Source organism: Mustelus asterias, unplaced genomic scaffold (genome assembly GCF_964213995.1).
Source record: "Mustelus asterias unplaced genomic scaffold, sMusAst1.hap1.1 HAP1_SCAFFOLD_261, whole genome shotgun sequence".
Taxonomy (NCBI): domain Eukaryota; kingdom Metazoa; phylum Chordata; class Chondrichthyes; order Carcharhiniformes; family Triakidae; genus Mustelus; species Mustelus asterias.
Genome location: NW_027590227.1, coordinates 285,626 through 429,804, shown reverse-complemented (window position 1 = coordinate 429,804; position 144,179 = coordinate 285,626). Strand labels below are relative to the sequence as shown.

The window sequence follows — 144,179 nt, the reverse complement described above, 5'->3', positions numbered from 1 at the left end:
GCATGTGGCAGTCTTTTAAGGAGCAGTTGATCGGAGTGCAGGACAGGCAAGTGCCTATGAAAAGGAAGGACAGAAAAGGCAGGATTCGGGAACCGTGGATGATCAGGGAAATTGTGAGTCTGGTCAAAAAGTAAAAGGATGCAGACATGAGGTTGAGGCAACTAAAAACAGATGAAGCATTCGAATACAGGGACAGTAGAAAAGAACTCAAACAGGGAGTTAGGAGGGCAAAAAGGGGTCACGAAATGTCCTTGGCAGACAGGATTAAGGAGAATCCCAAGGCATTTTATACAGATATTAGGAACAAGAGGGTAGCTAGAGAAAGAGTTGGTCCACTTAAGGACAAAGAAGGGAAATTATGCGTCGAACCAAAGGAAGTGGGTGAGATCCTTAATGAGTACTTTGCATCGGTATTCACAAAGGAGAGGGACACGTTGACGGATGGTGTCTTGGAGGGGTCTGTAAACCCTTTAGAACAAGTCATCATTCCGAGGGAGGAAGTGTTAGGTATATTAAAAAGCATTCAGGTAGACAAATCTCCAGGGCCAGATGGCATCTATCCCAGATTACTGAGGGAGACAATTGCTGGACCTCCAGCAGAAATCTTTGTTTCCTCGTTGGCTACTGCTGAGGTCCCAGAGGCTTGGAGGATTGCCAATGTTGTCCTGTTATTCAAGGAGGGAAGCAAGGATAAGCTGGGTAACTATAGGTCAGTGAGCTTGACGTCAGTGACAGCAAAATAGTTGGTGAAGATCCTTGGGGATAGGATCTATACACATTTGGAATGGAATGATCTTATTAGTAACAGACAGCATGGTTTTGTATGAGGGAGATCATTCTCACTATTTTGCGTTTTTTGTGGAAGTGACAAAAATGATTGATGAAGGGCTGTGGATGTTGTCTACATGGACTTTAGTAAAGCATTCAACAAGGTACTTCATGGCAAGCTGGTGCAAAAGGTTAAATCACATGGGATCAAAGGTGAACTAGCTAGATGGATTCAGAACTGGCTTGGCCAAAGAAGACAGAGGGTAGCGGTGAAAGGGTGTTTTTTTGAATGGAGGTCTGTAACTAGTGGTGTTCCACAGGGATCAGTGCTGGGACCTCTGCTGTTTGTAATCTATATAAATGACTTGGAAGAAAACGTTGCTGGTTTGATTAGCAACTTTGTAGATGATACTAAGATTGCTGGAGTTGTGGATAGTGATGAAGATTGTTTTTTTTTATTCATTAGTGGGACATGGGGGTCACTGGCTGGCCAGCATTTATTGCCCATCCCTAGTTGTCCTTGAGAAGGTGGTGGTGAGCTGCCTTCTTGAATCGCTGCAGCCCATGTTCTGTGGGTTGACCCACAATGCCGTTAGGGAGGGAATTCCAGGATTTTGACCCAGCGACTGCGAAGGAACGGCGATATATTTCCAAGTCGGGATGGTGAGTGGCTTGGAGGGGAACTTGCAGGTGGTGGTGTTCCCATGTATCTCCTGCCCTTGTCCTTCTAGATGGAAGTGGTCATGGGTTTGGAAGGTGCTGTCTAAGGATCGTTGGTGAATTGCTGCAGTGCATCTTGTGGATAGTACACACTGCTGCTACTGAGCGTCGGTGGTGGAGGGAGTGGATGTTTCTAGATGTGGTGCCAATCAAGCGGGGGCTGCTTTGTCCTGGATGGTGTTGAGCTTCCTGAGTGTTGTTGGGAGCCGCACCCATCCAGGCAAGTGGGGAGTATCCCATCACACTCCTGACTTGTGTCCTTGTAGATGGTGGACAGGCTTTGGGGAGTCAGGGGGTGAGTTACTCGCCGCAGTTTTCCTAGCCTCTGACCTGCTCTTGTAGCCACTGTGTTTATGTGGTGAGCCCGGTTGAGTTTCTGGTCAATGGGAACCCCCAGCATGTTGACAGTGGGGGATTCAGTGATGGTTACACCATTGAATGTCAAGGGGCAGTGGTTAGAGTGTCTCTTATTGGTGATGGTCACTGCTTGGCATTTGTGTGGCACGAATGTTATTTGCCACTTGTCAGCCCGAGCCTGGATACTGTCCAGGTCTTGCTGCATTTGAACCGAGGAGTCGCGAATGGTGAACATTGTGCAGTCATCGGCGAACATCCCCACTTCTGACCTTATGATGGAGGGAAGGTCATTGATGAAGCAGCTGAAGATTGTTGGGCCGAGGACACTAACCCTGAGGGACTCCTGCAGAGAAGTCCTGGAGCTGAGATGACTGACCCTCCACAACCATAACCATCTTCCTATGTGCCAGGTATGACTCCAACCAGTGGAGAGTTTGCTCCCTGATATCCATTGATTCCAGTTTTGCTCCTTGATGCCACACTCGGTCGAATGCCGCCTTGATGTCAAGGGCTGTCACTCCCACCTCACCTTTGGAATTCAGCTCTTCTGTCCATGTTTGAACCAAGGTTGTAATGAGGTCAGGAGCTGAGTGACCCTGGCAGAACCCAAACTGGGCGTCACTGAGCAGGTTATTGCTGAGCAGGTGCTGCTTGATAGCGCTGTCGATGACCCCTTCCATCACTTTACTGATGACAGAGAGTAGACTGATTGGGCGGTAATTGGCCGGGTTGTATTCGTCCTGCTTGTGTACAGGACATACTTGGGCAATTTTCCACATTGTTGGGTTGATGCCAGTGTTGTAACTGTACTGGAAGAGGTTGCCTAGGGGAGTGGCAAGTTCTGGAGCACAAGTCTTCAGTACTATTGCCGGAATGTTATCAGGGCCCATTGCCTTTGCAGGATCCAGTGCCTCCGACCGTTTCTTGATATCACGTGGACTGAATCGAATTGGCTGGAGACTGGCATCTGAGAGGAATCCATGAGCAACTCAAGACTGGGCATCCATGAGGTGCTGTGGGCCATCAACAGCAGCGGAATTGTACTCCAGCACAATCTGCAACCCCATGGCCCGGCATATCCCCCACTCAACCATTACCATCAAACCAGTGGATCAACCCTGGTTCAATGGAGAGTGCAGGAGGGCATGCCAGGAGCAGCACCAGGCATACCTAAAAATGAGGTGTCAACCTGGTGAAGCTACCAAACAGGACTAATTGCATGCCAAATAGCAAAAACAGCAAGTGATAGACAGAGTAAAGCGATCCCACAACCAACGGATCAGATCTAAGCTCTGCAGTCCTTCCACATCCAGTTGAGAACGGACAATTAAACAACTCACTGAAGGAGGCGGCTCCACAAATATCCCCATCCTCAATGATGGAGGAGCCCAGCACATCAGTGCAAAAGATAAGGCTGAAGTATTCGCAGCAACCTTCAGCCAGAAGTGCCGAGTGGATGATCCATCTCGGCCTCCTCCAGTGGTCCCCCGCATGCTTTCTTCACCACCTTTTCCACCTGTGCTGCCACTTTGAAGGATCTGTGGGCCTGTACTCCCAGATCTCTCTGTGTGTCCACTCTCCTGATGGTTCTGCCATTTATTTTATAGCTCCCACCTGAATCGGATCTACCTTGCATTTGTCCAGATAAATTTCACCTCCCATTTTCCACCCAATTTTCCAGCCTATCGATATCTTGTATTCTCTGACAATAGGGAGGTGATGGCCTCGTGGTATTATTGCTCGACTATTAATCCAGAAACTCAGCTAATGGTCTGGGAACACGGGTTCAAATCCCGCCAGGGCAGCTGGTGGAATTTGAATTCAATAAAAAAAATCTGGAAGTCTACTGATGACTATGAACCCATTATCGATTGTCAGAAAACCCATCTGGGTCACGAATGTCCTTTACGGAAGGAAATCTGCCTTCCCTACATGTGATTCCAGAACCACAGCAATGTGGCTGATTCTCAACTGCCCTCTGAAATGGCCAAGCGAGACACTCAGTTGTAACAATCACTACAAAGTCTCAACAAAGAAATGAAACCGGACGGACCACCTGGCATCGACCTGGGCACCGGAAAAGACAACGGCAAAACAAACAGCCCTGTCGACCCTGCAAAGTCCTCCTTACTAACATCTGGGGGCTAGTGCTAAGATTGGGAGAGCTGTCTCACAGACTGGTCAAGCAACAGCCTGACAGTCATTCTCATGGAATCATACTTTACAGATAACACCACCATTACAATCCTGGATATGTCCTGTCCCACCGGTAGGACAGACCCAGCAGAGGTGGCGGCACAGTGGTATACAGTCAGGAGGGAGTTGCCCTGGGAGTCCTCAACATAGACTCCATAGCCCATGAAGTCCCGTGTCTTCAGGTGAAACATTGGCAAGGAAACCTCTTACTGGTTACCACGTACTGTCCTCCGTTGGCTGGTGAATCAGTATCCCTCCATGTTGAACAACATTTGGAGGAAGCACTGAGGGTGACAAGGGTGCAAAATGTACTCTGGATTGGGGGATTTCAATGTCCATCACCAAGAGTGGCTCAGTAGCTGCACTACTAATCAAGCTGGTCGGGTCCTAAAGGATATAACTGCTAGACTGGGTCTGCAGCAGGTGGTGAAGGAACCAACAAGAGGAAATAACATACTTGACGTCATCCTTACCAATCTGCCGGCTGCAGATGCATCTGTCCATGACAGTATCGGTAAGAGTGACCATCGCGCAACCCTTGTGGAGACGAAGTCCCGTCTTCACATTGAGAATAACCTCCATTGTGTTGTGTGGCACTATCACCGTGCTAAATGGAACAGACATTGAACCGAGATAGCAACTCAAGGAGCTATAAAATAAATGGCAGAACCATCAGGAGCGCAGTCACACAGAGAGATCTGGGAGCGCAGGTCCACAGATCCTTCAAAGTGGTAGCACAGGTGGACAAGGTGGTGAAGGAAGCATACGGCATGTTTGTCTTCATCGGCTGGGGCATCGAGTAGAAAAGTTGGCAAATTATGTTACAGTTATATAAAACGTTGGTTCGGCCACATTTGGAATACTGTGTCCAATTCTGGTCATCACACTACCAGAAGGATGTGGAGGCTTTGGAGAGAGAGCAGAAAAGGTTTACCAGGATGCCTGGTATGGAGGGTACAGAACACAGAACAGAGAAAAACTACAGCACAAACAGGCCCTTCGGCCCACAAGTGTTGTGCCGAACACATCCCTACCTTCTCGACCTACCTATAACCCTCCAATCTATTAAGCTCCATGTACTCATCCAGGAGTCTCTTAAAAGACCCTATTCAGTTCGCCTCACCACCCCTGACGGCAGCCGATTCCACTCGCCCACCACCCTCTGTGTGAAAAACTTACCCCTAACATCTCCCCTGTACCTACACCCTAGCACCTTAAACCTGTGTCCTCTCGTAGCAGACATTTCCACCCTGGGAAAAAGCCTCTGAGAGTCCACTCGATCTATGCCTCTCAACATCTTATACACCTCTATTAGGTCTCCTCTCATCCTTCATCTCTCCAAGGAGAAAAGACAGAGCTCCCTCAGCCTATCCTCATAAGGCATGCCACTCAATCCAGGCAACATCCTTGTAAATCTCCTCTGCACCCTTTCAATCTTTTCCACATCCTTCCTATAGTGAGGCGACCAGAACTTGAGCACAGTACTCCAAGTGGGGTCTGACGAGGGTCTTATATAGCTGCATCATTATTCCCAGACTCCTAAACTCAATCCCTCGATTGATAAAGGCCAACACACCATACGCCTTCTTAACCACCTCCTCCACCTGCGGGGCCGATTTCAGATTCCTATGGACCCGGACCCCAAGGTCCTTCTGATCCTCTACCGTATTAAGAGTCTTCCCCTTCATATTGTACTCCTTCATCCAATTTGACCTACCAAAATGGACCACAACGCATTTATCTGGGTTGAAGTCCATCTGTCACTTCTCCGCCCAGTCTTGCATCCTATCTATGTCCCTCGTAAGGCACGATCTGCCCTTGACAAAGTCATGCTGAGTATTCTTGAGCATACTAAACCTCTCTAAATGCTCATATATCCTGTCCCTCAGGATCTTCTCCATCAGCTTACCAACCACTGAGGTTAGACTCACCGGTCGGTAATTACCTGGGCTATCCCTATTCCCCTTCTTGAAAATAGGAACCACATCCGCAATCCTCCAATCCTCCGGCACCTCTCCCATCTCCATCGACGACGCAAAGATCATCACCAGAGGCTCTGCAATCTCCTCCCTCGCCTCCCACAGTAACCTGGGGTACATCCCATCCGGACCCGGCGACTTATCTATCTTGATGCCATTTAAAGATTCCAGCACAACCTCTTTCTTAAAGTCCACATACTCAATCCTATCAGTCCACCGCACGCCCGCAGTACATCCACCCAGGTCCTTCTAGAACCATAGAACCATAGAAAATTACAGCTCAGAAACAGGCCTTTTGGCCCTTCTTGTCTGTGCTGAACCATTTTTTGCCTAGTCCCACTGACCTGCACTTGGACTATATCCCTCCACACCCCTCTCATCCATGAACCCGTCCAAGTTTTTCTTAAATGTTAAAAGTGACCCCGCATTTACCACTTTATCCGGCAGCTCATTCCACACTCCCACCACTCTCTGCGTGAAGAAGCCCCCCCTAATATTCCCTTTAAACTTTTCTCCTTTCACCCTTAACCCATGCCCTCTGGTTTTTTTCTCCCCTAGCCTCAGCGGAAAAAGCCTGCTTGCATTCACTCTATCTATACCCATCAAAATCTTATACACCTCTATCAAATCTCCCCTCAATCTTCTACGCTCCAGGGAATAAAGTCCCAACCTATTCAATCTCTCTCTGTAACTCAGCTTCTCAAGTCCCGGCAACATCCTTGTGAACCTTCTCTGCACTCTTTCAATCTTATTTACATCCTTCCTGTAACTAGGTGACCAAAACTGTACACAATACTCCAAATTCGGCCTCACCAATGCCTTATATAACCTTACCATAACACTCCAACTTTTATACTCGATACTCCGATTTATAAAGGCCAATGTACCAAAGGCACTCTTTACGACTCTGTCCACCTGTGATGTCACTTTTAGGGAATTCTGTACCTGTATTCCCAGATCCCTCTGTTCAACTGCACTCTTCAGAGTCCTACCATTTACCCTGTACGTTCTACTTTGGTTTGTCCTTCCAAAGTGCAATATCTCACACTTGTCTGCATTAAATTCCATTTGCCATTTTTCAGCCCATTTTTCGAGTTGGTCCAAATCCCTCTGCAAGCTTTGAAAACCTTCCTCACTGTCCACTACACCTCCAATCTTTGTATCATCAGCAAACTTGCTGATCCAATTGACCACATTATCATCCAGATCATTGATATAGATGATAAACAACAATGGACCCAACACCGATCCCTGCGGCACACCACTAGTCACAGGCCTCCACTCAGAGAAGCAATCCTCCACAACCACTCTCTGGCTTCTTTCATTGATGTGGAGATGCCGGCGTTGGACTGGGGTAAGCACAGTAAGAAGTCTCACAACACCAGGTTAAAGTCCAACAGGTTTATTTGGTAGCAAATACCATAAGCTTTCGGAGCAGAGTTCCTTCGTCAGATGGAGTGATTATATCCAAGTATACCCATCTGACGAAGGAGCTCTGCTCCGAAAGCTTATGGTATTTGCTACCAAATAAACCTGTTGGACTTTAACCTGGTGTTGTGAGACTTCTTACTGTTCTTCCATTGAGCCAGTGTCTAATCCAATTTACTACCTTCCCATGTATACCTAGCGACTGAACTTTCCTAACTAACCTCCCATGAGGGACCTTGTCAAAGGCCTTGCTGAAATCCAGGTAGACAACATCCACCGCCTTCCCTTCATCCACTTTCCTGGTAACCTCCTCGAAAAACTCTAATAGATTGGTCAAACATGACCTACCACGCACAAAGCCATGTTGACTCTCCCTAATAAGTCCCTGTCTATCCAAATATTTGTAGATCCTATCCCTTATCACACCTTCCAATAACTTGCCCACCACCGACGTCAAACTTACTGGCCTATAATTTCCCGGATTTCTTTTGGAACCTTTTTTAAACAGCGGAACAACATGAGCCACCCTCCAATCGTCCGGCACCTCCCCCATGAATACTGACATTTTAAATATGTCTGCCAGGGCCCCTGCAAGTTCAACACTAGCTTCCCTCAAGGTTCGTGGGAATACCCTGTCCAGTCCTGGGGATTTATCCACTCTGATTTGCCTCAAGACAGCGAGCACCTCCTCCCCTTTAATCTGTAAAGTTTCCATGACCTCCCTACCTGTTTGCCCTATTTCCGTAGACTCCATGCCCGTTTCCTCAGTAAATACGGATGCAAAAAAACCATTTAGTATCTCCCCCATCTCTTTTGGTTCCATACACAGTCTACCACTCTGGTCTTCAAGAGGGCCAATTTTATCCCTCACTATCCTTTTGCTCCTAACATACCTATAGAAGCTCTTTGGATTTTCCTTCACTCTGTCTGCCAAAGCAACCTCATGTCATAGTCAGCATGGTTTTGTGAGAAGGAGGTCATGCCTCACTAACCTGGTGGTGGTTTTTGAAGAAGTGACCAAAATGGTTGACGAAGGAAGGGCCGTGGATGTTGTCTATATGGACTTTAGTAAAGCGTTTGACAAAGTCCCTCATGGTAGGCTAGTGAAAAAGGTTGGATCCCTTGGGATAAAGGGGGAGGTGGCTAGATGGGTGGAGAACTGGCTTGGTCATAGAAGACAGAGGGTGGTAGTGGAAGGGTCTTTTTCCGGCTGGAGGCCTGTGACTAGTGGTGTTCCGCAGGGCTCTGTATTGGGACCTCTGCTGTTTGTGATTTATATAAATGATCTGGAAGAAGGAGTAACTGGGGTGATCAGTAAGTTTGCGGACGACACAAAACTGGCAGGACTTGCAGATAGTGAGGAACATTGTCAGAGGCTACAGAAGGATATAGATAGGCTGGTAATTTGGGCAAGGAAATGGCAGATGGAGTTCAATCCTGATAAATGCGAAGTGATGCATTTTGGTGGGAATAATGTAGGGAGGAGCTACACGATAAATGGAAGAACCATAAAGGGTGTAGAGACGCAGAGGGACCTGGGTGTGCAAGTCCACAGATCTTTGAAGGTGACGTCACAGGTGGAGAAGGTGGTGAATAAGGCATATGGCATGCTTGCCTTTATAGGACGGGGCATAGAGTATAAGAGTTGGGGTCTGATGTTGCAGATGTATAGAACGTTGGTTCGGCCGCATTTGGAATACTGCGTCCAGTTCTGGTCGCCACACTACCAGAAGGACGTGGAGGCTTTGGAGAGAGTACAGAGGAGGTTTACCAGGATGTTGCCTGGTATGGAGGGGCTTGGTTATGAGGAGAGATTGGGGAAACTGGGGTTGTTCTCCTTGGAAAGACGGAGGATGAGGGGAGACTTAATAGAGGTGTATAAAATTATGAAAGGCATAGGTAGGGTGAACGGTGGGAAGCTTTTCCCCGGGTCGGTGGTGACGTTCACGAGGGGTCATAGGTTCAAGGTGAAGGGGGGGAGGTTTAACACAGATATCAGAAGGACATATTTTACACAGAGGGTCGTGGGGGCCTGGAATGTGTTGCCGGGCAAGGTGGTGGAGGCGGACACACTGGGAACGTTTAAGACTTATCTAGACAGCTATATGAACGGAGTGGGAATGGAGGGATACAAAAGAGTGGTCTAGGGAGCGGCGCGGGCTAATTGTTCCTTGTTTCTCGTTTCAAGGCTTCATTCTATGATCATCTTGCTGGTGCCAGTACAGAGCGAGACTGCGGATAGTTGGGAACCTGTCTCGGGGGCAGGGAATTCATATGGTGTTCGTGGAAGTGGAAATGACTAGGGTTGGGAAGCATTTTCCGATCAGGGCCAGTGTGATCTCCTGGACTCGTTTCGATCGCCTCAGGGGGTCGGAGAGGAATTTCCCAGATTTTTTTTTCCCCATATTGGCCCTGGGGTTTTCACTCTGGGTTTTCGCCTCTCCCTGGAGATCACATGGTCTGGAATGGGGGGGTGGGGGTGAGTTAATAGGTTGTGATGAACAAAGCATCGTAGCTGTGAGGGACAGCTCGGTGGATAGGATATTGGTATGTAGATAGGCTGGAAAATTGGGCGGGGATCCTGGATTCAGGATTCAATCCTGGACTGGGGAGCGGCGCGGGCTTGGAGGGCCGAAGGGCCTGTTCCTGTGCTGTATTGTTCTTTGTTCTTTGTTGTCTTCTTTTAGCCCTCCTGATTTCCCTCTTAAGTAACTTCTTGCACTTTTTATACTCCTCGAGCATCTGATCTGTTCCTTGCTGCCTGTACATTTCATACAACTCTCTCTTCCTCTTAATCAGTGTTACAATCTCCCTCGAGAACCAAGGTTCCTTATTCCTAGTTACTTTGCCTTTAATCCTGACAGGAACATACAAACTCTGCACTCTCAAAATTTCTCCTTTGAAGGCCTCCCACTTTCCATTTACATCCTTACCAGAGAACAGCCTGTGCCAATCCACACTTCCCAGATCCCTTCTCATTTCATCAAATTTGGCCTTTTTCCAGTTCAGAACTTCAACCCGAGGACCAGATCTATCCTTATCCACGATCAGGTTGAAACTAATGGCATTATGATCACTGGATCAAAGTGTTCCCTCACACTCACATCCATCACCTGCCCTAACTCATTTCCCAACAGGAGATCCAATATCGCATCCTCTCTAGTTGGCACCTCTATATACTGATGTAGAAAATTCTCCTGAACACATTTTACAAACTCTACCCCATCTAAACCTTTAACAGTATGTGAGTCCCAATCTATATGTGGAAAATTAAAATCCCCTACTATCACAACTTTGTGTTTCTTGCAGTTGTCAGCTATCTCTCTGCTGATTTGCTCCTCCAATTCTCGCTGACTATTGGGTGGTCTATAATACAACCCCATTAATGTGGTCATACCTTTCTTGTTTCTCAGCTCCACCCATAGGGCCTCTGTAGACAAGCTCCCTAATCTATCCTGCCTGAGTACCGCTGTAACATTTTCCCTGACCAACAATGCCACCCCCTCCCACCTTTTATCCCTCTGCCTCTATCCCGCCTGAAACATTGGAACCCTGGAACATTGAGCTGCCAGTCCTGCCCCTCCTGTAGCCAAGTTTCACTAATGGCTATAATGTCATATTTCCATGTGTCTATCCATGCCTTCAGCTCATCTGCCTTCCCCACAATACTCCTGGCATTGAAATAGACACACCTCAAAAGATTATTTCCACCACACTCTACCCTTCCATTTGTGATTTTGCTTGAACTAACCTGTCTTTTTACCCCTGCTCCACTATCTGCTCTGGCACTCTGGTTCCCACCCCCCTGCAAATCTAGTTTAAACGCTCCCCAATAACACTAGCAAATCTCCCTGCAAGTATATTGGTCCCCTTGTAGTTTAGGTGTAACCCGTCTCTCTTGTACAGGTCCCACCTGCCCCAGAAGAGGCCCCATTGATCCAAGAATTGGAAACCCTGCCCCCTGAACCAGTTCCTCAGCCAAGTGTTTATCCGCCCAAGCATCCTACTCCTGCCCTCACTGGCATGTGGCTCAGGTAGCAATCCTGAGATTACTACCCTCGGGGTCCTGCTTTTTAACTTCCTTCCAAGCTCTTTGTACCCACTCTTTAGGACCTCCTCACTCTTCCTTCCCACGTCATTGGTACCGACGTGTACCACGACACCTGGCTGATCACCTTCCCACTTTAGAACGCTGTGCACGCGATCAGAGACATCGCTGACCTTGGCACCCGGGAGGCAACAAACCATGCGGGAGTCTCTGTCCCGACCACAGAACCTCCGGTCTGTACCTCTGACCATTGAGTCCCCGATCACTACTGCTCTCCTCTTCTTCATCCCTCCCTTTTGCGCTGTAGAACCAGACTCAGTATCAGAGTTACGGCTGTCGCAGCTTGTCCCAGGTAAAGTATCTCCCACAACAGTATCCAATTCAGTATACCTGTTGTGGAGGGGTATGGCCACAGGGGAACCCTGCTCTGCCTGTCCTTTCACACTGCCATTTCCTCTCCTTACAGTAACCCAATTTCCTGTGCTCTGCTGCTTAGGTGTAACTATCTCCCTAAAGCTACTGTCTATAAACTTCTCATTCTCCCGAATTAGATGGAGGTCATCAAGCTCCTTCTCCAGTTCCCTAACACGCTTTGCTAGCAGCTGCAGCTGAATGCATCTTTTGCAGGTGTTGTCGTCAGGGATACCGGAGGTCTCCCTGATCTCCCACATCCTGCAAGAGGAACATTCCAACATCTTGCCTGGCATTTTTTTTTACTCTGGGGAAAAACAAAAATAAACTTCCTGGGAAAGAAAAAGCCTACTCTCGCCTCTGCCTGTTCTTGCCGAAGCCCGTTTTGAGCCAAAGCCCTTCAGCTCTCACTCTGCCCCCTGCTCACTCCACTGCCCGTTCATGATGCTGCCCGCTCAAAAGTGCTGCCTGCTTTTAAACCCTCCAAAACCTTCCCAGGCTTCTGCTGGGCCTACTTCCTGTTTTGAAAAAAAACCTCCGATTTTTTTCACTAATTTAACTGAAAAATAAATAAATAAAATGCATAAACAAACTCCCTTACCCTCAGACTGCTCCTGTGGAACAATTCTCCTCTGTGAAAACCGAGGCAAAATACTCATTAAGCACCTCTGCCATTTCTACTGGTTCCGTACAGACTTTCCCGCCTTCACCTTTTATCGGCCCTATTCCGTCACGTCTCATCCTTTTACTCTTCACATATTTATAGAACGCCTTAGGGTTCTCCTTAATCCTACCTGCCAGGGCCTTCTCGTGACCCCTTCTGGCTCTCCTAATTTCCTTCTTTAATCCCTTCCTACGAGCCACTGTGTGGAGTTTGCACATTCTCCTCGTGTCTGCGTGGGTTTCCTCCGGGTGCTCCGGTTTCCTCCCACAGTCCAAAGATGTGCGGGTTAGGTTGATTGGCCAGGTTAAAAATTGCCCCTTAGAGTCCTGAGATGCGTGGATGAGTGGGTAAATATGTGGGGGTAGGGCCTGGGTGGGATTGTGGTCGGTGCAGACTCGATGGGCCGAATGGCCTCCTTCTGCACTGTAGGGTTTCTATGATTTCTATGAAGCCGTATACTCTTCTAAATCCCTATCTTAGCTCTGAAGAGAGATTGAATAAACTGGGATTGTTCTCCCTGGAAAGACGGAGGCTGAGGGGCGACTTGATAGAAGTTTATAAAATTATGAGGGGCATGGATAAGGTGAACAGTTGGAAGCTTTATCCCAGGGGCAGAAATGATAATTACAAGGGGCACAAGTTCAAGATAAGGGGGGAAAGGTTCAGTGGAGGTGTGCGGGGGAGGTTTTTTTACACAGAGGGTGGTGGGGGCCTGGAATGTGCTGCCAAGTGAAGTGGTTGAGGCAGATATGTTCGTGACATTTAAGACTTATCTGGATAGACACAGGAACAGGTGGGGGATAGAGGGGTACAGGTGGTTGGTCTAGATAGGACAACGGGATCGGCGCAAGCTTGGTGGGCCGGAGGGCTTGTTCCTGTGCTATATTATACTTTGTTCTTTGTATAGAAAGTGCAGACTGGAACTTAGAGTGCAATTAGGAATGCAAAGATGTGATATGAGAAAGTCCTGGCTGGTAAAAGTAGGGAAAATCCCAAGATATTCTGTAGGTATATCAATGGGAAGAGGATAACCAGGGAAAGAGTAGGGCCCATTAGGGACCAAGGGGGCAATCTGTGAGTGTGGCCAGAGGACATTGGTAGAGTGTTGAATGAATACTTCACATCCATCTTCACCCAAGAGAATAAGGATAAAGGTATGGAATTCAGGCAGAGAGACTGTGGGGTGATTGAACAAATTGACATAGGGAAGGACAAGGTATTGAAGATGTTGGCAGCCGTAAAAGTGGACAAAGCTCCGGGTCCGGAAGAATTGTGTCTTAGGCTATTGTGAGAGGCAAGGGAGGAGATTGCAGAAGCTCTGACCCAAATTTTCAATTCCTCTCTGGCCATGGGGGAGGAAATTTAACAACACCAGGTTAAAGACCAACAGGTTTATGTGGTAGCAAAAGCCACACAAGCTTTCGGAGCCTTAAGCCCCTTCTTCAGGTGAGTGGGAGTTCTGTTCACAAACAGGGCATATAAAGACACAGACTCAATTTACAGAATAATGGTTGGAATGTGAATACTTACAGCTAATCAAGTCTTAAAGGTACAGACAATGTGAGTGGAGAGAGCATTAAGACAGGTTAAAGAGATGTGTATTGTCTCCAGACAGGACAGCCAATGAGACTCTGCAGGTCCAGGCAAGCTGTGGGAGTTACAGATAGTGTGACATGAACCCAATATCCCGGTTGAGGCCATCCTCATGTGTGCGGAACTTGGCTATCAGTCTCTGCTCAGCGACTCTGCGCCGTCGTGTGTCGTGAAGGCCGCCTTGGAGAACGCTTACCCGAATAGACGAATAAACGTGTTCTCCAAGGCGGCCTTCACGACAAGTCCACAAATCCTTGAAGGTGGCAACACAGGTGGAGAAAGTGGTGAAGAAGGCATATGGTATGCTTGCCTTTATAGGACGGGGTATAGAGTATAAAAGCTGGAGTCTGATGATGCAGCTGTATGGAACGCTGGTTAGGCCACATTTGGAGTACTGCGTCCAGTTCTGGTCGCCGCACTACCAGAAGGACGTGGAGGCGTTAGAGAGAGTGCAGAGAAGGTTTACCAGGATGTTGCCTGGTATGGAGGGTCTTAGCTATGAGGAGAGATTGTGTGAACTGGGGTTGTTCTCCCTGGAAAGACGGAGAATGAGGGGAGATCTAATAGAGGTGTACAAGATTATGAAGGGGATAGATAGGGTGAACGGTGGGAAGTTTTTTCCCAGATCAGAAGTGACGTTCACGAAGGGTCACGGGCTCAAGGTGAGAGGGGCGAAGTATAACTCAGATATTAGAGGGATGTTTTTTACACAGAGGATGGTGGGGGCCTGGAATGCGCTGCCAAGTAAGGTGGTGGAGGCAGGCACGCTGACATCGTTTAAGACTTACCTGGATAGTCACATGAGCAGCCTGGGAATGGAGGGATACAAACGATTGGTCTAGTTGGACCAAGGAGCGGCACAGGCTTGGAGGGCCGAAGGGCCTGTTTCCTGTGCTGTACTGTTCTTTGTTCTTTGTTCTACAAGATTATGAGGGGCATGGACAGAGTGGATAGTCAGAAGCTTTTTTCCAGGGTGGAAGAGTCAATTACTAGGGGGCACAGGTTTAAGGTGCGAGGGGCAAGGTTTAAAGGAGATGTACGAGGCAGATTTTTTACACAGAGGGTGGTGGGTGCCTGGAACTCGTTGCCGGGGGAGATAGTGGAAGCGGATACGGTAGTGACTTTTAAGCGGCGTCTTGACAAGTACATGAATAGGATGGGAACAGAGGGATCTGGTCCCCGGAAGGGTAGGGGGTTTTAGTTCAGTCGGGCAGCATGGTCGGTGCAGGCTTGGGGGGCCGAAGGGCCTGTTCCTGTGCTGTAATTTTCTTTGTTCTTTGTTCTTTATTCGCATTCCAACCATTATTCTGTAAATTGACTGTGTCTTTATATGCCCTGTTTGTGAACAGAATTCCCACTCACCTGAAGAAGGGGCTTAAGGCTCTGAAAGCTTGTGTGGCTTTTGCTACCAAATAAACCTGTTGGACTTTAACCTGGTGTTGTTAAACTTCTTACTGTGTTTACCCCAGTCCAGCGCTGGTATCTCCACATCATGGGGGAGGTGCCAGACGGCTGGAGAACAGCTATTGTGGTCCCGCTGTTTAAGAAGGGTCATAGAGATAAGCCAGGGAACTACAGTCCAGTGAGTCTCATATCAGTGGGAGGGAAACTATTGGAGAAACTTCTGAAGGAGAGCATCTATCTCCACTTGGAGAGGCAAGTGTAGGGAAGCTGGTAAAAGAGGTGGAGGAGTAGCAGCATTGTTAATCAAGGATAGTTTAACGGCTGCGGAAAGGCACTTCGAGGGGGATCTGCACACTGAGGTAATATGGGCTGAGGTTAGAAATAGGAAAGGAGCGGTCACGTTGTTAGGAGTTTACTATAGGCCCCCAAATAGTAATAGAGATGTGGAGGAAGAAATTGCTAAGCAGATTATGGATATGTGTGGGGGTCACAGGGTGTTGTCATGGGGGACTTTAACTTTCCAAATATTGATTGGAACCTTTGTAGGTCAAATAGTTCGGATGGGGCAGTTTTTGTGCAGTGTGTGCAGGAGGGTTTCCTGACACAATATGTGGATAGGCCGACAAGAGGTGAGGCCACATTGGATTTGGTACTGGGAAATGAACCGGGCCAAGTGTTAGATTTGGTTGTGGGAGAGCACTTTGGAGATAGTGACCACAATTCGGTGTCTTTTGTTATTGCAACGGCGAGGGATAGGGCCGTACGGCAGGGCAAGGTTTACAATTGGGGGAGAGGTAATTATGATGCGATTAGGCAAGAATTAGGGAGCATAAGTTGGGAACAGAAACTGTCAGGGAAAGGCACTAATGAAAAGTGGAACTTTTTCAAGGAACAAATACTGGGTGTCCTTGATAGGTATGTCCCTGTCAGGCAGGGAGGAAATGGCCGAGTGAGGGAACCATGGTTCACGAAAGAGGTGGAATGTCTTGTGAAAAGGAAGAGGGAAGCTTATGTAGGGATGAGGAAACAAGGTTCAGATGGCTTGATTGAGGGTTACAAGTTAGCAAGGAACGAGCTGAAAAAGGGGCTTAGGAGAGCTAGGAGGGGACATGAGAAGTCCTTGGCGGGTCGGATCAAGGAAAACCCCAAGGCTTTTTACTCTTATGTGAGGAATAAAAGAATGACCAGGGTGAGGTTAGGGCCGGTCAAGGACAGTAGTGGGAACTTGTGTATGGAGTCAGTAGAGATAGGCGAGGTGATGAATGAATACTTTTCTTCAGTGTTCACCAAGGAGAGGGGCCATGTTTTTGAGGAAGAGAAGGTGTTACAGGCTAATAGGCTGGAGGAAATAGATGTTCGGAGGGAGGATGTCCTGGCAGTTTTGAATAAACTGAAGGTGGATAAGTCCCCTGGGCCTGATGAAATATATCCTAGGATTCTTTGGGAGGCAAGGGATGAGATTGCAGAGCCTTTGGCTTTGATCTTTGGGTCCTCACTGTCCACGGGGATGGTGCCAGAGGACTGGAGAATGGCGAATGTTGTTCCTCTGTTTAAGAAAGGGAATAGAAATGACCCTGGTAATTATAGACCGGTTAGTCTTACTTCGGTGGTTGGTAAATTGATGGAAAAGGTCCTTAGGGATGGGATTTACGACCATTTAGAAAGATGCGGATTAATCCAGGATAGTCAGCACGGATTCGTGAAGGGCAAGTCGTGCCTCACAAATTTGATAGAATTTTTTGAGGAGGTAACTAAGTGTGTTGATGAAGGTAGGGCAGTTGATGTCATATACATGGATTTTAGTAAGGCGTTTGATAAGGTCCCCCATGGTCGGCTTATGATGAAAGTGAGGAGGTCTGGGATAGAGGGAAAGTTGGCCGATTGGATAGGTAACTGGCTATCTGATCGAAGACAGAGGGTGGTGGTGGATGGAAAATTTTCGGATTGGAGGCAGGTTGCTAGCTGCTTGGTCCTCTGCTCTTTGTGATTTTTATGAATGACTTAGAGGAGGGGGCTGAAGGGTGGATCAGTAAATTTGCTGATGACACCAAGATTGGTGGAGTAGTGGATGAGGTGGAGGGCTGTTGTAGGCTGCAAAGAGACATAGATAGGATGCAAAGCTGGGCTGAAAAATGGCAAATGGAGTTTAACCCTGATAAATATGAGGTGATTCATTTTGGTAGGACTAATTTAAATGTGGATTACAGGGTCAAAGGTAGGGTTCTGAAGACTGTGGAGGAACAGAGAGATCTTGGGGTCCATATCCACAGATCTCTAAAGGTTGCCACTCAAGTGGATAGAGCTGTGAAGAAGGCCTATAGTGTGTTAGCTTTTATTAACAGGGGGTTGGAGTTTAAGAGCCGTGGGGTTATGCTGCAACTGTACAGGACCTTGGTGAGACCACATTTGGAATATTGTGTGCAGTTCTGGTCACCTCACTATAAGAAGGATGTGGAAGTGCTGGAAAGAGTGCAGAGGAGATTTACCAGGATGCTGCCTGGTTTGGAGGGTAGGTCTTATGAGGAAAGGTTGAGGGCGCTCGGGCTGTTCTCTCTGGAGCGGAGGAGGCTGAGGGGAGACTTAATAGAGGTTTATAAAATGTTGAAGGGGATAGATAGAGTGAACGTTCAAAGACTATTTCCTCGGGTGGATGGAGCTATTACAAGGGGGCATAACTATAGGGTTCGTGGTGGGAGATATAGGAAGGATATCAGAGGTAGGTTCTTTACGCAGAGAGTGGTTGGGGTGTGGAATGGACTGCCTGCAGTGATAGTGGAGTCAGACACTTTAGGAACATTTAAGCGGTTATTGGATAGGCACCTGGAGCACACCAGGATGATAGGGAGTGGGATAGCTTGATCTTGGTTTCAGATAAAGCTCGGCACAACATCGTGGGCCGAAGGGCCTGTTCTGTGCTGTACTGTTCTATGTTGTATGTTCAAAGCTTGATCAGGGATAGTCAGCATGGCTTCGTCAGAGGGAGGTCATGCCTTACAAATTTGATTGAAGTTTTTGAGGAGGTGACCAGGTGTGTGGATGAGGGTAGTGCAGTCGATGTAGTTTATATGGATTTCAGCAAAGCCTTTGACAAAGTCCCACATGGGAGAGTTGTAAAGAAGGTAAATTCACATGGGATACAGGGTAATTTGATAAAGTGGATTCAGAATTGGCTCAGTCGGAGGAGACAGAGGGTGATGACGGAAGGCTGCTTTAGTGACTGGAAGCCAGTGTGTAGTGGGGTACCACAAGGATCCCCTATTGGGTCCCTTATTATTCAGCTTTTATATAAATGACATTGATGACAATGTGGGGGGTGGGATTAGTAAGTTTGTGGATGACACAAAGATTGGCCAGATGGTTAACAGACAGGCGGAGTGTCTTGGGCTACAAGAAGATATAGATGGAATGGTCAAATGGGCAGGTAAATGGGAGATGGAATTTAACCCTGAAAAGTATGAGGTGATACACTTTGGAAGGATTAATTTGACAAGGAAGTACTCAGTGAGTGGTCGGACACTAGAAAGTTCTGTGGAACAAAGGAACCTTGGCGTGTTTGACCACAGATCTCTGAAGACAGAAGGGCATGTTAGTAGGGTGGTGGAAAATGCATATGGGATACCTGCCTCTATCAATTGAGGCATAGATTACCAAAGCAGGGAAGTCATGTTGAAGTTGTATAGATCTAGTTGTGCAGATTAGGTCTGTCACTGTATAACACTGGGCACAGTACTGGTGGGAACGGATCTGTCACTGTACAACAGTGTTAGAAAACCCAGGCAGTGTGACTTAATAACTATCATCAGGTGGCTCTGACATCCACCATTATGAAGTGCTTCGAAAGGTTAGTCATGGCACGAATCAATTTCAGCCTCCCAGACTGCCAGGATCCACTCGTTTGCCTATCACCGCAACAAGTCCACAGCAGACACCATCTCCCTGGCCCTGCACTCAACCCTGGAACATCTGGATAGCAAAGACACCTGTGTCAGACTCCTATTTATTGAGTACAGCTCAGCCTTAACACTATTATTCCCACAAAATTCATCTCCAAACTCCGTGGCCTGGAGTTCGGCTCCTCCCTCTGCAACTGGATCTTAAACTTCCTAACCCACAGACCACAATAAGTAAGGATAGAACAAAGAACAACAAAGAACAATACAGCACAGGAACAGGCCCTTCGGCCCTCCAAGCCCGCGCCGCTCCCTGGTCCAACTAGACCATTCTTTTGTATCCCTCCATTCCCACTCCGTTCATATGGCTGTCTAGATAAGTCTTAAACGTTCCCAGTGTGTCCGCCTCCACCACCTTGCCTGGCAGCGCATTCCAGGCCCCCACCACCCTCTGTGTAAAATATGTCCTTCTGATATCCGTGTTAAACCTCCCCCCCCTCACCTTGAACCTATGACCCCTCGTGAACATCACCACCGACCTGGGGAAAGGCTTCCCACCGTTCACCCTATCTATGCCTTTCATAGTTTTATACACAATGATACACAATAAGAAGGATGTGGAAGCGCTGGAAAGAGTGCAGAGGAGATTTACCAGGATGCTGCCTGGTTTGGAGTGTCGGTCTTATGAGGAAAGGTTGAGGGAGCTGGAGCTGTTCTCTCTGGAGCGGAGGAGATTGAGGGGAGACTTAATAGAGGTTTATAAAATGATGAAGGGGATAGATCGAGTGAACGTTCAAAGACTATTTCCTCGGGTGGATGGAGCTATTACAAGGGGGCATAACTATAGGGTTCATGGTGGGAGATATAGGAAGGATATCAGAGGTAGGTTCTTCACGCAGAGAGTGGTTGGGGTGTGGAATGGACTGCCTGCAGTGATAGTGGAGTCAGACACTTTAGGAACATTTAAGCGGTTATTGGATAGGCACATGGAGCACACCAGGATGGTAGGGAGTGGGATAGCTTGATCTTGGTTTCAGATGAAGGTCGGCACAACATTGTGGGCCGAAGGGCCTGTTATGTGCTGTACTGTTCTATGTTCTATGTTCTAATATACAATGATAGGTGAGAGATCCTATGTATGCTTAGCCCTGTTTGCTGCAGTCGATGCAAATACTTCATCTATGCAAAGAGTTCATTTTAAGATATTTCCAATTAAATGCGAGACTGCAGGGGTTAACTAACACTGCTAACTTGACTACATTTTAAAAGTCAGAAGGCATGCTGGGTTAGCTAAAAATTGTCTGCATTCCGAAAGGATACACAGCAGGCAAAACAAGTCCTGCAGTTGCAAGACTTGTTTTTGAGACAGAGACAGCATGTGAAAGACACTTACAATAAGGAGATAAGGGTTGAGATATAGTTTGGATTTTAGTGTGTGTTTGTGCAGTTTGATTTCAAGATCCTGTTCAAGCTCAGTTCAGTGTGCCCAGTGCAGGGATTGGCTTATTTAGAAGCCAGTCTCTCCAAGTTCGCTTTGCTTTTACTTTTCACTTCGGCAATGATTTAATTTTCTTTAAGTTCTGTTCAATAAAAGAAATTCATTTCAAAATTCGTACCAAGTGCTGTCCCCTTATCTATTCAAACGACTGAATGGCCCAAACAGAGACTGCTGAAGGCATATTGGACTGAATCCAGGACAGCGAACCTACATGGCGGCCCCCGGAGGAAAGGATTCCTCGATGAAAAGTCCTCAGTCGATTGTCTTAGTCTCGTCCTTCCTTTTAGCTGATTAACAAACCAGCACATTGGTAATAAGGCTCGAGGCCCCAGAGGTATCTCATTTTGGTGGTATCGAATAGCCGACGGCTCGAGACCCATTAACCCCTTAACGACCATCACCATAACAAAAGCAAAAGGTCAGACGCAAACTCTTCCACAGAATCAGTTCCCGACCACAGTGAAAGGAGGACAGGCGCCACCTAGTGTGTCGTAGGGTGAAATTCTGCAGCAACTGAGAGAGTACGGAGACCAGCGATTTAACTTGCCCAGAACCTGAACTGAGATTGAACAGAAGTACAGCACCTACAAATACAGTTATCCTTGGATGAGATTGAGGGGGTCTGGGGAAAAATGACCGGGATGAAGAATGCTTAAGATGTGGCACTCCCTCAGCACTGACCCTCTGACAGTGCGGCACTCCCTCAGTACTGACCCTCTGACAGTGCGGCACTCCCTCAGTACTGACCCTCTGACAGTGCGGCACTCCCTCAGCACTGACCCTCTGACAGTGCGGCACTCCCTCAGTACTGACACTCTGACAGTGCAGCACTCCCTCAGTACTGACCCTCTGACAGTGCGGCACTCCCTCAGTACTGACCCTCTGACAGTGCGGCACTCACTCAGCACTGACCCTCTGACAGTGCGGCACTCCCTCAGCACTGACCCTCTGACAGTGCGGCACTCCCTCAGTACTGACCCTCTGACAGTGCGGCACTCCCTCAGCACTGACCCTCTGACAGTGCGGCACTCCCTCAGTACTGACCCTGTGACAGTGCGGCACTCCCTCAGTACTGACCCTCTGACAGTGCGACACTCCCTCAGTACTGACCCTCTGACAGTGCGGCACTCCCTCAGCACTGACCCTCTGACAGTGCGGCACTCCCTCAGTACTGACCCTCTGACAGTGCGGCACTCCCTCAGTACTGACCCTCTGACAGTGCGGCACTCCCTCAGTACTGACCCTCTGACAGTGCGGCACTCCCTCAGTACTGACCCTCTGACAGTGCGGCACTCCCTCAGTACTGACCCTGTGACAGTGCGGCACTCCCTCAGTACTGACCCTCTGACAGTGCGGCACTCCCTCAGTACTGACCCTCTGACAGTGCGGCACTCCCTCAGCACTGACCCTCTGACAGTGCGACACTCCCTCAGTACTGACCCTCTGACAGTGCGGCACTCCCTCAGCACTGACCCTCTGACAGTGCGGCACTCCCTCAGTACTGACCCTCTGACAGTGCGGCACTCCCTCAGTACTGACCCTCTGACAGTGCGGCACTCCCTCAGTACTGACCCTCTGACAGTGCGGCACTCCCTCAGTACTGACCCTCTGACAGTGCGGCACTCCCTCAGTACTGACCCTCTGACAGTGCGGCACTCCCTCAGTACTGACCCTGTGACAGTGCGGCACTCCCTCAGCACTGACCCTCTGACAGTGCGGCACTCCCTCAGTACTGACCCTCTGACAGTGCAGCACTCCCTCAGTACTGACCCTCTGACAGTGCGGCACTCCCTCAGTACTGACCCTCTGACAGTGCAGCACTCCCTCAGCACTGACCCTCTGACAGTGCGGCACTCTCTCAGTACTGACCCTCTGACAGTGCGGCACTCTCTCAGTACTGACCCTCTGACAGTGCGGCACTCCCTCAGTACTGACCCTCTGACAGTGCGGCACTCCCTCAGTACTGACCCCCTGACAGTGCGGCACTCCCTCAGTACTGACCCTGTGACAGTGCGGCACTCCCTCAGTACTGACCCTGTGACAGTGCGGCACTCCCTCAGTACTGACCCTCTGACAGTGCGGCACTCCCTCAGCACTGACCCTCTGACAGTGCGGCACTCCCTCAGTACTGACCCTCTGACAGTGCGACACTCCCTCAGTACTGACCCTCTGACAGTGCGGCACTCCCTCAGTACTGACCCTCTGACAGTGCGGCACTCCCTGAGTACTGACCCTCTGACAGTGCGGGACTCCCTCAGCACTGACCCTCTGACAGTGCGGCACTCCCTGAGTACTGACCCTCTGACAGTGCGGGACTCCCTCAGCACTGACCCTCTGACAGTGCGGCACTCCCTGAGTACTGACCCTCTGACAGTGTGACACTCCCTCAGCACTGACCCTCTGACAGTGCGGCACTCCCTGAGTACTGACCCTCTGACAGTGCGGCACTCCCTCAGCACTGACCCTCTGACAGTGCGGGACTCCCTCAGCACTGATAGTACCATAGAACCATAGAACCATAGAAAATTACAGCTCAGAAACAGGCCTTTTGGCCCTTCTTGTCTGTGCCGAACCATTTTATGCCTAGTCCCACTGACCTGCACTTGGACTATATCCCTCCACACCCCTCTCATCCATGAACCCGTCCAAGTTTTTCTTAAATGTTAAAAGTGACCCCGCATTTACCACTTTATCTGGAAGCTCATTCCACACTCCCACCACTCTCTGCGTGAAGAAGCCCCCCCTAATATTCCCTTTAAACTTTTCTCCTTTCACCCTGAACCCATGCCCTCTGGGTTTTTTTCTCCCCTAGCCTCAGCGGAAAAAGCCTGCTCGCATTCACTCTATCTATACCCATCAAAATCTTATACACCTCTATCAAATCTCCCCTCAATCTTCTACGCTCCGGGGAATAAAGTCCCAACCTATTTAATCTCTCTCTGTAACTCAGCTTCTCAAGTCCCGGCAACACCTTGTGAACCTTCTCTGCACTCTTTCAATCTTATTTACATCCTTCCTGTAACTAGGTGACCAAAACTGTACACAATACTCCAAATTCGGCCTCACCAATGCCTTATATAACCTTACCATAACACTCCAACTTTTATACTCGATACTCCGATTTATAAAGGCCAATGTACCAAAGGCACTCTTTACGACCCTATCCACCTGTGACGTCACTTTTAGGGAATTCTGTACCTGTATTCCCAGATCCCTCTGTTCAACTGCACTCTTCAGAGTCCTACCATTTACCCTGTACGTTCTAGAACATAGAACATAGAACATAGAACATAGAAAGCCACAGCACAAACAGGCCCTTCGGCCCACAAGTTGCGCCGATCACATCCCCACCTCTAGGCCTATCTATAGCCCTCAATCCCATTAAATCCCATGTACTCATCCAGAAGTCTCTTAAAAGACCCCAACGAGTTTGCCTCCACCACCACCGACGTCAGCCGATTCCACTCACCCACCACCCTCTGAGTGAAAAACTTACCCCTGACATCCCCCCTGTACCTACCCCCCAGCACCTTAAACCTGTGTCCTCTCGTAGCAACCATTTCAGCCCTTGGAAATAGCCTCTGAGAGTCCACCCTATCCAGACCCCTCAACATCTTGTAAACCTCTATCAGGTCACCTCTCATCCTTCGTCTCTCCAGGGAGAAGAGACCAAGCTCCCTCAACCTATCCTCATAAGGCATGCCCCCCAATCCAGGCAACATCCTTGTAAATCTCCTCTGCACCCTTTCAATGGCTTCAACATCTTTCCTGTAATGAGGTGACCAGAACTGCGCGCAGTACTCCAAGTGGGGTCTAACCAGGGTCCTATAAAGCTGCAGCATTATCTCCCGACTCCTAAACTCAATCCCTCGATTAATGAAGGCCAGTACGCCATACGCCTTCTTGACCGCATCCTCCACCTGCGAGGCCGATTTAAGAGTCCTATGGACCCGGACCCCAAGGTCCCTCTGATCCTCTACACTGCTAAGAATGGTACCCTTCATTTTATACTGCTGCTCCATCCCATTGGATCTGCCAAAATGGATCACCACACACTTATCCGGGTTGAAGTCCATCTGCCACTTCTCCGCCCAGTCCTGCATTCTATCTATGTCTCGCTGCAACTTCTGACATCCCTCCAAACTATCCACAACACCACCTACCTTGGTGTCGTCAGCAAACTTACCAACCCATCCCTCCACTTCCTCATCCAGGTCATTTATGAAAATGACAAACAGCAAGGGTCCCAGAACAGATCCCTGGGGCACTCCACTGGTCACTGACCTCCATGCAGAGAAAGACCCCTCCACAGCCACTCTCTGCCTTCTGCAGGCAAGCCAGTTCTGGATCCACAAGGCAACAGCCCCTTGGATCCCATGCCCTCTCACTTTCTCAAGAAGTCTTGCATGGGGGACCTTATCGAACGCTTTGCTGAAGTCCATATAGACCACATCCACCGCTCTTCCTTCGTCAATGTGCTTGGTCACATTTTCAAAGAACTCAACCAGGCTCGTAAGGCACGACCTGCCCCTGACAAAGCCGTGCTGACTACTTTTGATCATACTAAACTTCTCTAGATGATCATAAATCCTGTCTCTCAGGATCCTCTCCATCAACTTACCAACCACTGAGGTTAGACTCACCGGTCGGTAATTTCCCGGGCTGTCCCTGTTCCCTTTCTTGAATATAGGGACCACATCCGCAATCCTCCAATCCTCCGGAACCTCTCCCGTCTCCATCGACGATGCAAAGATCATCGCCAAAGGCTCCGCAATCTCCTCCCTCGCCTCCCACAGTAACCTGGGGTACATCCCATCCGGTCCCGGCGACTTACCAACCTTGATGCCATTCAATAGTTCCAACACATCCTCTTTCTTTCTGTCCACATGCTCGATCCTTTCTGTCCTCCGCAATCCAGCAGTACAACCACCCAGATCCCTTTCCACCGTGAATACCGAGGTAAAGTATTCATTAAGCACCTCCGCCATTTCTAACGGTTCCGCACAAACTTTTCCCCCTTCACCTTTTAAGGGTCCTATGCCTTCACATCTCATCCTTTTACTCTTGACATATTTGTAGAAAGCCTTGGGATTCTCCTTAATCTTACCCGCCAAGGTCTTCTCATGACCCCTTCTCGCTCTCCTAATTTCCTTCTTAAGCTCCTTCCTACATCGCGTATACTCCTCTAAATCCTTAACACCTCCTAGCTCTCTGAACCTTCTGTACGCCTCTCTTTTCTTATTTACCAGGTTCATCACAACCTTCGTGCACCACGGTTCCCGTACCCTACCAACACCCCCCTGTCTCATCGGAACGTTGTCATGCAGAGCTCCAGACAAACATTCCTTGAAAATCCTCCACTTTCCTTCGGCACTTTTCCCCAAGAATGCCTCCTTCCAATTTACCCGTCTAATTTCCTCCCTGATGACACTGTATTTCCCTTTACTCCAGAGAAACACTTTCCTAGCCTGCCTGACCCTATCTCTTTCCAATGCTATCGTGAAGGAGATAGAATTATGATCGCTATCCCCAAGATGCTCACCCACCGAGAGATCCTCCACCTGTCCAGGTTCATTAGCCAGCACCAGATCAAGAACAGCCTCTCCTCTAGTAGGCTTATCCACATACTGTGTCAGGAAACTCTCCTGGACACACCTAACAAACTCCTCTCCATCCAAACCCCTAGCCCTAGGGATATTCCAATCTATGTTTGGGAAATTAAAATCTCCCATCACGACAACTCTGTTATTCCTACATCTCTCCAGGATCTGTTTCCCCATCTGCTCCTCAACATCTCTGTTACTATTGGGCGGCCTATAGAAAACACCCAGCAAAGTTACCGACCCCTTCCTGTTCCTAACCTCCACCCACAGAGATTCCGTAGTCAGTCCCTCCACGGCGTCCACCTTCTCTACAGCCGTGACACTATCCCTGATCAACAGGGATAGTGTCACGGCTGTAGAGAATCTACTTTGATTTGTCCTTCCAAAGTGCAATATCTCACACTTGTCTGCGTTAAATTCCATTTGCCATTTTTCAGCCCATTTTTCTAGTTGGTCCAAATCCCTCTGCAAGCTTTGAAAACCTTCCTCACTGTCCACTCCACCTCCAATCTTTGTATCATCAGCAAACTTGCTGATCCAATTGACCACATTATCATCCAGATAATTGATATAGATGATAAACAACAATGGACCCAACACCGATCCCTGCGGCACACCACTAGCGGCACGGTAGCACAGTGGTTAGCACTGCTGCTTCACAGCTCCAGGGTCCCGAGTTCGATTCCCGGCTTGGGTCACTGTCTGTGTGGAGTTTGCACATTCTCCTCGTGTTTGCGTGGGTTTCCTCCGGGTGCTCCGGTTTCTTCCCACAGTCCAAAGATGTGCGGGTTAGGTTGATTGGCCAGGTTAAAATTGCCCCTGAGATGCGTAGGTTAGAGGGATTAGCGGGTAAATATGTGGGGGTAGGGCCTGGGTGGGATTGCGGTCGGTGCAGACTTGATGGGCCGAATGGCCTCCTTCTGCACTGTAGGGTTTCTATATTTCTATAGTCACAGGCCTCCACTCAGAGAAGCAATCCTCCACAACCACTCTCTGGCTTCTTCCATTGAGCCAGTGTCTTATCCAATTTACTACCTCCCCATGTACATGATCTTCTAACAGTGCGGCACTCCCTCAGCACTGACCTCTGACAGTGCGGCACTCCCTCAGCACTGACCCTCTGACAGTGCAGCACTCCCTCAGTACTGACCCTCTGACAGTGCGGCACTCCCTCAGCACTGACCTCTGACAGTGCGGCACTCCCTCAGCACTGACCCTCTGACAGTGCAGCACTCCCTCAGCACTGACCCTCTGACAGTGCGGCACTCCCTCAGCACTGACACTCTGACAGTGCAGCACTCCCTCAGCACTGACCCTCTGTCAGTGCGGCACTCCCTCAGCACTGACCCTCTGTCAGTGCGGCACTCCCTCAGTACTGACCCTCTGACAGTGCGGCACTCCCTCAGCACTGACCCTCTGACAGTGCGGCACTCCCTCAGTACTGACCCTCTGACAGTGCGGCACTCCCTCAATACTGACCCTCTGACAGTGCGGCACTCCCTCAATACTGACCCTCTGACAGTGCGGCACTCCCTCAGTACTGACTGATGCGCGATTAATTCACTCGGGAGGCTGGATCGTACCCGGGAAATAAAGGCTTTTATTAGCAACAAGAATGGAGCATACTGCTTAACAATACAATCCCAGACTAAAGGGTCATTAGGAAGTGCAGTGACCTTTATACTCCTATAGGAAGGCGGAGCCAACCGGAGTGTACCACAGAACAATACCAACAGGTGGAACACCCCAACCCTAACCCCAACAGTAACAAGAGTGACGTATGTACAAGTACCCATAGTGATAACCATCTATGGTTCACCACATTCACCCCTCCTTTAAAAACAAAGGCCAGTGGGGCAAAAAAAACAGGACGAACTGTCCATATATTCACAAGTTCAGTCGTATCGGAGGTCCGCACCATCTCTGCGACCTCCGCAGCACTGGCGGTCGTGCCGGTTCTGGTGACCGTGGTGACCCTCTCTCCAAGGTGGTGTCCAGTGACTCCTCCAGTTCCTCACGGACAGGTGGACCTCGAGGTGGCGACAATCTCCTGGACTCAGGCAAGCCTCGAGGTGGCGACAATCTCCTGGACTCAGGCAAGCTGTACACGGGAGTAAGAGGATTAAGTGGAGGTCCCGATACTGCCCGCGCCGTGTCAGGAGGGGAGAGAATGGGCAAAGGAACCCTAACCAGGGGTTTCCAGGTCCCCTGCAGGCGCCAGATCTCGGATAGAGACCGTGTCCTCTCGCCCGTCAGGATATGCTACATAGGCATATTGAGGGTTGGCGTGGAGGAGATGGACCTGTTCAACCTAAGGGTCGGACTTGCGGGTCCTAACATGCCGCCGCAGGAGGACAGGTCCTGAGTACGTCAACCAAGACGGCAGTGAGGTCCCAGAGGAAGACTTCCTAGGGAAGGTAAACATCCGCTCATGTGGGGTAGCGTTGGTTGCCGTACACAGGAGGGACCGGATTGAATGGAGCGCATCAGAAAGTACCTCTTGCCAACGGGAGACTGGAAGACCCCTAGACCTCAACGCCAGTAAGACAGCCTTCCAGACTGTAGCGTTTTCTCTTTCGACCTGCCCGTTACCCCTGGGGTTGTAACTCGTAGTTCTACTTGAGGCAATTCCTTTAGAGAGCAGGTATTGCCTCAAGTCGTCGCTCATAAACGACGAACCCCTATCACTGTGGATATAACTGGGGTAGCCGAACATAGAACATAGAAAGCCACAGCACAAACAGGCCCTTCGGCCCACAAGTTGCGCCGATCACATCCCCACCTCTAGGCCTATCTATAGCCCTCAATCCCATTAAATCCCATGTACTCATCCAGAAGTCTCTTAAAAGACCCCAACGAGTTTGCCTCCACCACCACCGACGTCAGCCGATTCCACTCACCCACCACCCTCTGAGTGAAAAACTTACCCCTGACATCTCCTCTGTACCTACCCCCCAGCACCTTAAACCTGTGTCCTCTCGTAGCAACCATTTCAGCCCTTGGAAATAGCCTCTGAGAGTCTACCCTATCCAGACCTCTCAACATCTTGTAAACCTCTATCAGGTCACCTCTCATCCTTCGTCTCTCCAGGGAGAAGAGACCAAGCTCCCTCAACCTATCCTCATAAGGCATGCCCCCCAATCCAGGCAACATCCTTGTAAATCTCCTCTGCACCCTTTCAATGGCTTCAACATCTTTCCTGTAATGAGGTGACCAGAACTGCGCGCAGTACTCCAAGTGGGGTCTAACCAGGGTCCTATAAAGCTGCAGCATTATCTCCCGACTCCTAAACTCAATCCCTCGATTAATGAAGGCCAGTACGCCGTCCGCCTTCTTGACCGCATCCTCCACCTGCGAGGCCGATTTAAGAGTCCTATGGACCCGGACCCCAAGGTCCTTCTGATCCTCTACACTGCTAAGAATGGTACCCTTCATATTATACTGCTGCTTCATCCCATTGGATCTGCCAAAATGGATCACCACACACTTATCCGGGTTGAAGTCCATCTGCCACTTCTCCGCCCAGTCTTGCATTCTATCTATGTCTCGCTGCAACTTCTGACATCCCTCCAAACTATCCACAACACCACCTACCTTGGCGTCGTCAGCAAACTTACCAACCCATCCCTCCACTTCCTCATCCAGGTCATTTATGAAAATGACAAACAGCAAGGGTCCCAGAACAGATCCCTGGGGCACTCCACTGGTCACTGACCTCCATGCAGAGAAAGACCCCTCCACAGCCACTCTCTGCCTTCTGCAGGCAAGCCAGTTCTGGATCCACAAGGCAACAGCCCCTTGGATCCCATGCCCTCTCACTTTCTCAAGAAGTCTTGCATGGGGGACCTTATCGAACGCCTTGCTGAAGTCCATATAGACCACATCCACCGCTCTTCCTTCGTCAATGTGTTTGGTCACATTTTCAAAGAACTCAACCAGGCTCGTAAGGCACGACCTGCCCTTGAACAGGGTAAAAAGACCCCGCAGGGCTTTGATGACCGTTGCAGCGAACATATCTGAACAGGGAATGGCAAAAGGGAATCGTGAGTACTCGTCAACCACGTTGAGAAAGTACACATTCCGATCTGTCGAAGGAAGGGGGCCCTTGAAATCAACACTCAGTCGTTCAAAAGGGCGAGTGGCCTTAATGAGGTGTGCCCTGTCAGGTCGGTAGAAGTGCGGCTTGCATTCAGCACATACCTGGCAGCTTCGAGTTATCGACCTGACATCCTCTACGGAGTAGGGCAGATTCCGGGCCTTTACAAAATGGAAGAGCCGAGTGATCCCCGGATGGCAGAGATCATTGTGGAGGGCCTGTAGCCGGTCCTCCTGCACACTGGCACATGTTCCACGCGACAGGGCATCTGAGGGCTCATTGAGCTTCCCCGGACGGTACATGATATCATAGTTGTAGGTGGAGAGTTCGATTCTCCACCTCAAGATTTTATCATTCTTAATTTTTCCCCTTAACGTGTTGTTGAACATGAACGCCACGGACCGCTGGTCCGTGAGCAGGGTAAATCGTTTTCCAGCCAAGCAATGGCGCCAATGCCGGACGGCCTCCACAATGGCCTGGGCCTCTTTTTCCACCGCGGAATGCCGAATTTCAGGGCCTTGGAGGGTGCGAGAGAAAAAGGCGATGGGCCTGCCCGCCTGGTTAAGTGTGGCGGCCAGGACGAAATCAGATGCATCACTCTCCACCTGGAAGGGGATGGACTCATCGACAGCGTGCATCGTGGCTTTCGCGATGTCAGCTTTTATCCCTTCAAAGGCTAAGCGAGCCTCTGCTGTCAGGGGAAAAGAGGTAGATTTTATGAGCGGACGGGCTTTGTCCGCATAATTGGGAACCCACTGTGCGTAATACGAGAAGAAGCCTAAGCACCTTCTCAGTGCTTTGATGCTAGTGGGTAGGGGAAGTTCAAGGAGGGGACGCATACGGTCTGGATCGGGGCCGATGACCCCGTTTTCCACCACGTATCCGAGGATTGCTAGGCGGTGCTTGCTGAATACACACTTCTCCCTGTTATAGGTCAGATTCAGGCGAGACGCAGTGCGTAAAAACTTCAGGAGGTTGGCGTCGTGGTCCTGCTGGTCATGGCTGCAGATGGCGACGTTGTCCAGGTACGGGAAGGTAGCCCGTAGCCCGTTTTGGTCCACCATTCGGTCCATTTCACGCTGGAAGACCGAGACCCCATTAGTGACGCCAAAAGGGACCCTTAAGAAGTGGTAGAGACGGCCATCCGCCTCAAAGGCCGTGTATTTTCGGTCCTCTGGGCGAATGGGGAGCTGGTGGTAGGCTGACTTCAAGTCGATGGTGGAGAACACCCGGTACTGCGCAATCTGGTTGACCATGTCAGATATGCGCGGGAGAGGGTACGCGTCCAGCTGCGTGTACCTATTAATGGTCTGACTATAGTCTATGACCATCCGGGGCTTGTCTCCAGTCTTAACCACCACGACTTGCGCTCTCCATGGGCTAGTGCTAGGTTGAATGATCCCTTCCCTGAGGAGCCGCTGAACCTCAGATCGAATAAAGATCCGATCCTCAGCGCTGTAACGCCTGCTCTTAGTTGCGATGGGCTTGCAGCCTGGCACGAGATTTTCAAATAAAGAAGGCGGGGTGATTTTGAGTGTCGAGAGACTGCACGTGGAACGCGCTGGGCAATTTGGAGGCTGCTGTTCTCCCACTGAAAGTGGAGGGAGTGGCCCATCGTATTGCAGGGTCACACTCCTCAGGTGGACTATAAAGTCTAGTCCCAGGAGTACCGGAGCGCAAAGGTGCGGTAACACGAGGAGCCTGAAGTTCTCATAAATTGTGCCCCGCACCGTTAGAGTTACCACGCAGCTCCCAAGAACGGTAACAGATCGGGACCTCAACGCCATAGAGATTATCTGCCTGACAGTTTGTACTTGGAGAGCGCACTGTTTCACGGTCTCCGGATGAATGAAACTCTCCGTGCTCCCGCTGTCAAACAGACAATGTATCAGGTGTCCGTTTACCTCTATGTCCATCATGGACTTGTCGAGTCTGTGAGGCTTGGCCTGGTCCACGATGATTGACGCCACTGTTGGATCCCGAGTGCAACTGCAGGCAGCTGAGATGATCGATGATGAGGACCCCTGCTGGTCGTCTGCGGCCGGTGTCGACCAAAATGGCTGCGTCCATGGATCGCACGTGGTCGATGGCGTTGAAAGTGGCGGCACTCGCAGGTCGCAGGTGTCTTGCGTCGTCGTCCTCAGGAATGGCGGTGCCCGTGAATCACACGTGGTTGAAGACATCGATGAAGCTGGAGACGAGGAGACGGATCCTGGGGAGTCGCACGCAGCACTGCTTGGCTTCGAAGGGGGCTTTGCTCGGCACACTTTAGCATAGTGCCCTTTCTTCCCACAAGCGGAGCAAAATACCGTCCTGGCCGGACATCTCTGGCGAGGGTGCTTCGCCAATCCACAGAAACAGCACCGTGGGCCACTTGGAGCTGCCACAGCGGTCAGGTCTGAGGTTGAAAGCACGATCGCGCAGTTCCTAGGAGCCGCTGGGCAGAGTTGAGTCGGTGGCTGTACTTGCCACGATGTTCCCACGTGGTCGGTGGGGTAAGTTTCAAGACTTCTGGAGTCCGTTTCCATCGCATCAGCCAATTCCACCGTCTTAGCTAGGTCTATGTTACCTTGCTCTAGCAGCCGCAGGTGAATATAGGATGAGCCGATTCCCGCCACGAACGCATCTCGGATCAGATCGTTAGTGTATTGAGTAGCCGACACAGGCTTGCAATTGCAGGCTCTGGCTAGCTGCTGAAGTTCACGCAGGTACTGTCCCGTCGTTTCGCCGGGCTGCCGCCGTCGAGTGGCTAGTAGGTGCCGAGCATGAATCTCGTTTGGCGGTTTATGTAACAGCTTCTTGAGTAATTCGATGGCCTCTTTGTAATCTTGTGAATCGCGGATTGTTGCATACATAGTGTCGCTTACCCTTGCGTGGAGGACCCGCAATCTGTTGGCGTCGCTTTGGACTGCTGTTGAGGCATCGATATAATCCTGGAAACATTTCAACCAATGGTCGAAAGTGTTCGACGCTCCAGCGGCACGCGGATCTAAGGTTAGCCGATCGGGTTTTAACATTTGCTCCATGTTTTTTTTTTCAAAACAAAAATTGTTGCTAATAAAATTGATGCGCGATTAATTCACTCGGGAGGCTGGATCGTACCAGGGAAATAAAGGCTTTTATTATCAACAAGAATGGAGCATACTGCTCAACAATACAATCCCAGACTAAAGGGTCACTAGGAAGTGCAGTGACCTTTATACTCCTATAGGAAGGCGGAGCCAACCGGAGTGTACCACAGAACAATACCAACAGGTGGAACACCCCAACCCTAACCCCAACAGTAACAAGAGTAACATATGTACAAGTACCCATAGTGGTAACCATCTATGGTTCACCACACTGACCCTCTAACAGTGCGGCACTCCCTCAGTACTGATCCTCTGACAGTGCGCACTCCCTCAGCACTGACCCTCTGACAGTGCGGCACTCCCTCAGTACTGACCCTCTGACAGTGCGGCACTCCCTCAGTACTGACCCTCTGACAGTGCGGCACTCCCTCAGCACTGACCCTCTGACAGTGCGGCACTCCCTCAGTACTGACCCTCTGGCAGTGCGGCACTCCCTCAGCACTGACCCTCTGACAGTGCGGCACTCCCTCAGCACTGACCCTCTGACAGTGCGGCACTCCCTCAGTACTGACCCTCTGACAGTGCGGCACTCCCTCAGTACTGACCCTCTGACAGTGCGGCACTCCCTCAGTACTGAACCTCTGACAGTGCGGCACTCTCTCAATACTGATCCTCTGACAGTGCGGCACTCCCTCAGTACTGACCCTCTGACAGTGCGGCACTCCCTCAGTACTGACCCTCTGACAGTGCGGCACTCCCTCAGTACTGACCCTCTGACAGTGCGGCACTCCCTCAGTACTGACCCTCTGACAGTGTGGCACTCCCTCAGTACTGACCCTCTGACAGTGCCGCACTCCCTCAGTACTGATCCTCTGACAGTGCGGCACTCCCTCAGTACTGACCCTCTGACAGTGCGGCACTCCCTCAGTACTGACCCTCTGACAGTGCCGCACTCCCTCAGTACTGACCCTCTGACAGTGCGGCACTCCCTCAGTACTGACCCTCTGACAGTGCGGCACTCCCTCAGTACTGACCCTCTGACAGTGCGGCACTCCCTCAGTACTGACCCTCTGACAGTGCAGCACTCCCTCAGTACTGACCCTCTGACAGTGCGGCACTCCCTCAGTACTGACCCTCTGACAGTGCGGCACTCTCTCAATACTGACCCTCTCACAGGGCAGCACTCCCTCAGTACTGATCCTCTGACAGTGCGGCACTCCCTCAGTGGTGACTCTCTGGCAGGGCGGCACTCCCTCAATACTGACCCTCTCACAGGGCAGCACCTACTCTGTAATTATCTTCAAAGCAAAAGAGGATGTTTTTTATCTGGAGGTCCAGAAGGCACTCAACAAGGTTCCACATGAAAGGCTGCATCAGAAATGAGAAAGCATAGAATCCCTTAAGTGCAGAAGGAGGGTGCGAACAGGACTCCAGGATGGTAGTCTGCCTACCTGGTGCTGGGGTACTGGATGTCTCCGAGTGGATAGGAGGCATATTAAAAGGGGAGGATAAAGAAACGGATGTCATTGCACACATTGGTGCAAATGACGTAGATAGGAAGAGCAGGGGGATCCTACGAGAGCAATTCAGGGAGTTGGGAAATAGGCTAAAAAGTAGGGCCTCCAGGGTGGCCATCTCTGGGCTGCTCCCAATGCCTGGTGCCAGTGAGACTAAGAATAGGGAGTTAGTACAATTGAACTCTTGGCTAAAGGACTGGTCCAGGAGGGAGGGCTTCATATTCCTGGATCACTGGGAAGTTTTCAAGAGAGGAGGGCACCTGTACAAGAAGGACGGGTCACAACTAAATTGGAAGGGCATGAATATCCTGGCTGGGAGTTTTGCTAGTGCAGTTCGGGTCGGTTTAAACTAATATCGCAGGGGGGTGGGGATCAAAAAATTAGGTCGACAAGTGTAGAGGCTGGGGACGAGCTTGGGACTGGGACAAGGCTGGCAAAGCAAAAGTTGGAGTGTATAAAAGTTGGAGTGTTATGGTAAGGTTATATAAGGCATTGGTGAGGCCGAATTTGGAGTATTGTGTACAGTTTTGGTCACCTAGTTACAGGAAGGATGTAAATAAGATTGAAAGAGTGCAGAGAAGGTTCACAAGGATGTTGCCGGGACTTGAGAAGCTGAGTTACAGAGAGAGATTGAATAGGTTGGGACTTTATTCCCTGGAGCGTAGAAGATTGAGGGGAGATTTGATAGAGGTGTATAAGATTTTGATGGGTATAGATAGAGTGAATGCAAGCAGGCTTTTTCCGCTGAGGCTAGGGGAGAAAAAAACCAGAGGGCATGGGTTAAGGGTGAAAGGAGAAAAGTTTAAAGGGAATATTAGGGGGGGCTTCTTCACGCAGAGAGTGGTGGGAGTGTGGAATGAGCTGCCGGATAAAGTGGTAAATGCGGGGTCACTTTTAACATTTAGGAAAAACTTGGACGGGTTCATGGATGAGAGGGGTGTGGAGGGATATGGTCCAAGTGCAGGTCAGTGGGACTAGGCATAAAATGGTTCGGCACAGACAAGAAGGGCCAAGAGGCCTGTTTCTGAGCTGTAATTTTCTATGGTTCTAAAGAAGAAGAGCACTCTGGGGGAGGATGACCTCACTGGGCCTGGTGGTCTTGGGTGCATCTACTTCAATGCAAGGAGCATAGCAGGTAAGACAGACGAACTTAGGGCCTTAATGCTTACGAGGAATTTGGATGTGGTTGCGGTGACAGAGACTTGGTTGAAAGAGGGACAGGACTGGCAGCTGAATATTCCGGGGTACAAGTGTTTTAGGCGAGACAGAGGAGGGGCCAAAAGAGGGCTAGCAGTATTAGTTGGAGAGCATATTACAGCGGTGCAGAGGGAGGACAATTCAGAGGGGTTGTGTAACGAGTCACTGCGGGTGGAGCTCAGAAACAGGAAGGGCGCAGTCACTATGTTGTGGGTATACTACAGGCCCCCCAACAGCCCAAGGGAAGTGGAAGAACAGATATGTCAGGAGATAATGGATAGATGCAGGAAAAATAGGGTTGTTGTAGTGGGAGACTTCAATTTCCCTGGTATAGACTGGAAATCGCGTAGGGCTGGGAGTCTGAATGGGGAGGCATTTGTAAAATGCGTACAGGAGGGTTCTTTGGAACAAGAGGTAGATAGCCTGACTAGAGAGGGGGCTATACTGGACCTAGTACTGGGGAATGAGCCCGGTCAGGTCTTCAAAGTTTCGGTAGGGGAACATGTGGCAAATAGTGACCACAATTCTGTTAGCTTTAGGATAGTGATGGAAAAGGATGAGTGGTGTCCCAAGGGTAAGGTGTTGGATTGGGGGAAGGCTAACTTTAATGGGATTAGGCAGAAATTGGCAGCTGTTGATTGGGAGAGGCTGTTTGAGGGTAAATCCACATCTGGCATGTGGGAGTCTTTTAAGGAACAGTTTTTAGGGCTGCAGGATAGGCATGTGCCTGTAAAAAAGGATAGGAAGGGTAGGATTCGAGAACCGTGGATAACCAGGGAAATTGAGGGATTGGTCAAAAAGAAAAGAGAGGCGTACGTTAGGTCCAGGCAGCTAAAAACGGAGGCAGCTCTGGAGGAGTACAAAGAAAGTAGGAAAGAACTCAAACGAGGAATTAGAAGGGCAAAAAGGGGTCACGAAATGTCCTTGGCAGACAGGATTAAGGAGAATCCCAAGGCATTTTATTCATACGTTAGGAACAAAAGGGTTGTCAGGGAAAGAATTGGACCTCTCAGGGACAAAAGTGGGGAATTATGCTTAGAGTCCAAAGAAGTAGGGGAGATCCTAAATGAATACTTTGCGTCGGTATTCACAAAGGAGAGGGATATGTTGACTGGGAGTGTCTCGGAGGGGAGTGTTGACCCGTTGGAGAAAATCTCCATTACAAAGGAGGAAGTGTTAGGTTTGTTAGAGAATATAAAGACTGACAAATCCCCAGGGCCTGATGGAATCTATCCCAGACTGCTCAGGGAGACGAGAGATGAAATCGTTGGGCCTCTGACACAAATCTTTGTCTCGTCACTGGACACAGGTGAGGTCCCAGAGGATTGGAGGATAGCTAATGTGGTCCCGTTATTTAAGAAGGATAGGAAGGATAACCCGGGTAATTATAGGCCGGTGAGCTTGACGTCCGTGGTGGGGAAGTTGTTGGAGAAGATTCTTAGAGATAGGATGTATGCGCATTTAGAAAGGAATAAACTCATTAACGATAGTCAGCATGGTTTTGTGAGAGGGAGGTCATGCCTCACTAACCTGGTGGAGTTTTTTGAAGAAGTGACCAAAATGGTTGACGAGGGAAGGGCCGTGGATGTCGTCTATATGGACTTTAGTAAAGCGTTTGACAAACACCCACAGTGCTGTTAGGGAGGGAGTTCCAGGATTATTATTGGACATCAGTCAGTCCCGTGTGGTATAGGTACACCCACAGTGCTGTTAGGGAGGGAGCTCCAGGATTGTTATTGGACATCAGTCAGTCCCGTGTGGTGTAGGTACACCCACAGTGCTGTTAGGGAGTTCCAGGATTGTTATTGGACATCAGTCAGTCCGTGTGGTGTAGGTACACCCACAGTGCTGTTAGGGAGGGAGTTCCAGGATTGTTATTGGACATCAGTCAGTCCCGTGTGGTGTAGGTACACCCACAGTGCTGTTAGGGAGGGAGTTCCAGGATTGTTATTGGACATCAGTCAGTCCCGTGTGGTGTAGGTACACCCACAGTGCTGTTAGGGAGTTCCAGGATTGTTATTGGACATCAGTCAGTCCGTGTGGTGTAGGTACACCCACAGTGCTGTTAGGGAGGGTGTTCCAGGATTGTTATTGGACATCAGTCAGTCCCGTGTGGTGTAGGTACACCCACAGTGCTGTTAGGGAGGGTGTTCCAGGATTGTTATTGGACATCAGTCAGTCCCGTGTGGTGTAGGTACACCCACAGTGCTGTTAGGGAGGGAGTTCCAGGATTGTTATTGGACATCAGTCAGTCCCGTGTGGTGTAGGTACACCCACAGTGCTGTTAGGGAGGGAGTTCCAGGATTCTGATCCAGTGACAGTGAAGGAACAGCCGATATATTTCCAAGTCAGGATGGTGTGTGTGGGGCTCGGAGGGGGAGCTTGCAGGTGGGGGTGTTCCCCATGTGTCTGCTGCCCTTGTCCTTCTAGGTGGTAGAGGTGGTGGGTTTGGAAGGTGCTGTTGAAGGAGCCTTGGTGAGTCGCTGCAGTGCATCTTGTAGATGGTACACACGGCTGCCTCTGTGCGTCGGTGGTGGAGGGAGTGAGTGTTGAAGGTGGGGGTTAGCGTGTCGATCGAGCGGGGGCTGCTTTGTCCTGGATGGTGTCGAGCTTCTCGAGTGTTGTTGGGAGCCGCACTGATCCAGGCAAGTGGAGAGTGTTCCATCACACTCCTGACTTGTGATCTTTTGTTCTAACTGTTTCAATCACAGAAAATGGTTCATCTGCAAGGCCGAAGAACATTCCGGAAGAATGTGTCTTTAACATACACTGTCCCTGAAACAGTCAATGCCAGTACCCTGATTACTACTCTTCCTGGAATAGACAATATTTCTCAGGGAGGTTTTCAAAAGCTGGGATCATTTTAACTCTGGTGGGCTGTCTGCAAGAAAGGGCGAGTTCTGACTTTGGGAATTCATATCCACCCCAGAAAAACTGTTTTCAAAGCAGCTTTTGGTTTAGCTTTGAGTGCGAATGTAAAGAAGAGGCCAGCTCTTTGTAATTCAGATCCAGCCCAAGGCTGAGAGCAGAAGCTTCTCCTGGTCTTGTTCTTCTATCTGCAATTGAATGTCTACACGTTTTCCCGAGCCTTTCGAAAATGATTGTTGTTTCAGAGAACAGTGCTATGAAACCACGTACAAAGCCCAGATACCATTTCATGGATTCCAGCATCTATTCTGCTCCCTTGAGCCACTGACTTTTAACTTCTTGTCAGCATTCCTCTACTATATTTTATTATTTATGTGTGTGTGAGAGCACGAGAGACAGTGCGCGTGAGAAGAGAGAAGGGAAAGAGTGAGTGAGTGAGGGTGAGAGAGAGAGAGAGAGAGAGAGAGAGAGTGAGAGTGAGAGCGAGAGTGAGAGTGAGAGAGAGTGAGAGAGAGTGAAAGAGAGTGAGAGAGAGTGAGAGAGAGTGAAAGAGAGTGAAAGAGAGTGAGAGAGAGTGAGAGAGAGTGAGAGAGAGTGAGAGAGAGTGAGAGAGAGTGAGAGAGAGTGAGAGAGAGTGAGAGAGAGTGAGAGAGAGTGAGAGAGAGAGAGAGAGTGAGAGTGAGAGTGAGAGAGAGTGAGAGTGAGAGAGAGTGAGAGTGAGAGTGAGAGAGAGAGTGAGAGAGAGAGAGTGAAAGAGAGTGAGAGAGAGTGAGAGAGAGTGAGAGAGAGTGAGAGCGAGTGAGAGCGAGTGAGAGCGAGTGAGAGCGAGTGCGAGTGCAAGAGCGAGTGCGAGTGACTGAGTGCAAGAGCGAGTGCGAGTGATTGAGTGCGAGAGCGAGTGAGAGCAAGTGCGAGTGCGAGTGAGAATGAGAGAGAGAGTGAGCGAGGGCGAGTGCGAGTGAGAGAGTGCGAGTGAGAGAGTGCGAGTGAGAGAGTGCGAGTGAGAGAGTGCGAGTGAGAGAGTGCGAGTGAGAGAGTGCGAGTGAGAGAGTGCGAGTGAGAGAGTGCGAGTGAGAGAGTGCGAGTGAGAGAGTGCGAGTGAGAGAGTGCGAGTGAGAGAGTGCGAGTGAGAGAGTGCGAGTGAGAGAGTGCGAGTGAGAGAGTGCGAGTGAGAGAGTGCGAGTGAGAGAGTGCGAGTGAGAGAGTGCGAGTGAGAGAGTGCGAGTGAGAGAGTGCGAGTGAGAGAGTGCGAGTGAGAGAGTGCGAGTGAGAGAGTGCGAGTGAGAGAGTGCGAGTGAGAGAGTGCGAGTGAGAGAGTGCGAGTGAGAGAGTGCGAGTGAGAGAGTGCGAGTGAGAGAGTGCGAGTGAGAGAGTGCGAGTGAGAGAGTGCGAGTGAGAGAGTGCGAGTGAGAGAGTGCGAGTGAGAGAGTGCGAGTGAGAGAGTGCGAGTGAGAGAGTGCGAGTGAGAGAGTGCGAGTGAGAGAGTGCGAGTGAGAGAGTGCGAGTGAGAGAGTGCGAGTGAGAGAGTGCGAGTGAGAGAGTGCGAGTGAGAGAGTGCGAGTGAGAGAGTGCGAGTGAGAGAGTGCGAGTGAGAGAGTGCGAGTGAGAGAGTGCGAGTGAGAGAGTGCGAGTGAGAGAGTGCGAGTGAGAGAGTGCGAGTGAGAGAGTGCGAGTGAGAGAGTGCGAGTGAGAGAGTGCGAGTGAGAGAGTGCGAGTGAGAGAGTGCGAGTGAGAGAGTGCGAGTGAGAGAGTGCGAGTGAGAGAGTGCGAGTGAGAGAGTGCGAGTGAGAGAGTGCGAGTGAGAGAGTGCGAGTGAGAGAGTGCGAGTGAGAGAGTGCGAGTGAGAGAGTGCGAGTGCGAGTGAGAGAGTGCGAGTGCGAGAGTGCGAGTGCGAGTGAGAGAGTGCGAGTGCGAGAGTGCGAGTGAGAGAGTGCGAGTGCGAGAGTGCGAGTGCGAGTGCGAGAGTGCGAGTGCGAGAGTGCGAGTGAGAGAGTGCGAGTGAGAGAGTGCGAGTGAGAGAGTGCGAGTGCGAGTGAGAGAGTGCGAGTGAGAGAGTGCGAGTGAGAGAGTGCGAGTGAGAGAGTGCGAGTGAGAGAGGGCGAGTGAGAGAGGGCGAGTGAGAGAGGGCGAGTGAGAGAGGGCGAGTGAGAGAGGGCGAGTGAGAGAGGGCGAGTGAGAGAGGGCGAGTGAGAGAGGGCGAGTGAGAAAGGGCGAGTGAGAAAGGGCGAGTGAGAAAGGGCGAGTGAGACAGGGCGAGTGAGACAGGGCGAGTGAGACAGGGCGAGTGAGAGAGTGCGAGTGAGAGAGTGCGAGTGAGAGAGTGCGAGTGAGAGAGTGCGAGTGAGAGAGTGCGAGTGAGAGAGTGCGAGTGAGAGAGTGCGAGTGAGAGAGTGCGAGTGAGAGAGTGCGAGTGAGAGAGTGCGAGTGAGAGAGTGCGAGTGAGAGAGTGCGAGTGAGAGAGTGCGAGTGAGAGAGTGCGAGTGAGAGAGTGCGAGTGAGAGAGTGCGAGTGAGAGAGTGCGAGTGAGAGAGTGCGAGTGAGAGAGTGCGAGTGAGAGAGTGCGAGTGAGAGAGTGCGAGTGAGAGAGTGCGAGTGAGAGAGTGCGAGTGAGAGAGTGCGAGTGAGAGAGTGCGAGTGAGAGAGTGCGAGTGAGAGAGTGCGAGTGAGAGAGTGCGAGTGAGAGAGTGCGAGTGAGAGAGTGCGAGTGAGAGAGTGCGAGTGAGAGAGTGCGAGTGAGAGAGTGCGAGTGAGAGAGTGCGAGTGAGAGAGTGCGAGTGAGAGAGTGCGAGTGAGAGAGTGCGAGTGAGAGAGTGCGAGTGAGAGAGTGCGAGTGAGAGAGTGCGAGTGCGAGTGAGAGAGTGCGAGTGCGAGAGTGCGAGTGCGAGTGAGAGAGTGCGAGTGCGAGAGTGCGAGTGAGAGAGTGCGAGTGCGAGAGTGCGAGTGCGAGTGCGAGAGTGCGAGTGCGAGAGTGCGAGTGAGAGAGTGCGAGTGAGAGAGTGCGAGTGCGAGTGAGAGAGTGCGAGTGAGAGAGTGCGAGTGAGAGAGTGCGAGTGAGAGAGTGCGAGTGAGAGAGTGCGAGTGAGAGAGTGCGAGTGAGAGAGTGCGAGTGAGAGAGTGCGAGTGAGAGAGTGCGAGTGAGAGAGTGCGAGTGAGAGAGTGCGAGTGAGAGAGTGCGAGTGAGAGAGTGCGAGTGAGAGAGTGCGAGTGAGAGAGTGCGAGTGAGAGAGTGCGAGTGAGAGAGTGCGAGTGAGAGAGTGCGAGTGAGAGAGTGCGAGTGAGAGAGTGCGAGTGAGAGAGTGCGAGTGAGAGAGTGCGAGTGAGAGAGTGCGAGTGCGAGTGAGAGAGTGCGAGTGCGAGAGTGCGAGTGCGAGTGAGAGAGTGCGAGTGCGAGTGCGAGAGTGCGAGTGAGAGAGTGCGAGTGCGAGAGTGCGAGTGCGAGTGCGAGAGTGCGAGTGCGAGAGTGCGAGTGAGAGAGTGCGAGTGAGAGAGTGCGAGTGCGAGTGAGAGAGTGCGAGTGAGAGAGTGCGAGTGAGAGAGTGCGAGTGAGAGAGGGCGAGTGAGAGAGGGCGAGTGAGAGAGGGCGAGTGAGAGAGGGCGAGTGAGAGAGGGCGAGTGAGAGAGGGCGAGTGAGAGAGGGCGAGTGAGAAAGGGCGAGTGAGAAAGGGCGAGTGAGAAAGGGCGAGTGAGACAGGGCGAGTGAGACAGGGCGAGTGAGAGAGTGCGAGTGAGAGAGTGCGAGTGAGAGAGTGCGAGTGAGAGAGTGCGAGTGAGAGAGTGCGAGTGAGAGAGTGCGAGTGAGAGAGTGCGAGTGAGAGAGTGCGAGTGAGAGAGTGCGAGTGAGAGAGTGCGAGTGAGAGAGTGCGAGTGAGAGAGTGCGAGTGAGAGAGTGCGAGTGAGAGAGTGCGAGTGAGAGAGTGCGAGTGAGAGAGTGCGAGTGAGAGAGTGCGAGTGAGAGAGTGCGAGTGAGAGAGTGCGAGTGAGAGAGTGCGAGTGAGAGAGTGCGAGTGAGAGAGTGCGAGTGAGAGAGTGCGAGTGAGAGAGTGCGAGTGAGAGAGTGCGAGTGAGAGAGTGCGAGTGAGAGAGTGCGAGTGAGAGAGTGCGAGTGAGAGAGTGCGAGTGAGAGAGTGCGAGTGAGAGAGTGCGAGTGAGAGAGTGCGAGTGAGAGAGTGCGAGTGAGAGAGTGCGAGTGAGAGAGTGCGAGTGAGAGAGTGCGAGTGAGAGAGTGGGAGTGAGAGAGTGGGAGTGAGAGAGGGCGAGTGAGAGAGGGCGAGTGAGAGAGGGCGAGTGAGAGAGGGCGAGTGAGAGAGGGCGAGTGAGAGAGGGCGAGTGAGAAAGGGCGAGTGAGAAAGGGCGAGTGAGACAGGGCGAGTGAGACAGGGCGAGTGAGAGAGGGCGAGTGAGAGAGGGCGAGTGAGAGAGGGCGAGTGAGAGAGGGCGAGTGAGAGAGGGCGAGTGAGAGAGGGCGAGTGAGAGAGGGCGAGTGAGAGAGGGCGAGTGAGAGAGGGCGAGTGAGAGAGGGCGAGTGAGAGAGGGCGAGTGAGAGAGGGCGAGTGAGAGAGGGCGAGTGAGAGAGGGCGAGTGAGAGAGGGCGAGTGAGAGAGGGCGAGTGAGAGAGGGCGAGTGAGAGAGGGCGAGTGAGAGAGGGCGAGTGAGAGAGGGCGAGTGAGAGAGGGCGAGTGAGAGAGGGCGAGTGAGAGAGGGCGAGTGAGAGAGGGCGAGTGAGAGAGGGCGAGTGAGAGAGGGCGAGTGAGAGAGGGCGAGTGAGAGAGGGCGAGTGAGAGAGGGCGAGTGAGAGAGGGCGAGTGAGAGAGGGCGAGTGAGAGAGGGCGAGTGAGAGAGGGCGAGTGAGAGAGGGCGAGTGAGAGAGGGCGAGTGAGAGAGGGCGAGTGAGAGAGGGCGAGTGAGAGAGGGCGAGTGAGAGAGGGCGAGTGAGAGAGGGCGAGTGAGAGAGGGCGAGTGAGAGAGGGCGAGTGAGAGAGGGCGAGTGAGAGAGGGCGAGTGAGAGAGGGCGAGTGAGAGAGGGCGAGTGAGAGAGGGCGAGTGAGAGAGGGCGAGTGAGAGAGGGCGAGTGAGAGAGGGCGGGTGAGAGAGGGCGGGTGAGAGAGGGCGGGTGAGAGAGGGCGGGTGAGAGAGGGCGAGTGAGAAAGGGCGAGTGAGAAAGGGCGCGAGTGAGAGTGCGAGTGCAAGTGAGAGTGAGTGGGCGAGTGCGAGTGAGAGTGAGAGTGCGAGTGCGAGTGCGAGTGAGAGTGAGAGTGCGAGTGCGAGTGAGAGTGCGAGTGAGAGTGCGAGTGCGAGTGCGAGTGAGAGTGCGATTGAGAGTGCGAGTGAGAGTGCGAGTGAGAGTGCGAGTGAGAGTGCGAGTGAGAGTGCGAGTGCGAGTGTGAGTGCGATTGAGAGTGCGAGTGAGAGGGCGAGTTCGAGCGAGAGTGCGAGCGAGAGTGCGAGCGAGAGCGCGAGCGCGAGTGAGAGTGCGAGTGCGAGTGCGAGTGAGAGTGAGAGTGCGAGTGCGAGTGAGAGTGCGAGTGAGAGTGCGAGTGCGAGTGCGAGTGAGAGTGCGAGTGAGAGTGCGAGTGAGAGTGCGAGTGAGAGTGCGAGTGCGATTGAGAGTGCGAGTGAGAGGGCGAGTTCGAGCGAGAGTGCGAGCGAGAGTGCGAGCGAGAGCGCGAGCGCGAGTGCGATTGCGAGTGAGAGTGAGAGTGCGAGTGCGAGTGCGAGTGAGAGTGCAAGTGAGAGTGAGAGTGAGTGAGAGTGCGAGTGCGAGTGCGAGTGCGAGTGAGAGCGCGAGTGCGAGTGCGAGTGAGAGTGAGAGTGAGAGTGCGAGTGAGAGTGCGAGTGAGAGTGGGCGAGGGTGAGAGTGAGAGTGGGGGAGGGCGAGAGTGAGGGCGACTGCGAGTGCGAGTGCGAGTGAGAGTGAGAGTGAGAGTGGGCGAGTGCGAGTGCGAGTGCGAGTGCGAGTGCGAGTGAGAGTGAGAGTGAGAGTGAGAGTGAGAGTGCGAGTGAGAGTGAGAGTGAGAGTGAGAGTGAGAGAGGGCGAGGGCGAGTGAGAGAGGGCGAGGGCAAGTGCGAGTGAGTGTATGTGAGAGTGTGTGAGTGAGTGAGTGAATGAGTGAGTGAGAGTGTGTGCGTAAGAGTGTGTGAGTGTGTGTATGAGTATTATATTCACTGGAGTTTAGAAGAGTGTGAGGGGATCTCAGAGAAACTTATAAAATTCTAACAGGGTTAGACAGGATAGATTCAGAAAGAATGTTCCCGATGGTGGGGGGAGTCCAGAACTAGGGGTCAGAGTTTGAGGATAAGGGGGAAACCTTTTAGAACTGAGGTGAGGAGAAATTTCTTCACCCAGAGGGTGGTGAATGTGTGGAATTCACTCCCACAGGAAGTAGTTGAGGCCAAAACGTTGTGAGATTTCAGGAAGAAATTAGATTTCGCTCTTGGGGCGAAAGGGATCGAGGGATACGGGGGGGGAAGGGGGAATCAGGATATTGAATTTGATGATCAGCCATGGTCAGAATGAATGGGGGAACAGGCTGGAAGGGCCGAATGGCCTCCTCCTGCTTGTAGTTTCTGTGTTTCTATTTCTGGGTGGAGGGAGGGTTTATCCAATGGTTCAGATTTCAGTTTTGAATTGAAAAACAGTCTCCAATCCCTGCTCTCCAGTGGTTTCCATGGTTTTCTGGCTGAGTTTCTGATCCTCATTTCCCCGCTGTTACTTCTGTTTGATGTGAAACCAGTTCTTACTGGGTCAGAGGGTCAGAGTGGGCTTGCTGCAGTGTACAGCAGAATGTACAAATGGAGGGTGATTCATTTAGATTTCTCATCGTCTAGACACAATACAGACACAGACAGAGCAGACCAGGGACAAGCAACATTCCCAGGAACTGAACTGGGAAACAGAAGAGAAAATGCTGGAAAATCTCAGCGGGTCTGGCAGCATCTGTGAGGGGAGAAATGAGCTGACGTTTCGAGTCCAGTGTGTGGTACACTCCAGTTGGCTCCGCCTACCTGGGGAAGTATAAAGGTCACTGCACTGCCTGGTGACCCTTTAGTCTGGGATTGTATTGTACATAGTGGCTCCATTCTTGTTAGTAATAAAAGCCTTTATTTCCCGGGTACGATCCAGCCTCCCGAGTGATTTAATCGCGCATCAGCCCCCAGTAATTGACTCTTCCACCCTGGGAAAAAGCTTCTGACTATCCACTCTGTCCATGCCCCTCAATCTTGTAGTCTTCCATCAGGTCGCCCCTCAACCTCCGTCGTTCCAGTGAGAACAAACCAAGTTTCTCCAACCTCTCCTCATAGCTAATGCCCTCCATACCAGGCAACATCCTGGTAAATCTTTTCTGTACCCTCTCCAAAGCCTCCACATCCTTCTGGTAGTGTGGAGACCAGAATTGAACACTATATTCCAAGTGCAGCCTAACTAAGGTTCTGTAAAGCTGCAACATGACTTGCCAATTTTTAAACTCAATACCCCGGCAGATAAATGCGTCGTGGTCCATTTTGGCAGGTCAAATGGGATGAAGGAGTACAATATAAAGGGAAAGACTCTTAGTACTGTAGAGGATCAGAAGGAACTTGGGGTCCGGGTCCATAGGACTCTAAAATCGGCCCCGCAGGTGGAAGAGGTGGTTAAGAAGGCATATGGTGTGCTGGCCTTTATCAATCGAGGGATTGAGTTTAGGAGTCCGGGGATAATGATGCAGCTATATAAGACCCTCGTCAGACCCCACTTGGAGTACTGTGCTCAGTTCTGGTCGCCTCATTACAGGAAGGATGTGGAAAAGATTGAAAGGGTGCAGAGGAGATTTACAAGGATGTTGACTGGATTGAGTGGCATGTAGAATCATAGAATCATAGAAACCCTACAGTACAGAAAGAGGCCATTCGGCCCATCGAGTCTGCACCGACCACAATCCCACCCAGGCCCTACCCCCATATCCCTACAAATTTTACCCACTAATCCCTCTAATCTACGCATCCCAGGACACTAAGGGGCAATTTTAGCATGGCCAATCAACCTAACTCGCACATCTTTGGACTGTGGGAAGAAACCGGAGCACCCGGAGGAAACCCACGCAGACACGAGGAGAATGTGCAAACTCCACACAGACAGTGACCCAAGCCGGGAATCGAACCCAGGTCCCTGGAGCTGTGAAGCAGCAGTGCTAACCACTGTGCTACCGTGCCGCCCTTATGAGGATAGGCTGAGGGAGCTCGGTCTTTGCCCCCTGGAGAGACGAAGGATGAGAGGAGACCTAATAGAGGTGTATAAGATGTTGAGAGGCATAGATCGGGTGGACTCTCAGAGGCTTTTTCCCAGGGTGGAAATGTCTGCTACGAGAGGACACAGGTTTAAGGTGCTGGGGGGTAGGTACAGGGGAGATGTTAGGGGTAAGTTTTTCACAGAGGGTGGTGGGCGAGTGGAATCGGCTGCCGTCAGTGGTGGTGGAGGCAAACTCAATAGGGTTTTTTAAGAGACTCCTGGATGAGTACATGGGACTTAATAGGATGGAGGGTTATAGGTAGGCCTAAAAGGTAGGGATATGTTCGGCACAACTTGTGGGGCCGAAGGGCCTGTTTGTGCTGTAGTTTTTCTATGTTTCTATGTTTCTATAAAGGCAACCATGCCGTATGCCTTCTTGACTACCTTCTCCACCTGCATTGCCACTTTCAGTGGCCTGTGTACCTGTACACCCAGATCCCTTTGCCTATCAATACTCTTAAGGGTTCTGCCATTTACTGTATATTTCCTATCTGTATTAGACCTTCCAAAATGCATTCCCTTACATGTGACAAATTAAACTCCATCTGCCATCTCTTCGGCCAGGTCTCCAACTGATCTACATCCTGCTGTATCCTCTGATGGTCCTCATCGCTATCCGCAAATCCACCAACCTTTGTGTCATCCGCAAACTTACTAATCAATCCAGTTACATTTTCCTCCAAATCATTTATATATATTACAAACAGCAAAGGTCCCAGCACTGATCCCTGAGGAACACCATTAGTCACAGCCCTCCATTCAGAAACGCACCCTTCCACTGCTACCCTCTGTCTTCTTTGACCGAGCCAGTTTTGCATCCACCTTGCCAGCTCACCTCTGATCCCATGCGACTTCACCTTCTGCACCAGTCTGCCATGAGGGACCTTGTCAAAGGCCTTACTGAAGTCCATGTAGACAACATCCACTGCCCTACCCTCATCAATCATCTTCGTCACTTCCTCGAAAAACTCGATCAGGTTCGTGAGACACGACCTCCCCTTCATAAAACCATGTTGCCTCTCGCTAATACGTCCACTTATTTCCAAGTGGGAGTAAATCCTGTCTCGAAGAATCCTCTCCAATAATTTCCCTACCACTGATGTAAGGCTCACCGGCCTGTAATTACCTGGATTATCCTTGCTACTCTTCTTGAACAAAGGAACAACATTGGCTATTCTTCAATCCTCTGGGACTTCCCCTGTAAGAGTTTTAACAACACCAGGTTAAAGTCCAACAGGTTTATTTGGTCACAAATACCTGTTCGATGAGAGGGTATTTGCTACCAAATAAACCTGTTGGACTTTAACCTGGTGTTGTTAAACTTCTTACTGTGTTTACCCCAGTCCAACGCCGGCATCTCCACATCATGACCTCCCCTGTAGCCAGTGAGGATACAAAGATTCCTCTCAAGGCCCCAGCAATTTCCTCCCTTGCCTCTCTCAGTATTCTGGGGTATATCCCATCAGGCCCCGGGTACCTGTCTACCTTAATGTTTCTCAAGAACCCCAATACCTCCTCCTTTTTGATCTCAACATGCATCTCAAAAGGATGGGGTAAAAGATGCACAACCAGTGGAATCAGTTAAAACAGTAAGGAAATCTCGAGAGAAGTCGGGGTACAGAAGGAGAGTGCACAGCCTAGGCACGGGCTGGATAGTAGGATAGCACCCAATCTTATCAAAGACGTTACCTGTGTGGGTAAGGTTTACTCAGGTAGAACAGGGGGAGTAGCTAAAGAAGGTAAAATATTGAGAGATACGGGAGCTCGTCTCTCTCTCATGGTAAGTGGTGAAAATATTTGCCCTCCCTCTGGAATCTTGCCCGAGAGAGTGGTAATCTGTGGAATAAATGGAGAGAGAAGTAGTGTTCCCTGTGTAAGATCAGGCTGGAAAGTCCAATCCAGACTGGGGGAGTGATAGTGGGAGTGATGGGAAACCTGGCTATTCCAGGAATACAGTTTATCCTTGGAAACAATATAACTGGAGCACTGGTGGCAGTGATGCCCACTGTAGTGGAAAAGCCAAAAGAAAACCAGCAAACTGAGGAGTTTAAAGAAAAATAGCCTGGACTTTTTCCAGACTGTGTGGTGACAAAATCCCACAGCCATGAGTTAAAACAGGAAGGGAGAACAAGAGAGAAAGATGAAGGAGCTGAGGTTCGGTTAGCTGACACTCTGTTTGATGAGAGGGTAAAGGAAGTACCGAGGCAGGTTGAGGATCAGGCAGAGGTGTTTAGTTCTGAAAGATTAATGGAGCTACAACAGAAAGATGAAGTGATAAAGGATTTATATCATAAAATACTCGGAAAAGGAATCAGAGCGTATTCCAGAATGCTATTAACTTAAGGATAACATCTTAAGGTGGAAATGGAGACCTTGGCAGGTTAATGCTAGTACAAGTAAGGTCGGATACTTCAAGGTGTTCTATGAAGCTCCCTGGATCTGTGAGGTTTTACGTTGAATTTGGCTAGGATGAGAATGGGAGATTTCACTCCAGGTCTGATCCAACTGACCCACGGGGAGCTCTTATCAAAAACAAAGTTTGATTCAGAATATTGTTGACATGTACAGTAAAACAATCAGCAAGAACTCTCAACAATTACACACAGGAAACACAGCAACCACGATAATGTGTACCTCTTGAGGAAATATCTCTAGTGTGTTCCAACCAAAGCCCACATCCAATCCACAAAACCCTCCAAATAAACACAATACAGCATCGGTTAATGTCCACTGGATACAGGAATCCCGCCTCCTGGGTTGAGTGCTGAAAATCCCTTGTGAGGAAACTCAGGCGAGGTTGTAATCGAATCTGTTTCCCAAAACACAGCTCTTCTTCAATCGTTGAATATTTCTTCTGGAGATCATTCAATTTTTTGGAAAAATACCCAATAGGCCGCTCTATTCCTTCGTTGTCTTCTTGCAAGAGCACGGCACCCACGCCCACATCACTCGCATCGATAGCCGCCTTGAATGGTTTTGTGCAATTCAGTGGAGCCAACACAGGAGCAGTGGTTAACACGGCCTTCATGCCATCAAACGCCGGTTGACACTCCACCATCCACTGAAATTAGCTACGCTTCTTCAGCAAATCAGTCAGTGGAGAAACGGCACTGCTAACATTCAGTACAAATTGACGGTAAAAACCACCCAGGCCCAAAATCCTCATTATTTCCCTTTGTGTCGATGGTATTGGGAACTCCCCAATAACTTTTGTGTTAACATCCTGTGGGGCCATCTGGCCATGTCCAATGGGATGGCCGAGGAACATGACTTGGGCTTTTCCAAACTCACTCTTAGCCAGCTTTCCCACAAAACCCGCCTCCTGAAGTCAATCGAGTAATTCCACCTGAATCTTCAAGTGATCTTTCCATGTCTGACTAAAACTCACCAGATTGTCTCTGTACACCACACAACTGGCTAATCCTGAAATGACTTTGTTAGTTAACCGTTGAAATGTGGCTGGGGTGTTTTTCACTCCAAATGGCACAACTTTAAACTCTTATAAACCATTTGGTGTCACAAAAGCTGAAATCTCCTTCGTCCTTTTGGATAAAGATACCTGCCAGTAACCTTTGAGTAAATCCAGTTTGGAGATAAAGCTTGATTATCCAACCTTCTCCATTCAGTTCTCCAGCCGGGGAATAGGATAAGAGTCTGTTTTTGTAACTGCAGTAACCTCCACCCTGGAAGCTCTGGATGAACCTGTATCTGGGGTCACCATTCCAGATGTCAGAGCAGCTTTCTCCAAGGTCAACCCATGGAAAGCGAGTGGCCCGGATGGGGTACCCGGACGGGCACTCAGATCCTGCGCGGATCAGCTGGCGGGGGTATTCGCAGACATCTTCAACCTCTCCTTACACTGACCTGAGGTCCCTATCTGCTTCAAGAAGACGACCATCATCCCGGTCCCTAAGAAAAACCAAGCAGCCTTAATGACTATCGTCCGGTGGCTCTGACATCCATCATTATGAAGTGCTTCAAAAGGTTAGTCACGGAACGAATCAATTCCAGCCTCCCGGACTGCCTGGATCCACTACAGTTTACCTATCGCCGCAACAGGTCCACAGCAGATGCCATCTCCCTGGCCCTGCACTCAACCCTGGAACACCTAGATAACAAGGACACCTGTGTCAGATTCCTATTTATTGACGACAGCTCAGCCTTCAACACCATTATTCCCACAAAACTCATTTCCAAACTCCGTGGCCTGGGCCTCGGCTCCTCCCTCTGCGACTGGATCCTGAACTTCCTAACCCACAGACCACAATCAGTAAGGATAGGCAACAACACCTCCTCCACAATCATCCTCAACACCGGTGCCCCACAAGGCTGTGTTCTCAGCCCCCTACTATACTCCTTATACACCTATGACTGTGCGGCCAAATTCCCTTCCAACTCGATTTTTAAGTTTGCTGACGACACCACCATAGTGGGTCGGATCTCAAACAATGACGAGACAGAGTACAGGAATGAGATCGAGAATCTGGTGAACTGGTGTAGCAACAATAATCTCTCCCTCAATGTCAACAAAATGAAGGAGATTGTCATTGACTCCAGGAAGCGTAAAGGAGAACATGCCCCTGTCTACATCAACAGGGACGAAGCAGAAAGGGTCGAGAGCTTTAAGTTTTTAGGTGTCCAGATCACCAACAACCTGTCCTGGTCCCCCCATGCTGACACTGTAGTTAAGAAAGCCCCACCAACTCCTCTACTTTCTCAGAAGACTAAGGAAATTTGGCATGTCAGCTACGACTCTCACCAACTTTTACAGATGCATCATAGAAAGCATTCTTTCTGGTTGTATCACAGCTTGGTATGGCTCCTGCTCTGCCCAATACCGCAAGGAACTACAGAATGTAACCCAATCCATCATGCAAACCAGCCTCCAATCCATTGACTCTGTCTACACTTACCATTGCCTCGGCAAAGCAGCCAGCATAATTCAGGACCCCATAAACCCTGAACATTCTCTCTTTCACCTTCTTCCTTCGAGAAAAGATACCAAAGTCTGAGGTTACGTACCAACCGACTCAAGAACAGCTTCATCCCTGCTGCTGTCAGACTTTTAAATGGACCTACCTTGCATTAAGTTGATCTTTCTCTACACCCTAGCTATGACTGTAACACTACATTCTGCACTCTCTCCTTTCCTTCTCTATGAACTGTATGCTTTGTCTGTATAGTGCGCAAGAAACAATACTTTTCACTGTATGTTAACACATGGGACAGTAATAAATCAAACTTTCTTATAGTCCACACACAATCGTTGGGTACCATATCGTTTTGGTAGCATCACTATGTGTGAGCTCCACTTGCTGCAACTCACATCAATTATGTCATTCTTAAGCATACCTGCGATCTCCCTTTGAACTTGTGCCAATTTTAGAGGGTTAACTCAATAAGGATGTTGTTGAATTGGAACAGCATTTCCCACATCTACATCATGCATAGAAAGCATGACCCGGCTCGGGTCACTGTCTGTGTGGAGTTTGCACATTCTCCTCGTGTCTGCGTGGGTTTCCTCCGGGTGCTCCGGTTTCCTCCCACAGTCCAAAGACGTGCGGGTTAGGTTGGTTGGCCATGCTAAAATTGCCCCTTAGTGTTCTGAGATGTGTAGGTTCGAGGGATTAGTGGGTAAAATATGTAGGGATGGGGGTAGGGCCTGGGTGGGATTGTGGTCGGTGCAGACTCGATGGGCTGAATGGCCTCTTTCTGTACTGTAGGGTTTCTATGATTTCTATGATTTCATAGCCATTCTAATACCTTCCAACTTATTCTCACATACTTGTCCATGTGATCGTAATAACTCTTGCAGGTCAGATCGGTTTTCCTCTGGAAGGTAACTCAATATTCATCCCAATTTTTAATAATGTCCTCATTATCCAATGTAATTTGAGGAATATCTAATTCAGAGTCACCTGGATTCAGTTCTTCTCTCTGAGTTGTAACATCCAAAACTTCCTCCTTCTGTTCTCCTTCCCGATCAGAATACCTTTGAAGCATATTCACTCTGTGAGTTTTCCTTCTATCTGGCATTCTGATCAATTCATTCACCTCACTCAATTTCCCTTCAGTTTGATAAGGCTCACTAAACCTTGCTTTTAAATGTTCACCTGCCACTGGTAACAGTGCTAAAACTTTATTTCCACGAGCACAACGAGGAATTTTTGATTTCTTATCCGCTTCCTGTTTGATCACACGCTGTGCTATTGTTCAATGTTGTCCGGCCAATTCACCTGCGGCATTTAACCTTTCCAACACATTTGACACATGGGATGGAATTTTAACCTTCCTCACTGTCCACTTTGCCACCAATCTTGGTGTCATCTGCAAACTTACTAACCATGCCCCCTATATTCTCATCCAAATCATTAATATAAATGACAAAAATACCAGTGGGCCCAGCACTCATCCCTGAGACACATCGCTGGTCACAGGCCTCCAGTTTGAAAAACATCCCTCTACAACCACCCTCTGGCTTCTGTCAAGAAGCCAATTTTGTATCCATTTAGCTACCTCACCCTGGATCCTGTGAGATTTAACTTTATGCAACAACCTACCATGCGGTACCTTGTCAAAGGCCTTGCTAAAGTCCATGTAGACAACATCAACTGCACTGCCCTCATCTACCTTCTTGGTTACCCCTTCAAAAATTTGTGAGTCATGACTTTTCACTCACAAAGCCATGCTGACTGTCCCTAATCAGTCCTTGCGTCACTAAATGCCTGTAGATCCTGTCTCTCAAAATACCTTCCAACAACTTACCCACCACAGATGTCAAGATCACTGCCCTGTAGTTCCCAGGCTTTTCCCTGCAGCTCTTTTTAAACAAAGGCACAACATTTGCCACCCTCCAATCTTCAGGCACCTCACCTGAGACTATCGATGATTCAAATACCTCTGCTAGGGGACCCACAATTTCCTCCCTAGCCTCCCACAATGTCCTGGGATACACTCCATCAGGTCCCAGGGATTTATCTACCTTGATGCGCTTTAAGACTTCCAGCATCTCTCTCTCTGTAATATGTACACTCCTCAAGACATCACTTATTTATGTCCCCAAGTTCCCTAACGTCCATGCTTTTCTCAACAGTAAATACTGATGAGAAATATTCATTTAAGATCTCACCCATCTCTTGTGGATCCGCACATAGATGACCTTGTTGATCCTTAAGAGGCCCTACTCTCTCCCTTGTTACTCTTTTGTCCTTTATGTATTTGTAGAAGCTCTTTGGATTCTCCTTTGCCTTATCTGCCAAAACAATCTCGTGTCCCCTTTTTGCCCTCCTGATTTCTCTCTTAACTCTATTCCTACACCCCCTATACTCTTCAAGGGATCCACTTGATCCCAGCTGCCTATGCATGTCATGTGCCTCCTTCTTCTTCTTGACCAGGGCCTCAATATCCCGAGTCATCCAGGGTTCCCTACTTCTGCCAGCCTTGCCCTTCACTCCAAGAGGAATGTGTTTACCCTGAACCCTGGTTAACACACTTTTGAAAGCCTCCCACTTACCAGACGTCCCTTTGCCTTCCCACAGATTCCCCCAATTAACTTTTGAAAGTTCCTGCCTGACACCTTCAAAATTGGCCTTGTCCCAATTTAGAATTTTAACTTTTCGGCCAGACCTATAATTCTCCATAGCTATCTTAAAACTAATAGAATTATGGTCACTGGTCCCAAACTGATCCCTCACTAACACTTCTGTCACCTGCCCTTCCTTATTTCCCAAGAGGAGGTCAAGTTTTGCCCTCTCTCTAGTCGGGCCATCCACATACTGAATGAGAAATTCCTCCTGAATACACTCAACAAATTTCTCTCCATCCAACCCTCTAATACTATGGCTGTCCCAGTCAATGTTGGGAAAGTTAAAATCCCTGACTGTTACCACCCTATTTTTCTTGGAGCTATCTGTAATCTCCTTACATATTTGCTCCTCAATTTCCTGCTGACTATTTGGGGGCCTGTAGTACAATCCTATCATTTCCCCCTTCTTATTTCTCACTTGTACCCATATAGACTCAGTGGGCGAACCCTCGGATATATCCCTTCTCAGTACGGCCGTGATGCTTTCCCTAATCAAAAGTACAACTCCCCCTCCTCTCTTACCTCCTGTTCTATCTTTCCTACAGTATCTGTACCCTGGAACATTGAGCTGCCAGTCCTGTCCCTCCCTTAGCCATGTTTCAGTAATTGCTATAATATCCCAGTCCCATGTACCCATCCATGCCCTGAATTAATCTGCCTTGCCCGTCAGGCCTCTTGCTTTGAAATAAATGCAGTTTAATCTGGACTTCCCTTGCTCTCTGTCTTGCTCTTGCCTGACCTGTCTGGTACTAGGATTACTGACACTGCCTTTACTATTTAATGTGCTCTCTTTAACTTCCATGCTGTCCTCAACCTTCTCTTCTGTCTCCCTACTGCTTTGGATCCCACCCCCCTGCCAAACTAGTTTAAACCCTCCCGAGTGGCTCGAGCAAATCGCCCCACCAGGATGTTAGTCCCCCTCCAGTTCAGCTGTAACCCGTCCCTCTTGAACAGGTCACCACTTCCCCAGAAGAGATCCCAATGATCCACAAATCTAAATCCCTGCCCCCTGCACCAGCTCTCAAGCCAGGCATTCATCGGCCTAATTCCTACTCTCACTCGCATGAGACACCGGCAGTAGTCCTGAAATTACTCCCTTCGAGGTCCTGCACTTTAGCCTTCTGCCTAATTCTCTACATTCACACTTCAGAACCTCATCCCTTTTCCTACCTATGTCGTCGGTACCAATATGTACAACGACCTCTGGCTGCTCACCCTCCCCCTTAGGAAAGTCCTGCAATCGCACAGAGACGTCCTTGACCCTGGCACCAGGGAGGCAACACACCATCCTGGAGTCTCGATCGCGGCCACAGAAACGCCTGTCCGTGCCTCTAACTAGCGAGTCCCCTATTACTACTGCTCGCTTGCTCTTTGCCCGACCCTGTCCCACAGCAGAACCAGCTGTGATGTCACAGGCCTGGCTGCTGCTGGTATCTCCCCCTGACAGGCTGTCCCCCTCAACAGCATCCAAAACGATAGACCTGTTTGAAAGGGGAATAGACACAGGAGACTCCTGCACTACCTGCCTGTCTCTCCTGGCAGTCACCCATCTACCTGTCTGAACCTGTGGTGTGACAACCTCCCTGTAACCAGTGTCTATCACACTCTCTGCCTCCTGTATGCTCAGTAAGAAGTCTCACAACACCAGGTTAAAGTCCAACAGGTTTATTTGGTAGCAAAAGCCACACAAAGCCACTTAAAGACTTGATTAGTTGTAAGTATTCACATTCCAACCATTATTCATGTAAATTGAGTTTGTGTCTTTATAAGCTCTGTTTGTGAACAGAATTCCCACTCACCTGAAGAAGGGGCTTGCAGCTCCGAAAGCTTGTGTGGCTTTTGCTACCAAATAAAGCTGTTGGACTTTAACCTGGTGTTGTGAGACTTCTTACTGTGCTTACCCCAGTCCAACGCCGGCATCTCCACATCCTGTATGCTCCGCAGTGCATCCACCTGCCGCTCCAACCAAACAATGCGGTCTGTGAGGAGCTGCAACTGGACACACTTCCTGCAGACAAAGTTGTCAGGGAGACTTGATTGCTCTCTAATTCCCCACATCTGGCAGGAGGAGCATACCACTGCCCGAGCTACCATTCTGCCCTTATGCAGGTAAAAGGATAAAAGGATCTTAACTCACCTGTCCCTTGCTTGTGGTCCTCCCGACATCTTCTTTTTTGGTTGGAGGAGGAGGTAGGGAGGGAAACACTGAAGTTGTGTTTGGGGTTTAGTTGTCCCTTTATAACAGCTCCTCCACGAATCACCTTCTGGTCGCAGTGACTGCGCCTATGCAAATCTTACCTGCAACAGCCAACCAGCTTAGCCGCTCTGCTGCCCTCACCTGGACAACATTCACCGTCCCCAATCCCCTGGCACTTCCCCCGTGTAAGAGTTTTAACAACACCAGGTTAAAGTCCAACAGGTTTATTTGGTAGCAAATGCCATTAGCTTTCGGAGCGCTGCTCCTTTGTCAGATGGAGTGGAAATCTGCTCTCAAACAGGGTACAGAGACACAAAATCAAGTTCCAAAATAATCAAGTTACTTCCCCGGTGGCCGGAGAGGAATTAAACATTTGTGTCAGAACCCCTGAAATTTCCTGCCTCGACTCCCACAACAGCCTGGGATGCAATTCATCTGGGCCTGGGGACTTGTCTGTTTTTAACCCCATCAAACTCTCCAGTACCTCTCATTTCCCGTGTCAAACTGTGCAAGTTCCTCAAAGTCCCTTCTCCTGAATTCCGTACCGACATTCCCCTTTCCCAGAGTGAAGAACTATGAGAAGTTTTCATTTAAACCTTTCCACCCCATGGTTGTGCCCTTGGTCCCGAATGGGTCCCACTCTTTTCCTGGATAACCTCTTCCCTTGAATGTATCTCCCCCGAACCCTGTTTGCAAGTGCTTTATCTTGCGGCCTTTTTGCTGTTCTAATTGCTTTCTTCATTTCCCTCCTGCCTTCCTCTCTTGACTCTCCATACAGCTGAACTCACTCTGATTCACTTCCTTTACAGTGTCATGATGTCTCTATTTTCCTAATGTCCTGTGTCCCTTCCCCCTGCCAGACTAGTTGAAGCTCCTCCCAAGAGTAGCAGCAAACCTACCCACAGGGATGTTGTCTGTAATGTGGTTCAGATACAGAACGTCCCGCTTGTCCAGGTCCCAATTCCCCAGAAACACTCCCAGAGATCCACGAATCCAATAGATTTAAGGGTAAAAGGGGCAAAGTTTAAAGGAGATGTAAGAAGTAAGTTTTTTTTTCCACACAGAGTGGTAAGTGGCTGGAATGCGCTACCAGAGGAGATGATAGAAGCAGATATAATAGCAACATTTAAGAGGCAGCTTGACAGATACATGAACAGGTTGGGAATCGAGGGATATGGACTGCATTGAAGCAAAAGGCCTTTTGTTTTGAGGCACAGGTTTGATGGGTGAAGGGCCCGTTCCTGGACTGTACTGTTCTTTATTCCTCTTTGTTTCATACTCTGAGAGACCTCCTGCCTCAGGGACAGCCGGCAGTGAAGAAGGCAAATGATATGTTGGCCTTCATAGCGAGAGGATTCGAGTTTAGGGATAGGGATGTTTTGCTGCAATTGTACAGGGCGTTGGTGAGGCCACACCTGGAGTATTGTGTGCAGTTTTGGTCTCCTTATCTGAGGAAGAATGTCCTTGCTATAGTGGGAGTACAGCGAAGGTTTACCAGGCTGATTCCTGAGATGGCAGGTCTGTCATATGAGGAGAGACTAAGTCAGTTAGGATTATATTCACTGGAGTTTAGAAGAGTGAGAGGGGATCTCATAGAAACTTATAAAATTCTAACAGGGTTAGACAGGGTAGATTCAGAAAGAATGTTCCCGATGGTGGGGGGATTCCAGAACTAGGGGTCATAGTTTGAGGATAAGGGGTAAACCTTTTAGAACTGAGGTGAGGAGAAATTTCTTCACCCAGAGGGTGGTGAATGTGTGGAATTCACTCCCACAGGAAGTAGTTGCGGCCAAAACGTTGAGATTTTAAGAAGAAATTAGATTTCGTTCTTGGGGCGAAAGGGATCGAGGGATATGACCTGTACACAAAAAACGGGTGGCACTTGAATCCCAGGGGGACCAATATCCTGGCAGGAAGGTTGGCTAAGGCTACTGGGGAGAGTTTAAACTAGATAGGTTGGGGGGAGGGGATCGAGACAAGGTGACTGGGAGCGAGGAAGTTAGCTCGCAAACAGAGAAGGGTTATAGGCAGTGCAAGAGGGCGGATGGACAGGGAATAGAGAAGGGGAGAGCTCAGACCAAAGGATTGAGATGTGTTTACTTTAATGCCAGGAGTATAGTGAATAAAGGGGATGAGCTCAGAGCGTGGATCGATGCCTGGAAGTGTGATGTGGCGGCCATTACGGAGACTTGGATGTCTCAGGGACAGGACTGGATACTCCAGGTGCCGGGATTCAGATGTTTCAGGAAGGACAGGGAGGGAGGCAAGAGAGGGGGTGGAGTGGCACTGCTGATCAGGGATAGTGTCACAGCTGTAGAGAAGGTGTATTCTGTGGAGGGATTGTCCACCGAGTCTCTGTGGGTGGAAGTTCGGAGTGGGAAGGGGCCGGTCACTTGGCTGGGAGTTTTCTATAGGCCGCCCAATAGTAACAGGGAGGTGGAGGAGCAGATAGGGAAACAGATCCTGGAGAAATGCAGTAATAGCAGAGTTGTTGTGATGGGAGACTTTAATTTCCCAAACATAGATTGGAATATCCCTAGGGTAAGGGGATTGGATGGGGAAGAGTTCGTTAGGTGTGTTCAGGAGGGTTTCCTGACACAGCATGTGGACAAACCTACAAGAGGAGAGGCTGTACTTGATCTGATACTGACTAATGAACCTGGAACAGGTGTCAGATCTCTCAGTGGGAGAGCATCTTGGGGATAGCGATCATAACTCTATCTCCTTCGGGCTTGCATTGGAAAAAGAGAGGATCAGGCAAGCTAGGAAAGTGTTTATATGGAGTAAGGGGAAATATGAAGACATTAGACAGCAAATTAGAGGAGTAAATTGGAAGGAGGTATTCTCAGGGAAATGTACTGAAGAGAGGTGGCAGTTTTTCAAGGAATGTCTGTCTAGAGTTCTACAGGATAACGTTCCGAGCAGACAGGGAGGTGTTGGTCAGTTAAAGGAACCGTGGTGCACAAAAGCTGTGCGGGACCTAGTCGAGAAGAAAAGGAAAGCGTACAAAAGGCTCAGAGAGCTTGGCGAGGATAGGGATTTAGAAGAGTATATGGCTTGTAGGAAGGGACTAAAGAAGGAAATTAGGAGAGCCAGAAGGGGTCACGAGAAGGCCCTGGCAGGTAGGATTAAGGAGAACCGTAAGGCGTTCTATAAATATGCGAAGAGTAAAAGGATGAGACGTGACGGAATAGGGCCTATAAAAGGCGAAGGCGGGAAAGTCTGTACGGAACCAGTAGAAATGACAGAGGTGCTCAATGAGTATTTTGCCTCTGTTTTCACAGAGGAGAAAGACCTGGGTGGATGTTCTGTGGGCTTGCGGTGGACTGAAAGGATTGAGTATGTGGACTTTAAGAAAGAGGTTGTGCTGGAATCTTTGAATGGCATCAAGATAGATAAGTCGCCGGGTCCGGATGGGATGTACCCCAGGTTACTGTGGGAGGCAAGGGAGGAGATTGCAGAGCCTCTGGCGATGATCTTTGCGTCGTCGATGGAGACGGGAGAGGTGCCAGAGGATTGCGGATATCGTTCCTATTTTCAAGAAGGGGAATCGGTATAGCCCAGTTAAGTACCGACCGGTGAGTCTAACCTCAGTGGTTGGTAAACTGATGGAGAAGATCCTGAGGGACAGGATATGAGCATTTAGAGAGGTTTAGTATGCTCAAGAATACTCAGCATGGCTTTGTCAAGGGCAGATCGTGCCTTACGAGCCTGGTGGAGTTCTTCGAAAATGTGACTAAACACATTGACGAAGGGAAGGAGGTAGATGCGGTTTATATGGATTTTAGCAAGGCGTTCGATAAGGTCCCCCATGCAAGGCTTCTAGAAAAAGTGAGAGGGCATGGGATCCAAGGGGCTGCTGCCCAGAACTGGCTTGCCCAAAGGAGGCAGAGAGTGGGTATAGATGGGTCTTTTTCTAAATGAAGGTCGGTCACCAGTGGTGTGCCCCAGGGATCTGTTCTGGGGCCCTTGCTGTTTGTCATTTTCATGAATGACCTGGATGAGGAAGCGGAGGGATGGATTGGTAAGTTTGCCGACGACACGAAGGTTGGTGGGGTTGTTGATAGTCTGGAGGGATGACAGAAGTTACAGAGGGACATAGATAGGATGCAAGACTGGGCGGAGAAGTGGCAGATGGACTTCAACCCAGATAAATGCATCGTGGTCCATTTTGGTAGGACAAATGGGATGAAGGAGTACAATATAAAGGGAAAGACTCTTAGTACTGTAGAGGGGTCCGGATCCATAGGACTCTGAAATCAGCCCCGCAGGTGGAGGAGGTGATTAAGAAGGCGTATGGTGTGCTGGCCTTTATCAATCGAGGGATTGAGTTTAGGAGTCCGGGGATAATGATGCAGCTATATAAGACCCTCGTCAGACCCCACTTGCAGTACTGTGCTCAGTTCTGGTCGCCTCACTATAGGAAGGATGTGGAAAAGATTGAAAGGGTGCAGAGGTGATTTACAAGGATGTTGCCTGGATTGAGTGGCATGCCTTATGAGGATGGGCTGAGGGAGCTCGGTCTTTTCTCCTTGGAGAGACGAAGGATGAGAGGAGACCTAATAGAGGTATATAAGATGTTGAGAGGCATAGATCGGGTGGACTCTCAGAGGCTTTTTCCCAGGGTGGAAATGTCTGCTACGAGAGGACACAGGTTTAAGGTGCTGGGGGGTAGGTACAGGGGAAATGTTAGGGGTAAGTTTTTCACACAGAGGGTGGTGGGCGAGTGGAATCGGCTGCCATCAGTGGTGGTGGAGGCAAACTCAATAGGGTCTTTGAAGAGATTTCTGGACGAGTACATGGAGCTTAATTGGATGCAGGGTTATAGGTAGGTCTAGAAGGTAGGGATGTGTTCGGCACAACTTGTGGGCCGAAGGGCCTATTTGTGCTGTAGTTTTTCTATGTTTCTATATGGGGGGAAGGGGGGGAATCAGGATATTGAATTTGATGATCAGCCATGGTCATAATGAATGGGGGAACAGGCTGGAAGATCCGAATGGCCTCCTCCTGCTTCTAGTTTCTATGTTTCCACATTTATTTGTGCGTGTTTGTTTGTGTGTGTGTGTGTTTTTGCTTGTGTATGTTTGCATGTTGTTCTGTGCATGTTTGCATGTTGTTCTGTGTGTATGTACACGTGTTTGTGTGTGTGCATGTTTGTGTATGTTTGCGTGTTGGTGTGCGCGCCTTTGTGTGCATGTACATGTTTGTCTGTGTGAATGAGTGTGTCTGTTTGCATGTTGGTGTGTGCATGTTTACATGTGTTCGCGAGTGTGTGTTTGTATTTACATGTGTTTATGAACGTGTGTGTTTACATGTGTGCCTGAGTGTGTGTGTGTGTATGAGTGAGCCTGCGCATGTGTGTGCGTGCACTTGAGTATTTCAAACTTTTTTGTTCGTATGCTTTTCCTTTCAACTTGTCAAGTCTGGTTTCAAAATAAACAAATAACTGTTGTTTATTGAAGAATCTTGGACATTGAGTAGTTATTCTGGATTAATAGAAATAATACAACATCCTGGTGTACAAGACACTTGTGGATGGTGGACAGGCTTTGGGGGGAGTCAGGAGGTGAGTTACTCTCCGCTGGATTCCCAGCCTCTGACCTTTATATGGCTGGGTCTCAGTTCACTTTGTGGTCAATAGTAACCCCCAGGATGTTGACAGTGGGGGATTCAGTGATGATAATTGCATTGAATGTCAAGGGGGCGATGGTTAGATTCTCTCTTGTTGGAGATGGTCATTGTCTGGCGCTTGTGTGGTGCGAATGTTATTTATTACTTGTCAGCTCAAGTCTGGATATTTTCCGGGTCTCGCTGCATTTGGACATGGACTGCTTCATTATCTGAGGAGTCATAAATGATACTAAACTTTGTGCATCAGTGAACATCCCCACTTCAGACCTTATGACAGAGGGAAGGTCATTAATGAAGCAGCTGAAGATGATTAGGCTTCGGACACTAACCCTAAGGAACTCAGTTCCAAGATGTCATACTGCCCTCTCCCATTACTGACAATATGACACTGGAGCCTGTTGATAACTACATATCGAGGCACCACAATCACCAGCAATCTGTCCTTCCATGCTGAAATAAGCACACACATCACAAAAGCTGCAGCTGTGACGATCAACATAGAACAGTAACTTGGCTGAAAACACCAAACTGTGACTCCACAAAGTCTGTATTCTTAGCACATTCCTTTACAGTGGAGGCACCTGGACAACACAAGCTAGGCAGGAGAAAAGGCTGAACAGTTTGTAACCTTCACTGTCTCAGATGTAACCTTGCCATCGCAAGGTCACCTACTCGGAGATCCTGAAGTGTGCTAATTCCATCAGCATGCACTCATTGTGAAGCCACAAAACCATACGAAATAGAAGCAGGAACAGGCCATTCAGCCTGCTCTGCCATTTTAATAAGAACATGGCTTATCTAACACTCACTAAGTTCACTTTTGTGCCTTATCTCTATTACCCTTAATTCCCCCAACTGGTTAAAAACCTATCGGTCTCAGCCTGGGAAATGTTCAAGGACTCCGCCTCTACAGGTTTCTGGGGTAAAGAATTCCAAAGATTCACCACTCAGAAAGAAGAAACTTGTCCTCAAATCCTCCTTCAACGAGCACCCGCTTATTCTGGTTCTACCATCTCCCATGAGTGGAAACATCCCGTGTCCAACTCCTTTTATATCACCTCTTGTTCTCAACTCCAAGGAGTACAACCCAACCTGTTTGACCTTCCCTCATGTGGCAATCCCTCTATACCCGGATCATCCAGTAAACATCCTCTGTGCTGCCTCCAATTATACTATATCTTTCCTTAAATGCTGGGCAAAACCAGTACACAGTATTCGACATGTGGCCTCATTAGTACCTTGTGCAGTTGCAGACAAACCTCTACTTTTATATTGCAGCCCCCTTGAAATAAAAGCTCGCATTCCATTTGCCCTCCCTATTACTATATGTTGTGAAGCATATGAAAACACACATGTACTAACTGACTTGGTCATGTTCACTGAATGATCAAAGACCTTCTGCACAATGCACTGATCACTAGCTCATGATGTCCTGGATGCCACACTTCTGCCACATGGACACCTGCAGGCACTATATGAAGGTGGCACTGACAACTGGGAGAAACAGAGGGCACCGAATCATGCACTTTCTCAGCTGACGTCTTTGCAGCAAATATAGCAGAGGCTATGCCATTCCAAAGCAGGGAACCAGAGCCACTCCTGGCGATGCTTAACCCTCAGAGTGGATCACAACTGTGGTAAACCCTGGTTAGATTCTTACCTGCTTCAAGAAGACGACCATCATCCCAGTACCAAAGAAAAACCAAGCAGCGTGCCTTAATAACTATCGTCCGGTGGCTCTGACATCCATCATTGTGAAGTGCTTCGAAAGGTTAGTCCTGGCACGAATCAATTCCAGCCTCCCGGACTGCCTGGATCCACTAGTTTTCCTACTGTCGCAACAGATCCACAGCAGATGCCATCTCCCTGGCCCTGCACTCAACCCTGGAACACCTAGATAACGAGGACACTGATGTCAGACTCCTATTTATTGGCTACAGCTCAGACTTTAACACCATTATCCCAACAAAACACATCCAAACTCTGTAGCCTAAGGCTTGGCTCCTCCCTCTGTAACTGGATCCTGGACTCCTGAACACACAGACCACCATCAGTAAGAATAGGCAACGTCATGGATGAAGACAACAGTGGCCCTCGGGTGAGGGTGCTTAACTGGGCGAGGAGCAAATACATCCAAATTAGGCAGGAACTGGGGAATGTGGATTGGGAGCGGCTATTTGAGGGTAAATCCATGTCTGGTATGTGGGAGGCTTTTAAAGGCCGGTTGATTGAAGTGCAGGACAGGCACAAAATTGAAGGGTAGAAATGGCAGGATTCGGGAACCATGGATGACAAGGGAAATTGTAAGCTTAGTCGAAAGGAAAAAAGAAGCATATGATAGGTCCAGGCAACTAAAAACCGATGAAGCCCTGAGGAGTATAGAGAAAGCAGGAAGGAACTTAAACGTGGAACTTAAACGTGGAAACATGGCTGAAAGGGGCCATGAAAAGTCTTTAGCAAACAGGGTCAAGGAGAATCCTAAAGCTTTTTATGCATATATTAGGAGCAAGAGGGTAGCAAGAGAAAGAGTAGGCCCACTCAAGGACAATGGAGGGAGGCAAGGCACGAAGCGGGTGAGATCATTAATAGAAACAGAAACTAGAAGCAGGAGGAGGCCATTCGGCCCTTCCAGCCTTCTCTGCCATTCATTTTGATCATGGCTATCATCGAATTCAAAAGCGTGATCCCCCCCTTTCCCCCATATCCCTTGATTCTATTAGCCCCGAGAGCTATAACTAATTTCTTCTTGAAATCACACAATACTTTGGCCTCAACTACTTGCTCTGTAGTGAATTCCACACATTCACCACCCAGGGGGCAGCATGGTGGCACAGTGGTTAGCACTGCTGCCTCACAGCGCCAGAACCCGGCTTCGATTCCCGGCTTAGCTGACTGTGCGGAGTCTGCATGTTCTCCCCGTGTCTGCGTGAGTTTCCTCTGGGTGCTCCGGTTTCTTCCCACAGTCCAAAGCTGTGCTGGTTAGGTGGATCGACTGTGCTAAATTACCCCTTAGTGTCAGGGGGACCAGCAGGGTAAATGTGTGGGGTTACGGGGATAGGACCTGGGTGGGATTGTGGTCGGTACAGACGCGATGGGCCAAATGGCCTCCTTCTGCGCTGTAGGATTCTATGATTCTTTGGGTGAAGAAATTTCTCCTCACCTCAGTTCTAAAAGGTTTATCCCTTATCCTCAGACTATGACCCCTAGTTCTGGACTCCCCCACCATCGGGAACATTCTTTCTGAATCTACCCTGTCTAATCCTGTTTGAATTTTATAAGTTTCTATGAGATCCCCTCACACTCTTCTAAACTCCAGTGAATATAATCCTCACCGAATTAGTCTCTCCTCATATGACAGACCTGCCATCCCAGGAATCAGCCTGGTAAACCTTCGCTGCGCTCCCTCTACGGCAAGGACATCCTTCCTCAGACAAGGACACCAAAACTGCACACAATACTCCAGGTGTGGCCTCACCAACACCCTGTACAATTGCAGCAAAACATCCCTATCCCTAAACTCGAATCCTCTCGCTATGAAGGCCAACATACCATTTGCCTTCTTCACTGCCTGCTGTACCTGCACGCTTACTCTCAGCGACTGATGCACGAGGACTCCAAGGTCTCGCTGAGTAACCACCTTTTTCAATTTACACCCATTCAAATAATAATCTGTCTCCCTATTATTGCTACCAAAGTGGAAAACCTCACATTTATCCACATTATGCTGCATCTGCCATGCAGATACCCACACACTCAGCCTGTCCAAATCACACTGAAGCATCTCTGCATCCTCCTCACAGCTCACCCTCCCACCCAACTTTGTATCATCTGCAAATTTGGGGATAATACATTCAGTTCCCTCTTCCAAATCATTAATATATAATGTGAACAGTTGGGGTCCGAGCACAGATCCCTGCGGAACCCCACTAGTCACTGACTGCCAATCAGAAAAAGACCCATTTATGCCAACTCTTTGCTTCCTATCTGCTAACCAGCTTTCTAACCGTCTCAAGACATTACCTGCAATCCCATGTGCTTTAACTTTACATTGTAGTCTGTTGTGTGAGACCTTGTCGAAAGCCTTCTGAAAGTCTAAATCAACCACATCCACTGGTTCTCCTCGGTCAACTCTACTGGTTACATCCTCAAAGACTTCCAATAGATTCGTCAAGCATGATTTCCCTTCTGTAAATCCATGCTGACTTTGTCTGATTATACCACTGCCTTCCAAATGCCGAGTTATGAAATCCTTGATAATGGATTCTAGCAACTTCCCCAGTACTGTTAGGCTCACTGGTTGATAAGAGTCATAGAGGTTTACAGCATGGAAACAGGCCCTTTGGCCCAACTTGTCCATGCCGCCCTTTTTTTTTTAGAACCCCGAAGCTAATTCCAATTGCCCGCATTTGGCCCATATCCCTCTATACCCATCGTACCCATGTAACTATCTAAATGCTTTTTCAAAGATAAAATTGTACCCGCCTCTACTACTACCTCTGGCAGCTTGTTCCAGACACTCACCACCCTGTGTGTGAAAAAATTGCCCCTCTGGACACTTTTGTATCCCTCCCCTCTCACCTTAAACCTATGCCCTCTAGTTTTAGACTCCTCTACCTTTGGGAGACTCCCCTATCTTTGGGAGATTCCCCTACCTTTGGGAGACTCCCCTACCTATAGTTCCCTGTTTTCTCTCTACATCCCTTTTTGAACAGCGGGCTTACATTACCTACCCTCCAATCTGTAGGAACCAGTCCAGAGTTCAAGGAATTTTGGAAAATAACCACCAATGGATCTACTATTTCCAGGGCCACTTTCTTAAGTACTCTGGGATGAAGATTATCAGGACCAATCCCATCAATTTCCCCAAAAGCATTTCTCTACTGATGCTGATTTCCTTCAGCTCCTCACTAAAACGTGTTTCTCTCAGAAGTTCTGGTACATTCTTCATGTTTTCCTTTGTGAAGACTGAAGCAAAGTACAAATTTAATTCCTCAGCCATTTCTTTATTCCCCGTTATGAATTTTCCCGTTTCTGATTGTAAGGGGCCTACATTCATTTTTACATTCAATCTTTTTCTCTCATGGGTACTTTGTTTCGGTATTTACCAAGGAGAAGGACATGATGGATGTTAAGGTCAGGGATGGGTGTGTGAATGCTCTAGAGAATGTCAATATATCGAAGGAGGAAGCGTTGGGTATCTTAAATTGCATTAAGGTAGACAAGTCCCTGGGGCCAGATGGGATCGATTACAGGTTACTGCGGGAGGCAAGGGAAGAAATAGCTGGGGCCTTAACAGATATCTTCACATCCTCTTTGACCACAGGCGAGGTTCCAGAGGACTGGAGAGTAGCCAATGTCGTTCCCTTGTTTAAGAAAGAAAGCAGGGATAATCCAGAGAATTATAGGCTGGTGAGCCTGACGTCAGTGGTGGGGAAGCTTTTGGAGAAGATACTGAGGGACAGGATATGTGCACATTTGGAGGAAAATGGACTAGTTAGTGACAGGCAGCATGGTTTTGTTCGGGGAAGGTCATGTCTCACCAACTTGATTGGGTTTTTTGAAGCAGTGACAAAGAAAATTGATAAGGGAAGGGCTGTGAATGTAGTTTGTATGGATTTTAGTCAGGTGTCTGACAAGGTCCCACATAGTAAGAAGTTTAACAACACCAGGTTAAAGTCCAACAGGTTTATTTGGTAGCAAAAGCCACACAAGCTTTCGAGGCTCTGAGCCCCAACCGGGATATTGGGTTTATGTCACACTATTTCACATAAATATTTCTGCTTTTTTCCTCCTGAGTCTTTATCATGCGATCCTAGAATCAGAATTTATGTCACACTATTTGTAACTCCCACAGTTGCGTGGACCTGCAGAGTTTCACTGGCTGTCTTGTCTGGAGACAATACACATCTTTTTAGCCTGTCTTGATGCTCTCTCCACTCCCATTGTTTTGTTTCTTAAAGACTGGATTAGTTGTAAGTATTCGCATTCCAACCATTATTCATGTAAATTGAGTCTGTGTCTTATAAGTTCTGTTTGTGAACAGAATTCCCACTCACCTGAAGAAGGGGCTCAGAGCCTCGAAAGCTTGTGTGGCTTTTGCTACCAAATAAACCTGTTGGACTTTAACCTGGTGTTGTTAAACTTCTTACTGTGTTTACCCCAGTCCAACGCCGGCATCTCCACATCATGACTACCAAAGGTCCCACATGGCAGACTGGTACAAAAACTAAAATCACATGGGATTGGGGATGGGCTGACTAGATGGATACAGGACTGACTTGGTCATATCCCACCCACCTGACGAAGGAACAGCCAGTTCTGAAAGCAAGTGGCGTTTGCTACAAATAAACCTGTTGGACTTTAACCTGGTGTTGTGAGACTTCTTACTTGATCATAGAAGACAGAGAGTAGCGGTGGAAGGGTGCTTTTCAGAATGGAGATGTGTAGCTAGTGGTGTTCCACAGGGAGCAGTGCCGGGACCTCTGTTGTTTGTCGTATATATAAATGATCTGGAGGAAAACGTGGGTGGTCTGATCAGTAAGTTTGCGGCTGACACAAAGATTGGTGGAGTTGCTGATAGTGCCGAGGATTGTCAGAGGATACAACAGGATATGGATCGATTGGAGACTTGGGCACAGGAATGGCAGATGGAGTTTAATCCGGACAAATGTGAGGTGATGCAAGTTGGAGGATCAAATTTAGGTGTGAATTATACTGCAACTGGCAGAACCCTTCGGAACATTAACATACAGAGGGATCTGGGCGGCAGGTCCACAGTTCCCTAAAAGTGGCAACACAGGTGGCCAAGGTGATTAAGAAGGCATATGACATACTTACCTTCATCAGCCCGGGCATTGAGTACAAGAGTTGGGGAATCATGTTGCAGCTATATAAAACCCTGGTTAGGCCGCATTTGAAGCATTGCATGCAGTTCTGGTCACCACTCTACCAGGAGGACATGGAAGCTTTGGAGAGAGTGCAGAGAAGGTTCACCAGGATGCTGCCAGGTCTCGAGGGTGTTGGCTATGAGGAGAGGTTGGATAAACTAGGATTGTTTTCACTGGAAAGACGGAGGCTGAAGGGTGATCTGATAGAGGATCTACAAAATTATCAGAGGCATAGACAGGGTGGATAGCCAGAGGCTTTTCCCCAGGGTGGAAGTGTCAATTACAAGGCACAGGTTCAAGGTGAGAGGGGAAAAGTTTAAGGGAGATGTACAGGGGAAGCTTTTCACGCAGAGAGTGGTGGGTGCCTGGAATGCGCTGCCAGAGGTGGTGGTGGAAGCAGGAACATTAGCAACATTTAAGATGCAGCTGGATGGGTCCATGAATAGGGAGGGAATAAAGGGTTATGGTCCGAGTAAGGGCAGGTGTTTTTTTTTTAGTATAGTTAGGGCATCATGATCGGCACAGGCTTGGACGGCCGAAGGGCCTGTTCTTGTGCTGGACTTTTCATTGTTCTTTGACACCACCTCCACAAATATCCTCAACACCGGTGCCCTGCAAGGCTGTGTCCTCAGCTCTTTGCTATACTTCTTATACACCTATAACTGTTATTTGTCATTTATATTAATGATTTGGATGAGAATATAGGAGGCATGGTTAGTAAGTTTGCAGATGACACCAGGATTGGTGGCATAGTGGACAGTGAAGAAAGTTATCTCCAATTGCAGTGGGATCTTGATCAATTGGGCCAGTGGGCTGACGAATGGCAGATGGAGTTTAATTTAGACAAATGCGAGATAATGCATTTTGGTAGATTGAACCAGGGCAGGACTTACTCAGTTAACGGTAGGGTGTTGGGGACAGTTACAGAACAAAGAGATCTAGGGGTACATGTTCATAACTCCTTGAAAGTGGAGTCACAGGTGGACAGAGTGGTGAAAAAGGCATTCGGCATGCTTGGTTTCATCGGTCAGAACATTGAATACAGGTGTTGGGACGTCTTGTTGAAGTTGTACAAGACATTGGTAAGGCCACACTTGGAATACTGTGTACAGTTCTGGTCACCCTATTATAGAAAGGATATTATTAAACTAGAAAGAGTGCAGAAAAGATTTACTAGGATGCTATCGGGACTTGATGGTTTGAGTTATAAGGAGAGGCTGAATAGACTGGGACTTTTTTCTCTGGAGCGTAGGAGGCTGAGGGGTGACTTGAAAGAAGTCTATAAAATAATGAGGGGCACAGACAAGGTAGATAGTCAATATCTTTTCCCAAAGGGAGGGGAGTCTAAAACTAGAGGGCATAGGTTTAAGGTGAGAGGGGAGAGATACAAAAGAGACCAGAGGGGCAATTTTATCACACACAGGCTGGTCAGTGTCTGGAACAAGCTGCCAGAGGTAGGAGAGGCGGGTACAATTTTATATTTTAAAAAGCATTTAGATAGTTACAAAGAACAAAAGAACAAAGAACAATACAGCACAGGAACAGGCCCTTCGGCCCTCCAAGCCCGCGCCGCTCCCCGGTCCAGGATTGAATCCTGAATCCAGGATCCCCGCCCAATTTTCCAGCCTATCTACATCCTAATATCCTATCCACCGAGCTGTCCCTCACAGCTACGATGCTTTGTTCATCACAACCTATTAACTCACCCCCACCCCCCCATTCCAGACCATGTGATCTCCAGGGAGAGGCGAAAACCCAGAGTGAAAACCCCAGGGCCAATATGGGGAAAAAAAATCTGGGAAATTCCTCTCCGACCCCCTGAGGCGATCGAAACGAGTCCAGGAGATCACACTGGCCCTGATCAGAAAATGCTTCCCAACCCTATTCATTTCCACTTCTGCTTTACGAACACCATCTGAATTCCCTGCCCCTGAGACAGGTTCCCAACTATCCGCAGTCTCGCTCTGTACTGGCACCAGCAAGATGATCATAGAATGAAGCCTTGAAACGAGAAACAAAGAACAATTAGCCCGCGCCGCTCCCCGGTCCAAACTAGACCACTCTTTTGTATCCCTCCATTCCCACTCCTTTCATACAGCTGTCTAGATAAGTCTTAAACGTTCCCAGTGTGTCCGCCTCCACCACCTTGCCCGGCAACACATTCCAGGCCCCCACGACCCTCTGTGTAAAATATGTCCTTTTATGTTAAAATATGTTACATGGGTACAATGGGTATAGAGGGATATGGGCCAAATGCAGGCAATTGGGATTAGCTTAGGAGTTTTATTAAAAAAAGGGAGGCATGGACAAGTTGGGCCAAAGGGCCTGTTTCTATGCTGTAAACCTCTATGACTCTATGACTGCGGCCAAATTCGCCTCCAACTCCATTTTCAAGTTTGCTGATGACACCACTATAGTGGGTTGGATCTCAAACAATGACGAGACTGGATACTGGCAATAGAGTTTCTGCTGAGCTGGTGTGGTGACAATATCAGTAAAATGAAGGAGAAAGTCATCAACTTCAGGAAGTGTAGTGGAGGACATGCCCCTGTCTATATCAATGGTGATGAAGTGGAGATGGTTGAGAGTATAGTAAGGGGCTGAGGACACAGACTTGTGAGGAACTGGTGTTTAGGATAATCTGGAGGAGGTATCATTCAATTTCAAGTTTTTAGGTATCCAGATCACCAACAATCTAACCTGGTCCCCCCATGATGACACGATAGTTAAGAAAGTCCACCAACACCTCTACTTTCTCAGAAGGCTAAGGAAATTCAACTCTCACCAGTTTTCACAGATGCACCATAGAAAGCATTCTTTCCAGATATATCAAAGCTTGGTATGGCTCCTGTTCTGACCAAGAACGCAAGAAACTACAAAGGGTTGTGAACGTAGCTTCGTCTACACTTTCCACTGCGACTTTACTTCCTACTGCCTCGGAAAAGCAGCCAACACAATAAAGGACCCCTCACACCCCGAACATACTCTCTTCCACCATCTTCTGTCTAGAAAAAGATACAGAAGTCTGAGATCACGCACCAATCGAACAGCTTCTTCCCTGCTGCCACCAGACTTTTGAATGGTCCTATAATACATTAAGCTGATCTTTCCCTTCACCCTATCTGAACTGCAACACTATAGAACATAGAACATTACAGCACAGTACAGGCCCTTCGGCCCTCGATGTTGCGCCGACCACTGAAACCAATCTAAAGCCCATCTAACCTACACTATTCCAATATCATCCATATGTTTATCCAATGACCATTTAAATGCCCTTAATGTTGGCGAGTCCATTACTGCTGCAGGCAGGGCATTCCACGCCCTTACTACTCTCTGAGTAAAGAACCTACCTCTGACATCTGTCCTATATCTCTCACCCCTCAATTTAAAGCTATGTCCCCTCGTGCTAGCTATCACCATCCGAGGAAAAAGGCTCTCACTATCCACCCTATCTAATCCTCTGATCATCTTGTATGCCTCTATTAAGTCACCTCTTAACCTTCTTCTCTCTAATGAAAACAACCTCAAGTCCCTCAGCCTTTCTTCATAAGACCTTCCCACCATACCAGGCAACATCCTGGTAAATCTCCAATGCTTCCACATCCTTCCTATAATACGGCGACCAGAACTGCATGCAATACTCCAAATGCGGCCGCACCAGAGTTTTGTACAGCTGCAGCATGACCTCCTGGCTCCGAAACTCAATCCCTCTACCAATAAAAGCGAACACACCGTACGCCTTCTTAACAACCCTATCAACCTGGGTGCCAACTTTCAGGGATCTATGCACATGGACACCCAGATCCCTCTGTTCATCCACACTACCAAGTATCTTACCATTAGCCCAGTACTCTGTATTCCTGTTACTCCTTCCAAAGTGAATCACTTCAGACTTTTCCGCATTAAACTCCATTTGCCACCTCTCAGCCCAGCTCTGCATCTCACAGTTATATCTTTAATTTCAATTTACCTCGTCCAGGTCCAGCTTCACCCGATTGAAATTGCACCCCCACCCACCTCTCAATTAATTATTCCTACTCTGGATCATTCCTTGCCCCTTTCCACAGTCAACCTGAACTGTATGTTATGATCCAAAAACAGAAATGCTGGAAAATTTCAGTTGAGTCGAGATGACCCTTCATCAGAGCTGACAAACATTGGTTCTATTCTCTCCCCACAGATGCTGTCAGACCTTCTGAGATTTTCCAGCATTTTGTTTTTGTTTCAGATTCCAGCATCTACAGTATTTTGCTTTAATCTTATGTTATGATCACTGTTCTCTAAATGCTCCCCTCCTGACACTTGATCCATTTGTCTCCAATCATTCCCCAGAACCGAATTTCAGCAGTTCCTCCTTCCTCGCAGAACCACAAACATAAGAACACAGACCAGAAACTATTCCACCTCTCTGCACTTGGCATGACTTACAAGAGAGGCTGGGAATCCCTTTGAAACAATCTTGGCATCTATCGTGGAAATGGGTTTTGATACTTCTTAAAACATGAACACTGTTTCCAATTCCACACCCTGTGACATAACAGGGCAGGGGTTTGCCCCAGGAAGGATTGCCCCAGGGGAGAGTACACGTAAAGGCTGTCCCCTCACCCTCAGGAAACCGCGGGCAAACACTGTCCCCTGGCCCTTGGGACAGCACCAATAAGGAATGTCGCCATTCCCCCTTGATCATGACCTCACACATTGAAAGAAACCCAGATACAACGGTGAGTTATTTTAAAATTTTTAATGACATTTCTTTGCCGGGAGAGAAACCACCAGAAACAAAAATGCCACATACAGGATGTGGGAAAGAATGCCAAACGTGTGTCCCACACTAACTAATCTAACCTCTTATGTAACATGTAAATATATCCATTTATATTAAATATAGAAATTGCCAGCCAAACAGCTGTCAATCCCAGTACCTCACAACCTGACCATGTTTAACAGTGACATCCTTTCCGTACTCCCTCTGACACTCCCACCATTCACCAAGCCTGCAGTCGGCTCGCTCTCACAGTATGTTCAACTGTCAAGGGAGCTTGTCCGTGCGTCAGTGCTGAGGGAGTGCCGCACTGTCAGAGGGTCAGTACTGAGGGAGTGCCGCACTGTCAGAGGGTCAGTACTGAGGGAGTGCTGCACTGTCAGAGGGTCAGTACTGAGGGAGTGCCGCACTGTCAGAGGGTCAGTACTGAGGGAGTGCCGCACTGTCAGGGTCAGTACTGAGGGAGTGCCGCACTGTCAGAGGGTCAGTGCTGAGGGAGTGCCGCACTGTCAGAGGGTCAGTACTGAGGGAGTGTCGCACTGTCAGAGGGTCAGTGCTGAGGGAGTGCCGCACTGTCAGAGGGTCAGTGCTGAGGGAGCGCCGCACGTCAGAGGGTCAGTGCTGAGGGAGTGCTGCACTGTCAGAGGGTCAGTACTGAGGGAGTGCCGCACTGTCAGAGGGTCAGTACTGAGGGAGTGCCCAACTGTCAGAGGGTCAGTGCTGAGGGAGCGCCGCACGTCAGAGGGTCAGTGCTGAGGGAGTGCCCAACTGTCAGAGGGTCAGTACTGAGGGAGTGCCGCACTGTCAGAGGGTCAGTACTGAGGGAGTGCCGCACTGTCAGAGGGTCAGTCCTGAGGGAGTGCCGCACTGTCAGAGGGTCAGTACTGAGGGAGTGCTGCACTGTCAGAGGGTCAGTATTGAGGGAGTGCTGCACTGTCAGATGGTCAGTACTGAGGGAGTGCCGCACTGTCAGAGGGTCAGTACTGAGGGAGTGCTGCACTGTCAGAGGGTCAGTACTGAGGGAGTGTCGCACTGTCAGAGGGTCAGTAACGAGGGAGTGTCGCACTGTCAGAAGGTAAATAACGAGGGAGCACTGCATTGTCAGAGGGATGATACTGAGGGAGCACCACACTGTTGGAGCTGTCATTTTTCAGAGGAATCTTTAGTCCAATTTTGTCTTCAGTGGGAGTTGAAGGTTCCACAAAGGGAAACAAGTCAAGGAGTGAGTTCCCCTAGTTGAGCTGCAGTCAATAATTCTCTCACACCTGACACCACCTAAACAATTGCCTTCTTGCCAATGTACCATAAATTAACCCAATGATGTGAAGAGATTTGAGACTGTCTGACTGGATAGGTACAGCACGGGGTTAGATACAGAGTAAAGCTCCCTCTCCACTGTCCCCATCAAACACTCCCAGGACAGGGACAGCACGGGGTTAGATACAGAGTAAAGCTCCCTCTACACTGTCCCCATCAAACACTCCCAGGACAGGGACAGCACGGGGTTAGATACAGAGTAAAGCTCCCTCCATCTTCCTGTCTGTAGTTCTTCCCAATCAGGTCCATCACAGATCAGACTCAAACCTTCCCCAGTTTGTTCCCCACCCCCACAATTCTCCCCTGGTCTTTGCACAGGAGCACTGGCGCCAACGCTGGATTCCAGGGATGAGGGTCCATAGTCTTTGTGCTGGACAGATGTCTGGCCAATTCATCCCCAGCTTTGCCTTGTCCATTCCCGGCTCGGAGAGATGGTCAAGGCACACTCCCGGTCTCACCGGGTTGCTGCTGAGTCCAGAGTAATCGACGCTGCACCATCCATCAACGGGCAGCCTTGAGGTGGGAGTACTGGTGGCGCCGGAGGTTGTCCAGTCGGTTGTAACTGCGGGCGCACACATCGCAGCGGTAAGGCTTGTTTCCGGTGTGGATGGTCTGGTGAGCCCTTAGCGCCGAGTGAAGCGCAAATGTCTTCTGGCAGATCGAGCACCGGTAGGGTTTCTCACGGGAGGAAGGGGCAGGGGGCTCCTGCCCATGAACCAGGTGTCGGTGAGCCTGCAGGGCAGCAGGATCCGCCAGGAGCTCGCCGCATGCCTGGCACTCACAGCCTGGGAGCCCCTGCTCGCTCGGGGCGAGCTCCTCAAAGTCCTGCTCGCGCTTGAAGGGAGCACGCTGCCAAGCGTGCAGGAGCTGGTGAGCATGCAGCGAGGACAGACCATCAAAGTTTGCCTGGCACTGCCCACACTCGTACCGCCTCGGGGATTCAGGCTCAGTGGCGTGGGTGAGCTGGTGTTCCGTCAGGGAAGAGGAATCCTCGAAGGTTTGGTCGCAGAGGTCACAGCGGAATGGCTTCTCCCAGGTGTGGAGCAGCTGGTGCTGGCCCAGTGAGGTCAGATTGTCGAAGGTCTCCTGGCACTGCCCACATTTGTACTGGGCGGGGGACTCAGACTCCAGAACGTGGGTGAGCTGGTGTTCTGTCAGGGAAGACAGGTTGTCGAAGCTCTCCTGGCATTGCCCACATTTATACTGGGCGGGGGATTCAGGCTCAGTGACGTGGGTGAGCTGGTGTTCCGTCAGGGAAGAGGAATCCTCAAAGCTTTGGTCGCAGAGGTCACAGCGGAATGGCTTCTCCCAGGTGTGGAGGAGCTGGTGCGTCTGCAGGGAGAAAGCATCACTCAGGTTCTCCCCACACACGTCACACTCGAACGGCCGGCTTGGCTGCACAGAGAGGGCGGCAGGGAGGCTCCCGGGAGCTTCCCGGACCCCGAGGCCTGGATGGGGGGAGGAGGAGGAGGAGGAAGGCGGGGAGGCATCAACCACTGGGGGCTCTTCAACTGACCACTTGAAGGGTTGGCTGCACCTGTGCTCAGTCAGCGAGGCGGCGCTGCCAAAGGTCTCGCCACAAGCCTCACACTTGTAACCACCCCGGGCGCCATGCCCAGCCCGGTGAGCTCGTAGTGATGCAGAGGAGATGAAGCTGTCACCACAGACGGTACAGCGGAATGGCCGGTCGCCCAGGTGCACCCGCTGGTGCCGGCGCAGGTTGTCGAGCCGGTTGTAGCTCTTGGGACAGACGTCACATTTGAAACAGCGCTCCCGGGGGCGGCTAGAGAGGCGTGCCCCTCGAGGAATGGGGGGCGGCAGAGGCTGATTGAGCCGGTTGCTACCCACCGCCCAGCGGAAGGTGCGTCTATCCCCTGGGCTGGGGCAGCGGTGCTTCCTCAGAGAAATGGCCTGGCTGAACCCTTTGCCACACAGCAGGCATCGGAAGGGCTTGGCCCCTATGTTCCTGCAGTGATGGGAGGACAGAGCCAAGGGGCTCTCAAAGCTTTGGCCACATCCACTGCACTTGAAGCTTCGCTCGACATGCATCACCCGGTGAGCTTCGAGTGAGGATGAATCGTTGAAGATCTCTCCACACACACCGCACTGGTAGGAGGGTTCAGTGTGGATGGGTTTATGAGTTTCCAGTGAAGATGAATCGTTGAAGATCTCTCCACACACACCGCACTGGTAGGAGGGTTCAGAGTGGATGGGTTTATGAGTTTCCAGTGAAGATGAATCGTTGAAGATCTCTCCACACACACCGCACTGGTAGGAGGGTTCAGAGTGGATGGGTTTATGAGCTTCGAGTGAGGATGAATCGTTGAAGATCTCTCCACACACACCGCACTGGTAGGAGGGTTCAGAGTGGATGGGTTTATGAGCTTCGAGTGAGGATGAATCGTTGAAGATCTCTCCACACACACCGCACTGGTAGGAGGGTTCAGTGTGGATAGTGCAGTGTTCTTGGAGGGCAGCCCTGCTGTTGAAGATCTCTCCGCACTCCAGGCACTCACATGATCTCTCCAGGTGGTGGGGCCGATGAGCTTGGAGGTCACGTGCATCCGCAAAGGCCTGGCCACACACCTCGCACTCAAACCGCGTGGCCACGTGAATGACCTGGTCAGGTGGGGAGGGAGGCAGCGGCTCGGCAGTGGTGGCAGCACCAGAATCCTCTTCCCCGTCACCCCTACTCTCTGGAGGCTGTGCCGCCCCAGGGCACTGGTGCTCAGCCAGGGAGGTTGGCCGGGCAAAAGTCTCGCCGCAGCCCTGGCACTTATAGCTGTGGCCAGCCCGGTGAGCACGCAGCAGAGCTGAGGAGATGAAGCTGTCGCCACAGACGGTACAGCGGAATGGCCGGTCGCCCAGGTGCACCCGCTGGTGCCGACGCAGGTTGTCAAGCCGGTTGTAGCTCTTAGGGCAGGCGTGGCAGCAATAAGACTTCTGGCCAGTGTGGATCGCCTGGTGCGCACGGAGAGAGGTTGCTTTGGTGAAGCTCCGGCCACACACGGTGCAGCCAAACGGCCGCTCACCAGTGTGGACATAGCTGTGCACCAGGAGATCGGACGATTGTTTGAAAGACTTGCCGCAGACATTACATCGGTGGACCGGTCTCTTGGCGTGAATCAGCCGGTGCTTCTGGAGGGCAGATGGTGCGGTAAAGCTCATTCCACAGACATTGCAGTCGTAGGAGGTCTCAACATGGGTCAGTTGGTGCGTCTGGAGGCCCGACGGATCGGGGAAGAGCTCTCCGCACACATCACATCGATACGCAGTCTCGGCATGGGTCAGTCCATGTGTCTCAAGTGCAGAAAGCTCAGAAAAACTGTCTCCACAGACATCACATCGATACGCAGTCTCGGCATGCGTTAGCCGGTGTTCCTGAAACGCAGACGGATCGGGAAAGAGCTCCTCACAGACGTCACATCGATACGCGGTCTTGGCATGTGTTAGCCGGTGTTCCTGAAATGCAGACGGATCGGGAAAGAGTTCCTCACAGACGTCACATCGATACGCAGTCTCGGCATGCGTTAGCCGGTGTTCCCGAAACGCAGACGGATCGGGAAAGAGCTCCTCACAGATGTCACATCGATACGCGGTCTCGGCATGCGTTAGTCTGTGTTCCTGAAACGCAGACGGATCGGGAAAGAGTTCCTCACAGACATCACATCGATACGCAGTCTCGGCATGCGTTAGCCGGTGTTCCTGAAACGCAGACGGATCAGGAAAGAGTTCCTCACAGACGTCACATCGATACGCAGTCTCGGCATGTGTTAGTCTGTGTTCCTGAAACGCAGACGGATCAGGAAAGAGTTCCTCACAGACGTCACATCGATACGCGGTCTCGGCATGCGTTAGTCTGTGTTCCTGAAACGCAGACGGATTGGGAAAGAGTTCCTCACAGACGTCACATCGATACGCGGTCTCGGCATGCGTTAGCCGGTGTTCCTGAAACGCAGACGGATCGGGAAAGAGTTCTTCACAGATGTCACATCGATACGCAGTCTCGGCATGCGTTAGCCGGTGTTCCTGAAACGCAGACGGATCAGGAAAGAGTTCCTCACAGATGTCACATCGATACGCGGTCTCGGAATGTGTTAGTCGGTGCGTCTGAAGCGCCGAGGGCTCCTTGAATGTTTCCCCACAGACATCACACCGAAACCGCGTCTGGACATGAATGACTGGGTCTGTCTGCAGTGAAAGCGAGTCATCCCCTGCTTTGCTGGGTGTTGCCCAGCTTCCGGCCTGGTGCCCGGGCTCAGCCCCGGTGGGCAGTGGCTTCTTGGCCTTCCTCCGGCCCCTGGTCTCCCACCTCAAGTCAGTGGGGGCTCCCTGGTGACTGCGCTGGTGCCTCCGGAGGTTATCGAGCCGGTTGTAGCTGCTGCCGCATGTCTGGCAGCAGTATGGTTTGTCGCCAGTGTGGATGGACTGGTGAGCCAGCAGAGAGGAGGACATGCCGAAGCCCTTCTGGCAAACAGGACACTTGAAGGGCTTCTCACCGGTGTGGCTGGCCTGGTGTGCCAGGAAGGTGGAGAAGAGATTGAAGGATTTTTGGCAGAGAAGGCAGCGCAGTGCCTTGCGAGCCCGGGTGTGGCTGCGCTGGTGCCGTTTGAGGTTCTCTGAGCGGTTGTAGCTCTTGCCGCACTCACCACAGCGGTAGGGCCGCTCCCCAGTATGCAGGCACTGGTGCAGTGCCAGCTTGGCTGAGCGGGTGAAGCCACGGCCACAGACACTGCACTTGAACGGCTTTTCACTGGAGTGGACGCGCTGGTGGGCCAGCAGGCAGGAGGAGTCGGTGAAACCCTTGCCACAGACGGGGCACTTGAATGGTCGCTCGATCAGATGGGTGCGCTGGTGCCTTCGTAGGTTGTCCAACCGGTTATAGGAGCGTCCGCAGCTGTCACATTTGAAAGGCTTGTCTCCCGTATGGATGCACTGGTGAATCATCAGCTTCCCTGACTGAGCGAATCGCTTCCCGCAAACTTCACATCTGTATTGGCAACACAAAGAGAGAGAGATTAGTGCCAAATAATGACCATCTCCAACACTGCTCTTTAACTGCAGACGCACATGGATCTGGGAGTCCAAGTGCATTTGTTTTTTTGTGGGCGTCACAGGTTGGGCCAGCATTCACGGCCCATTCCTGAGGGTGTTTAAGAGTAGAACACATTGCTGTGGGTTGAGAATCAGGAGTAGGCCAGACCAGATACAGACATTAATGAACCAGATGGGTTTTTACAATCGACAACAGTTCCATGGTCATTATTATACTTTTAATTCCAGATTTGTACTGAATTCAAATGTCACTGTCTGCCGTGGTGGAATTTGAACCCAGGTACCCAGAGCGTTGCCCTGGGTCTCTAGATTACTAATCTTGCTAGATTAGTAACTTGCTGATGACACCAAGATTGGTGGAGTAGTGGATGAGGTGGAGGGCTGTTGTAGACTGCAAAGAGACATAGATAGGATGCAAAGCTGGGCTGAAAAATGGCAGATGGAGTTTAACCCTGATAAATGTGAGGTGATTCATTTTGGTAGGACAAATTTAAATGTGGATTACAGGGTCAAAGGTAAGGTTCTGAAGACTGTGGAGGAACAGAGAGATCTTGGGGTCCATATCCACAGATCTCTAAAGGTTGCCACTCAAGTGGATAGAGCTGTGAAGAAGGCCTATAGTGTGTTAGCTTTTATTAACAGGGGGTTGGAGTTTAAGAGCCGTGGGATTATGCTGCAACTGTACAGGACCTTGGTGAGACCGCATTTGGAATATTGCGTGCAGTTCTGGTCACCTCACTATAAGAAGGATGTGGAAGCGCTGGAGAGAGTGCAGAGGAGATTTACCAGGATGCTGCATGGTTTGGAGGGTAGGTCTTATGAGGAAAGGTTGAGGGAGCTAGGGCTGTTCTCTCTGGAGCGGAGGAGACTGAGGGGAGACTTAATAGAAGTGTATAAAATGATGAAGGGGATGGATAGAGTGAACGTTCAAAGACTATTTCCTCGGGTGGATGGAGCTATTACAAGGGGGCATAACTATAGGGTTCGTGGTGGGAGATACAGGAAGGATATCAGAGGTAGGTTCTTTACGCAGAGAGTGGTTGGGGGGTGGAATGGACTGCCTGCAGTGATAGTGGAGTCAGACACTTTAGGAACATTTAAGCGGTTATTGGATAGGCACATGGAGCACACCAGGATGATAGGGAGTGGGATAGCTTGATCTTGGTTTCAGATAAAGCTCGGCACAACCTCGTGGGCCGAAGGGCCTGTTCTGTGCTGTACTGTTCTATGTTCTATGTTCAATGACAACAGCACTATGCTGGATTTTTATGAAGATGTAACGAGTGCGGTTGACAGAGGGGAACCAGTGGATGTGGTGTTTTTGGATTTCCAGAAGGCGTTCGATAAGGTGCCTCACAAAAGGTTGCTGCAGAAGATTAGGGTACACGGAGTTGGGGGTAAAGTGTTAGCGTGGATTGAGGATTGGCTATCTAACAGGAAGCAGAGAGTCGGAATAAATGGGTGCTTTTCTGGTTGGCAGTTGATGACTAGTGACGTGCCGCAGGGATCGGTGCTGGGGCCTCAACTATTTACCATATACATAAACGATCTGGAGGAGGGGACCGAGTGTAGGGTAACAAAGTTTGCGGATGACACAAAGATGAGTGGGAAAGCGAATTGCGTGGAGGATGTGGAAAGTCTGCAGAGAGATTTGGATAGGCTAAGTGAGTGGGCGAGGATCTGGCAGATGGAGTATAACGTTGACAAGTGTGAGGTTATCCACTTTGGAAGGAATAATAGTAAAATGGACTACTATTTAAATGGTGAAAAATTACAACATGCTACTGTGCAGAGGGACCTGGGGGTCCTTGGGCATGAATCGCAAAAACTCAGTTTGCAGGTGCAGCAGGTGATCAAGAAGGCAAATGGAATGTTGGCCTTTATCGCGAGAGGTATAAAAGCAGGGAGGTCTTGCTGCAATTGTACAAGGTACTGGTGAGGCCGCAACTCGAGTAGTGTGTGCAATTTTGGTCCCCTTGTTTGCGAAAGGATATAGTGGCCTTGGAGGGAGTACAGAGAAGGTTCACCAGGTTGATACCAGAGATGAGGGGGTTAGCTTATGAGTAGATTGGGCCTGTACTCGTTGGAGTTTAGAAGGCTGAGGGGAGATCTCATAGAGACATATAGAGACATATAAGATAATGAAGGGGCTCAACAGGGTAGAGGCAGAGAGATTCTTTCCACTTAGAAAGGAAACAAGAACTAGAGGACACAGCCTCAAAATAAGGGGGAGTCAGTTTAGAACAGAGTTGAGGAGGAACTTCTTCTCTCAGAGGGTAGTGAATCTCTGGAATTCTCTGCCCATTGAAGCAGTGGAGGCTACCTCGTTAAATATGTTTAAGTCACAGGTAGATAGATTTCTGATCAATAAGGGAATTAAGGGTTATGGGGATCAGGCGGGTAAGTGGAACTAAACCACTATCAGATCAGCCATGATCTTATTGAATGGCGGGGCAGGCTCGAGGGGCTAGATGGCCTACTCCTGCTCCTATTTCTTATGTTCTTATGCCACTGCTTTCCCTTTTGAATCACAAAAGGCTACAGCTTCAGTAAGTAACTAGGAAATCTAATAGAACATTATTGTTTGTGAGGGGAATTGATTACATACGAACTAGAAGCAGGAGGAGACCATTCGGCCCTCTGAGCCTGCTCCTCCATTCATTCTGATCATGGCTGATCATCAAATTCAATATCCTGATTCCCCCTTCCCCCCATATCCCTCGATCCCTTTAGCCCCAAGAGCAATATCTAATTTCTTCTTGAAATCTCACAACGTTTTGGCCTCAACTACTTTCTGTGGGAGTGAATTCCACACATTCACCACCCTCTGGGTAAAGAAATTTCGCCTCACCTCAATCCTAAAAGGTTTACCCCTTATCCTCAAACTATGACCCCTAGTTCTGGACTCCCCCACCATTGGGAACATTCTTTCTCAATCTTCCCTGTCTAACCTGTTAGAATTTTATAAGTTTCTATGAGATCCCCTCTCACTCTTCTAAACGCCAGTGAATATAATCCTAACCGTTTTAGTCTCTCCTCACATGACAGATCTGCCATCCCAGGAATCAGCCTGGTAAACCTTTGCTGTACTCCCACTATAGCAAGGACATCCTTCCTCAGATAAGGACACCAAAACTGCACACAATACTCCAGGTGTGGCCTCACCAATGCCCTGTACAATTGCAGCAAAACATCCCGATTCCTGCACTCAAATCCTCTCGCTATGAAGGCCAACATACCATTTGCCTTCTTCACTGCCTGCTGTACCTGCGCGCTTACTCTCAGCGACTGATGCACGAGGACTCCAAGGTCTCGCTGAAAATCCATCCCTCTCAATTTACACCCATTCAAGTAGTAATCTGTCTTCCTATTATTGCTACCAAAGTGGATAACCTCACATTTATCCACATTATACTGCATCTGCCATGCAGATACCCACACACTCAGCCTGTCCAAATCATGCTGAAGCATCTCTGCATCCTCCTCACAGCTCACCCTCCCACCCAACTTTCTAATATCTGCAAATTTGGAGATAATACATTCAGTTCCCTCTTCCAAATCATTAATATATAATGTGAACAGTTGGGGTCCCAGCACAGATCCCTGCGGAACCCCACTAGTTACTGACTGCCAATCAGAGAAAGACCCCTTTATGCCAACTCTTTGCTTCCTATCTGCTAACCAGCTTTCTATCCATCTCAAGACATTACCTGCAATCCCATGTGCTTTAACTTTACATTGCAGTCTTTTGTGTGAGACCTTGTCGAAAGCCTTCTGAAAGTCTAAATCAACCACACCCACTGGTTCTCCTCGGTCAACTCTACTAGTTACATCCTCAAAAAATTCCAATAGATTCGTCAGGCATGATTTCCCTTCTGTAAATCCATGCTGACTTTGTCTGATTATACCACTGCCTTCCAAATGCCGAGTTATGGAATCCTTGATAATGGATTCTAGCAACTTCCCCAGTCCCGACGTTAGGCTCACTGGTCTGTAGTTCCCTGTTTTCTCTCTACATCCCTTTTTGAATAGCGGACTTACATTACCTACCCTCCAATCTGTAGGAACCAGTCCAGAGTGCAAAGAATTTTGGAAAATAACCACCAATGGATCTACTATTTCCAGGGCCACTTCCATAAGTACTCTGGGATGAAGATTATCAGGATCTGGAGATTTATCCAACTTCAATCCCATCAATTTCCCCAACACCATTTCTCTACTAATGCTGATTTCCTTCAGCTCCTTTCTAAAACTTGTTTCTCTCAGAACGTCTGGTACATTATTCATGCCTGCCTTTGTGAAGACTGAAGCAAAGTACAAATTTAATTCCTCAAACATTTCTTTATTCCCCGTTATGAATTCTCCCGTTTCTGACTGTAAGGGGCCTACATTCATTTTTGTCAATATTTGTCTCTTTACATACCTACAGAAACTTTTACAGTCAGGTTTTATGTTCCCCACGAGCTTACTTTCATAGTCTATCTTCCCCTTCTGAATCAATCCCTTGGTCCTCCTTTGCTGAATTTTAAACTGCTCCCAATCCTCAGGCCTATTGCTTTTTCTTGCCAGTGCGTTTGCTTCTTTCTTGAATCTGATACAATCTCTAATTTCCCTTGTAAGCCATGGTTCAGCCACAATTCCTTTGCCACTCTTGCACCCTCTGAAGTTCACCTCCAGTGGTTAGCACTGCTGCCTCACAGTGCCAGGGACCCAGGTTTGATTCCCGGCTTGGGTCACTGTCTGTGTGGAGTTTGCACGTTCTCCCCACATCTGCATGGGTTTCTTGGGTTTCGTCCTGCAGTCCAAAGCTGTGTGGAATAGCTGGATTGGCCATGCTAAATTGGTCATTAGAGTCACGGGGACTAGCTCGGGTAAATGCATTGGGTTATGGGGAAAGGGTCTGGGTGGGATTATGGTTGGTGCAAACTCAATGGGCCGAATGGCCTCCTTCTGCGCTGTTGGGATTCTATGATTCTAACCTATTTCTTTTTAAATGGCTGCCATTGACTATCCACTGTCTTTTCTTTCAATAATGCTTCCCAGTCTGTCATGGCCAATTCACGCCTCATACCACCATAGTTCCCTTTATTGAGATTCAGGACCCTGGTCTCAGAATGAACTCCATCACCATCCACCTTGACAAAGAATTCTACCATATTCCTGGTCTCGGGTCACTGTCTGTGCGGAGTTTGCACGTTCTCCCCGTGTCTGCGTGGGTTTCCTCCGGGCGCTCCGGTTTCCTCCCACAGTCCAAAGATGTGCAGGTTAGGTGCATTGGCTATGCTATATTAACCCTAGTGTCAGGGGGATTAGCAGGGTAAATGTGTGGGATAACAGGAACAGGGCCTGGGTGGGATTGTGGTCGGTGCAGGCTTGATTTGACGAATGGCCTCCTTCTGCACTGTAGGGAGTCTATGATTATGGTCACTCGTCCCCAAGGGTTCAAGTTACAAAAGTGGGGAGGTTATGCTTCAGTTGTACAGGGCTTTGGGGAGACCACATCGGGAATATTGTGTACAGTATTAGCCTCCTTATTTAAGGAAAGATGTCAATCTTCAGCTTCGTGGGCTGAAGGGCCTGTTCTGTGCTGTACTGTTCTATGTTCTATTTTGGAAGAAGGTTTACCAGACTAATACCAGGAATGGGCAGGTTGTCTTGTGAGGAAGGATTGGAGAGGCTGGGTTTCTATCCGCTGGAATTTGGAAGACTAAGAGGCGACTCGATCAAAACCTTTCAGATCCTGAGGGGTATTGACAGGGTGGACATGGAGAAGATGTTTCTTCTTCTGGGAAAATCTAGAGCTAGGGGGTCACTGTTTAAAAATAAGGAATCATCCATTTCAGACGGAGATGAGAATTGTTTTCTCTGAGAGGGTAGAACCTCTGGAACACTCTTCTTCAAAAGGCAGTGGGAGCAGAGTCTTTGAATATTTCTAAGGTGGAGCGAGATAGCATCTTGATTAATGAAGGGGGTGAAAGGGTATGGGGGTGAAAGGTTATCTGGGGTCGGTAGGAATGTGGGGTTGAGGTTATAGTCAGATCAGTCATGATCTTATTGAATGGGGGGGGGGGCAGGCTGGAGGGGCCGAGTGGTCTACTCCTGTTCAGAATTCATACATTTGCAAGGTGAAAGATTAGGGTTTTACCGCGGCTGTACAGTGCCTTGGTGAAACCACACCTGAAGTATAAAAGACAGGAAGTCTCACCACAACCGTACGGGGCATTGGTGTTTCCACAGCTGGAGTGCTGTGCAGAGTTTTGGTCTCCTTACCGAGGGTGGGATACACTCGCATTGGAGGCAGTTCAGAGAAAGTTGACTGGGCTGATTCCTGGGGTGAAGGGAACGTGTCTAACGGAGAAATGTTTGAGCAGGTTGCGGCCTGTACCCCATTGGAGTTTAGAAGAATGAGAAGTGATCTTATTGAAACATATCATATCCTGTGGATGGGAGGGTGCTCGACAGGGTGGGTGCTGAGAGGGGGTGGGTGCTCGACAGGGTGGGTGCGGAGAGGCTGTTTCCCTCCCTCAACAGCAGCTTCTCTCACTTTCCCCATCTCCCTTGATGTCTTTACTATCTGTAAATCGAGCCATCTCAGTCTTTAATGTCCTCAAAGACTGAGCTTTAAGCTCTTTGTGACAGAGAATTCCAAAGAGCCACCATCCTCAGAGCAAAGAAATTGCTCCTCATCTCAGTCCCAAATGAACTACCCCTTGCGCTGAGACTGTGTCCCCCTCTGGTTCCATCCTCCCTGTATCTACCCTGCTGAGCCATCGAAGAATTTTGTATTCTTCAGTGAGATCACTCTTCTTTCTTCTAAACTGTAGAGAACCCAGGCCCAGTCTGTTCCAACTCTCCTCATGGGACAATATACTGCCATCCCAGCAGTCAGTCTGGTGAACCTCTGCTGCACTGCCTCTGGAGCACTTTCCTTTCTTAGGGAAGGAGACAAACTGCAGACAATAGTCTAGGCGTGGTTTCACCAAGGCTCTGTACAGCAAGACATCCTGTCTTCAAATCCTCTTCGATGAAGGCCAACAGATTATTTGCCTTCTTAATTGCTTGCTGGACCTGCACGTTAGCTTTCAGTGACTAATGAACCAGGGCACCCAGGTTGGAAATCAACACTTTCCCAGAAAGATCCGTATCGAGAAACAGCATGGACAGCTTGAAATTGTTAAGATAGAATAAAGTGATCGAGAAATGATGTAAAATTAATCTTCTCCAGATAAATAATGTAGAATGAATCTTGCCCAGGTGAATAATGTCGAATTTCTATTCCTGACTCTCCCAGGACAGGACAGCCTCACTCTGTAACCACACTCCAATAAATACATCAATGAAACTGCACCCACTCTCCTCACTGTCTCCAAACACAGCAGATTCTACCCAGTACCTCCCGCACACACTTCATCAGTGTTTGGGACACACACTAACACTGACACTCACACCAATACTGAGGGAGTGCCGCACTGTCAGAGGGTCAGTACTGAGGGTGTGCCGCACTGTCCGAAGGTCAGTACTGAGGGAGTGCCGCACTGTCAGAGGGTCAGTGCTGAGGGAGTGCCGCACTGTCAGAGGGTCAGTACTGAGGGAGTGTCGCACTGTCAGAGGGTCAGTGCTGAGGGAGTGCTGCACTGTCAGAGGGTCAGTACTGAGGGAGTGCCGCACTGTCAGGGGTCAGTATTGAGGGAGTGTCGCACTGTCAGAGGGTCAGTACTGAGGGAGTGCCGCACTGTCAGAGGGTCAGTACTGAGGGAGTGCCGCACTGTCAGAGGGTCAGTACTGAGGGAGTGCCGCACTGTCAGAGGGTCAGTACTGAGGGAGTGCCGCACTGTCAGAGGGTCAGTATTGAGGGAGTGTCGCACTGTCAGAGGGTCAGTACTGAGGGAGTGCCGCACTGTCAGAGGGTCAGTACTGAGGGAGTGCCGCACTGTCAGAGGGTCAGTGCTGAGGGAGTGCCGCACTGTCAGAGGGTCAGTGCTGAGGGAGTGCCGCACTGTCAGAGGGCCAGTGCTGAGGGAGTGCTGCACTGTCAGAGGGTCAGTACTGAGGGAGTGCCGCACTGTCAGAGGGTCAGTACTGAGGGAGTGCCGCACTGTCAGAGGGTCAGTACTGAGGGAGTGCCGCACTGTCAGAGGGTCAGTACTGAGGGAGTGCCGCACTGTCAGAGGGTCAGTGCTGAGGGAGTGCCGCACTGTCAGAGGGTCAGTACTGAGGGAGTGCCGCACTGTCAGAGGGTCAGTGCTGAGGGAGTGCCGCACTGTCAGAGGGTCAGTACTGAGGGAGTGCCGCACTGTCAGAGGGTCAGTACTGAGGGAGTGCCGCACTGTCAGAGGGTCAGTGCTGAGGGAGTGCCGCACTGTCAGAGGGTCAGTACTGAGGGAGTGCTGCACTGTCAGAGGGTCAGTACTGAGTGAGTGCCGCACTGTCAGAGGGTCAGTGCTGAGGGAGTGCCGCACTGTCAGAGGGTCAGTGCTGAGGGAGTGCCGCACTGTCAGAGGGTCAGTGCTGAGGGAGTGCCGCACTGTCAGAGGGTCAGTACTGAGGGAGTGCCGCACTGTCAGAGGGTCAGTACTGAGGGAGTGCCGCACTGTCAGAGGGTCAGTACTGAGGGAGTGCCGCACTGTCAGAGGGTCAGTACTGAGGGAGTGCCGCACTGTCAGAGGGTCAGTGCTGAGGGAGTGCCGCACTGTCAGAGGGTCAGTACTGAGGGAGTGCCGCACTGTCAGAGGGTCAGTGCTGAGAGTGCCGCACTGTCAGAGGGTCAGTACTGAGGGAGTGCCGCACTGTCAGAGGGTCAGTACTGAGGGGGTGCCGCACTGTCAGAGGGTCAGTACTGAGGGAGTGCCGCACTGTCAGAGGGTCAGTACTGAGGGAGTGCCGCACTGTCAGAGGGTCAGTGCTGAGAGAGTGCCGCACTGTCAGAGGGTCAGTACTGAGGCAGTGCCGCACTGTCAGAGGGTCAGTACTGAGGGAGTGCCGCACTGTCAGAGGGTCAGTACTGAGGGAGTGCCGCACTGTCAGAGGGTCAGTACTGAGGGAGTGCCGCACTGTCAGAGGGTCAGTACTGAGGGAGTGCCGCACTGTCAGAGGGTCAGTACTGAGGGAATTTCTTTATTTATTTACAATTGCCTCTAATTGTCTCCTGTGGTTTACTTTGGCTTGGCTGAGGTGGCACTCGGTAATGGAGCAAGAGTGGACATCTTTAGGAAAACAGGGGTGTTATTTGGTGGATGCAATAAGAAGTAATAATTACAATGGAACAACCCAATTTATAATGGAAATTAGTGCTATGTTGAATCAGCTACAGAACAGCACTGTAAAATATTGACTTTTGAAAAGTTGGTATACTGTGCCCAGAAGGCAGAGTACAGACAGTACAGACCTCTTGCCTTTTTTAAAGAGTCGAGGACTGTGTCCTAAATTAGACTCCTCCATTGTATACTGCTTGATAAACCCTCCTTTCAGGGTGAATATCTCTGAATATCTTCAAAATGTAAAGTCAATCAATTCACAACCATTTTCTGAGTTTTGTGTTCTGCCTTGCGATATCCTCAGTGGTGAAGTCTAAATAAATAGACTTTAATAAGACTGGAGTTAACTTGCATCAATAAATCTGTGGTCGTGGCTTGCATTGTGTCAATAAATATTCCAGCAGGGGTTACATTCTATTATCAATAATAAGGAAAGAGGACACCTAAACACTGTGGGTACATTCTTAGAAGTTCAATGGAGAAAGTCTTACACACATAAAGAAATAAGGCGGCTGGCGTGAATTTTGTTGCAAATAGAAGTGTTTACAGTGGGAGATGGTGGTTAGCACTGCTGCCTCACAGCGCCAGGGACCCGGGTTCCATTCCCAACTTGGGTCACTGTCTGTGTGAAGTTTGCACGTTCTCCCTGTGTCTGCGTGGGTTTCCTCCGGGTGCTCTGGTTTCCTCCCGTGCTGGGTTAGGGTGCATTGGCCATGCTAAATTCTCCCTCAGTGTTACCCGAACAGGCGCTGGAGTGTGGCAACTGGGGGATTTTCACAGTAACTTTATTGCAGTGTTAATGTAAGCCTACTTGTGACACTAAAAAAAACTAATTCCCACCTAATTTCATGTCATTGGCAAACTTGGAAATATAACTTTTGGTCCCCACATCCAAATCACTGATATAGTTTCTGAATAGCTGGGACCCTGAGCACTGATTATTGCAGTAACCCTGCAAGTCATCGCCTGTCAGCCTGAGATTGATCTGTTTATTCCTTCCATCTGTTTTTTATCTATTAACCAAGCCTCAATCCATGCTAGTGTATTACCCAAATCGCATGTGCTCTACCTCCGGTGTGGGAGCTTATCAAAAACTTTCTGCAAATCCAAAAACACCACATCTACTGGTTCTTCCTTATCTATTCTGCTCGTTACATCCACAAAAAGCTCCAACAGGTTTTTCAAACATGGTTTCCCTTTCATAAGCCCATGTTGATTGCCTAATCAGATCACTATTTTCTAAGTGTCTAGATATCACTTATGTGGGATCCTTTGCATAGTTTACTTCAGTTAAAAGACTTCATTTGAAGGTATTTATGCCTGTGTAACTAACCATGCTCAGCTTTAAAACTAACTTGACCACATTTTAAACTCAGCTGGGAATTCTAGGGTGAGCTTAGACATCGACTGCATTTGAAAATACCACGTTAGCAGAAACAACCAAAGTTTTCACAGCCACACAGCTGCCAATTGTTTATGTAAGTTAGAACATAGAACATTACAGCACAGAACAGGCCCCTCGGCCCACGATGTTGTGCCGACCTTCATCTGAAACCAAGATCAAGCTATCCCACTCCCTACCATCCTGGTGTGCTCCATGTGCCTATCCAATAACCGCTTAAATGTTCCTAAAGTGTCTGACTCCACTATCACTGCAGGCAGTCCATTCCACACCCCAACCACTCTCTGCGTGAAGAACCTACCTCTGATATCCTTCCTATATCTCCCACCATGAACCCTATAGTTATGCCCCCTTGTAATAGCTCCATCCACCCGAGGAAATAGTCTTTGAACGTTCACTCTATCTATCCCCTTCATCATTTTATAAACCTCTATTAAGTCTCCCCTCAATCTCCTCCGCTCCAGAGAGAACAGCCCCAGCTCCCTCAACCTTTCCTCATAAGACCGACACTCCAAACCAGGCAGCATCCTGGTAAATCTCCTCTGCACTCTTTCCAGCGCTTCCACATCCTTCTTATAGTGAGGTGACCAGAACTGCACGCAATATTCCAAATGCGGTCTCACCAAGGTCCTGTACAGTTGCAGCATAACCCCACGGCTCTTAAACTCCAACCCCCTGTTAATAAAAGCTAACACACTATATGCCTTCTTCACAGCTCTATCCACTTGAGTGGCAACCTTTAGAGATCTGTGGATATGGACCCCAAGATCTCTCTGTTCCTCCACAGTCTTCAGAACCCTACCTTTGACCCTGTAATCCACATTTAAATTAGTCCTACCAAAATGAATCACCTCACATTTATCAGGGTTAAACTCCATTTGCCATTTTTCAGCCCAGCTTTGCATCCTATCTATGTCTCTTTGCAGCCTACAACACCCCTCCACCTCATCCACTACTCCACCAATCTTGGTGTCATCAGCAAATTTACTGATCCACCCTTCAGCCCCCTCCTCTAAGTCATTAATAAAAATCACAAAGAGCAGAGGACCAAGCACCGATCCCTGCGGCACTCCGCTAGCAACCTGCCTCCAGTCCGAAAATTTTCCATCCACCACCACCCTCTGTCTTCGATCAGATAGCCAGTTACCTATCCAATCGGCCAACTTTCCCTCTATCCCACACCTCCTTACTTTCATCATAAGCCGACCATGGGGGACCTTATCAAACGCCTTACTAAAATCCATGTATATGACATCAACCGCCCTACCTTCATCAACACACCTAGTTACCTCCTCAAAAAATTCTATCAAATTTGTGAGGCACGATTTGCCCTTCACAAATCCGTGCTGACTATCCCGGATTAATCCGCATCTTTCTAAATGGTCGTAAATCCCATCCCTAAGGACCTTTTCCATCAATTTACCAACCACCGAAGTCAGACTAACCGGTCTATAATTACCAGGGTCATTTCTATTCCCTTTCTTAAACAGAGGAACAACATTTGCCACTCTCCAGTCCTCTGGCACCATCCCCGTGGACAGCGAGGACCCAAAGATCAAAGCCAAAGGCTCTGCAATCTCATCCCTCGCCTCCCAAAGAATCCTAGGATACATTTCATCAGGCCCAGGGGACTTATCGACCTTCAGTTTATTCAAAACTGCCAGGACATCCTCCCTCCGAACATCTATTTCCTCCAGCCTATTAGCCTGTAACACCTTCTCTTCCTGAAAAACATGGCCCCTCTCCTTGGTGAACACTGAAGAAAAGTATTCATTCATCACCTCGCCTATCTCTACTGATTCCATACACAAGTTCCCACCACTGTCCTTGACCGGCCCTAACCTCACCCTGGTCATTCTTTTATTCCTCACATAAGAGTAAAAAGCCTTGGGGTTTTCCTTGATCCGACCCGCCAAGGACTTCTCATGTCCCCTCCTAGCTCTCCTCAGCCCCTTTTTCAGCTCATTCCTTGCTAACTTGTAACCCTCAATCGAGCCATCTGAACCTTGTTTCCTCATCCCTACATAAGCTTCCCTCTTCCTTTTCACAAGACATTCCTTTTCACAAGACAGTTGGAGACTGTGTGCCCACCTCTTTCAATAACACAGATAAGAATTCATATATTGTAGTAACAATTATCTGTTCAGTTGAGTTCTGTCCAAGGTTTGGATCAAGTCTGTATTGGGACCAGCTTCTGCCAGTCTCTCTCACTTTCTGATATGCTAATTTTAAATGATGCTGAATAAAAAACATTCAACTTCAGACCAGCTCTGCCGCAGTCTATTCTAAGAGATGAACAGAACCTACAGCTTCCTTTATAACAGCCTTTAGCATTTTCCCTACTACTGACATTAGACTAACAGCTCCATTATTCCGTTTTCTCTCTAACTCCTTTAACAAACAGTGGGGTTACATTCGATTCGATTTATTATTGATACATGTAATGGGATACAGTGAAAAGTATTGTTTGTTGCGTACTATACAGACAAAGCATACCATTCATAGAGAAGGAAAGGAGAGGGTGCAGAATGTAGTGTTACAGTCATAGCTAGGCTGTAGAGAAAGATCAGCTTAATGCGAGGTCGGTCCATTCAAAAGCCTGATGGCAGTAGGGAAGAAGCTGTTCTTGAGTCTTGCCACCTTCCAATCTGCAGAAACTATTTCAGAATCTAGAGTTTTGGAAGATGACCACCAATCCATCCATTATCTCTGCTGCCACCTCTTTTAACACTCTGGGATGTAGATCATCAGGTCCAGGGGATTTATCAACTTCCAGTTCTATTGATTTCTCCAGTACTACTTTTTATTCATAATTTCTTTCAGAGGTTCCACATACTCTGGTATTTCTGGGGGTGCTCCATGCATCCTCTTCTGTGAAGATAGAATCAGCTCTGCTGCTCCTTTTACCATTTATATACCTCTGTTATAGGTTAACTGCCAGTCTCTTTTCATATTCCCTCTTGGCTTCTCAAACATGCAAAATAGGTGAAGTAGGCCATTCAGCCCCTCGAGCTGCTCTGCCACTCCACCAAGATCAAGACTGATCAGTTTGTGTTTTGAGTGCCACATTCCTATCTGCCCTGATAACCTGTGATCGCCTTGCCCAATAAGAATCTATCTACCTCCACATTATAAATACTCAGTGGCCCTGCTCACCATCACCTCCTGAGGCACAGAGTTCCAACCACACACAATCCTCACTATTCTTTTCCTCATCTCTGTCCTATAAGGGTGACCTCTAATTTTAAAACAGTGCCCCCCACACCCCCGGTTCTGGACACGAGGAAACATCGCTTTCGTGCCCACCTTGTTAATACCATTCAGGATCTTATAGATTTCAATCAAGTCACTCCTCAATCTTCCAAACTCCAGGGGAAACCAGCCAGTCTGTCCAACTTTTCCTCGATGTGGAGATGCCGGCGTTGGACTGGGGTGGGCACAGTAAGAAGTTTCACAACACCAGGTTAAAGTCCAACAGGTTTATTTGGAATCACGAGCTTTCAGAGCGCTGCTCCTTCATCAAGTGAGTCACCTGATGAAGGGGCAGCGCTCCGAAAGCTGGTGCTACCAAATAAACCTGTTGGACTTTAACCTGGTGTTGTGAAACTTCTTACTGTGCCAACCTTTCCTCATCAGACAACTTGCTCATCTCAGGTATGAATCTAGTAAACCTCCTCTGAACCACCTCCGATGCATTTACATCCTCCTGTAGCTTCTGCACACAATATTCAAGATGCGATCTCACCAATGTCCTGTATAACTAAAGCATAACATCTTATTTTAATGTTCAACTTCTGTCCTAATATACAGTAAATGGCAGAACCCTTAGGAACATTAACATACAGAGAGATCTGGACATACAGGTCCATGGATCCCTGAAAGTGGCAACACAGGTGGATAAGATAGTCAAGAAGGCATACAGCATGCTTGCCTGCATCGGCCAGGGCTTCGAGGATAAAAGTTGGCAAGTTATGTTACAGCTGCATAAAACTTTAGTTAGGCTGTATTTGGAGTATTGTGTGCAGTTCTGGTCGCCGCACTACCAGATGTGGAGGCTTTGGAGAGGGTGCAGAGAAGGTTTAGCAGGATGTTGCCTGGTCTGGATGGTTTTAGGTATGAGGAAAAGTTGAATAAGCTCAGATCGTTTTTACTGGAAAGACGGAGGTTGAGGGGCGACCTGATCAAAGTCTACAAAATTATGAGAGGCATAGATAGAGTGGATAGTCGGAGGCTTTTTCCCAGGGTGGAAGGGTCGACTAACGAGGGCACGGGTTTAAGGTGAAAGGTGGTAAGTTTACGGGAGACGTGCGGGGAATGTTTTTCACAGAGGGTGGTGGGTGCCTGGAATGTATTGCCAGTGGAGGTGGAGGATGCAGGCACGTTAGCAATATTCAAGGTGTATCGTGACACGTGAACAGGAGGCAAACAGAGGGATAGAAACCACATTGGCACTTGGTGGGCTGAAGGGCCTGTTTCTGTGCTGTATTGTTCATTGTCATTTAAAGAACAACATTCCAATAGCCTTACTGATGGCTTGCTGTATCTGCATACTAACCTTTCGTGACCAATGCACCAGAACACCCAGATCCCTCTGCACTTGGGAATTCTGCAGTCATTCTCCATTCAAGTAACACTCTGCTTTAAGTAACTCTGATTTAAATAAGACTGTGCATGGTGGTACAGTGGTTAGCACAGCACTATAGACCCGGGTTCAATTCCGGCCTTGGGTCACTGTCTGTGTGGAGTTTGCATGTTCTCCCTGTGTCTGCGTGGGTTTCCTCCGGGTGCTCCGGTTTCCTCCCAGTCCAAAGATGTGCAGGTTAGGTTGATTGGCCATGCTAAATTGCTCCTCAGTGTCCAAAGATGCGCAGGTTAGGGGATTAGTGGGGTAAATGCAAGGGGTTATGGGGATAGGGTAGGGGAGTGGTCCTGGGTAAGATGCTCTCTTGGAGGGTCAGTGCACTCGATGGGCTGAATGTTCCCCTTCTGCATGTAGGGATTCTATGACTTATTCTTTCTGCCAATGGGAACAACTTTTCCACATTATATTCCATCGGCCATATTTTCTCCCACTCACTCAACCCATCTACATTCATCTGCAAACTGTGTATGTCTTCTTTACAACATACACCATCTGTGTGTCGGCTGTAAATTTCACTACCATGCCTTTGTTCCCCTCAATGAAGTCATTGATATGAATTGTGAAAAATTGGGACCCCAGCACAGATTCCTGTGGGACTCCACTCATCACAGAGTCATAGAGCAATACAGCATGGAAACAGGCCCTTCAGCCCAAACAGTCATGCTGACCATGCTAGTCCCAATTACCCGCATTTGGCTCATATCCCTCCAATCCTTCCCTGTCCATGTACTTATCCAAATGCTTTTTAAATGTTGCTGTTGTACCTGCCTCTACCACCTCCTCTGGCAGCTTATTCCATCTCCGCACCACCCTCTGCGTGAAGAAGTTGACCCTCAGGTCCCTTTTAAATCTTTCCTCTCTTACTGTAAACCTGTGCCCTCTAATTTTCAATTCCCCTTCCCTGGGGAAAAGACTATGTGAATTCATCCTATCTATGCTCCTTATGGTTTTACACACCTCAATAACGTCACCCCTCATTCTCCTACATTCCAAGGAATAAAGTCCCAGCCTGGCCAACCGCCCCTGTAACCCAGACCCACTGGTCCTGGCAACATCCTGCTAAATCTTCTTTGCACTTTTTCCAGTTTATCAATGTCTTTCCTATGTCCGGGTGACCTAAACTGTACACAATACTCCAAGTGCGGCCTCACCAACAACTTATACAACTGGAACATAATGTCCCAACTCCTGACTGATGAAAGCCAGTGTGCTAAACGCTTTCTTCATCATCCTGTCTACCTGTGATGCCGCTTTCAACGCACTATGTACTTGTACTCCTTGGTTCCTCTGTTCCTCAACACTCCCCAGGGCCCTACCATTCACTGTGTAAATCTTATCCTGATTTGACTTTCCACAATGCAACACCTCATACTTGGAAATTCATTGGCCAATTCTCAGCCCACTTCCCTAACTGATCAACACCATCCTGTAATGTTCCCCACTATCATCCACAAACTTACTAACCATGCCCATGTCCATTCACATCGAAATCATTCATATAAATAACCAATAACAAAGGTCTCAATACCTACCCCTGAGGCACACGACTAATCACAGGCTTCCAACCTGAGAAATAACCTTGCACCATCACCCTCTGTTTCCTACCATCGAGCCAATTTTGAATCCAATTAGCTCGCTCTCCCTGGATCCCATGCCAGCTAACCTTCCAGACTAGCCTGCCATGTGGGACCTTGTCAAAGGCCTTGCTAAAGTCCATATAAACAACATCTACTGCCCTACCCTCATCTATCCTCTTGGTTACCTCTTCGAAAAACTCAAAGATTCGTCAGACATGACTTCCCACACGCAAAGCCATGCTGACCACTTCTAATCAGACCTTGACTGTCCAAATGTTGGTGGATCTTGTCCCTCAGAATCCCCTCCAGTAACTTACCCACTGCTGTTGTCAGGCTCACCAGCCTTAATTCCCTGGCTTGTCTTTGCTACCCTTAAACAATGGAACATTCGCCACACTCTAGTCTTCTGTAAATTTGCCAGTGGGGACAGATGAAGCAAATATCTCTGCAAGGGCCTCTGCAATTTCTTCCCCAGCCTCCCACAAGATCCGAGGATGCACTTGATCAGGCCCAGGGGATTTATCCACCTCAATGCACTTTAAGCCTGTAGATACCTCCTCCCTAGACATCACCACTTCTTTCCCCGATTCCTCATGATTTTCCCCTCAGTAAACACCGTGGAGAAATCTTCATTAAAAATCTCACCCATCTCCTGTGGTTCCACACATAGACGCCATGCTGATCTTTAAGGGGACCTATTCTCTCTCTAGCCACCCTTTTCCTCTTGATATAGCTTGAAAGCGACTATTTTACATTTACATTGGGATTTCAGACAGCATACAGGCACTGTCAGTGCTAACAGTAAAGAGTTAAATGATAATTTACTCACATGTGGATGCAGTACGAGAATTAAACAAGTAACTATGATTTTAAAACATTTAAGCTGATATTCTAAATGTATTTCAAGTATTTTACTGTGATTGTGTACTTTGGCCAATGCAAGTTACTGAAAGGCATGATGGGAAATGTAAAAAGTTGAGCCAAAGGCCTGGGAACCCATATCTGGTTGATTGGCCAGGTTAAAAATTGCCCCTTAGAGTCCTGGGATGCGTAGGTTAGAGGGATTGGCGGGTAAATATGTGGGGGTAGGGCCTGGGTGGGATTGTGGTCGGTGCAGACTCGATGGGCCGAATGGCCTCCTTCTGCACTGTAGGGTTTCTATGATTCTATGGAAATTCTTACGAGGGAACACATTTTGCAACAATAACGAATAGGTTCAGTCACTGCCCAGACACAATAGATATGCCCCTGGACGCAGGAACACATATCTATTCAGCTTGGCAGTGAACCAATGGGAACATCCACTTTGACCTTTACGGTAGTGTCTACCATAACCTGGCAACAGGAAAGTAGCTTTAGCCAAGAGGGGAGTTACATCCGGGTTCTAACGGACAAATAGAAACCATCACGCTGGAAAGTATAATACAGCTGGCTGAAGTACTTGGCAGAGATTTATATTGATGTGTGTACATAAAATGAAATTAATTTTAAACTAATAAAGGGCAGGGATATCTGATAAAGAAAATGTATAACTGTTGTGTTTTTACTGATAACTTCAGAACTTGTCAGAGAGGTCCGGGTATTCTTTATCTGTGACCATCAAGGTAACTGCTCCCATTACTCACTGGTTTGTAATAAAAGTTTGACCTTTTGTACTGTGACATTGCTTTCCTGAGTTTAATTGCCACCTTGTTGAAAACCCCGCTAACATAGCTACAGAACATCTTGGCATTTTCTTTAACCTTACCTGTCAGACCCATCTCATACCCTCTTTTTGTCCTCTTGATTGCCCTCTTAAATGTACTCTTGCACTGTTTATAGTCATCAAGGGATTCACTTGAACCCAATTGTCTAAACCCTAATGCATGCTTCCTTCTTTTTCCTGACCAGAGACTCAATGTCCCTCGTCAGCCAGGAATCCCTAAACTTGGCAGCCTTTCCCTTTACCCCATCAGGAACATACTGCCCTTGGACTCTTGATATCACACTTTTAAAAGCCTCCCCTTTGCCAGTCATTCCTTTCCCTTCAAACAGACTCACCCAATTGACCCCTGCTAGATCCTGTCTAACACCCCAAAATTGCTCCAGCTCGGGACCTTAACCTGTGGACCTGTCCTATCTTTTGGCATAACTATTTTAAAACTAATAGTGTTGTGATCACAGGACCCAAAGTACTTCTGGACTGACACTGCAGTCACTTGACCTACCTCGTTTCCTAAGAGGAGGTCCAATGTTACACCCTCCCGAGCAGGGTGCTCTATATATTGATTCTGGAAACTTTCTTGGACACATTTAACAAATCCCACCCATCCAGGCCCTTTGCATTCTAAGTGGTCCAGTCAATACCGGGGAAATTAAAATCTCCCACGAATATTACCCTATTATTCTTACAACTATCTGCAATCTCTCTACACATTTGCTCCTCTAGTTCCTGCTGGCTATAGGGGGAGCATCTATAATACAGTCCCAGAGTGACCAGCCCTTTCTTGTTTCTAAGTTCTATCCATGTGGCCTCATTTGATGAGTCCCCAAGAATATCCTCCCTGATGACTGTTGTTATGCCCTCCCTTATCAAAATGGCAACTGCCCCCTCGCTTACCTGCACTTTTGTCATGTCTGGAGCAGCTGTATCCTGGAACATTGAGCTGCCAGTCCTGCCATTCTCTCAGCTATGTTTCTGTTATGGTGATAATATCGCAGTCCCCAGAGCCAATCCACGCTCTGAACTCATCACCTTACCTGTTAAGCCTCGTGCATTAAAATAAATACAGTTTAAACCAGAAGTCTTTTTTTTGCCCTTTACTGTGCCCCGGCTACTCAACTTGTTCTCGTTGGCTACTATATTTTCCCCACTTCTCGTTGGCCCCTCTCTTGCTCAGAGTCCCATCCCCCTGCCAAACTAGTTTAAACCCTCCCGTGTAGCACGAGCAAATCTCCCTGCAAGGATATTGGACCCCCTCCACTTCAAGTGCAAACCGTCCCTCTTGCATTAGTCACCTCTATCTCAGAAGAGAGCCCAGTGATTGAAGAAGGCAAATCCCTGCCCCTGCACCAGCTCCTCAAGCATTCATCTGGCCTATCTTTCTATTTCTTTCCTCACTAGTACGTGGCACTGGGAATAATCTGGAGATCATTACCCTTGCATCTTGCCAATCAGGTAAAGGCCCATTTGCTCTCTGAGAGACAGCCGATCTTCTATCCAGACTAAAATGTCACCCCTTTTACAACAGTGCTTTATTTTCCACATTAACCTTGGATGTCGCATCTTATCAAATGCCTTCTTCCCCTTTATCCACAGCATGTTATCCAATCAAAGAGCCAATAAATTGCTTTAAGTTTAAGTTTTATTAGTGTCACAAGTAGGCTTACATTAACACTGCAATGAAGTTACTGTGAAAATCCCCTAATCACCACACTCTGGCTCCTGTTCGGGTACACTGAGGGAGAATTTAACGCAGCCAATCCACCTAATCCACACATCTTTGGAGTGTGGGAGGAAACCAGAGCACCCGGAGGAAACCCGCGCAGACACAGGGAGAACGTGCAGACTCCACGCAGACAGTGACCCAAGCCAGGAATCAAACCCGGGTCCCTGGCGTTGTGAGGTAGCAGTGCTAACCACTGTGCCACCCGATTCCCCTTTCACAAAACCATGTTGACTCTTCCCAATTAAAATCACACAGTGCAAAAGAGGCCCTTTGACCCATCAAGTCTGCAATGATATGCGAGGAACACCTGACCTCCAACCTAATCCCATTTACCAGCACTTGGCCCATAGCCCTGAATGTTATGATGTGCCAAGTGCTCATTCAGGTGCTTTTTAAAGGATGTGAGGTAACCCACCTCTACCACCCTCCCAGGCAACACATTCCAGACCATCACCACCATCTGGGTAAAAAAGCTATTCCTCAAATCCCCCCAAACCTTCTGCCCCTCACCTTGAACCGATGTCCCCTCGTGACTGAACCTTCAATTACAAAGAACAAAGAACAATACAGCACAGGAACAGGCCTTTCGGCCCTCCAAGCCCGCGCCGCTCCCTGGTCCAAACTAGACCATTCTTTTGTATCCCTCCATTCCCACTCCGTTCATGTGGCTATCTAGATAAGTCTTAAACGTTCCCTGTGTGTCCACTTCCACCACCTTGCCCGGCAGCGCATTCCAGGCCCCCACCACCCTCGGTGTAAAATATGTCCTTCTGATATCCGTGTTAAACCTCCACCCCCCCTCACCTTGAACCTATGACCCCTCGTGAACGTCACCACCGACCTGGGAAAAAGCTTCCCACCGTTCACCCTATCTATGCCTTTCATAATTTTATACACCTCTATTAAGTCACCCCTCATCCTCCGTCTTTTCAGTGAGAACAACCCCAGTTTACCCAAACTGTCCTCATAACTAAGCCCTTCCATACCAGGCAACATCCTGGTAAACCTCCTCTGCACTCTCTCTAAAGGGTGTGGCGACCAGAACTGGACGCAGTATTCCAAATGCGGCCAAACCAACGTTCTATACAACTGCAACATCAGACCCCAACTTTTATACTCTATGCCCCGTCCTATAAAGGCAAGCATGCCATATGCCTTATTCACCACCTTCTCCACCTGTGACGTCACCTTCAAGGATCTGTGGACCTGCACACCCGGGTCCCTCTGCGTATCTACACCCTTTATGGTTCTGCCATTTATTGTATAGCTCCCCCCTACATTAGTTCTACCAAAATGCATCACTTCGCATTCATCTGGATTGAACTCCATCTGCCATTTCTTTGCCCAAATTTCCAGCCTATCTATATCCTTCTGTAGCCTCTGACAATGTTCCTCACTATCTGCAAGTCCAGCCATTTTCGTGTCATCCGCAAACTTACTGATCACCCCAGTTACACCTTCTTCCAGATCGTTTATATAAATCACAAACAGCAGAGGTCCCAATACAGAGCCCTGTGGAACACCACTAGTCACAGGCATCCAGCCGGAAAAAGACCCTTCCACTACCACCCTCTGTCTTCTGTGACCAAGCCAGTTCTCCACCCATCTAGCCACCTCCCCCTTTATCCCATGAGATCCAACCTTTTTCACCAGCCTCCCATGAGGGACTTTGTCAAACGCTTTACTAAAGTCCATATAGACGACATCCACGGCCCTTCCCTCGTCAACCATTCTAGTCACTTCTTCAAAAAACACCACCAGGTTAGTGGGCATGACCTCCCTCTCACAAAACCATGCTGACTATCGTTAATGAGTTTATTCCTTTCTAAATGCGCATACATCCTATCTCTAAGAATCCTCTCCAACAACCTCCCGACCACGGACGTCAAGCTCACCGGCCTATAATTACCCGGGTTATCCTTCCTACCCTTCTTAAATAACGGGACCACATTAGCTATCCTCCAATCCTCTGGGACCTCACCTGTGTCCAGTGACGAGACAAAGATTTGCGTCAGAGGCCCAGCGATTTCATCTCTCGTCTCCCTGAGCAGCCTGGGATAGATTCCATCAGGCCCTGGGGATTTGTCAGTCTTTATATTCTCTAACAAACCTAACACTTCCTCCCTTGTAATGGAGATTTTCTCTAACGGGTCAACACTCCCCTCCGAGACACTCCCAGTCAACACATCCCTCTCCTTTGTGAATACCGACGCAAAGTATTCATTTAGGATCTCCCCTACTTCTTTGGGCTCTCAGCATAATTCCCCACTTTTGTCCCGGAGAGGTCTGATTTTTTTCCCTGACAACCCTTTTGTTCCTAACGTATGAATAAAATGCCTTGGGATTCTCCTTAATCCTACAGTAAATGGCAGTAATAAGTGCCTGGAATGCGCTGCCAGAGGAGATGATAGAAGCAGATAAAATAGCAACGTTTAAGAGGCAGCTTGACAGATACATGAATAGGTAGGGAATCGAGGGATATGGACTGCATTGAAGCAAAAAGTCTTTCACTTAGGTAGGCGTCAAATGTCGGCGCAGGCTTGGTGAGCCAAAGGGTCTGTTCCTGTGCTGCACTGTTCTTTGTTCTAAATATTCCATCCCAGACAGCATCCTGATGAATCTCCTCTGCACTCCCTCCAGTACAATCACATCCTTCCTAGAATTTGGTGACCAGATTACCTTGAGTCTTTGGAAGTGCCCAGCTATAACTTCATAAATGACCAATTCTAATACCTTCCATGCGACAAATGTCAAGCTAACTGGCCTGTAGTCTCCTGTTTCTCTCCTCCCTCACTTCTTGAACAGGGGAGTTATATTTGAACATAGGACATAGAACAGTACAGCACAGAACAGGTCCTTCAGCCCACGATGTTGTGCCGAGCTTTATCTGAAACCAAGATCAAGCTATCCCACTCCCTATCATCCTGGTGTGCTCCATGTGCCTATCCAATAACCGCTTAAATGTTCCTAAAGTGTCTGACTCCACTATCACTGCAGGCAGTCCATTCCACACCTCAACCACTCTCTGCGTAAAGAACCTACCTCTGATATCCTTCCTGTATCTCCCACCACAAACCCTATAGTTATGCCCCCTTGTAATAGCTCCATCCACCCGAGGAAATAGTCTTTGAACGTTCACTCTATCTATCCCCTTCATCATTTTATAAACCTCTATTCAGTCTCCCCTCAGCCTCCTCCGCTCCAGAGAGAACAGCCCTAGCTCCCTCAACCTTTCCTCATAAGACCTACCCTCCAAACCAGGCAGCATCCTGGTAAATCTCCTCTGCACTCTTTCCAGCGCTTCCACATCCTTCTTATAGTGAGGTGACCAGAACTGCACACAATATTCCAAATGTGGTCTCACCAAGGTCCTGTACAGTTGCAGCATAACCCCACGGCTCTTAAACTCCAACCCCCTGTTAATAAAAGCTAACACACTATAGGCCTTCTTCACAGCTCTATCCACTTGAGTGGCAACCTTTAGGGATCTGTGGATATGGACCCCAAGATCTCTCTGTTCCTCCACAGTCTTCAGAACCCTACCTTTGACCCTGTAATCCACATTTAAATTAGTCCTACCAAAATGAATCACCTCACATTTATCAGAGTTAAACTCCATTTGCCATTTTTCAGCCCAGCTTTGCATCCTATCTATGTCTCTTTGCAGCCTACAACAGCCCTCCACCTCATCCACTACTCCACCAATCTTGGTGTCATCAGCAAATTTACTGATCCACCCTTCAGCCCCCTCCTCTAAGTCATTAATAAAAATCACAAAAATCACAATTTGCTACATTCTTGTCTAATGGAACCCTTCCAGAATATAGCAAGTTTCGAACAATTAACCGCAATGCATCTACTAACTCATTAAGATCTCTTTTAAGACCCTAAGATGGAGTCCATCAGGATCCGGAGACTTGCTAGCTGGCAGCTCCATCAGTTTGTTCAGTACCGCTTACCGAGTGATTTTAATTCCCCCAAGTTCCCCCTTTCACCTTTTTATTTACAGCTTTTACTGGAATGTTTTTGCATCTTCTATATAAGACAGAGGTTTACAGCATCAAAACAGACCCTTCTGCGCAACTTGTCCATGCTGCCCAGTTTTTAACCATTAAGCTGGTCCCTATTGTCTGCAATTAGCCGATATCCCTCTTTACCCATCTTACCCATGTGTTGCGAGGTTGGGTAGGGTTATTGTAGATTGGGAGGTAGCAAGTTCAAAATTCTACAAGATGCTGCTATTTTGATGCTTGGAGAGTTTTTTTAAAATGCAAGTATACAGAGAGCCCAAACTGAAACATTTGTATTGAAAGGCCAAGGAGCAGTGTTTCCAAGGCAACAGGCTTTTGAATTTAGCCAATCAATTGAATTAGGTACTTAGATACAAAGAATCTATTAAATTTCAATCTGATGGTTTTGACAACCCAGGACCAATCCTGTTGTAAGGATACTGATATGTCTTCACGGGTATAAATCAAGGGGACAGTGGGACAAAGAAGTAGAGCAACTGCCACCTGCCAGAGCTAACAGCTCTCAACTTTCGAGAGAGAGGGAGAATCGCTGGCTCTCATAGCTTCATCTGTGTCTTAGAGAAAGCACCATCTAGATAGCAAAGATACCAAAGAAGAAAGAAGTTCCAGACACAAGAATCAACAGAGAAGGCTCAGAATATTCCAGAAGACACAAAACCTGGTTGTAATTTAGAGAGTGACTAAATTCTATTTTGTTAATGAGTGGGAACTGTATTTATTGGAACAGCATACCATTAGAATCTTGTTTTATTCAGGAGTAGTTAGTTAGAAGGGATTTATTTGGTTTATTAATAGTTTAGTTAATTAGCTCACAATCAGTTAGACAAGTAAATTGTTACGTGTTGATTTTAGAGAGTGTGTTTGGGATTTATTTTGTATTTAACACTAGGAGTTGCTGAAGAGCAGGTCACTCCACTTCTCTCACACTTTTTACAAATTATAGGGCCAGGTACTCCTCTTTGCGTGTTTCAGTGTTAGTTCTCAGAGGGGGGATCAACCTCCCCTTTATAACACATGGAACTGTCTAAACGCTTTTTAAAACACAATTGTACCTGCCTCTGGCAGCATTTCCAGATACTCACCACCCTCTGAAAAAATTGCCCCTCTGGACACTTTTGTATCTCTCCCCTCTCACCTTAAACCTATGCCCTCTGGTTTTAGACTCCCCTACCTTTGGGAAAAGCTGTTGACTATCTAGCTGATCTGTGCCCCTCATTATTTTATAGACCTCTATAAGATCACCCCTCAGCCTCCTACGCTCCAGAGAAAAAAGTCCCAGTCTATCCACTCTCTCCTTATAACTCAAACCATCAAGTCCTGGCGGCTAGTAAATCTTTTCTGCACTCTTTCTAGTTTAATAATATCCTTTCTATAATAGGGTGACCAGAACTGTACACAGTATTCCAAGTGTGGCCTTACCAATGTCTTGTACAACTTCAACAAGACGTCCCAACTCCTGTATTCAATGTTCTGACCGATGAAACCAAGCATGCCGAATGCCTTCTTCACCACTCTGTCCACCTGTGACTCCACTTTCAAGGAGCTATGAACCTGTACCCCGAGATCTCTTTGTTCTAAAACGCTCCCCAACACCCTACCATTAACTGAGTAAGTCCTGCCCTGGTTCAATCTACCAAAATGCATCACCTCGCATTTATCTAAATTAAACTCCATCTGCCATTCATCAGTCCACTGGCCCAATTGATCAAGATCCCGTTGCAATCCGAGATAACCTTCCTCACTGTCCACTATGCCACCAATCTTAGTGTCATCTGCAAACTTACTAACCATGCCCCCTGTATTCTCATCCAAATCATTAATATAAATGACAAATAACAGTGGACCCAGCACAGATCATAGGCATCCAGTTTGAAAAACAACTCTCTAAAACCACCCTCTGTCTTTTGTCATCAAGCCAATTTTGTATCCATTTAGCTACCTCCCCTTGGATCCCGTGAGATTTAACCTTATGCAAAAACCTATCAAAAGATACCTTGCCTAGACAACGTCGACTGCACTGCCCTCATCTACCTTCTTGGTTACCCCTTCAAAAAACTCAATCTAATTTGTGAGACATGATTTTCCACTCAAAGCCATGCTGACTGTCCCTAATCAGTCCTTGACTCTCCAAATGCCTGTCGATCCTGTCTCTCAGAATACTTTCTAACAACTTACCCCCACCAGCCTGTAGTTCCCAGGCTCTTCCCTGCAGCCCTTCTAAAAACAAAGGCACATTTGCCACCCTCCAGTCTTCAGGCACCTCACCTGTGGCTGTCGATGTTTCAAATATCTCTGCTCGTGGACCCGCAATTTCCTCCCCAGCCTCCTTAGTCCTGGGACATACTTCATTCGGTCCCAGGGATTTATCTGCCTTGATGCGCTTTAAGACTTCCAGCACCTCCTTCTCTGTAATATGTACACTCCTCAAGACATCACTATTTATTTCCCCAAGTTCCCTAACGTCCATGCTTTTCTCCACAGTAAATACTGATGAGAAATATTCATTTAGGATCTCACCCATCTGTTGTGGATCCACACATAGATGACCTTGTTGATCCTTAAGAAGCCCTACTCTCTCCCTAGTTACTCTTTTGGCCTTTATGTATTTGTAGAAGCTCTTTGGATTCTCCTTTGCCTTATCTGCCAAAACAATCTCGTGTCCCCTTCTTGCCCTCCTGATTTATCTCCTCACTTTACTTCTACCCCCTCTATCCTCTTCAAGGGATTCACTTGATCCCAGCTGCCTCTGCATGTCATGTGCTCCCTTCTTCCTCATGACCAGGGCCTCAATATCCCAAGTCATCCAAAGTTCCCTAATTCTACCAGCCTTGCCCTTCACTCTAAGAAGAATGTGCTTATCCTGAACCCTGGTTAACACACTTTTGAAAGCCTCCCACTTACCAGACGTCTCTTTGCCTTCCCACAGACTCCCCTAATCAACTTCTGAAAGTTCCTGCCTGATACCTTCAAAATTGGCCTTGTCCCAATTTAGAACTTTAACTTTTCGGCCAGACCTATCGTTCTCCATAGCTATCTTAAAACTAATAGAATTATGGTCTCTGGTCCCAAACTGATTCCTCACTAACACTTCTGTCACCTGCCCTTCCTTATTTCCCAAGAGGAGGTCAAGTTTTGCCCCCTCTCTAGTCGGGCCATCCACATACTGAATGAGAAATTCCTCCTGAACACACTCAACAAATTTCTCTCCATCCAACCCTCTAATACTATGGCAGTCCCAGTCAATGTTGGGAAAGTTAAAATCCCCTACTGTTACCACCCCATTTTTCTTGGAGCTATCTGTAATCTCCTTACATATTTGCTCCTCAATTTCCCGCTGACAATCATATCAAAGTGATTTCTCCCCCTTCCTATTTCTCACTTCGACCCATATAGACTCAGTGGCCGAACCCTCAGATATATCCCCTCTCAGTACGGCCGTGATGCTTTCCCCTAATCAAAAGTACAACTCCCCCCCCCCCTTCTCTTACCTCCTGTTCTATCTTTCCTATATCATCTGTACCCTGGAACATTGAGCTGCCAGTCCTGTCCCTCCCTTAGCCATGTTTCAGTAATAGCTATAATATCCCAGTCCCATGTACCCATCAATGCCCTGAATTAATCTGCCTTGCCCGTCAGGCCTCTTGCTTTGAAATAAATGCAGTTTAATCTGGACTTCCCTTGCTCTCTGTCCTGCTTTTGCCTGATCTGTCTGGTACTAGGATTACTGACACTGCCTTTACTATTTAACATGCTCTCTTTATCTTCCATGTTGTCCTCAACCTTCTCTTCTGTCTCCATGCCGCTTTGGATCCCAATCCCCCAACCCCCCCCCCCCCCCCCCCCCCCGCCAAGCTAGTTTAAACCCTCCCGAGTGGCTCTAGCAAATCTCTCCGCCAGGATGTTAGTCCCCCTCCAGTTCAGGTGTAACCCATCCCTCTTGAACAGGTCACCCCCGCCCTAGAAGAGATCCGAATGATCCAAAAATCTAAATCCCTGCATCAGCTCTCAAGCCACGCATTCATCAGCCTAATTCCTACTCTCACTAGCACGTGGCACCGGCAGTAGTCCTGAAATTACTCCCTTCGAGGTCCTGCACTTTAGCCTTCTGCCTAATTCTCTACATTCACATTTCAGGACCTCATCCCTTTTCCTACCTACGTTGTCAGTACCAATATGTACAACGACCTCTGGCTGCTCACCCTCTCCCTTAAGAATGTCCTGCAACCGCACAGAGACACCTTTGACCCTGATTACAGTTATAGTTCTTTGCTTTTTTAAATCCCCTCTGAGCTTTCGATATTTAGCCTGGCTCTCAATTGTATTTTCTACCTGACACCTTTCAACTTGCGCGGCACTGAGACACAGTTCAGACACAGTTTCCTCCGGGTGCTCTGGTTTCCTCCCACATTCCAAAGATGTGCGGGTTAGGGGGATTAGTGGGGTAAAAAAGTGGAGTATAAAAGTAGAGAAGTGTTGGAATTGTTTAGGGTGTTGGTGAAACCACATCTGGAATATTGTGTCCAGTTTTGATCTCCTTATTTGAGGAAGGATGTGGTGGCAATGGAGGCAGTTCAGAGGAGGGTCACCAGATTGATTCCGGGGAGGAAGGGGTTGACGCATGAGGAGAGATTAACAGTTTGGGCTTGTACTCACTGTAGTTTAGAAGGATAAGAGGGGATCTGATCGAGGTATATAAAATTTTTTAAAGATTGATAGAATAAAGATAGAGTGAATGTTTCCTGTTATGGGGCAATCTAGAATGAGGATGTAGGTATAGGTTGAGAGGCGGTAGATTTAAAACTGAGATGAGGAGGAACTACTTCTCGCAGAGGGTGGTGAATTGTGGAACTCGCTGCCCCATCGCGCGGGGGAGTCTGAATCATTGAATGGTTTCAAGAGAGAGGTAGATATATTTCTAATAAAGAAAAGGGAAAGAGGGATATGGGGAACAGGTGGGGAGGTGGATTTGAGACGGGAGAAATCAGCCATGATCTGATTGAATGGCGGAGCAGGCTGGAGGGCTGAATTTGCCGACTTCTGCTCCCAATTCCTGTGTAAATATGTGGGGTTATGGGGTAGGAATGGGTAAGTGTCGGTGCAGCCTAATGGCAGTCAATGAGCCTAATGGCCTCCCCTGCACTGTCACTGTGTCACTGCCACAAACCCTGGAGGAGACCCCTGCCTCAAACCACCCCAGCATGTTCCCCCGCTCTGCCTCTCACCTGAAAGGCCGCTCCCCGGTGTGCGTGCGCTGGTGGTCCGATAGCTTGGAGGATTGCGCAAAGCCCTTGCCACAGACATCACACTTGAAAGGTTTCTGGAGGGGACGGGAGCACTGGTGAACCAGGAAGGAGGAGAGGCGTTGGAAGGTTTTGTGGCAGACACTGCACTGGCAGGGCTTGTCCTGGCCAAGCAGGCACTGGTGGCTGAAGAAGTCATCCGACTGGCCGAAGGCCTCCTTACAGACGGAGCACTGGAAGAGACGGTCCTTGGTGTGCGAGCGGCGGTGAGCTCGCAGTTCGGTGGCAGTCAGGAACGCCCGCTGACACAATGGACACTGGAAGGAGCAGGCAGGGCCCCCCCTGGGAGGGCCCTCAGGCCTGTGGCCTTCTCGCACGTGACCCTCCAGCTCCTGGGCACTGCTAAAGACCTGGTGACACAAGGTACACACCAGGGGCTTCACCTCGGACACCGTGCCGCCCCGTTGCCCCAGGTCCACGGGCAATGTCGGCCCCTCCTCCCGAGGGACCGGTGGGAGCAGAACGCCAGGGCTGGGGTCCTCCCTTTCGACCACCGGGGGGAAAGCTGCAGCCTCCTGCGGTTCGCCTGTTGGTGCCTCGTCCTCCTCTTCTTTACTGCAAAATCAAATAGGAAATAGGTGAAGAGACCATCGCCTCGGGCACAAGAAATAACATTCAGCGTCACCCCTCTGAACTGCTTCAAACACGATTATATCTATGCTCTAATGAGGAGACCCAAACTGTACGCAGTACTCCCAATGTGGCAGAGCTGCTGTCCAGCCTGTCTACTAGTGGGGGACACAGTGATGGAGCGGTAATATCACTGTTCTAGTCAGCAAGAGGCCAAGACTAATGGTCTGGAGGGATGTTCAGATTCAAACCCCATTAGGGTAGCTGATGGAATTTAAATTCATTAATTAAAATCTCAAATCTTGAATAAATGTGTTACATTTGTTACAGTCAGTTCCTCGGCACCCTTCCAGAATCTAAGTAATTTTGGAACACTATAACCAATGGAGTGACACAGCAGTTCATACTGTAGCCTCACAGCCCCAGGGCACGGATTCAATGCCAGCCTTGGGTAACTATGTGGAGTTTGCACATTCTCCCCGTGTCTGCCTGGGTTTCCTCCGGGTGCTCCAGTTTCCTCCCACAGTCCAAAGATATGCGGGTTAGGTGGATTGTCCGTGCTAAATTCACCCCTAGTGTCCCAAGATGTGTAGGTTCGGGGGATTAGTGGAGTAAATTAATGGGGTTACGAGAATACAGCCTGGGGGTGGGATGGTCTGTCAGAGAGTCGGTGCAAACACGATGGGTGAATGGCCTCCAGCTGCTCTGCAGGGATTCTATGATTCAATGCAGCAACTATTTCTGCAGGCTCGAGGAGGCCTACTCATCACCACCTACAACCTGTTACACAGGAACAGGAGGAGGCCATTCAGCCCCTCCAGCCTGTTACACAGGAACAGGAGGAGGCCATTCAGCCCCTCCAGCCTGTTACACAGGAACAGGAGGAGGCCATTCAGCCCCTCCAGCCTGTTACACAGGAACAGGAGGAGGCCATTCTGCCCCTCCAGCCTGTTACACAGGAACAGGAGGAGGCCATTCAGCCCCTCGAGCCTGTTACACAGGAACAGGAGGAGGCCATTCCACCCCTCGAGCCTGTTACACAGGAACAGGAGGAGGCCATTCAGCCCCTCCAGCCTGTTACACAGGAACAGGAGGAGGCCATTCAGCCCCTCCAGCCTGTTACACAGGAACAGGAGGAGGCCATTCAGCCCCTCCAGCCTGTTACACAGGAACAGGAGGAGGCCATTCAGCCCCTCGAGCCTGTTACACAGGAACAGGAGGAGGCCATTCAGCCCCTCGAGCCTGTTACACAGGAACAGCAGGAGGCCCTGTTAGAGGACGTCAAATACCCTGGGATTGAAAACATTAATAAAGACGATTAGAACAGAGTGGATTAGCTGAGGATAAGATTCACAGACTGCTTGATATATATTTTACAAAGGTACTGTCTGCATAGAAACACATATGACCACAGTTAGAGGATTAAAACATGTATTTCTGAAAGAGTATTATTGAACCGGCATACATCTTGGCTAATGGCACAGGGTTCTAAGGCATCATGGGAAATATGCCAGAAAAGTGAACCTTATTCCTAATAATAATACATCCATAGGAACATAGCTCTCATCAGCATGGGTATCAGACAGCACAGTGAAGTAGAATTCATTGAGCAAGGACAAGCTCGTGGTTCCAGTCAGCTTAATGAACAGAGAGTATTAAACTAGATAAGAGTTCAGAACAGGTGGCCATGGGAAAGTCAGGCAGAAACTGCTGGAACTTATTATTCCCATGGCGTCAGAGAATATCTGCAATTGGCCAAGACATAATAGACACATGAACAAACAGGGAATAGAGGGATATGGGTAGTTATTCTAGATATGACAAGGTGATTGGTGCAGGCTTGGAGTGCCCAAGGGCCTGTTCCTGTGCTGTACTGTTCTTTGTATATGACATTTACTAATGATGATTGGCTCACAATGAGCCAGAAAGTGGGTAAAATGTCTTTTGGAAGTTATATAATTGTATTACCACTGTGTTGTAACTTCAGAGAACGATTGCATCACTCAACCTTTTTCTCCCAGCGTACATTGGTCAATAAGGAAACATCTTTCACGAGGCTGCTTTGTCGTGAGTCTTTGTATTAGCTGAAGTTCAGCTCAATACCTGGCCTCTGAAAAAACCCCGATAGGCCCATTCAGAATTACGGTTAGGGTACCCGGATTGACGACCTGGTAAAGATGGCTTCGGCCCTCTCCACCCTTAGGGCGGCACGGTAGCACAGTGGTTAGCACTGCTGCTTCACAGCTCCAGGGACCTGGGTTCGATTCCCGGCTCGGGTCACTGTCTGTATGGAGTTTGCACATTCTCCTCGTGTCTGCGTGGGTTTCCTCCGGGTGCTCCGGTTTCCTCCCACAGTCCAAAGATGTGAGGGTTAGGTTGATTGGCGATGCGAAAAATTGCCCCTTTGTGTCCTGAGATGTGTAGGTTAGAGGGATTAGTGGGTAAATGTGCAGGGATATGGGATTTGGGCCTGGGTGGGATTGTGGTCGGTGCAGACTCGATGGGCCAAATGGTCTCTTTCTATACTGTAGGGTTTCTATTACCGGCATTTATATTGCAATGCTACAGGTTTAACACAGGGGGTACCAGTCACTGAGTTCTTGACGAGACTGTGGAAATTGGCAGAACACTGCAAGTACGGGTCAGCACTTCCGGAAATGTTAAGGGATCATTTAGAATGTAGAATTAATAATATAACAATCCAAAGGAAGCTACTGGCTGAATCAACTCTGGACCTCATGAAAGCAGTAAGAAGTCTCACAACACCAGGTTAAAGTCCAACAGGTTTATTTGGTAGCAAATACCATAAGCTTTCGGAGCGCTGCTCCTTCGTCAGATGGAGTGGAAACGTGCTCTCAAACAGTGCACAGAGACACAAAAAATCAAGTTACAGAATACTGATTAGAATGCAAATCTCTACAGCCAGCCAGGTCTTAAAGGTACAGACAATGTGGGTGGAGGGAGCATTAAACACAGGTTAAAGAGATGTGTATTGTCTCCAGACAGAACAGCTAGTGAGATTCTGCAAGTCCAGGGGGCAAGCTGTGGGGGTTACTGATAATGTGACATAAATCCAACATCCCGGTTGAGGCCGTCCTCATGTGTGCGGAACTTGGCTATCAGTTTCTGCTCAGCGACTCTGCGCTGTCGTGTGTCGTGAAGGCCACCTTGGAGAACGCTTACCTGAAGATCCAAGGCTGAATGCCCGTGACTGCTGAAGTGCTCCCCCACAGGAAGAGAACAGTCTTGCCTGGTGATTGTCGAGCGGTGTTCATTCATCCGTTGTCGTAGCGTCTGCATGGTTTCCCCAATGTACCATGCCTCGGGACATCCTTTCCTGCAGCGTATCAGGTAGACAATGTTGGCCGAGTTGCAAGAGTAGGTACCGTGTACCTGGTAGATGGTGTTCTCACGTGAGACGATGGCATCCGTGTCGACGATCCGGCACATCTTGCAGAGGTTGATGTGGCAGGGTTGTGTGGTGTCGTGGTCACTGTTCTCCTGAAGGCTGGGTAGTTTGCTGCGGACAATGGTCTGTTTGAGGTTGCGTGGTTGTTTGAAGGCAAGAAGTGGGGGTGTGGGGATGGCCTTGGCGAGATGTTCGTCTTCATCAATGACATGTTGAAGGCTCCGGAGGAGATGCCGTAGCTTCTCCGCTCCGGGGAAGTACTGGACGACGAAGGGTACTCTGTCCACCGTGTCCCGTGTTTGTCTTCGGAGGAGGTCGGTGCGGTTTTTCGCTGTGGCGCGTTGGAACTGTTGATCGATGAGTCGAGCGCCATATCTTGTTCTTATGAGGGCATCTTTCAGCGTCTGGAGGTGTCTGTTGCGATCCTCCTCATCCGAGCAGATCCTGTGTATTCGGAGGGCTTGTCTGTAGGGGATGGCTTCTTTAACGTGTTATGGGTGGAAGCTGGAGAAGTGGAGCATCATGAGGTTATCCGTGGGCTTGCGGTACAGTGAGGTGCTGAGGTGACCGTCCTTAATGGAGATGCGTGTGTCCAAGAATGCAACCGATTCCAGAGAGTAGTCCATCGTGAGTCTGATGGTGGGATGGAACTTGTTGATGTCATCATATAGTTGTTTCAGTGATTGTTCACCATGACTCCAAAGGAAGAAAATATCATCGATGTATCTCGTGTATAGCATCGGTTGAAGGTCCTGTGCAGTGAAGAAGTCTTGTTCGAACCTGTGCATGAAGATGTTGGCATATTGAGGTGCGGATTTGGTCCCCATGGCTGTTCCGTGTGTCTGGATGAAGAACTGGTTGTTGAAGGTGAAGACATTGTGGTCCAGGATGAAGCGGATGAGTTGTAAAATTGCATCTGGAAACTGGCAGTTGACGGCATTGAGTACTGAGGCTGTTGCAGCAATGCCATCATCGTGGGGGATGCTGGTGTAGAGTGCCGAGACATCCATTGTGACGAGGAGTGCTCCTGGTTCAACTGCTCCATGTGTGCTGAGTTTCTGTAGGAAGTCCGTAGTGTCGCGACAAAAGCTGGGGGTTCTCTGTACAATGGGTTTCAAGATGCCCTCGACATAGCCGGAGAGATTCTCGCACAGGGTCCCATTGCCTGAAACGATGGGACGGCCGGGTGTGTTTGCCTTGTGTATCTTCGGGAGGCAGTAGAGATCTCCAACGCGTGGAGTACGTGGGATGAGAGCACGGAGGGTGCTCTGAAGGTCCGGATCAAAGGTTTTGATCAGAGTGTTGAGTTGACGGGTGTGTTCTTTGGTCGGATCTGTGGGTAACTGTCTGTAGTGTTCCTCGTTGTTCAGTTGTCGGTACACTTCTTTGCAGTAATCCGTTCTGTTCAGTATGACGATGTATGATTCAGACAGTCCTTTGTCTGCTGGTTTGATGACAATGTTGCGGTTGGTCTTGAGAGCGTGGATGGCGTTACGTTGTGCTTGGGTGATGTTCGGGGCTGTCTTGTGAGTGGGGCTGATGAATTTGGTGTTGACGCACCTCCTGATGGCTTGGGTATACATGTCAAGTCGAGGGCAGTGGTCTTCCGGAGGAGTCCAATTCGACTCCTTCCTCTTCGGTTGCACTGCGGATCTCTCTGTCTCATTGTGTTCGCTGTTGGCCTCTTGGGGTTTGTGGAAGAACCCCCGCCCCCCCCCGCAGCCTCATTCGCCTGATGAATTCCTCTGTGTCCGCTGCGAGACTGATGGGGTCTATTTTGGTAGTGGGGCACAAGTTGAGCCCTCGGCTGAGAACTTCGATTTCATCTGGCTGAAGTGTGTAGTCCGATAAGTTGACAATGGACTTCCCCGCAGTTGTACTGTTTTCTACTGTGGTACCGGGGGAGGCTTGGTGGCTGCTGGTGGTGATGCCAAGTTTCTCAAGTTTCCTGTTCTTGGTGTGCATGTAGATGGTGTAGTTCCTTTGTCTCGTCTGCTTGGCAGAGTTTCGCAGCTGGTCTGCGTCCTGAGCGCAAGTTGAGAATATGGATTCTATCTTGGTTTCCAGGCTGCGGCGTTTGCTGTAGAGCTGGTGTATGAGGTGGTTGAGGAGTGTGAGAGAGGTGCGACGGCAAAGTCTCTCAGCGTAGTCTGTGTTATAGGTTGACCTGAGTGGGTTCGTGATCCGTAGTCCTTTGGGTATCTTGTCTGCTTTCTTGCATGTTGGTAGAAACTTGATGTCTGTGTCGATATGCGCGATCTTCTTGGAGATCCTCTCCACTTGGAGCCTTTGATCCGGACCTTCAAAACACCCTCCGTGCTCTCATCCCATGTACTCCACGCGTTGGAGATCTCTACTGCCTCCCAAAGATACACTAGGCAAACACACCCGGCCGTCCCATTATATCGGCAATGGGACCCTGTGCGAGAACCTCTCCGGCTATGTCGAGGGCATCCTGAAACCCATTGTACAAAGAACCCCAGCTTTTGTCGTGACACTGCGGACTTCCTACAGAAACTCAGCACACATGGAGCAGTTGAACCAGGAGCACTCCTCGTCACAATGGATGTCTCGGCATTCTACACCAGCATCCCCCACGATGATGGCATTGCTGCAACAGCCTCAGTACTCAATGCCGTCAACTGCCAGTTTCCAGATGCAATTTTACAACTCATCCGCTTCATCCTGGACCACAATGTCTTCACCTTCAACAACCAGTTCTTCATCCAGACACACGGAACAGCCATGGGGACCAAATTTGCACCTCAATATGCCAACATCTTCATGCACAGGTTCGAACAAGACTTCTTCACCGCACGGGACCTTCAATCGATGCTATACACGAGATACATCGATGATATTTTCTTCCTTTTGAGTCATGGTGAACAATCACTGAAACAACTATATGATGACATCAACAAGTTCCATCCCACCATCAGACTCACGATTGACTACTCTCCGGAATCGGTTGCATTCTTGGACACACGCATCTCCATTAAGGACGGTCACCTCAGCACCTCACTGTACCTCAAGCCCACGGATAACCTCACGATGCTCCACTTCTCCAGCTTCCACCCTAAACACGTTAAAGAAGCCATCCCCTACGGACAAGCCCTCCGTATACACAGGATCTGCTCGGATGAGGAGGATCGCAACAGACACCTCCAGACGCTGAAAGATGCCCTCATAAGAACAGGATATGGCGATCGACTCATCGATCAACAGTTCCGACGCGCCACAGCGAAAAACCGCACCGACCTCCTCAGAAGACACACACGGGACACGGTGGACAGAGTACCCTTCGTCGTCCAGTACTTCCACGGAGCGGAGAAGCTACGGCATCTCCTCCGGAGCCTTCAACATGTCATTGATGAAGACGAACATCCCGCCAAGGCCATCCCCACACCCCCACTTCTTGCCTTCAAACAACCACGCAACCTCAAACAGACCATTGTCCGCAGCAAACTACCCAGCCTTCAGGAGAACAGTGACCACGACACCACACAACCCTGCCACAGCAACCTCTGCAAGATGTGCCGGATCATCGACACGGATGCCATCATCTCACGTGAGAACGCCATCTACCAGGTACACGGTACCTACTCTTGCAACTCGGCCAACATTGTCTACCTGATACGCTGCAGGAAAGGATGTCCCGAGGCGTGGTACATTGGGGAAACCATGCAGACGCTACGACAACGGATGAATGAACACCGCTCGACAATCACCAGGCAAGACTGCTCTCTTCCTGTGGGGGAACACTTCAGCAGTCACGGGCATTCAGCCTTGGATCTTCAGGTAAGCGTTCTCCAAGGCGGCCTTCACGACACACGACAGCGCAGAGTCGCTGAGCAGAAACTGATAGCCAAGTTCCGTACACATGAGGACGGCCTCAACCGGGATATTGGGTTCATGTCACATTATCAGTAACCCCCACAGCTTGCCCCCTGGACTTGCAGAATCTCACTAGCTGTCCTGTCTGGAGACAATACACATCTCTTTAACCTGTGTTTAATGCTCCCTCCACTCACATTGTCTGTACCTTTAAGACCTGGCTGGCTGTAGGGATTCGCATTCTAATCAGTATTCTGTAACTTGATTTTTTGTGTCTCTGTGCACGGTTTGAGAGCAGATTTCCACTCCATCTGACGAAGGAGCAGCGCTCCGAAAGCTTATGGTATTTGCTACCAAATAAACCTGTTGGACTTTAACCTGGTGTTGTGAGACTTCTTACTGTGTTCACCCCAGTCCACCGCCGGCATCTCCACATCATGAAAGCCACAGAACTGGCCCTTTCCCACAAAAATGCAGGAAAGGGGACCCAGGAGCTCCAGGGGTCTATAGATGGTAATGTTGTCAGCCTGTAGAACTCGGGTCCCAGCAGATAACCGCTCCCATTTACTGCCAAGAAGGGGCGACTGGAGTTGGGGCTGATAGGTACCAGAACTAGACGGGAAGTCTCTCCACAATACAGTGAGGACTAAGCACATCCATGCTGCACTTGTAGTCCTAAAGTCCACCCAGACATAGAAACTAGGAGCAGGAGGAGGCCATTCGGCCCTTCCAGCCGACTCCGCCATTCATTCTGACCATGGCTGATCATCAAATTCAATATCCTGATCCCCCCGCCCCCCCCCCTTCCCCCCATATCCCTCGATCCCTTTAGCCCCAAGAGCAAAATCTAATTTCTTCTTGAAATCACACAACGTTTTGGCCTCAACTACTTCCTGTGGGAGTGAATTCCACACATTCACCACCCTCGGTGAAGAAATTTCTCCTCACCTCAGTTCTAAAGGTTTACCCCTTATCCTCAAACTATGACCCCTAGTTCTGGACTCCCCCACCATCGGGAACATTCTTTCTGAATCTCCCCTGTCTAACCCTGTTAGAATTTTATAAGTTTCTATGAGATCCCCTCTCACTCTTCTAAACTCCAGTGAATATAATCCTCACCGACTTAGTCTCTCCTCATATGACAGACCTGCCATCCCAGGAATCAGCCTGGTAAACCTTCGCTGCGCTCCCTCTACGGCAAGGACATTCTTCCTCTGACAAGGAGACCAAAACTGCACACAATACTCCAGGTGTGGTCTCACCAACGCCCTGTACAATTGCAGCAAAACATCCCTATCCCTTTACTCAAATCCTCTCGCTATGAAGGGCAACATACCATTCACCTTCTTCACTGCCTGCTGTACCTGCGCGCTGACTCTCAGCGACTGATGCACGAGGACTCCAAGGTCTCGCTGAGTATCCGCCTCTCTCAATTTACACCCATTCAAATAATAATCTGTCTTCCTATTATTGGTACCAAAGTGGATAACCTCACATTTATCCACATTATACTGCATCTGCCATGCAGATACCCACACACTCAGCCTGTCCAAATCATACTGAAGCATCTCTGCATCCTCCTCACAGCTCACCCTCCCACCCAGCTTTTGTATCGTCTCCAAATTTGGAGATAACACATTCAGTTCCCTCTTCAAAATCATTAATATATAATGTAAACAGTTGAGGTCCCAGCACAGATCCCTACGGAACCCCAAGGAGATTCCTCCCATCACATCAGCCTGGATCCAATTCCGGACACTGCTATTAGGTGCCTCCGAATAGATCTTAGAACATCGTCCAGGAAGACATATAGCCAACACGGATGCCTTGAGCCGCCTGCTGCTACCCACCAGCCTATCTTCTCCTCCGAAGACGGGTGAAGTCGTAATGATTCTGAACTGTACTCTGCCAGTATCCGCCAAACCGATCTGGACAAGAACTCAAAAGGACCCCACGTTGGCGAAACTACGTTACGTCGTCCTAAGTGGTGGACCACAAAGGAATTCTATGGAGGATTTGAAACTTTTTCTCTCCAAATATCAGGAATTGAAAGATGGCATCATCTTGTGGGGAGCCCAGGTGATTATCCCGTGTGCAGACCAGCAACTAATCCTTCAAGAATTGCACAATGGCCACCCAGGAATTTCTGAGATGGAGATACTCGTGATGAGCCAGGTCTCAAGGCCGAGCACAGACAGTGACATCGAAAAGCTTCTCAAGCCGTGCCTGCGGTTTGTTTCTTCATGCCACTTTTGAATGTCTGGACCACCCTCCTGGCCAGGCCGTTTGAGGATGGGTAGTAGGATGCTGTGTGGAAGTGTGAAGGTCTGAAACTTCTGCTTGGTAAATGGGGTCCCGTCATCTGTCACAAGGACCTCAGGCAGACCATCTGTGTGAAAAGTTTGACAGAGTTTCTCGATGGTATTGTGAGAGCATGCCAATCCATTTTGAATGGACGTTGATGAGGATTAAAAACATGGACCCATCAATGCCCCTGAGCAATCAGCATGTACTCACGGTCTCCCCAGCCATTCCCAAGGGTGCAATGAGGCTGCTGTTGGGGCCTTCTGGTTTTTCTGGCAGGTTTTGTGGAGGCTTTGGAGAGGGTACAGAAAAGATTGACCAGGATGTTGCCTGGTATGGAGGGCACTAGCTATGAGGAGAGGTTGGAGAAACTTGGTTTGTTCTCACTGGAACGACGGAGGTTGAGGGGCGACCTGATAGAAGTCTACAAGATTATGAGGGGCATGGACAGAGTGGATAGTCAGAAACTTTTCCCAGGGTGGAAGAGTCAATTACTCGGGGCACAGGTTTAAGGTGCGAGGGGCAAGGTTTAAAGGAGATGTATGAGGCAGATTTTTTTTACACAGAGGGTGCTGGGTGCCTGGAACTCGCTGCCGGGAGAGGGAGTGGAAGCGGATACGGTCGTGACTTTTAAGGGGCGTCTTAACAAATACATGAATAGATGAGTATAGAGGGGTATGGTCCCTGGAAGGGTAGGGGGTTCAGACGGGCAGCATGGTGCAGGTTTGGAGGGCCAAAGGGCCTGTTCCTGTGCTGTAATTTTCCTTATTCTTTGTTTTGCATGGCTTGAGAAGCTTTTCGATGTCACTGTCTGTGCTCGGCCATGAGACCTGGCTCATCACGAGTATCTCCATCTCAGAAATTCCTGGGTGGCCATTGTGCAATTCTTGAAGGATTAGTTGCTGGTCTGCACACGGGATAATCACCCAGGCTCACCACAGGATGATGCCATCCTCTGTACTCAATTCCTGATATTTGGCAAGATAAGGGGGGCGATTCTCCCATTGTGCCCCGCAACTTTTCTGGCAGGTTGGGCTGGGAGATGCGTGTCGTCGGCCTTTTTCCGGGATTTGTGCATGCGCCAGGAACATATGAACATCTCCCATAGCTGGAGAACAATTGGAGTCCAGGCCACACTGGAAACCGGCAGGAAGACAGGTAAGTGATTGGAATCATTTTTAAATGTATTTTTAATATATTTTGCATTTCATTATCGGGAACTTATCGGTCCCGATAAAATCTCCCACCTCGCCAGGAGTACTTCATTACAGCGGGGTTTAGACTAGCTCCCCACGTTCGGGGAACTAGCGGGAGTCCCCGCCAGACTGAAGGAGGAGGCGATTGGGGCCTCTGGGGGTCAGCCAGCTGGAGAGTGGAGCGCCCTGGGCATGGGCACCCTGGCAGTGCCAGCCTGTGCTGCCTGGCACTGCCCAGGGGGCAAAGTGCCCATGGGGCACCTTGGCACTGCCCAACAGGCATCAGGCAGTGCCAAGGGGGCAGGGCCTTCTGTGGGCAGGGCCGAGGGGTGATCGGTGGGGATGGGGGGTCCTGCTGCCGCTCTGCATTGGGACCGGTCTGGGATGGAGGGAGGGCAGCGATTGAGGCGGGCAAGGGGGGGAGAAGGGGATGGGGGGGGGAATCACCACTGCTGGCGGTGGGGTGGGCTGGACATCGGGGCGATCTAGGGCAAGTGGGGGGGGGGGGGTCAGGGCTGGCCCAGGAATTGCTGTGGGGGCTGCAATCGGGCCATTGGGGGGGGTGGTTCTGGAAGGGCAACACTGCAGGGGTCCCGGGCTGGCCAGCGACTGAGCTGGCAGCAAACGGGGAGTCTGACAGATCGGGACCACTGCGAATGCGCAGTTCCAGAACTGTCAAACTCCGGTGCGAATAGGTCCCCGACCATTCCCCGCCCCCCCGTGTTTTTAATGAGATTCACGACTGGGACCTCTGCAGCGCAGAGTGCGCTGACGTTGAACTGAGAAAACTGATCTAGAACAGTTTTCCCACCAATTCAGCATTTTTGGTTGAATCGCCCCCAAGGTTTCAAAGCTTGCACATTTTCTCTTCAACTGTAGGTCTGTGCCACATACATCTCCAGGAATAGCCCCGGCGGAGATATTGATGGGTCAGCGCCTTTGGACTAGGCTTAGCCTGACGTTCCCAAATTTGGCCAGCAACGTTGAGTTAAAACAAGAAGCCCAGAGAAGGGGTCACAATGGTCAGAGACCAGATAGAGCTTTCAGACTGGGAGATATGGCCCACGCAAGTACTTTGGCGATGACTCTTTGGGAGTTACCCTAAAAAACTGGACCAGTGTCATCGTAGGTTCGTAGTGCAAACCAGGGAGAAGACCTGCAAAAAAAACCCACTTCAATAACCTTCACCACAGGGAACCATCAGTATCCTTTGCACTGGCCTGCGGACAGGACATTCCGCCCACCAGAACCACGAGAGCCAGTTCTTGGGACATTGACAATTCCAGCTCAGGTATGGAGACCGAGGTGCCAGAAACTCAGTCAGACGTTGCCACCAAGGACAAGCACCCTGCAGTGGCTCCTGGCGCTCTGCACAAAATAGGCGTTGAATGACCCTGGCAAGACCATACCAACATTTAGAAATCAGGCTGAGGGCGGGAGGTAGTCTGTGTGATAACTCCCACTTAAAGTTTTGTAATTAAGTGATGTTCCTTTCCTGTGTTATTGCACACAGGAACAGGAGGAGGCCATTCAGCCCCTCGAGTCTGTTACACAGGAACAGGAGCAGGCCATTCAGCCCCTCGAGCCTGTCACACAGGAACAGGCAATATTGACTACATCTACACTAATCCTACTTTCCAGCATTTGGCCCAGCGCCTTGAATGTTATGCCAGTTCAAGTGCTTATCATAGAAACACAGAAACTAGAAGCAGGAGGAGGCCATTCGGCCCTTCCAGCCTGTTCCACCATTCATTTTGATCATGGCTGATCATCAAATTCAATATCCTGATCCCCCCCTTCCCCCCCATATCCCTCGATCCCTTTAGCCCCAAGAGCGAAATCTAATTTCTTCTTGAAATCACACGTTTTGGCCCCAACTCCTTCCTGTGGGAGTGAATTCCACACATTCACCACCCTCTGGGTGAAGAAATTTCTCCTCACCTCAGTTCTAAATCATAGAAATCATAGAAACCCTACAGTGCAGAAGGAGGCCATTCGGCCCATCGAGTCTGCACCGACCACAATCCCACCCAGGCCCTACCCCCACATATTTACTCGCTAATCCCACTAACCTACGCATCTCACGACTCTAAGGGGCAATTTTTAACCTGGCCAATCAACCTAACCCGCACATCTTTGGACTGTGGGAGGAAACCGGAGCACCCGGAGGAAACCCATGCAGACACGAGGAGAATTTGCAAACTCCACACAGATAGTGACCCAAGCCGGGAATCGAACCCAGGACCCTGGAGCTGTGAAGCAGCAGTGCTAACCACTGTGCTATCGTGCCGCCCTTATTGTGCTACCGTGCCGCCCCACGGCGGTAAAGGTTTACCCCTTATCCTCAAACTATGACCCCTAGTTCTGGACTCCCCCACCATCGGGAACATTCTTTCTGAATCTACCCTGTCTAACCCTGTTAGAATTTTATAAGTTTCTATGAGATCCCCTCTCACTCTTCTAAACTCCAGTGAATATAATCCTCACCGACTTAGTCTCTCCTCATGTGACAGACCTGCCATCCCAGGAATCAGCCTGGTAAACCTTCGCTGCGCTCCCTCTATAGCAAGGACATCCTTCCTCAGATAAGGAGACCGAAACTGCACACAATACTCCAGGTGTGGCCTCACCAACGCCCTGTACAATTGCAGCAAAACATCCCCATCCCTGTACTCCAATCCTCTCGCTATAAAGGCCAACATACCATTTGCCTTCTTTACTGCCGGCTATTCCCTCTTCCAAATCATAAGTATATAATGTGAACAGTTGGGGTCCTAACACAGATCCCTGCGGGACCCCACTAAGTCACTGCCTGCCAACGGAAAAGGACCCATTTATGCCAACTCTTTGCTTCCTATCTGCTAACCAGCTTTCTATCCGTCTCAAGACATTACCTGCAATCCCATGTGCTTTAACTTTACATTGCAGTCTGTTGTATGAGACCTTGTTGAGAGCCTTCTGAAAGTCTAAATGAACCACATCCATTGGTTCTCCTCGGTCAACTCTGCTGGTTACATCCTCAAAGACTTCCAATAGATTCGTCAAGCACGATTTCCCTTCTGTAAATCCATGCTGACTTTGTCTGATTATACCACTGCCTTTCAAATGCCGAGTTATGGAATCCTCGATAATGGATTCTAGCAACTTCCCCAGTCCCGACGTTAGGCTCACTGGTCTATAGTTCCCTGTTTTCTCTCTACCTCCCTTTTTGAATAGCGGACTTACATTACCTACCCTCCAATCTGTAGGAACCAGTCCAGAATTTTGGAGGAGGCCCACTCAGCCCCTCGAAAATGTCACACACAGTAACAGGAGGACGCCATTCAGCCCCTCGAGCCTGTTACACAGGAACAGGAGGAGGCCCCATTCAGCCCCTCGAGCCTGTTACACAGGAACAGGAGGAGGCCCCATTCAGCCCCTCGAGCCTGTTACACAGGAACAGGAGGAGGCCATTCAGCCCCTTGAGCCAGTTACACAGGAACAGGAGGAGGCCATTCAGCCCCTCGAGCCTGTTACACAGTAACAGGAGGAGGCCATTCAGCCCCTCCAGTCTGTTACACAGGAACAGGAGGCCATTCAGCCCCTCGAGCCTGTTACACAGTAACAGGAGGAGGGCCATTCAGCCCCTCGAAAATGTCACACACAGTAACAGGAGGAGGCCATTCAGCCCCTCGAGCCTGTTACACAGGAACAGGAGAAGGCCCCATTCAGCCCCTCGAGCCTGTTACACAGGAACAGGAGGAGGCCCCATTCAGCCCCTCGAGCCTGTTACACAGGAACAGGAGGAGGCCATTCAGCCCCTCGAGCCAGTTACACAGTAACAGGAGGAGGCCATTCAGCCCCTTGAGCCAGTTACACAGGAACAGGAGGAGGCCATTCAGCCCCTCGAGCCTGTTACACAGTAACAGGAGGAGGCCATTCAGCCCCTCGAGCCTGTTACACAGTAACAGGAGGAGGCCATTCAGCCCCTCGAGTCTGTTACACAGGAACAGGAGGCCATTCAGCCCCTCGAGCCTGTTACACAGTAACAGGAGGAGGGCCATTCAGCCCCTTGAGCCTGTTACACAGGAACAGAAGGAGGCCATTCAGCCCCTTGAGCCTGTTACCCAGGGACAGGAGGAGGCCATTCAGCCCCTTGAGCCTGTTACACAGAAACGAGAGGTGGAGAAAACAAGAGTTTCACAAAGGGTTTACCAGGACCTCCTTCATTTCACACATTCTTCCTCCATTAATAAAACCAAAACATCCAATCAATTTCCAGCATCTCTAACGATTTGTGTGCATAAACCAGAATCCTCTGCTCAACCACCCCCTTATAATTGTACCATTTAATTCATTTCTCTTCCCAGATCACATTTCTGTATGTTGAATTTCCCCAGTGCTGCCAATGCCCCTGATTGTTCAAAATGGGTTTGGGGTACAGTATCTGTTTGATGATGGTACAGCAATAGGAGGGACCATTCAGCACATCGTGTCTGTTAGTAATTGGGGGCAAGTGACCCAAGTAATCACACTCCTTCCCCACAGTTTTGAAAGCGTCACCATGTGAGAAGAAATGAATATTCCCTCATCCCCCAACCACCCACAAACACCCCATCGGTCCTTTCCCCAATGGCCTTGAATCAGTCTCCCCCTCTGGTCCCTGCACTCCAGTCATTGGGATACAGTTTCTCCTTATTCACTCCCATTGCAAACAACTTCCCCAATTTTGAATGCCTCAATTCAATCTCTCCCTGAACCAGCTCTGCATCAAAGACGACCCCCTCCCAAAAATTCCCAGTCTCTCTGCATGAACTAACTACTAACCCCAGGGAGGGAGCAATCTAATAAATACTAACCCCAGGGAGGGAGCAATCTAATAAATACCAACCCCGGGGAGGGAGCAATCTCATCAATACTAACCCCGGGGAGGGAGCAATCTAATAAATACTAACCCTTGGGATGGAGCAATCTAATAATTACTAACCCCAGAGAGGGAGCAATCTAATAAATACTAACCCCGGGGAGGGAGCAATCTAATAAATGCTAAGCCCGGGGAGGGAGCAATCTAATAAATACTAACCCTGGAGAGGGAGCAATCTAATAAATACTAACCCCGGGGAGGGAGCAATCTAATAAATACTAACCCTGGAGAGGGAGCAATCTAATAAATACTAACCCTGGAGAGGGAGCAATCTAATAAATACTAACCCCGGGGAGGGAGCAATCTAATAAATGCTAAGCCCGGGGAGGGCGCAATCTAATAAATACTAACCCCGGGGAGGGAGCAATCTAATAAATACTAACCGTGGAGAGGGAGCAATCTAATAAATACTAAACCCGGGGAGGGAGCAATCTAATAAATACTAACCCCGGGGAGGGAGCAATCTAATAAATACTAACCCCGGAGAGGGAGCAATCTAATAAATACTAACCCCGGGGAGGGAGCAATCTAATAAATGCTAACCCCGGGGGGGGAGCAATCTAATAAATACTAACCCTGGAGAGGGAGCAATCTAATAAATACTAACCCTGGAGAGGGAGCAATCTAATAATTACTAACCCCGGGGAGGGAGCAATCTAATAAATACTAACCCTGGAGAGGGAGCAATCTAATAAATACTAACCCTGGAGAGGGAGCAATCTAATAAATATTAACCCTGGAGAGGGAGCAATCTAATAATTACTAACCCTGGAGAGGGAGCAATCTAATAAATACTAACCCTGGAGAGGGAGCAATCTAATAAATACTAACCCTGGAGAGGGAGCAATCTAATAAATACTAACCCCGGGGAGGGAGCAATCTAATAAATACTAACCCTGGAGAGGGAGCAATCTAATAAATACTAACCCTGGAGAGGGAGCAATCTAATAAATACTAACCCTGGAGAGGGAGCAATCTAATAAATACTAACCCTGGAGAGGGAGCAATCTAATAATGACTAACCCTGGAGAGGGAGCAATCTAATAATTACTAACCCCGGGGAGGGAGCAATCTAATAAGTACTAACCCCGGGGAGGGAGCGCAATCTAATAAATACTAACCCTGGAGAAGTAGCGCAATCTAATAAATACTAACCCTGGAGAGGTAGCGCAATCTAATAAATACTAACCCTGGAGAGGTAGCAATCTAATAAATACTAACCCCGGGGAGGGAGCAATCTAATAAATACTAACCCCGGGGAGGGAGCAATCTAATAAATACTAACCCCGGGGAGGGAGCAATCTAATAAATACTAACCCTGGGGAGGGAGCAATCTAATAAATACTAACCCCGGGGAGGGAGCAATCTAATAAATACTAACCCCGGGAAGGGAGCAATCTAATAAATACTATCCCGGGGGAGGGAGCAATCTAATAAATACTAACCCTTGGGATGGAGCAATCTAATAAATACTAACCCTGGGGAGGGAGCAATCTCACAAAGGAGGTTATCCTAAGGAGTTGTGGGGAGTGTATGTGTAATAAAGGGTGTTGCAATTAGAGGAACGCCGTGGGGGAGGGGGTGGGGTGGGAGGGGTGCGGGGTAAAGGAACCTTGGTCACCCTCCCCTCCCCTCCCCCCTGAGGAATGACCCTCCCCTTTTTTACAGATTACTCACACTCTCGGAGGGGCCTCCCAGGCCCAGCCCTGCACCTCCAGCCGATGCATCGGCGACCTTTGACTGCAATCTGCGGGGTGCACGCTGCTGCTTTTTGCATGGGGGTGTCTAAGGGGGTGAAAGCGCTGATTTTGGGGGGTGGGCGCTGAGGGACTGCAGGCGGCGCGCGGCTCCTACACTCTGGACATTTTCCCTCTGCTGCTCCCGGGGAGCCTGGCGCAACTCCTTCCCGGCATGCAGCGCGGCCCGAGGCAGGAGGCGGGGCCTCCGGCATCCCCGAGCCACGCATGCGCCGCACCCGCCAGCCCGCTGCCGCTCCTGGGCCGTTTTCCCGGCCGCGGGGACAACTGGGTAGCGAGGGCCGCCATTCATCCCCCGCCCAGCGCCTCAGCAAAGGAGGAGGAGGCCGGCCATCCAAACAACACTCATCCTGGGCAGGGGCTAAGACATAGAAACATACACAGAAACTGGAAGCAGCAGGAGGCCATTCGATCCGTCTCCCATTCATTTTGATCACAGCTCATCATCAAATTCAATATCCTAATACCCCCCTTCCCCCCATATCCCTCGATCCCTTTAGCCCCTGTGGTGAACCATTGTTGGTTACCACCAGGAGTGCTGAGCCATGGTCTGGTCAGTACTATGAGTCTGTAGATATGTTACTGTTGGGGTTAGGGTTGGGCTGTTCTACCTGTTAATATAGTCCTATGGTACACCCCAGTTGGCTCCGCCTCCTGGGAGAGGTATAAAGGTCACTGCTCTGCCTGGTGACCCTTTAGTCTGGGATTGTATATTGTATATAGTAGCTCTGTTATTGTTGGCAATAAAAGCCTTTATTTCCCGGGTACATCCTGCCTCCCGTGTGATTTATCGCACATCAATTTTATTGCCAACAAGTAAATTCTTTTTTTTTGAAAAAAAACAAAAGAAAACATGGAGCAAATGCTGAAACCCGAACGGCTTACGTTGGACCCACGTGCGGCGGGAGCATCGAACACTTTCGACCACTGGTTGAAGTGTTTCCAAGATTACCTCGACGCCTCCACAGCAGTCACTGACGACGCCGACAGACTCCGGGTCCTCCACGCGAGGGTAAGCGACGCTGTATACTTAGCAATCCATGAGGCCCCCGACTACAAAGGGGCCCTCGAGCTTCTCAAAAAGCGATACAACAAACCGCCGAATGAGATCCATGCTCGACACCTTCGAGCCACTCGACGGCGGCAGCCCGGCGAAACGACGGAACAGTACGCGTGCGAACTTCAGCAGCGAGCCAGAGCCTGCAACTGCAAGTCAGTGTCGGCAGACCAGTACATGAGCGACCTAGTTCGAGATGCGTTTGTGGCGGGAATCGGCTCGTCGTACATCCGCCTCCGGCTGTTGGAGCAAGGTAACCTCGATCTCACTAAAACCATAGAGTTAGCTGATGCTCTAGAAACGGCCTCCAAAAGTGTGGAGATGTACCCCGACGACCGCGTGGAGACATTGTTGCAGGGGCAGCCGCAGACTCCACTTTATTCAGCGGGACCGAAAAACTGCGCGATTGCTTTTCCAGCCTCGGACCTGACGACGGCAGCAGCTCCAGGTGGCCCGCGGTGTTACTTCTGTGGGGGGGTGAAACACCCTCAGCAGCGATGTCCAGCTAAAGCGGTGTTGTGCTCCGCCTGCGGCAAGAAGGGACATTATTCCAAAGTACGCCGGACCAAACCTCCATCCAAAAACAGCAGTGTGGCGTGTGACTCCCCGGTGCCGGCCTCCTTGTCTTCTGCGTCTTCAAGGTCTTCTACCACGTGCGATTCCAGGACGTCGCCATTCCGAACGACGGAGTCGCAAGTCACGTGCGACCTGCAGGGGCCGCAGGTTTTGGCGCCATTGTCCACGTGCGACCTATGGGAGCAGCCATTTTGGTCGGCACCGACCGCGAATGACCAGCAGGGGTCGTCATCAACCATCTCAGCTGTCTGCAGTTGCACCCACGAACCAACGGTGGCGTCGATCATCCTGGACCAGGCCAAGCCTCACAGACTCGACAAGTCCATGATGGACATACAGGTAAACAGACGCCAGATTTATTGTTTGTTTGACAGCGGGAGCACGGAGAGCTTAATTCACCCTAACACCGTGAAGCGGTCTGGTCTCCGGATTCGGACTGTCAAGCAGACAATTTCGATGGCGTCAAGGTCCCGGTCTGTCACTGTGCTAGGGAGCTGCGTGGTCAATCTGACGGTGCAGGGCACGGTTTACGAGAACTTCAGGCTCCTTGTGTTACCGCACCTTTGCACGCCGATACTCCTAGGACTAGATTTTATGGTCCACCTGAAGAGTGTAACCCTGTAGTACGATGGGCCACTCCCTCCGCTTTCAGTGGGAGACCAGCAGCCTCTAAATTGCCCAATGCGCTCCACATGTAGTCTCTCAACGCTCAGGATTACCACACCCTCCCTATTCCAGAATCTCGTGCCAGGCTGCAAGCCTATCGCAACAAAGAGCAGGCGTTACAGCGCTGAGGATCGGATCTTCATTCGATCTGACGTTCAGCGGCTCCTCAAGGAAGGGATCATCCAACCTAGCGCTAGTGCTTGGAGAGCGCAAGTCGTGGTGGTTAAGAATGGGAACAAACCCCGGATGGTCATAGACTATAGTCAGACCATTAACAGATACACGCAGCTGGATGCGTATCCCCTCCCGCGCATATCTGACATGGTCAACCAGATTGCGCAGGACCGGGTGTTCTCCACCATCGACTTAAAATCTGCTTATCACCAGCTCCCCATTCGCCCAGAGGACCGAAAATACACGGCCTTTGAGGCAGATGGTCGCCTGTACCATTTTTTAAGGGTTCCTTTTGGTGTCACGAATGGGGTCTCGGTCTTCCAGCGTGCTATGGACCGAATGGTGGACCAGAACGGGCTGCGGGCTACCTTCCCGTACCTGGATAACGTCACTATCTGCGGCCATGACCAGCAGGACCACGATGCCAACCTTCTTAGATTCTTACGCACTGCATCTCGCCTGAATCTGACCTACAACAGGGAGAAGTGTGTATTTCGCACGCGCCGCCTAGCTATCCTCGGATACGTGGTGGAAAACGGGGTCCTTGGCCCTGATCCAGACCGTATGCATCCCCTCCTCGAACTCCCCCTGCCCACTAGCATCAAAGCACTGAGAAGATGTTTAGGCTTCTTCTCATACTGTGCACAGTGGGTTCCCAATTACGCGGACAAAGCCCGTCCGCTCATCAAGTCTACCTCTTTTCCCCTAGCAACAGAGGCTCGCTTAGCCTTTGCAAGAATAAAAGCCGACATCGCGAAAGCCACGATGCACGCTATCGATGAGTCCATCCCCTTCCAGGTGGAGAGTGATGCATCTGATTTCGCCCTGGCCGCCACACTTAACCAGGCGGGCAGGCCCGTCGCCGTTTTCTCTCGCACCCTCCAAGGCCCTGAAATTCGACATTCAGCGGTGGAAAAGGAGGCCCAGGCCATTGTGGAGGCCGTTCGGCATTGGCGCCATTACTTGGCGGGAAAACGGTTCACTCTGCTCAGGGACCAGCGGTCCGTGGCGTTCATGTTCAACAACACGTTACGGGGTAAGATCAAGAATGATAAAATTTTGAGGTGGAGAATCGAACTCTCCACCTACAATTATGATATCATGTACCGTCCAGGGAAGCTCAACGAGCCCTCGGACGCCCTGTCACGTGGAACATGCGCTAGTATGCAGGAGAATCGATTACAGGCTCTCCACAATGACCTCTGCCATCCGGGGGTCACTCGGCTCTTCCACTTCATAAAGGCCCGGAATCTACCCTACTCGGTGGAGGATGTCAGGTCCATAACCAGAAGCTGCCGGGTATGCGCGGAATGCAAACCGCACTTCTACCGACCTGACTGGGCACACCTCGTTAAGGCCACTCGTCCCTTCGAAAGACTGAGTGTGGACTTTAAGGGCCCCCTTCCCTCGACAGATCGGAACATGTACTTCCTCAATGTGATTGATGAGTACTCACGATTCCCTTTTGTCATTCCCTGTTCTGATATGACCGCTGCCACGGTTATCAAGGCATTTCGTGATCTTTTCACCCTGTTCGGTTACCCCTGTTATATCCACAGCGATGGGGGTTGGCGTTCATGAGCGACGACTTGAGGCAATACCTGCTCTCATATGTGTTGAGTATAGGGCTAACGGGAGGACTTTGAATAGTGTGGAGGAGCAGAGGGATCTAGTTGTATGTGTGCATAGATCCCTGAAAGTTGGGAATCAAGTAGATAAGGTTGTTAAGAAGGCATATGGTGTCTTGGCGTTTATTGGTAGGGGGATTGAATTTAGGAGTCGTAGCGTTATGTTGCAACTGTACACAACTCTGGTGCGGCCGCACTTGGAGTACTGTGTGCAGTTCTGGTCCCCACATTACAGGAAGGATGTGGAGGCTTTGGAGAGGGTGCAGAGGAGGTTTACCAGGATGTTGCCTGGTATGGAGGGGAGATCCTATGAGGAGAGGCTGAGGGATTTGGGATTGTTTTCGCTGGAAAGGCGGCGGCTAAGAGGGGATCTTATTGAAACATATAAGATGATTAGAGGTTTAGATAGGGTGGATAGTGATAGCCTTTTTCCTCTGATGGAGAAATCCAGCACGAGGGGGCATGGCTTTAAATTGAGGGGGGGTAGTTATAGAACCGATGTCAGGGGTAGGTTCTTTACCCAGAGGGTGGTGAGGGATTGGAATGCCCTGCCAGCATCAGTAGTAAATGCGCCTAGTTTGGGGGCATTTAAGAGATCCGTAGATAGGTTCATGGACGAAAAGAAATTGGTTTAGGTTGGAGGGTCACAGTTTTTTTTTTAACTGGTCGGTGCAACATCGTGGGCCGAAGGGCCTGTTCTGCGCTGTAATGTTCTATGTTCTATGTTCTATATGGGATTGCCTCTAGTAGAACCACGAGCTACAACCCAAGGGGTAACGGACAGGTTGAACGAGAGAATGCTATAGTCTGGAAGGCTGTCTTACTGGCATTGAGGTCTAAAGGTCTACCAGTCTCCCGTTGGCAAGAGGTACTCCCTGATGCGCTCCACTCCATACGCTCACTCCTGTGTACGGCAACCAACGCTACTCCTCATGAGAGAATGTTTTCATTCCCGAGGAAGTCTTCCTCTGGGATCTCATTACCGTCTTGGTTGACGTACTCAGGACCTGTCCTCCTGCGGCGGCATGTTAGGACCCGCAAGTCCGACCCTTTGGTTGAACAGGTCCATCTCCTCCACGCCAACCCTCAGTATGCCTACGTGGCATATCCTGACGCGTGAGAGGACACGGTCTCGATTCGGGATCTGGCGCCAGCAGGGGGCTTGGAAACCCCTGTCGCTCCCACACCCCCAGTTAGGGACCCCCCTACCATTATCTCCCCGCTTGACACGGCGCGGGCAGTATCGGCACCACCACTTAACCCTCTTACTCCCGTGTACAGCTTGCCTGAGTCCAGGAGATGATCGCCACTTCAAGGCGTGCCCGAGTTCAGCGGATTGTCACCACCTCGTGGTCTACCGGCCCGTGAGGAACTGGAGGAGTCGCTGGACATCGCCTTGGAGAGAACGTCACCGCGATTGCCTGAACCGGTGTCATCGCCGGTGTTGAGGAGGTCACAGCGACGGTGCGGTCCCCCAGACCGTTTGAACTTATAGACAGATGAACAATTGTTCTGTGTTTTGTACCCCGCCGGCCTTTGTTTTCAAAGGAGGGGTGAATGTGGTGAACCATTGTTGGTTACCACCAGGTAGTGCTGAGCCATGGTCTGGTCAGTACTATGAGTCTGTAGATATGTTACTGTTGGGGTTAGGGTTGGGCTGTTCTACCTGTTAATATAGTCCTACGGTACACCCCAGTTGGCTCCGCCTCCTGGGAGAGGTATAAAGGTCACTGCTCTGCCTGGTGACCCTTTAGTCTGGGATTGTATATTGTATATAGTAGCTCTGTTACTGTTGGCAATAAAAGCCTTTATTTCCCGGGTACATCCTGCCTCCCGTGTGATTTATCGCGCATCAGCCCCAAGAGCGATATCTAATTTCTTCTTGAAATCACACAACGTTTTGGCCTCAACTACTTCCTGTGGGAGTGAATTCCACACATTCACCACCCTCTGGGTGAAGAAATTTCTCCTCACCTCAGTTCTAAAAGGTTTACCCCTTATCCTCAAACTATGACCCCTAGTTCTGGACTCCCCCACCAATTGGGAACATTCTTTCTGAATCTACCCTGTCTAACCCTGTTAGAATTTTATAAGTTTCTATCAGATCCCCTCTCACTCTTCTAAACACCAGTGAATATAATCCTCACCGACTTAGTCTCTCCTCATATGACAGACCTGCCATCCCAGGAATCAGCCTGGTAAACCTTCGCTGTACTCCCTCTACGGCAAGGACATCCTTCCTCAGATAAGGAGACCAAAACTGCACACAATACTCCAGGTGTGGCCTCACCAACGCCCTGTACAATTGCAGAAAAACATCCCTATCCCTGTACTCAAATCCTCTCGCTATGAAGGCCAAAACACCATTTGCCTTCTTTACTGCCTGCTGTACCTGCACGCTTACTTTCAGCGATTGATGCACGAGGACTCCAAGGTCTTGTTGAGTATCCACCTCTCTCAATTTACACCCATTCAAGGAACAATCTGTGAAGTAATCATCGACCAAACTGGATAACTCACATTTATCCAGATTATGCTGCATCTGCCATGTCCAAATCACACTGAAGCATCTCTGCATCCTCCTCACAGCTCACCCTCCCACCCAACTTTGTATCATCTGTGAATTTGGAGATAATATATTCACTTCCCGCATCCAAATCATGAATATCTAATGTGAACAATTGGGGTCACTGCACAGTTCCCTGTGCAACTCCACTAGTCACTGACTGCCAATCCCCCCAAAAAACCATTTATGCCACATCTTTGCTTCCCACCTGCGAACCAGATTTCTGTCCATCGCAAAACTAAACCAATAAATACTAACCCTGGAGAGGGAGCCATTTAATAAATACGAACCCCGGAGAGGGAGCAATCTAATAAATACTACACCCGGGGAGGGAGCAATCTAATAAATACTAAACCCGGGGAGGGAGCAATCTAATGAATACTAAACGCGGGGAGGGAGCAATCTAAGAAATACTAACCCCGAGGAGGGAGCAATATAATAAATACTAAGACTGGGGAGGGAACAATCTAATAAATACTAAACGCGGGGAGGGAGCAATCTAATAAATACTAACCCCGAGGAGGGAGCAATCTAATAAATACTAACCCCGGGGAGGGAGCAATCTAATAAATACTAACCCCGGAGAGGGAGCAATCTAATAAATACTAAACCCGGGGAGGGAGCAATCTAATGAATACTAAACGCGGGGAGGGAGCAATCTAAGAAATACTAACCCCGAGGAGGAAGCAATATAATAAATACTAAGACTGGGGAGGGAACAATCTAATAAATACTAAACCCGGAGAGGGAGCAATCTAATAAATACTAACCCCGAGGAGGGAGCAATCTAATAAATACTAAACCCGGGGAGGGAGCAATCTAATGAATACTAAACGCGGGGAGGGAGCAATCTAAGAAATACTAACCCCGAGGAGGGAGCAATATAATAAATACTAAGACTGGGGAGGGAACAATCTAATAAATACTAAACGCGGGGAGGGAGCAATCTAATAAATACTAACCCCGAGGAGGGAGCAATCTAATAAATACTAACCCCGGGGAGGGAGCAATCTAATAAATACTAACCCCGAGGAGGGAGCAATCAAATAAATACTAAGACTGGGGAGGGAACAATCTAATAAATACTAAGACTGGGGAGGGAACAATCTAATAAATACTAACCCTGGGGAGGGAGCAATCTAATAAATACTAAGACTGGGGAGGGAACAATCTAATAAATACTAACCCTGGGGAGGGAGCAATCTAATAAATACTAACCCCGGAGAGGGAGCAATCTAATGAATAGTAACCCCGGAGAGGGAGCAATCTAATCAATACTAACCGAGGGGAGAGAGCAATCTAATCAATACTAACCGAGGGGAGAGAGCAATCTAATCAATACTAACCCCGGAGAGGGAGCAATCTAATCAATACTAACCGAGGGGAGAGAGCAATCTAATCAATACTAACCCCGGAGAGGGAGCAATCTAATAAATACTAACCGAGGGGAGAGAGCAATCTAATAAATACTAAACGCGGGGAGGGAGCAATCTAATAAATACTAACCCCGAGGAGGGAGCAATCTAATAAATACTAAGACTGGGGAGGGAACAATCTAATAAATACTAACCCTGGGGAGGGAGCAATCTAATAAATACTAACCCCGGGGAGGGAGCAATCTAATAAATACTAACCCCGGAGAGGGAGCAATCTAATGAATACTAACCCCGGAGAGGGAGCAATCTAATCAATACTAACCCCGGGAAGGGAGCAATCAAATAAATACTAACCCCGGGGAGGGAGCAATCTAATAAATACTAAACGCGGGGAGGGAGCAATCTAATAAATACTAACCCCGAGGAGGGAGCAATCTAATAAACACTAACCCTGGAGAGGGAGCAATCTAATGAATAGTAACCCCGGTGAGGGAGCGTTCTAATAAACACTAAACCCAGGGAGGGAGCAATCTAATAAATACTAACCCCGGAGAGGGAGCAATCTAATGAATACTAACCCCGGGAAGGGAGCAATCAAATAAATACTAACCCCGGGGAGGGAGCAATCTAATAAATACTAACCCCGGGGAGGGAGCAATCAAATAAATACTAACCCTAGAGAGGGAGAATTCTAATAAATACTAACCCCGGGGAGGGAGCAATCAAATAAATACTAACCCTGGAGAGGGAGCAATCTAATAAATACTAACCCCGGGGAGGGAGCAATCTAATAAACACTAACCCTGGAGAGGGAGCAATCTAATGAATAGTAACCCCGGTGAGGGAGCATTCTAATAAATACTAAACCCGGGGAGGGAGCAATCAAATAACTACTAACCCCGGGAGGGAGCAATCTAATCAATACTAACCCCAGGAAGGGAGCAATCAAATAAATACTAACCCCGGGGAGGGAGCAATCTAATAAATACTAACGGTGGAGAGGGAGCAATCTAATGAATAGTAACCCCGGTGAGAGAGCGTTCTAATAAATACTAAACCCGGGGAGGAAGCAATCTAATAAATACTAAACCTGGGGAGGGAGCAATCTAATCAATACTAACCCTGGAGAGGGAGCAATCTAATGAATAGTAACCCCGGTGAGGGAGCGTTCTAATAAATACTAAACCCGGGGAGGGAGTAATCTAATAAATACTAAACCCGGGGAGGGAGCAATCTAATCAATACTAACCCCGGGGAGGGAGCAATGTAATAAATACTAACCCTGGGGAGGGAGCAATCTAATCAATACTATCCCTGGGGAGAGGGCAATCTAATAAATACTAACCCCGGGGAGGGAGCAATCAAATAAACACTAACACCGGGGAGGGAGCAATCTAATCAATACTAACCCTGGAGAGGGAGGAAGCTAATAAATACTAACCCTGGAGAGGGAGCAATCTAATAAATACTAAACCCAGGGAGGGAGCAATCTAATAAATACTAACCCTGGAGAGGGAGCAATCTTATAAATACTAATCCCGAGGAGGAAGCAATCTAATAAATACTAAACCCGGGGAGGGAGCAATCTAATAAATACTAACCCCGAGGAGGAAGCAATCTAATAAATACTGACACAGGAGCGGGGGCAATCTAATATATACAAATCCCGGGGAGGGAGCAATCTAATAAATACGAAACACGGTGAGGGGGCAATCTAATAAGTACTACCCCGGGGAGGGAGCAATCTAATAAATACTAACCCTGGAGTGGGAGCAATCTCATAAATATTAAACCCTGGGGAGGGAGCAATCTAATAAATACTAACCCTGGGGAGGGCGCAATCTAATAAATACTAACCCCCGAGAGGGAGCAATCTAATAAATACTAAACCTGGAGTGGGAGCAATCTCATCAAACTAAACCGGGGGAATGAGCAATCTTAAAAATACTAACCCTGGGCAGGGAGCAATCTAATAAATACTAACCCTGGGCAGGGAGCAATCTAATAAACACTAACCCCGGGGAGGGAGCAATCTAATGAGTACTAACCCCGGGGAGGGAGCAATCTAATAAATACTAACCCCGGGGAGGGAGCAATCTAATAAATACTAACCCCGGAGAGGGAGCAATCTAATAAATACTAACCCCGGAGAGGGATCAATCTAATAAATACTAACCCCGGGGAGGGAGCAATCTAATAAATACTAACCCCGGGGAGGGAGCAATCTAATAAATACTAAATCCGTGGAGGGAGCAATCTAATAAATACTAACCCCGGTGAGGGAGCAATCTAATAAATACTAACCCCGGGGAGGGAGCAATCTAATAACTACTAACCCCGGGGAGGGAGCAATCTAATAAACACTAACCCCGGGGTGGGAGCAATCTAATAAATACTAACCCCGGAGAGGGAGCAATCTAATAAATAATAACCCCGGAGAGGGAGCAATCTAATAAACACTAACCCCGAGGAGGGAGCAATCTAATAAATACTAACCCCGGGCAGGGAGCAATCTCATAAATATTAAACGTGGGGAGGGAGCAATCTAATAAATATTAAACCCCGGGAGGGAGCAATCTAATAAATACTAACCCCGGAGAGGGAGCAATCTAATAAATATTAAACCCTGGGAGGGAGCAATCTCATAAATACTAACGCCGGGGAGGGAGCAATCTAATAAATACTAACCCCGGGGAGGGAGCAATCTAATAAATATTAAACCCTGGGAGGGAGCAATCTAATAAATACTAACCCCGGAGAGGGAGCAATCTAATAAATACTAACCCTGGAGAGGGAGCACTCTAATAAATACTAACCCCGGGGAGGGAGCAATCTAATAAATATTAAACCCGGGGAGGGAGCAATCTAATAAATACTAACCCTGGGTAGGGAGCAATGTAATAAATGCTAACCCTGGGGAGGGGGCAATCTAATAAATACTGACCCCGGGGAATGAGCAATCCAATAAATACTAACCCTGGAGAGGGAGCAATCTAATCAATACTAACCTGGAGAGGGAGCAATGTAATAAATGCTAACCCTGGGGAGGGGGCAATCTAATAAATACTGACCCCGGTGAATGGGCAATCTAATAAATACTAACCCTGGAGAGGGAGCAATCTAATCAATACTAACCTGGAGAGGGAGTAATCTAATAAATACTAAACCCAGGGAGGGATCAATCTAATAAATACTAACCCTGGGAAGGGAGCAATGTAATAAATGCTAACCCTGGGGAGGGGGCAATCTAATAAATACTGACCCCGGGGAATGAGCAATTTAATAAATACTGACCCCGGGGAATGAGCAATCTAATAAATACTAACCCTGGAGAGGGAGCAATCTAATCAATACTAACACTGGAGAGGGAGCAATCTAATAAATGCTAACCCTGGGGAGGGGGCAATCTAATAAATACTGACCGCGGGGAATGAGCAATCTAATAAATACTAACCCTGGAGAGGGAGCAATCTAATCAATACTAACCTGGAGAGGGAGTAATCTAATAAATACTAACCCTGGGGAGGGAGCAAACTAATAAATACTGACCCCGGGGAATGAGCAATCTAATAAATACTAACACCGGGGAGGGAGCAATCTAATAAATACGAACCCCGGGGAGGGAGCAATCTAATAAATACTAACCCCGGGGAGGGAGCAATCTACTAAATACTAACCCCGGGGAGGGAGCAATCTAATAAACACTAGCCCTGGAGAGGGAGCAATCTAATGAATAGTAACCCCGGTGAGGGAGCGTTCTAATAAATACTAAAACCGGGGAGGGAGCAATCAAATAAATACTAACCCCGGGGAGGGAGCAATCTAATCAATACTAACCCCGGGAAGGGAGCAATCAAATAAATACTAACCCTGGGGAGGGAGCAATCTAATAAATAATAACACTGGAGAGGGAGCAATGTACTGAATAGTAACCCCGGCGAGGGAGCGTTCTAATAAATACTAAACCCGGGGAGGGAGCAATCTAATAAATACTAACCCCGGGGAGGGAGCAATCTAATAAATACTAACCCTGGGGAGGGAGCAATCTAATAAATACTAACCCCGGGGAGGGAGCAATCTAATAAACACTAACACCGGAGAGGGAGCAATCTAATAGATACTAAACCCGGGGAGGGAGCAATCTAATAAATACTAACCCTGGAGAGGGAGCAATCTTATAAATACAAAGCCCGAGGAGGAAGCAATCTAACAAATACTAAACCCGGGGAGGGAGCAATCAAATAAATACTAACGCCAAGGAGGAAGCAATCTAATAAATACTAACACTGGAGCGGGGGCAATCTAATAAATACTAACCCCGGGGAGGGAGCAATCTAATAAATACGAAACACGGCGAGGGGGCAATCTAATAAGTACTAACCCCGGGGAGGGAGCAATCTAATAAATACTAACCTGGAGTGGGAGCAATCTAATAAATACTAACCCTGGAGTGGGAGCAATCTCATAAATATTAAACCCTGGGGAGGGAGCATTCTAATAAATACTAACCCTGGGGAGGGAGCAATCTAATAAATACTAAGCCCGGAGAGGGAGCAATCTAACAAATACTAACCCTGGAGTGGGAGCAATCTTATCAAACTAAACCGGGGGAATGAGCAATCTAGTAAATACTAAACCTGGGCAGGGAGCAATCTAATAAATACTAACCCTGGGCAGGGAGCAATCAAATAAACGCTAACCCGGGGGAGGGAGCAATCTAATAAATACTAACCCCGGTAAGGGAGCAATCTAGTAAACACTAACCCCGGGGAGGGAGCAATCTAATAAATACTAACCCCGGAGAGTGAGCAATCTAATAAATACTAACCCAGGAGAGGGAGCAATCTAATAAATACTAACCCCGGGGAGGGAGCAATCTAATAAATACTAACCCCGGGGAGGGAGCAATCTAATAAATACTAACCCCGGGGAGGGAGCAATCTAATAAATACTAACCCTGGGGAGGGAGCAACCTAATAAATGCTGACCCCGGGGAATGAGCAATCTAATAAATACTAACCCTGGGGAGGGAGCAATCTAATAAATACTAACCCCGGGGAGGGAGCAATCTAACAAATACTAACACCGGGGAGGGAGCAATCTAATAAATACTAACCTGGAGAGGGAATAATCTAATAAATACTAACCCCGGGGAGGGAGCAATCAAGTAACTACTAACCCTGGGGAGGGAGCAATATGATAAATACTAACCCTGGGGATGGAGCAATCTAATAAATACTAACCCCGGGTAGGCTGCAATCAAATAAATACTAACCCCGGGAAGGGAGCAATCTAATAAGTACTAACTCTGGGGAGGGAGCAATCTAATAAATACTAACCCCGGGAAGGGAGCAATCTAATAAGTACTAACTCTGGGGAGGGGCAATCTAATAAATACTAACCCTGGAGAGGCAGCAATCTAATAAATACTAACCCCGGGAAGGGAGCAATCTAATAAGTACTAACTCTGGGGAGGGAGCAATCTAATAAATACTAACCCCGGGAAGGGAGCAATCTAATAAGTACTAACCCTGGAGAGGGAGCAATCGAATCAATACTAAGCTTGGGGAGGGAGCAATCTAATAAAGACCAACCCCGGGGAGGGAGCAATCTAATAAATACTAACACTGGGGACCGAGCATTCGAATAAATACTAACCCTGGGGAGGGAGCAATCTAATAAATACTAACCCTGGGGCGGGAGCAATGTAATAAATACTAACGCCGGAGAGGGAATAATCTAATGAATACAAACCCGGGAGAGGGAGCAATCTAATAAATTCTAACCCTGGGGAGGGAGCAATCTAATAAATACTAACCCCGGGGAGGGAGCAATCTAATAAATACTAAACCCAGGAGGGGAGCAATCTAATAAGTACTAACCCCGGGGAGGAAGCAATCTAATTAATACTAACCCTGGAGAAGGAGCAATCGAATCAATACTAACCTCGGGGAGGGAGCCATCGAATAAATATAAACGCTGGGGAGGGAGCAATGTAATAAATACTAACCCGGGGGAGGGAGCTGTCTAATAAATACTAACCCCGGGGAGGGAGCAATCTAATAAATACTAACCCCGGAAAGGGAGCAATCTAATCAATACTAACCCCGGGGAGAATCATAGAATTATAGAAACCCTACAGTGTTGAAAGAGGCCATTCGGCCCATCGAGTCTACACCGACCACAACCCCACCCAGGCACTACCCCCATATCCCTACATATTTACCCGCTAATCCCTCTAACCTTCGCATCTCAAGACACTAAGGGGCAATTTTTAGCACAGCCAATCAACCTAACCCGCACATCTTTGGACTGTGGGAGGAAACCGGAGCACCCAGAGGAAACCCACGCAGACACGGGGAGAACGTGCAAACTCCACACAGACAGTGACCCAAGCCAGGAATCGAACCCGGGACCCTGGAGCTGCGAAGCAGCAGTGCTAACCACTGTGCTACCGTGCCGCCCGTACCGTACCGGGAAGGAGCAATCTAATAAATACTAACACCCGGGAGGGAGCAATCTAATAAATACTAAACCCGGGAAGGAACAATCTCAGAAATACTAACCCTGGCGAGGGAGTATTCTAATTAATACTAAGCCAGGGGAGGGAGCAATCTAATAAATACGAACACTGGAGAGGGAGCAATCTAATAAATACTATCCCTGGGGAGGGAGCAATCTAATAAATACTAACCCCGGGGAGGGAGCAATCTAATAAATACTAAGCCAGGGGAGGGAGCAATCTAATAAATACTATCCCTGGGGAGGGAGCAATCTAATAAATGCTAATCCCGGTGAGGGAGCAATCAAATAAATACTATCCCTGGGGAGGGAGCAATCTAATAAATACTATCACTGGGGAGGGAGCATTCGAATAAATACTGTCCCTGGGGAGGGAGCAATCTAATAAATACTAACCCCGGAGAGGGAGCAATCTGATAAATACTAACCCCGGTGAGGGAGCAATCAAATAAATACTATCCCTGGGGAGGGAGCAATCTAATAAATACTATCACTGGGGAGGGAGCAATCTAATAAATACTATCCCTGGGGAGGGAGCAATCTAAAAAATACTAACCCCGGGGAGGGAGCAATCTAATAAATACTAAGCCAGGGGAGGGAGCAATCAAATAAATACTAACCCCGGGGAGGGAGCAATCTAATAAATACTATCCCTGGGGACGGAGCAATCTAATAAATACTATCCCTGGGGAGGGAGCAATCTAATAAATACTAACCCCGGGGAGGGAGCAATCTAATAAATACTATCCCTGGGGAGGGAGCAATCTAATCAATCCTAACCCCGGGGAGGGAGCAATCGAATAAATACTAACCCTGGGGAGGGGGCAATCTCATCAATCCTAACACCGGGGAGGGAGCAATCTAATAAATACTAACCCCGGGGAGGGGGCAATCTAATAAATACTAACCATGGGGAGGGGGCAATCTAATAAATAATAAAGCGAGAGAGGGAGCAATCTAATAAATACTAACCCTGGGGAGGGAGCCATCTAATAAATA

The 144,179-nt window shown here is 49.0% G+C and overlaps 1 protein-coding gene across 5 annotated transcripts; it reads right to left on the bottom strand.

The window, feature by feature from the left end:
- Positions 1 to 74,613: 74,613 nt before the first annotated feature.
- LOC144485991 (uncharacterized) lies at positions 74,614 to 128,788 on the bottom strand. 5 transcript variants are annotated; one of them, XM_078204091.1, is made up of 3 exons: positions 128,536 to 128,788; positions 110,565 to 111,197; positions 74,614 to 80,943 (listed from the first exon to the last, which is right to left on the bottom strand). In XM_078204091.1, the coding sequence occupies exons 1-3, from the start codon at positions 128,583 to 128,585 to the stop codon at positions 76,455 to 76,457; spliced, it is 5,172 nt and encodes a 1,723-aa protein (XP_078060217.1). In that variant the 5' UTR covers positions 128,586 to 128,788; the 3' UTR covers positions 74,614 to 76,454. The 5 variants fall into 5 exon arrangements, with proteins under 5 accessions (XP_078060217.1, XP_078060218.1, XP_078060219.1 ...); XM_078204092.1 differs by lacking the exon at positions 128,536 to 128,788 and adding an exon at positions 113,181 to 113,357; XM_078204093.1 differs by lacking the exon at positions 128,536 to 128,788 and adding an exon at positions 113,184 to 113,357.
- Positions 128,789 to 144,179: the final 15,391 nt, after the last annotated feature.

Excerpts from the sequence above, each read along its gene's own strand:
- LOC144485991 (XM_078204091.1), bottom strand. The coding sequence starts at position 128,585 with ATGCATCGGCTGGAGGTGCAGGGCTGGGCCTGGGAGGCCCCTCCGAGA. Across the intron at positions 111,198-128,535 it reads TGGGAGGCCCCTCCGAGAGT|TAAAGAAGAGGAGGACGAGG; the intron begins GTGAGTAATCTG and ends TTGATTTTGCAG. Across the intron at positions 80,944-110,564 it reads ACCGGGGAGCGGCCTTTCAG|ATGTGAAGTTTGCGGGAAGC; the intron begins GTGAGAGGCAGA and ends TTGCCAATACAG.